Source organism: Mycotypha africana (assembly GCF_025528875.1).
Source record: "Mycotypha africana strain NRRL 2978 chromosome Unknown BDF20scaffold_7, whole genome shotgun sequence".
Lineage (NCBI taxonomy): Eukaryota > Fungi > Mucoromycota > Mucoromycetes > Mucorales > Mycotyphaceae > Mycotypha > Mycotypha africana.
In genome coordinates, this window is record NW_026515731.1 from 1,841,146 (window position 1) to 1,959,553 (window position 118,408).

General features: G+C 39.3%; 37 protein-coding genes across 37 annotated transcripts; 16 read left to right on the top strand and 21 right to left on the bottom strand.

Moving 5' to 3' along the window:
• Positions 1–1,258: 1,258 nt before the first annotated feature.
• BDF20DRAFT_822540 (uncharacterized protein) lies at positions 1,259–1,474 on the top strand (the record flags this gene model as incomplete). The annotated part of the gene is made up of 1 exon (XM_053077708.1): positions 1,259–1,474. A coding segment is annotated over one exon (216 nt), but the record flags the coding sequence as incomplete, so codon positions are not given.
• Positions 1,475–1,543: 69 nt separating this feature from the next.
• Positions 1,544–2,104, top strand: BDF20DRAFT_821858 (uncharacterized protein; the record flags this gene model as incomplete). The annotated part of the gene is made up of 1 exon (XM_053077647.1): positions 1,544–2,104. The coding sequence occupies one exon, from the start codon at positions 1,544–1,546 to the stop codon at positions 2,102–2,104; it is 561 nt and encodes a 186-aa protein (XP_052935237.1).
• Positions 2,105–11,977: 9,873 nt separating this feature from the next.
• BDF20DRAFT_823068 (P-loop containing nucleoside triphosphate hydrolase protein) lies at positions 11,978–15,502 on the top strand (the record flags this gene model as incomplete). The annotated part of the gene is made up of 8 exons (XM_053077767.1): positions 11,978–12,161; positions 12,277–12,475; positions 12,562–12,827; positions 12,905–13,154; positions 13,228–14,708; positions 14,790–14,908; positions 14,985–15,079; positions 15,145–15,502. 8 exons carry the CDS (start codon positions 11,978–11,980, stop codon positions 15,500–15,502), a joined length of 2,952 nt encoding a protein of 983 aa, XP_052935238.1.
• Positions 15,503–16,023: 521 nt separating this feature from the next.
• BDF20DRAFT_914620 (uncharacterized protein) lies at positions 16,024–17,233 on the bottom strand (the record flags this gene model as incomplete). The annotated part of the gene is made up of 4 exons (XM_053084209.1): positions 16,024–16,123; positions 16,205–16,295; positions 16,385–16,942; positions 17,050–17,233. 4 exons carry the CDS (start codon positions 17,231–17,233, stop codon positions 16,024–16,026), a joined length of 933 nt encoding a protein of 310 aa, XP_052935239.1.
• A 379-nt stretch (positions 17,234–17,612) lies between these two features.
• BDF20DRAFT_880538 (uncharacterized protein) lies at positions 17,613–18,422 on the bottom strand. The gene is made up of 3 exons (XM_053081628.1): positions 18,291–18,422; positions 17,992–18,149; positions 17,613–17,899 (listed from the first exon to the last, which is right to left on the bottom strand). Exons 1-3 carry the CDS (start codon positions 18,367–18,369, stop codon positions 17,762–17,764), a joined length of 375 nt encoding a protein of 124 aa, XP_052935240.1. The 5' UTR covers positions 18,370–18,422; the 3' UTR covers positions 17,613–17,761.
• BDF20DRAFT_880540 (uncharacterized protein) lies at positions 18,423–19,060 on the top strand. The gene has a single exon (XM_053081629.1). The coding sequence runs from the start codon at positions 18,689–18,691 to the stop codon at positions 18,974–18,976; it is 288 nt and encodes a 95-aa protein (XP_052935241.1). The 5' UTR covers positions 18,423–18,688; the 3' UTR covers positions 18,977–19,060.
• Positions 19,019–21,249, top strand: BDF20DRAFT_628528 (histone acetyltransferases subunit 3-domain-containing protein). Its single transcript, XM_053075909.1, has 5 exons — positions 19,019–19,096; positions 19,179–19,236; positions 19,305–20,340; positions 20,421–20,624; positions 20,743–21,249. The coding sequence occupies exons 1-5, from the start codon at positions 19,051–19,053 to the stop codon at positions 20,977–20,979; spliced, it is 1,581 nt and encodes a 526-aa protein (XP_052935242.1). The 5' UTR covers positions 19,019–19,050; the 3' UTR covers positions 20,980–21,249.
• On the bottom strand, positions 21,198–22,117 carry BDF20DRAFT_914623 (GPI biosynthesis protein Pig-F; the record flags this gene model as incomplete). Its single annotated transcript, XM_053084210.1, has 4 exons — positions 21,198–21,420; positions 21,519–21,629; positions 21,713–21,801; positions 21,917–22,117. 4 exons carry the CDS (start codon positions 22,115–22,117, stop codon positions 21,198–21,200), a joined length of 624 nt encoding a protein of 207 aa, XP_052935243.1.
• A 189-nt stretch (positions 22,118–22,306) lies between these two features.
• Positions 22,307–26,095, top strand: BDF20DRAFT_914624 (uncharacterized protein; the record flags this gene model as incomplete). Its single annotated transcript, XM_053084211.1, has 13 exons — positions 22,307–22,484; positions 22,569–23,154; positions 23,249–23,561; positions 23,629–23,904; positions 24,011–24,080; positions 24,151–24,211; positions 24,284–24,476; positions 24,536–24,692; positions 24,786–25,368; positions 25,451–25,541; positions 25,634–25,722; positions 25,790–25,929; positions 26,004–26,095. The coding sequence occupies 13 exons, from the start codon at positions 22,307–22,309 to the stop codon at positions 26,093–26,095; spliced, it is 2,829 nt and encodes a 942-aa protein (XP_052935244.1).
• A 50-nt stretch (positions 26,096–26,145) lies between these two features.
• Positions 26,146–27,409, bottom strand: BDF20DRAFT_945247 (WLM domain-containing protein; the record flags this gene model as incomplete). The annotated part of the gene is made up of 3 exons (XM_053084839.1): positions 26,146–26,965; positions 27,065–27,170; positions 27,238–27,409. The coding sequence occupies 3 exons, from the start codon at positions 27,407–27,409 to the stop codon at positions 26,146–26,148; spliced, it is 1,098 nt and encodes a 365-aa protein (XP_052935245.1).
• A 183-nt stretch (positions 27,410–27,592) lies between these two features.
• On the top strand, positions 27,593–31,719 carry BDF20DRAFT_880563 (sulfate transporter family-domain-containing protein). The gene is made up of 10 exons (XM_053081630.1): positions 27,593–27,808; positions 27,882–28,560; positions 28,632–28,691; positions 28,779–28,792; positions 28,907–28,928; positions 29,089–29,675; positions 29,811–29,942; positions 30,022–30,861; positions 30,940–31,071; positions 31,143–31,719. The coding sequence occupies exons 1-10, from the start codon at positions 27,676–27,678 to the stop codon at positions 31,628–31,630; spliced, it is 3,087 nt and encodes a 1,028-aa protein (XP_052935246.1). The 5' UTR covers positions 27,593–27,675; the 3' UTR covers positions 31,631–31,719.
• Positions 31,720–32,266: 547 nt separating this feature from the next.
• On the bottom strand, positions 32,267–37,067 carry BDF20DRAFT_837118 (ammonium transporter AmtB-like domain-containing protein; the record flags this gene model as incomplete). The annotated part of the gene is made up of 12 exons (XM_053079014.1): positions 32,267–33,871; positions 34,379–34,416; positions 34,643–35,052; positions 35,138–35,294; positions 35,321–35,632; positions 35,720–35,824; positions 35,903–35,940; positions 36,023–36,069; positions 36,383–36,417; positions 36,511–36,760; positions 36,834–36,935; positions 36,993–37,067. The coding sequence occupies 12 exons, from the start codon at positions 37,065–37,067 to the stop codon at positions 32,267–32,269; spliced, it is 3,174 nt and encodes a 1,057-aa protein (XP_052935247.1).
• Positions 37,068–37,606: 539 nt separating this feature from the next.
• Positions 37,607–40,452, bottom strand: BDF20DRAFT_880575 (uncharacterized protein). Its single transcript, XM_053081631.1, has 8 exons — positions 40,330–40,452; positions 39,313–40,247; positions 39,118–39,232; positions 38,864–39,019; positions 38,621–38,767; positions 38,281–38,544; positions 38,080–38,219; positions 37,607–38,016 (listed from the first exon to the last, which is right to left on the bottom strand). Exons 2-8 carry the CDS (start codon positions 40,218–40,220, stop codon positions 37,719–37,721), a joined length of 2,028 nt encoding a protein of 675 aa, XP_052935248.1. The 5' UTR covers positions 40,221–40,247; positions 40,330–40,452; the 3' UTR covers positions 37,607–37,718.
• Positions 40,453–40,469: 17 nt separating this feature from the next.
• On the bottom strand, positions 40,470–43,001 carry BDF20DRAFT_822320 (glycoside hydrolase superfamily; the record flags this gene model as incomplete). Its single annotated transcript, XM_053077683.1, has 1 exon — positions 40,470–43,001. One exon carries the CDS (start codon positions 42,999–43,001, stop codon positions 40,470–40,472), a length of 2,532 nt encoding a protein of 843 aa, XP_052935249.1.
• A 266-nt stretch (positions 43,002–43,267) lies between these two features.
• On the top strand, positions 43,268–44,029 carry BDF20DRAFT_629219 (P-loop containing nucleoside triphosphate hydrolase protein). Its single transcript, XM_053075910.1, has 2 exons — positions 43,268–43,713; positions 43,786–44,029. The coding sequence occupies exons 1-2, from the start codon at positions 43,399–43,401 to the stop codon at positions 43,945–43,947; spliced, it is 477 nt and encodes a 158-aa protein (XP_052935250.1). The 5' UTR covers positions 43,268–43,398; the 3' UTR covers positions 43,948–44,029.
• BDF20DRAFT_629220 (P-loop containing nucleoside triphosphate hydrolase protein) lies at positions 44,030–45,753 on the top strand. The gene is made up of 2 exons (XM_053075911.1): positions 44,030–44,690; positions 44,776–45,753. Exons 1-2 carry the CDS (start codon positions 44,111–44,113, stop codon positions 45,519–45,521), a joined length of 1,326 nt encoding a protein of 441 aa, XP_052935251.1. The 5' UTR covers positions 44,030–44,110; the 3' UTR covers positions 45,522–45,753.
• A 441-nt stretch (positions 45,754–46,194) lies between these two features.
• BDF20DRAFT_798008 (velvet factor) lies at positions 46,195–47,377 on the bottom strand (the record flags this gene model as incomplete). Its single annotated transcript, XM_053076307.1, has 7 exons — positions 46,195–46,274; positions 46,379–46,394; positions 46,534–46,609; positions 46,698–46,762; positions 46,880–46,997; positions 47,077–47,203; positions 47,308–47,377. Coding segments are annotated over 7 exons (552 nt in total), but the record flags the coding sequence as incomplete, so codon positions are not given.
• Positions 47,378–47,822: 445 nt separating this feature from the next.
• Positions 47,823–49,422, bottom strand: BDF20DRAFT_880618 (uncharacterized protein; the record flags this gene model as incomplete). The annotated part of the gene is made up of 2 exons (XM_053081632.1): positions 48,626–49,422; positions 47,823–48,504 (listed from the first exon to the last, which is right to left on the bottom strand). Coding segments are annotated over exons 1-2 (817 nt in total), but the record flags the coding sequence as incomplete, so codon positions are not given.
• A 2,100-nt stretch (positions 49,423–51,522) lies between these two features.
• BDF20DRAFT_945290 (uncharacterized protein) lies at positions 51,523–52,974 on the bottom strand (the record flags this gene model as incomplete). Its single annotated transcript, XM_053084840.1, has 2 exons — positions 51,523–52,057; positions 52,128–52,974. Coding segments are annotated over 2 exons (990 nt in total), but the record flags the coding sequence as incomplete, so codon positions are not given.
• Positions 52,975–53,847: 873 nt separating this feature from the next.
• BDF20DRAFT_880652 (uncharacterized protein) lies at positions 53,848–55,300 on the bottom strand. Its single transcript, XM_053081633.1, has 5 exons — positions 55,101–55,300; positions 54,832–55,011; positions 54,644–54,740; positions 54,432–54,556; positions 53,848–54,346 (listed from the first exon to the last, which is right to left on the bottom strand). Exons 1-5 carry the CDS (start codon positions 55,202–55,204, stop codon positions 54,277–54,279), a joined length of 576 nt encoding a protein of 191 aa, XP_052935255.1. The 5' UTR covers positions 55,205–55,300; the 3' UTR covers positions 53,848–54,276.
• Positions 55,301–56,110, top strand: BDF20DRAFT_880658 (uncharacterized protein). The gene is made up of 2 exons (XM_053081634.1): positions 55,301–55,421; positions 55,495–56,110. Exons 1-2 carry the CDS (start codon positions 55,382–55,384, stop codon positions 55,809–55,811), a joined length of 357 nt encoding a protein of 118 aa, XP_052935256.1. The 5' UTR covers positions 55,301–55,381; the 3' UTR covers positions 55,812–56,110.
• A 19-nt stretch (positions 56,111–56,129) lies between these two features.
• On the top strand, positions 56,130–56,647 carry BDF20DRAFT_914637 (uncharacterized protein; the record flags this gene model as incomplete). The annotated part of the gene is made up of 3 exons (XM_053084212.1): positions 56,130–56,209; positions 56,289–56,453; positions 56,533–56,647. 3 exons carry the CDS (start codon positions 56,130–56,132, stop codon positions 56,645–56,647), a joined length of 360 nt encoding a protein of 119 aa, XP_052935257.1.
• Positions 56,648–56,763: 116 nt separating this feature from the next.
• Positions 56,764–58,962, bottom strand: BDF20DRAFT_837126 (uncharacterized protein; the record flags this gene model as incomplete). The annotated part of the gene is made up of 2 exons (XM_053079015.1): positions 56,764–57,881; positions 58,020–58,962. 2 exons carry the CDS (start codon positions 58,960–58,962, stop codon positions 56,764–56,766), a joined length of 2,061 nt encoding a protein of 686 aa, XP_052935258.1.
• A 929-nt stretch (positions 58,963–59,891) lies between these two features.
• Positions 59,892–61,483, top strand: BDF20DRAFT_630079 (concanavalin A-like lectin/glucanase domain-containing protein). The gene is made up of 3 exons (XM_053075913.1): positions 59,892–60,185; positions 60,270–60,490; positions 60,571–61,483. Exons 1-3 carry the CDS (start codon positions 59,981–59,983, stop codon positions 61,285–61,287), a joined length of 1,143 nt encoding a protein of 380 aa, XP_052935259.1. The 5' UTR covers positions 59,892–59,980; the 3' UTR covers positions 61,288–61,483.
• A 16-nt stretch (positions 61,484–61,499) lies between these two features.
• Positions 61,500–62,256, bottom strand: BDF20DRAFT_880670 (uncharacterized protein). Its single transcript, XM_053081635.1, has one exon. The coding sequence runs from the start codon at positions 62,160–62,162 to the stop codon at positions 61,680–61,682; it is 483 nt and encodes a 160-aa protein (XP_052935260.1). The 5' UTR covers positions 62,163–62,256; the 3' UTR covers positions 61,500–61,679.
• An 879-nt stretch (positions 62,257–63,135) lies between these two features.
• Positions 63,136–63,486, bottom strand: BDF20DRAFT_837129 (uncharacterized protein; the record flags this gene model as incomplete). The annotated part of the gene is made up of 1 exon (XM_053079016.1): positions 63,136–63,486. The coding sequence occupies one exon, from the start codon at positions 63,484–63,486 to the stop codon at positions 63,136–63,138; it is 351 nt and encodes a 116-aa protein (XP_052935261.1).
• Positions 63,487–67,507: 4,021 nt separating this feature from the next.
• Positions 67,508–68,062, bottom strand: BDF20DRAFT_880682 (uncharacterized protein). The gene is made up of 2 exons (XM_053081636.1): positions 67,893–68,062; positions 67,508–67,799 (listed from the first exon to the last, which is right to left on the bottom strand). Exons 1-2 carry the CDS (start codon positions 67,993–67,995, stop codon positions 67,711–67,713), a joined length of 192 nt encoding a protein of 63 aa, XP_052935262.1. The 5' UTR covers positions 67,996–68,062; the 3' UTR covers positions 67,508–67,710.
• A 776-nt stretch (positions 68,063–68,838) lies between these two features.
• On the top strand, positions 68,839–70,569 carry BDF20DRAFT_822326 (uncharacterized protein; the record flags this gene model as incomplete). The annotated part of the gene is made up of 1 exon (XM_053077684.1): positions 68,839–70,569. The coding sequence occupies one exon, from the start codon at positions 68,839–68,841 to the stop codon at positions 70,567–70,569; it is 1,731 nt and encodes a 576-aa protein (XP_052935263.1).
• Positions 70,570–72,162: 1,593 nt separating this feature from the next.
• Positions 72,163–75,517, bottom strand: BDF20DRAFT_914642 (uncharacterized protein; the record flags this gene model as incomplete). The annotated part of the gene is made up of 7 exons (XM_053084213.1): positions 72,163–72,427; positions 72,518–73,818; positions 73,902–74,328; positions 74,418–75,031; positions 75,113–75,191; positions 75,260–75,324; positions 75,395–75,517. The coding sequence occupies 7 exons, from the start codon at positions 75,515–75,517 to the stop codon at positions 72,163–72,165; spliced, it is 2,874 nt and encodes a 957-aa protein (XP_052935264.1).
• Positions 75,518–75,725: 208 nt separating this feature from the next.
• On the top strand, positions 75,726–77,065 carry BDF20DRAFT_914643 (DNA glycosylase; the record flags this gene model as incomplete). Its single annotated transcript, XM_053084214.1, has 7 exons — positions 75,726–75,817; positions 75,896–75,950; positions 76,010–76,063; positions 76,125–76,300; positions 76,362–76,533; positions 76,609–76,731; positions 76,796–77,065. 7 exons carry the CDS (start codon positions 75,726–75,728, stop codon positions 77,063–77,065), a joined length of 942 nt encoding a protein of 313 aa, XP_052935265.1.
• Positions 77,066–79,111: 2,046 nt separating this feature from the next.
• BDF20DRAFT_914644 (uncharacterized protein) lies at positions 79,112–79,873 on the bottom strand (the record flags this gene model as incomplete). Its single annotated transcript, XM_053084215.1, has 1 exon — positions 79,112–79,873. One exon carries the CDS (start codon positions 79,871–79,873, stop codon positions 79,112–79,114), a length of 762 nt encoding a protein of 253 aa, XP_052935266.1.
• Positions 79,874–79,969: 96 nt separating this feature from the next.
• On the bottom strand, positions 79,970–80,739 carry BDF20DRAFT_629844 (copper fist DNA binding domain-containing protein). Its single transcript, XM_053075912.1, has 6 exons — positions 80,621–80,739; positions 80,538–80,551; positions 80,301–80,445; positions 80,221–80,227; positions 80,156–80,164; positions 79,970–80,058 (listed from the first exon to the last, which is right to left on the bottom strand). Coding segments are annotated over exons 1-5 (198 nt in total). The 5' UTR covers positions 80,652–80,739; the 3' UTR covers positions 79,970–80,058; positions 80,156–80,163.
• A 254-nt stretch (positions 80,740–80,993) lies between these two features.
• On the bottom strand, positions 80,994–81,359 carry BDF20DRAFT_880742 (uncharacterized protein). Its single transcript, XM_053081637.1, has one exon. The coding sequence runs from the start codon at positions 81,229–81,231 to the stop codon at positions 81,031–81,033; it is 201 nt and encodes a 66-aa protein (XP_052935268.1). The 5' UTR covers positions 81,232–81,359; the 3' UTR covers positions 80,994–81,030.
• An 8,828-nt stretch (positions 81,360–90,187) lies between these two features.
• On the top strand, positions 90,188–91,840 carry BDF20DRAFT_837135 (transmembrane amino acid transporter protein-domain-containing protein; the record flags this gene model as incomplete). The annotated part of the gene is made up of 4 exons (XM_053079017.1): positions 90,188–90,266; positions 90,354–90,512; positions 90,701–91,150; positions 91,239–91,840. The coding sequence occupies 4 exons, from the start codon at positions 90,188–90,190 to the stop codon at positions 91,838–91,840; spliced, it is 1,290 nt and encodes a 429-aa protein (XP_052935269.1).
• A 2,161-nt stretch (positions 91,841–94,001) lies between these two features.
• Positions 94,002–96,401, top strand: BDF20DRAFT_880774 (uncharacterized protein). The gene is made up of 3 exons (XM_053081638.1): positions 94,002–94,370; positions 94,473–96,091; positions 96,178–96,401. The coding sequence occupies exons 1-2, from the start codon at positions 94,063–94,065 to the stop codon at positions 95,992–95,994; spliced, it is 1,830 nt and encodes a 609-aa protein (XP_052935270.1). The 5' UTR covers positions 94,002–94,062; the 3' UTR covers positions 95,995–96,091; positions 96,178–96,401.
• A 14,443-nt stretch (positions 96,402–110,844) lies between these two features.
• On the bottom strand, positions 110,845–112,635 carry BDF20DRAFT_880784 (uncharacterized protein). The gene is made up of 2 exons (XM_053081639.1): positions 112,445–112,635; positions 110,845–112,359 (listed from the first exon to the last, which is right to left on the bottom strand). Exon 2 carries the CDS (start codon positions 112,236–112,238, stop codon positions 110,937–110,939), a length of 1,302 nt encoding a protein of 433 aa, XP_052935271.1. The 5' UTR covers positions 112,239–112,359; positions 112,445–112,635; the 3' UTR covers positions 110,845–110,936.
• Positions 112,636–116,729: 4,094 nt separating this feature from the next.
• BDF20DRAFT_805545 (uncharacterized protein) lies at positions 116,730–117,137 on the bottom strand (the record flags this gene model as incomplete). The annotated part of the gene is made up of 1 exon (XM_053076496.1): positions 116,730–117,137. A coding segment is annotated over one exon (408 nt), but the record flags the coding sequence as incomplete, so codon positions are not given.
• Positions 117,138–118,408: the final 1,271 nt, after the last annotated feature.

Genomic DNA, 118,408 nt, shown 5'->3' on the forward strand with positions numbered 1-118,408 from the left:
TTAGGATCTCATCACGAGCTACTCACAACGACTGTACTGTACATATTTTGTTTGTAACTGAGTGTTTGTATCTTTTGAGTAGCTTTTTCATCATGCCGTCAAGAAAAGCAAAAGTTTATCTTGAAGCAAAGTTAAAGATAAAGCAACAAAAGAATAAAAAAATTCAGTTCATGATTGCTGCATTTTGTTTACTATTCGTTTATGTACTCAATTAGAATCGTTGAACCATTAATTTCTGGAAACATGTTTTGATTGCGGACGGGAAGGACATGCCCATAAGGGCTCATAATTGTGTCCAGAATATAATGGTAACAGATTGCTGAAAAGGTAATAATTCCTGTTCATTTTCACTGATATTCTGTTCATACACTTTTCTAGCCAAGAAGAGAAAGTCCGGAAAAGACAACTACGAAACAAAGCAAGCTAAAGATAAAGGCAAAAAGAGAAGGCTAGAAGCAAAAAAAGCATCGCCATCGAATACTGTCATATGCAAGCACTGTGGTCTAAGTGGTCACTCAACTAATCGCTACTAAAGCGGAGCTCCTTCGAACAAAAGAATAAGTATGAGCTTTACGCTGGGAAACTGCCCCTTGTAACCTACGTGGACGGTGTTTTTGATGCTGAGTGCTGTATCTTACGGAAAGAGCATGAAGGATTCCAGCAAAAAGTGGTTGAGCTGTGCAGATTTAAACGGGACGTCACAAACAGAGCGCAGCTTTTCATGAATTACTACATTATTAAGGACCATAATTTAACTGTTCAGGAATACATTTATGAACAAAACTTTTGGTACTGCATCCATAAGCTAGTCTTGGGCCAAAAAATTACCAACAAAGCCTACATTAACCACACTGTGGCTCTAACGTTCGATGACGTTGCTACTGACGAACCATCAATTTTATCCCCCTTCAAGGATCAAAAATCAAAGGTTATAGTGATGCTATGGCGGCTGCATGCGAGAGTATAGCAACCACTTACATGAACCACATAGTGGAAAACTTCACTAAACGTATCAGATATTACTTGTATTGAGCATTGAAGCCTACTTTCCAGGTAAAATGTTTGACTTTATACTTTCATAGAGAAGATTTTAATTGCCCAATTCATTGTCAAATAATAGGAAACGAAGAACGGACTCATTGACTCATATTGCCTTCCTAAAATTTTGAATGATATGGATACTTGTAAATGGTTAGAGGAGGTTGATATAACAAAACAACCCGAAGTCGATGCAACAGGCCAATCATTGATGGAAAAGATGCCATCAACTCCAACAATCGAAAATATCACAGCAGCACCATCAACATTTCTACCACCTTTGGCGTTCATGCTGCAGTTGATCGAAACGAAAGCCCTTACCGCTGGTCCGAATGACAAAAAACCCAAATTATTCTCATTAACTCCCACTGTGTCATTCAAATGGAAGCATGTCAGCATCAATGAAAAGGCCCTATGCTGTTTGTCTAGACAGTCCATTGGCAACGGGTCCTATGCTAATAATCTCGAAATCTTCTTTATGTTTTTAATTTTGCAAAGTTCGGATATGAAACCTAAGAAGAAATCTACACTTTGCTTTCTGAACCTAATAACATTAACAAACATTTGTTGCTCAAATAGCCTACAAGACCTTATAGAAGCTCCAGCCAACTCTAATGACATACTCAATTGTGTAATCCACACAGATGGCTTTGCTGTCACTTTCCTATTTGTCAGGGCCAAGAAAAAAAACAGTGACATACCTTTGCTTACACTTGAAGAGTTCACTCGCGATGAAATTGAACGGTACTTCGTACCATTTACTGTGGATGCTGGTCGCAGTCAAATATTCACTGCTGCTGTAGGCTACGACAGCGTTCATCATCAAGTTCGTTCATATAGCAAAGAGGAACGAGCCAACATTGCTGGTTACATCAGGCGCGCAAAGATAGTCGACAACAAGAAAAATATAACCGGCTTAAATGACATCGAATCGGAGATGCCAACCAGCAAAACGGTTCACTCGGATGGGCAATATTTACTCTACCTCTCATACGTTTTGCAACATCTCCAGGCTCTTCATGACTTCTATGGCTTTATAATTTTAATAATTACCAAGGCCGCCTAAGAGCCAATGAGGAGATAACCAATATGCTAATTGATTGAGGATAGAAATATAACATAAGGAAGCAGAAAAAGACCAACAAGAACAAACGTAGAAAAAGAAAGCGTCCAAAAGGACAAAAAACAGTAAGAAGCAAGGTAAGGGCAGATAAAGTTGCGAAAGCGCGACCGCGGAAAGAGTCACAGGGGGTGTCACAGAAGAAGGCAAATAAACCGCAAAGCGCAAGCCAAAGGTGAGTCATAGACACCTGTACCTCGGCTATGCATTTATGCCATTCACTCCCTCTGATTGTTTTCGGTGACGGTATGCGTAACAGAGATTCTGTCCGATATAAAGGGCATTCATCCGGGGTCACGGGAAAGTTATATCGTACTTTGCTGAGAAGACAGCGCTGCTTCCCTGCTGCGGTGGTGGACATCAACGAGTTCAAAACCTCAACGGTGCGTCCCAAATTGCCAAATGAAGTGCCCTTCTCTAGAAGTAACGTCATTTTCGTAGGTTTGTAACAATTGTAATGGTGTCGAAATGGAAGAGATACGAATTGCGGACGGCTCCAGCGTCTATGGTACCAAGGCCTGCAAAACCTGTAGTATAATATGGCAAAGAGACGTCAATGCGGCTAAAAATATGCTTACTATAGCAAATTCCGTATGGGAACACAATGAAATTTTCTCTCGCCATCGCCATAACGAAAATGTTGCTGCAGGTTTTAAACCGACGGCTTAAGGGTTTCTACGCGTTCAGGTAAGTTTATATTGTGAAATTTCTCACTGTACATTTCTGAGGCTTTATTAACTGTTGCTTGACATTACTACATACTCAAACAGGGTAGGTATTCTGTGCTTTGGCACAGTATATTTACCTTGTTTGAGTAATAATAGTTTGCACATTTGGCATTGATTTTTTTTTTGTAGATTATTTTATTTAAAAAATAATAAATTAGTCACACATCGCTGAGGGGTGGGTCATGGAGAGTAAAAGAAGATTTCTATGACAAGTAAATTAGTCGAAAGCAGCCGCTTCCCGCAAGAGCTGCGAGGAAGACAGGCTCAAAGAAATTATGTTGTGTGCTTTACTAGAGACGGATGAGGGATGAAAAGGAATATCATGGAATATCATTCGAAAGAATGACGTCCAGATAGCCCAATGGATACTGAAGCAGACGGTGAAAAATCGAGATTGCTCGGATGAAGGTAGTGATGGTGGCGGGTGTAATCTTAGGGCGGCAGAGATGCTTTTAGGATCAAAGCCGAAGGATGGGAAATATACCGCGAGGCCTTCTTGCCATATCTGCCAACGTGAAGGGCAACTGGTTGTGAAATGTTCGAACATATCAATATCATGATTACAAAGTCTGCAGGTAGCAGATGAAACTATCCCTGCGGCTTGTAAGACTGATAAGCATGGTAACACATTTGGCATTGAGCATTTTGACAGAAAAGGTATGATCCCAAAACAACACTTTTCATCCAAAATAGTTTTTTAAATTAGTCTGAATTTTTATTGTAATACAGTCTCAATTTTAAAGCCATTTCGTGCGAAAGTCAAGCGAAAAAATAGTACGGATTAATCGTTAAGCTCTCTTCCGTGTATTTTGTTTTTCAACTAAATCCACCAATCAAATCGCGACATACCCCTCCTAACCCGTAACCACTTTTGCCAACACCATCTCAACCCATTTGACAATGAGTGTTGCATCCTCATCTTCTGAGGCTACCTGGGCAACTGTAACTGCTCGGAAAAGCGCCAGCCGTATCCCGGCGCCATTAAAAAAGGTTCATGATGGCCAACGTGAACGTTTCGTTGCTAAGCTGCTTTACGAGGCACCTGACGTGGCTGCTTATTTGCGTTCACAGCAAATCACGTCGATCGTCCACTCAACTCTTACGAGTGGGTCGGTTATCTTCAAGTTTCCTTCTAAAATTTTTGATCATTATACCGACGCGTATAGATTGATCACTGATCAGCTTGGCCCTGTCCTTGGGGGATTTAATCCTATCTCTTTACGTAGTACACGTCCCCTTTCCGATTTAATTATTGCAACAAAGTTCAAGTCCGATGATGCCAACACCAAAGCCATTTCGCATGGCGTAACTGTTGAGCATGTCACCTACAAAGCCAGCCGCTTCGTAGATAAGGTTGATACCACTTTCACGCGTGTCAACCTCACCCTCTTTCAATTTTAGGATGAAGCAACCTTGATAAGTAAGCTTAAGAAATCTATGGCCATTTATGGCAAGGTGTGCCAGATCAAGATGCTTACCAATCGAGGTTTCTTTGAGAGCGAACTTTCCATCTTGCTTGACACCAGCGGTAGAGATGACGATGACCCTTCCCCCGTACAACCATTGGACCTTAAACTGTTCTTGTCTGAATGGGATACGTTAGCCCCTGCCTCCTGTCTGCTACTACTGTCGCCAAGCCGGGCACGTTCGTAAAGACTGTCCTGCTTTGCAAAATTTGACCTGCTATAAATGTCATCGCAAGGGTCATATTCGCCGAAATTGCCGCATGGCAGACGTCCCCGTTCCTGTTTTAAACGTTAATGAGCAAAGTGATACTGACGCCATTGCCGAATATGAAGTCCTGAGTGAACTCACCCATAAAGAACGCCCCACCGATAGCCCTACACATTCCTCTACCATCAATGATGAGTCTGGCCTTATCATCCCGAAAAAGGCAAAACGATATGCTACCCGATCAACGACCGCTAAGGCTTCTGTAGATCATACTTTGTCTCCATTCAATACACCCACTGGTACTGCCGGCTCAAAATATGCCAGTATCACTGTTGCTGCCAGTATGGCTCTGGACGAGCCTGCAACACCTGCGCCTTCCGATGCCAACACTAGTTCGGCAACTACACCCCTTCATAGTCGTTTAACTCCTGCTCACACCGATGATATGGATCTGATAATAGATGCGGATACCACTCCTCCCAATATAGTCATGACCGCCCAGGAGGGCAATGAATAATCGACCAATACGCGTCGCATCCTTAAATGCTCGCAGCATTTTCAAGGATGCTAACAAATATACCCAGAAACAATATATATCCCATTTACGTTCCCCTGCTTTGTCTGTTGACATTTTATGTCTCCAAGAAGTATCCGCATATCATTCACAAGACCACCTCACAATCGATCAAATCAAATATTTCCATTCCTTCCTCTTTCCCCAGTGTGCAATCCTACTCTCTAAGTATTGTGCCATTATCTGTTTAAACCCGACGTTATTGTTAACAGATGAAATTGTCACTTTCGATGAACGCTGTTTACAAGCGACCATCATCGATACAGTTACCCGTAATTTTATATGCTCTATAACTAATATTTACGTTCCAGCAACTACCCATGATAGAATGCCTTTCCTCGCCTCCTTGATGTCACAACCGTTTTTTACAAAGGAGGCTCCAGATGTCAGCTTTATTGTTGGCGATTTTAATATGTCGCTAGCTTCTCTATCAACCACTTCAACCAATCCTAGTTTTCATGAATGGTATCGTCACCTCACTCATTATTATGATAACTGCTTCTCTGCAAGCATTCCTACTTTCCAGCGTGGTGTCACTCGCAGTACCATCGATTATTTCTTCTGTCACCGAAGTATTACCCTACGAGTCCTTAACAGAACTCAACGGTACCTACCTAGCGCTTGGACAGACCATGTCCTCATGATGGCTGACCTGTCACCCGATCGTTTGGACGTAGGACCCGGGGTATGGCGCTTCAACCCTTTGCTGCTGTCTAACGATATATTTGTGGATTTATTAAAGACTGCCCTCATTGAGTTCTTTGAAGTCCGTAATAATATCACCTCCAACCCACAAAGTACCTGGGAGGCTCTAAAACAAATATTAAAACACATTGCAGACCTATTCTCCCATGGATCTACTGCTAAAAGGCAGACAACCATTGCCGAACTTCAACACCAACGGGAAGCCCTGCTTTCCTTAAATAAGCCAGCATTCAATATAACCAACAGACAAGTGTCGCTTATTGAACAGAAACTAGACAAATTGCAGGAAGAATCCGCGCAGCAACATCTTTTACGGTCAGCCACTCGATGGCATGAGAAAGGAGAGCGCAATAATAGATACTTTTACAGGGTTATCAAAGAAAGACAAGCACAACGAACGATTCACTCTTTAAAAAGTGGTCAAGATGGCCCTGTCTTAACTAGTACTAATGCTATCCTTGAGGAAGCTCATATGTTCTATAGCAACCTTTATCGCCCTGTCGGCAGTTCAAACGTTACTCGATAATGTTCCGCAGGCGATTGGTCTTACAAACGCTCAACAGAATGATCTTACAGCACCGCCCACGTCAGAAGAACTTATTTCTATAGTTAACCACTTGCCCTCACAAAAAAGTCCTCGGTTAGATGGCATACCGTATGAGGTTTACCGCCATCTGCTTTCCTGGAACATTCCGAGCTTTAAGCAACTCTTCCTTCAAGTGTATGCTGACGCCTTTGAAAATATTTTCCCAGCCACCTGGAAACAAACTCGGATGGTCTTACTGTACAAAAAGGGAGATCCTGAACTCTTACAGAACTGGCGGCCTCTATCGATGATCAACACTGATGCGAAGATTTTCACAAAACTATTAGCTAATAGGTTCAATGTCGTTTTACCACAGCTGATTAATCGCTATCAGACTGGCTTTTTACCGCACCGACTAATCTCGGATAATGGGTGGGTTAACCAAATACTAATGTCACATTATAGCCATTGTGGTATGTCTTACCCTGCTGTTGCTGTCCTCCTTGATCAAGAAAAAGCATATGACCGAGTACATCCTACCTACCTTCAGATGGTTATGAAGCATTTCGGCTTTCCTGCTTCCCTCGTATCTTGTTTATCTAGCCTATTTTTTGACACAGAAATATCCCTTCACATCGATGGATGGTTAAGTGCTCCCGTTCGCCAACAACGTGGCCTTCGGCAGGGAGACCCCTTATCACCACTGTTGTTCAATTTAGCTTTCGAACCCTTACTACGTACCATTTTGTCGAGCTCTGACATCAAAGGCGTTTCACTGCTCTCAACCTCCGCCTCCTCTAGTCGATATGGACAACTTCTAGCTCGCAGTCTGAGTGTCCGTTTTGAACCACAGCCTTTGTTTGACTGGCAAGACACCCCTCGTTTCAAATTATTGAGCTATGCGGATGATTTAGAGGTTTTCTTGACCACACCTACGGAATGGCGTGTCTTGAAAGACCTCCTTACAGTTTATGGTAACGCTAGTAATGCCCGTGTCAATTTGACAAAAACAGAAATTGTTTCCCTCTCTGGTCATCCGCATACGGCATGGCTCCATATTGCTAATCAGGAATCTGTAACCTTTCATACAGCTGAAAGTCCATCTGCTGCCAAATATCTTGGCTATCCTCTTTTCTCAACCAATGCTCAACTAAAACACTATCTAGCTTCCCTTGAACTGAAAATAGTCCGTCACTGTAACCTCCTGAAACAACGGGGATTGTCTGTCCGAGGTGCCTCACTAGTTGCTAATTCCTTGATACTTAGTAAGTTATGGCATCTCCTGCGTGTTGTAGTTGTTTCGGTGGACTGGCTTGATAAGCTTCGTAGCATTGTCCGGTCTTTTGTGGTTCCTTTCTGGCCTGCTCCATCGTGGGAGCGCTTGTGCTCACCTAAACGTTTTGGTGGTTTAGGCTTAGTGGATCTGCACCGACAACAATTAGCTCTTCATCTTGTGTATGTTCAGCGTCTTCTACAGCCCCCTTCATCAACCGATTTTGTCTCCCCATTACTGGCACATTGTATCCAAGTGTACACCGGTCAGTTGTCCTTACTACCATGGATTTTATCGACTGCCACTTATCGTTCATCATTTCGCTTCCTTCCGAATATGCTCCACCTATGTTCTCTGCTGATGAAACTTCCTTCATCATCTCTTTCCTCCTCATGGCATGGCCGCTGAATTGCTGATTTGCCCCTTCGTAGTGCCTTACAGCGTTCCCCTTCGTTTGTAGGCCCCTTACCCGTGGATCTCAATAGCCTCCCACGGCATTTAATCGTCTCTACTGTTCTCCTTTGGTCTTCGATAACTAACTGCTTCTACACGCTAGGGTATACGTATTTTCAGGACTATCCGAAACTGAAAAGGATACCTAGTTTGCTTTCCCAAGGTGTAATACAATGGCTTCCTTTTATTCAAAACCGATTGATTGATGTCCGGGCCCCTCCTACGGCTGCTGCTCCTACGCCCACTTCACGATGGCCTAATGTATCTTACAGCACCTTATGGTTGCCTGATATGTCCCAGTGGCGTGTACCTTCTGGTTCTCAGAACAATACCACCATTTTAAAGCTTTCGCTTGGTATGCTACGGCTATACTGGCATCCTGATTATTCCGTTTTTAGTGACCCTCCTCGGATTCCTCAAGTGTTTCCTTTATGGTATCGGCCTCCGGCTCAATGGAAACGGTTCTGGTCACTCTCAATCCCTCATGCAGTGCTAACTCCATGGTGGCGTTTATGGCATAATTGCATTGGGTACAGAGCTTGGCTGTTTTCCATCAATCCTGTCATAGCTGACTCCCCTCTTTGCCACCATTGCAGAGACTCCCCTGAGGATGGTTTTCATTTTTTCGTTGGTTGTCCACCTAAATGGCAATTTTGGATCACGGCACTGGAGGAAAATAGAATTATCTCTTTTCCTGCCACACCTACTGGCATTTGGCATATATTGTTAACACTTTGTTCCCGTTAGGTTAGATAATTCTCCTCTGCCTGACCACACAATCGTTCAGGTTAGTTTGATACTTTTAAGTATCTGGAAATATCATTGGCGCTGCCATTTTGATTGCATCTCTTGGTCCCTAGCAGGAGTTCGTACAGTCTACCAAGACGAGGTTCGATTCAGAACACTCAATACGAGCTCGTAGTATATTTAATGGTTTCTTTGTCGTAGTTTTTATGTATGCCTTTTCTTCACTTCTTTTATTGCCACTTATCAAAATATAATTTATTGTCCGTATAGTCGCTTTTAATAAAGTACGTGAATTAAATACAAAAAAAAAAATAGTACGGATTCTCATCTTTAAAAATTCGATGACGTCGAGACTCTGCCTAACGCCTTTTTTTCTTGCCTCTTTGCATACTGGTACAAATTTCTTCTTGCACTTATACAAAAAGCAATGTAGGAATCTCTCAAGCAAACCACTGGTTCTTGAGAGTAGAAGACCTTCGGCTTCGTCCTTAGTGAAAATCAGTTGGCTCATAGATCGTTACTATCTGCCTTAAGACTGCATGAGTAGCGTAAATACTGTGGGGGGCAGTTTTTTACCAATCGAAGTACTGCAAGGTATGGTACTATTTGTAACAAACTTATTTCCGATTATACTAATTTCTTCCTTATGACCAACCTTGTTTTAGAAGAATCATTTTATTCGTGTCTCCCCCATAGTATTGTAGGAATCTCTCAAGCAAACCACTGGTTCTTGAGAGTAGAAGACCTTCGGCTTCGTCCTTAGTGAAAATCAGTTGGCTCATAGATCGTTACTATCTGCCTTAAGACTGCATGAGTAGCGTAAATACTGTGGGGGGCAGTTTTTTACCAATCGAAGTACTGCAAGGTATGGTACTATTTGTAACAAACTTATTTCCGATTATACTAATTTCTTCCTTATGACCAACCTTGTTTTAAAAGAATCATTTTATTCGTGTCTCCCCCATAGTATTGTAGGAATCTCTCAAGCAAACCACTGGTTCTTGAGAGTAGAAGACCTTCGGCTTCGTCCTTAGTGAAAATCAGTTGGCTCATAGATCGTTACTATCTGCCTTAAGACTGCATGAGTAGCGTAAATACTGTGGGGGGCAGTTTTTTACCAATCGAAGTACTGCAAGGTATGGTACTATTTGTAACAAACTTATTTCCGATTATACTAATTTCTTCCTTATGACCAACCTTGTTTTAGAAGAATCATTTTATTCGTGTCTCCCCCATAGTATTGTAGGAATCTCTCAAGCAAACCACTGGTTCTTGAGAGTAGAAGACCTTCGGCTTCGTCCTTAGTGAAAATCAGTTGGCTCATAGATCGTTACTATCTGCCTTAAGACTGCATGAGTAGCGTAAATACTGTGGGGGGCAGTTTTTTACCAATCGAAGTACTGCAAGGTATGGTACTATTTGTAACAAACTTATTTCCGATTATACTAATTTCTTCCTTATGACCAACCTTGTTTTAGAAGAATCATTTTATTCGTGTCTCCCCCATAGTATTGTAGGAATCTCTCAAGCAAACCACTGGTTCTTGAGAGTAGAAGACCTTCGGCTTCGTCCTTAGTGAAAATCAGTTGGCTCATAGATCGTTACTATCTGCCTTAAGACTGCATGAGTAGCGTAAATACTGTGGCGGGGCAGTTTTTTACCAACTGAATTGTTGCAAATTTACTCTGCTCACACATAATCATGTGATGTGTGGTAACTATTGCATCTGTACGTGTTTTGGCATTGGAAATAAAGGTAATATATCATGATATCGGTCAATCGCTGTATGGTTGTTTGAATAAAACGATATCTGGAAGAAGTTTTCAATATTTAATCCCACAAAAAAATAGAAGTATCGTTTAGAGATTGATTGAAATTAATAATTTTTTGTACCAAAGGAAAAATGGTGGAAGACAAGCAAAGATCTGCACAGCTGTTCTCACTTTTTGATGTGCTAATCCAGGTGGTTAGTCTATGTGAGCAAGGACATGCTAGGAAATTTATTATAATTCATTATGATAATGTGATGGATAGGTATCTATTAATGTCAAAATTATATATTAATGAACTCTCAAGCAACTTTTAGTGAAGACAAAAAATATATCATTTTTAAGTCAACTTTCGAGGACAAAATTTCTAGACATCAAGGGGCAATCATTTTTGGCTTAGTGCTATTATATTCGCACCACCTTTACTAGTACAATTATTCCAAGACTGACTACCTTCTTCTTCCTCTTCCTGTGATAGAACGTAATTCTTCCTCAACCTCAAGTTAAAAGTGTTTTATCGATACAACATAATTATGAATCTGCTTCAAGCAGTTTAAATAAGTTTTGATATCTTGTGTCCACTGGGTTTTGAAAAGTTTAAACAAATTTACGATGTGTTAGCAATAAAGGATTGCTGATTTCTACAAAAAAATAAAATAAATAAAATAAAGGATTGCAGAATCAGGAAGTTAGTAAGAATGATTCTCTATGAATTACATGACTTCAGTAAGTGATTACTCTGAATACCAATCGTAGTGTTCATTCTAATTGCTTTCAAACTATTAGTCACAATCAAGAGATCGACAAAATATTATGGAAACTGTGCCAGCACAATGTTGTGAATTATTGTGTTAACAATTGATGCTTCACTAAGCTTTTAAAACGTCCATTTATTATATTGGGGAGATTTTGCGTAGGAATCTCACCATTTATTTGCGAGCCTATCTGTAATGCTTATTTAGCAGCTAATAATACTTGATGATAACAGTATAATATACTCATATGCAACGCTTTATGTCACTTGTGGTTGAAACAACTAAAACACTTTTTCTTTTGCTATTTTTACCTATTTCATTCATTTAGTATGATACTGTATTTAGTGACGTGAGCAACATTATCAACAGCCAGCAAATCAAATCCAAAATCGGTTTAAAATATTTTTTTGGCTTCCTCCTGCCTATGTATCTAATCAGCGGGAAAAAGCAGCTCGAATTTTTTTTTTCTTACTCTTGCGTACTTTGCGACTGCGTGTTGGCTTCTTTTCTTTTCTGGATATTTGGCCATTGCTCGATCTTTTTTTTTTTTTTTTTTTTTTTAACATACTTTTAACGCGATTTCACCTTTTATTGCATCAGCTAACCATATAAAGAATGGATGATTCACTTTATGACGAATTTGGTAATTATCTCGGTCCAGATCTTGAGGATGAAGAGGACTTAGAAGAAGAAATTGAGGAGGAAGAAGAAAGGGAGGAAGAACACCTTTCAGATGCAATGGAAGAAGACCAAGCAGAAGTAGAAGAAGAAGAAGAAGAAGCCTCTATGCAAGTTGACAGTAAGTCTCAACACAAACGTTTATGAAGCTTCCAATTGTTGCCGATCTACTATTTACTAACCTTTTTGGTATTTTTCACAAAAAACAACGCGGTGTGCCCTTCTTCATTTTGCAGCTATTCCCGCTAATCAAATAGTACTACACGAAGACAAAAAATATTACCCTTCAGCTGATGAAGTATATGGTGAAGAGGTAGAAACTTTAGTTCAAGAAGAAGATACACAGCCTCTGTCCGAACCGATTATTGCACCTATCAAAGTGAGAAAGTTCAATGTCACTGAAACAGATCTACCCACAACTCATTACAGCAAAGAGTAAAGTTATACAATGAATTGAATATATATTTTATGAGCCAATGATTACATATACTCAAAGACATCATTTCCCCTTATTTGAGTAGATTCATGGCAGATTTAATGAATCACCCGAACCTTGTTAGAAATATTGCCATTGTAGGCCATTTACACCATGGCAAGACGTCCTTTGTCGATATGCTTATTTCAGAAACACATGATATCCCTATTAACGTGGATCAACCTGAGCGTTATACTGATACACATATATTGGAGCGGGAAAGAGGGCTCTCATTGAAGAGTATGCCAGTCAGTTTAGTCATGCAAGATATCAGAGAAAAGTCTTATTTGCTCAATATTCTGGATACACCAGGTACAAATGAAATAGCTGTAACTCAGGAGGAAAAGAGAAATGCCTAACTTATGCTGATTCTGTTATTTATATTGTAGGACATACAAACTTTATTGATGAAGTTGTTGCAGCAACACGTTTAGCTGATGGTGTTGTTATTATTGTCGATGTGGTAGAAGGTGTTATGGTCAACACCGAACAAATTATTAAACATTGTGTCCGTGAAGGGCTTGCAATGACTTTGGTCGTGAATAAAGTAGATCGTTTAATCCTGGAATTGAAGATACCACCAGCCGATGCCTATTTTAAGTTACGCCATACCATTGAAGAAGTGAACACAATCATCCGGTAGATATTAAAAAGGAATATTTGTAAGGAATTGATATATAAGGCGTTCTAACTCACCTTTTCTTGTATCTAGTTCTGTTCCTGGCGGAGAAAATGTTCGACTTTCACCTGAATTAGGCAATGTATGCTTCGCTTCTAGCCAAACGGCTTGGGTTTTCTCACTTAAATCATTTGCTAAACTCTATGCTGATTCCTATGAAGCTGATATTGATGTCAATGATTTTGCCAAACGTCTTTGGGGCGACGTCTATTTTAATCCGGAACGTGGATCTTTCCACCGTAAATCGCAGGATGGCTCACTCAAACGCACATTTGTTCACTTTATTCTTGAACCGCTCTATAAGATTTATGCTCAAGTGATTGGCGAGGATAAAGAAACATTGAAAAGCACACTCAGAACGTTGAGCATTCAGTTGAAAGCGAAGGATTACGATTTAAATGTGAAGCCATTGCTACATTTGGTGTTATCACAATTCTTTGGCCTATCAAATGCTTTCACGGACATGGTAGCCAATCATATTCCTTCACCTAAAGAAAATGCAGCCAACAAAGTAGAGAGATTATACACGGGCCCAATAGACACAGATACAGCGAAAGCGATGATACAGTGTAATGCGGACGGTCCACTTATGATTCATGTCACCAAACTGTACAACAATGAATTTAGTACTGAATTTTATGCATTTGGTAGAGTCTTCAGCGGTAGTATAAAAGCTGGACAGATTGTACGTGTTTTGGGTGAAGGATACTCGATTGATGATGAGGAGGATATGACAATGCAGAAGGTGGAAAATACATGGATATATGAATCTCGGTATCGCGTTGAAGTTGAGGGCGTTCCCGCTGGTGGTTGGGTCCTCATGAGTGGTGTCGATAGTTCCATCATCAAAACGGCTACCATTGTGGAACAAAAATCGAAAGAAGATGCTTATATCTTCAAGCCTTTACGTTTTCCTACTGCTGCTACACTTAAAGTTGCCATTGAACCTGTCAATCCATCTGAACTTCCCAAGATGTTGGATGGTCTACGTAAAATCAATAAGAGCTATTCTATCGTCACTACCAAAGTGGAAGAATCTGGTGAGCATATTGTTTTAGGTACTGGTGAACTGTATTTGGATTGTGTTTTGCATGATCTTCGTCGCATGTATGCCGAAATAGAACTGAAAGTTTCGGACCCAGTCGTGCGATTTTGCGAAACTGTTGTGGAGACGTCAGCATTGAAGTGTTTTGCCGAAACACCCAACAAGAAGAATAAACTCACCTTTATTGCCGAACCATTAGAAAAAGAAATTGCACAAGAGATAGAAAATGGAGATATCAGCATGAAATGGCCCAAGGGAAAATTAGGCAAACATTTAGAAACAAAGCACGGATGGGATGTTCTGGCATCCCGCTCTGTGTGGGCATTTGGACCTGACAATATGGGACCTAATTTACTCATGGATGATACACTACCTTCGGAAGTGGATAAAAAACTATTGTATTCTGTTAAAGATTCAATTCGACAAGGTTTCCAATGGGGCACAAGAGAAGGCCCGCTTTGTGACGAACGTAAGGGCACAGTTAAAATGCGTTTTGTATACTATTGATTACAGCGATGACTGATATAATGCTGTAACTACTCTTTTATAGCTATTCGTAATGTCAAGTTCAAAATTTTAGATGCTTCTCTGGCGAATGAACCCATATATAGAGGCGGTGGCCAAATTATTCCCACTGCTCGTCGTGTTTGCTATTCATCTTTCTTGACTGTAAGTGAAGGACATTTAAAGAACGAGTAGAATTATCGTTCTAACTGCACGGTATATTGTTGCATTATTTCTGTAGGCTACACCTCGTTTAATGGAACCTGTATACTACGTAGAAATTCAAGCACCAGCTGATTGTGTCTCTGCAGTTTATGCCGTCTTGCAACGACGAAGGTAAAAGACTCGTAGCATAGATATTCCGCTTAATTGTTTATTTACTTTTTTTTCTCGCATAATAGAGGTCATGTGACTCAAGATATTCCTAAGGCTGGCTCACCACTATATACAGTCAAGGCATACATCCCTGTGATTGACTCTTGCGGTTTTGAAACTGATCTCAGAACACATACAGAAGGACAAGCATTTTGTCAACAAATCTTCGATCATTGGCAAATTGTGCCAGGTGATCCTTTGGATACAAATCTTATTCTTCGACCTTTAGAAACCAGCACAGGCAATTACTTAGCTAGAGACTTTATGGTGAAAACAAGAAGAAGAAAGGGCCTTTCGGAGGATGTTAGTATAAATAAGTATTTCGATGACCCCATGTTATTAGCATTAGCTCAAACAGATGTTTTGGGTGGCATTTATGAGTAGAAAGGAAACCACGAGTCTTGTATTAAAATTAAAATTCAACAGTTACATATTATCTTTGTATTACTTTGATCTAATCGCTTCTGTTATTCACATTTCTTACGATTTTTCAATAAATGAAAAAGAAAACCCCAATATATACAGCTGATCTTCTATTTGTAGATTCTGACGATATAAGTTTAATTTCTAGAAATGTAGATGTCTGGTTATGATTTTAAACGGTATATTTTGTGCCGACATGCGGTAAGAGAGTGTCAACAAGTATATGTCTTAAAAAGGGCTTAATGAAATTATAAAACGTTCTGACCCAATGACGTGAGATGAACTATTAAAGAATAGATATAGTGAAGTAAAATATGTAGGGGAGCACATAGAAATGATAAGGTAAGGGGTCAGGAATAGGGTTGTTGATTAGCTTGTATAGACAGACAAAGGGCATATACACAGAAGTTTCAGTAAGAAGTATTTTGTGACGAAAAATGTATATCGTAAAGGTCATCGTTGATGGATTGTTTAAGATTAACTCAAGTTGAAAACGCGTTGTTTTGGTGATTGCTTATGTTTACAAATGTTTGATTATTGGTAGCTGTAATTGTTCCCATATCACTTTGTCTTTGTAGAATGCTGTTAACAGGTGCGAGTTTGTAAAAGAAAGGTAAGTTACACGTATACTCCAAAATTACCATATAATACATGTTGAACTACCTTCTCAATTGATTGTTTTCTTGAAGTAAACGTTCTAATTCAGCCATTATCGTAATTTGAGTATATTTCAAGTGTTGTATATGTTGAACAGCTACACAAGATTAGAGACAAAAAGGGCGTGGGGCGAAAAAGTGTAAATAAAGAGCATAGCTAATCTGCAATGTGCTTGAGAATGCTTACTTCTATGCAGCAATGCCACTTTACTCATTTTCTTATTCAAGCAACTCGGTAGCTCATTTCTTAAGTCGTCAAATCCATCTTTAATTTGTGCGCGACGTTTCTGTTCTGATTGAATATGTATTTGTCTTTTCCACTCACTGTTGTAACTGTCTTTTGCTGTCTGATTGTAAATAGTAGAAGAGGGAAGTATTAAGCCTTTCTTCCTCGTTAACTTTACAGGCTGATTTAATGTTGAAGTATGGCAATGAGAGTTATTATTACTGTTGAACGCGTTTAATTGCTGCTTTTGTGCTGAAAATGAAAGATCGTGCATGTGATAGCCATTAAAAGAGAAGGATGAACGTTGTATTTGTTGTTGAGACGCGGATGAATAAGTGGCTTGAGTGGTAGCATTATTAGATTGTGATCGAGCAGTGGTAGAGATTAAAAATTTTGTGGGTGAAAGGGAAGGAGAAGGATAATAAGGTGGCCTACTATTGTCGCTAAAATGATGATTATTTGCGGTACTAGGCTGTTGTGTCTGTAAATGTTCAGGTTGTTCAAGTATTGTACTGAACTCTGAAAGAAAAAGGTGATCTATTGGAGAAGTATCTATTGAGGCTGAAATGAAGAGCTTTTTGATTATTACAGCATATAACCGAAGATACCTAAGCATTCATACATACCTTGTTGGTTTTGTTTTTTTCGGGAAGCAAATGCATTAGTCTCATTATCCGTAATTTCATAATATGACATAAAATCAAACGGTATGAGTCTGGATAAAAGCTCAGGACCACTAGCTCCGTTATTGTCAAACTGAAAAGTAGGTGGTTGATGATTATGAATGGGATTAAAATGTTCTTTGGACATGAGTCTCACGAGTTTTAATATATATTGTGTGTTAAGTAAAACGACTGCAAGAAATGAAGGAATAGTTCTAGAATGAAGATACCTAATATGAACGAGATGGTAAAGAAGAAAATTGGAGAAGTATAAAGAAAAAAAAGAAAAAAAAGAAACCAACCAAAACCAAAACAAGTAGCACTATTAGGTATAAGAATAAACTACAAATGTGTTCCTGCTGCTTGCTGTTGTAATGAGTGACGTTAAAAATCACAGCCGCTATAAAATACTCTTTCAATCCAACTGATTGTTTTATATTGCATTTGTTTATGATAGATTTATGCAGAAAAATCATTTAAGCGACACAAAACATTATGCGTGTCTTTGAACGTTACAGTATAAGTAAACAGTTCCTAAGCTAAATATCTTAACGGGTCGTTTATTCACTTCAAATAAACTTGGTATTTTAAAGAGCGTACAGTTACAAATGCTAGGGTTTAATATTACAACATACAAATAGAAACACAAAATGAAATGATTGTTTTGGCTAAGGATTTAAACTCTGGCCTTTTTTCTAGCTTCTCTTCGTTTGAGTCTCTCAAGACGTTTCGCTGACATTTTCGCTGCCAAAGCTTCTTGTCTCTCTTTCTCTTCTCTCATCTTCTTTCGCTCTAAACTGATAGCACGTTTTGCCTATAGAATTGAGTCGAATAGAGGATTAACTCAGTTATGAATACCAATGTTTCAGATACAGTACAATTCTATACATTGACTCAATAACATACATCTTTTTCAGCTTTCTTTTCGGCCTTCAGTTCTCTCTCCAAGCTTTTCGTCGCTTCTTTCTTTGCACGTTCTTTTGATCGTTGATCCCAAGTCTTTTTCAATTTTTTTGAGATTTGATTACGAACTGTAGCCGTCTTTTGAACCTTCCAATTTTTGCCTGTCATATAGTACAGAAATGTTAGCATGTACAAGTAAATCTATCATACCGGCAATCCAGGACAACAGATCGACAATGAAAAGTAGATCGATTTCCAGAAAAACTCGTCACTAAAACAGGCAAAGATTGTATACTAATTACCTGATACTCTTTTATTAATGGTATCTACTACACCACCAACGTCTGCTTTAGATGCGTTCTTTGTAACTACTGTGCTCATCTGTATAAAGGATCTGTCAAAAGAAAAGGCAAGAATTTTGCGGATCAAACTTTTTTTTTGTCTTGTTTTTCATGCTTCTCAAAATTTGTGACTCGTCTCGGAAAGCTTGATTTCTTGAACCTTTGTGTTAATCTTTCTCTTTTTTCTCTCTTTGTCACTTATCAACATATACTAACGCGGTCCCTACTGTTTACTTCTCATACCAATCCCACGCATCTGACGCTTGTTATTCTTTAATTTTGTATTATTGCTATCTGTTTTCTATTTATGTGACTGGAGTGCGTTTAAGTTTGGCAATCACTTAACGAATAACAAGTAAATGAATACGAGATCAACGCGTCGGTACAACCTGCCTAAAGCAGTTTCAATTACAACTACACATTTGATCGATGAGTATAGTAGTACCAATTTGAATGGCTCTAAGCTTCCTGTTGATTCATCCTCTGCCGTCATTCCTGGGACCCACGATCTGTTAGAAATTAAAACAGATCTGGAGGCCATTCTGCCCACTGTAGAGAATCGAATTGATCAGATGGAAAGCGACCTTACTTCTATCGAGCAGTCTCAAGTAGAAGAAACGAGTGAGATTGAAGAAGGTATAAGCTAGTACCACATACTTTAACTATGCTTAAATTATCAACTTAGCTAGTATAATGTTTACCCTCAATAGCGTCACCGGATATGACTCATTCCGCAGAAAGTAACAGTATTTCAAAAGACGAACCAGGTATAACATTCATAAACGTACACTATGGAGACATATAATGTAGCTTCTTTCTTAACATGCTGCCAACGCTCATTCTTTTCAGGTGATGATGTTTTTCATCCTTCAACTTTGCTGAACAAACCAAAATTGAGCAGGCAGGCGTAAGTTTCACTGTACAACGTTTATTGTATTAGCATGAATCTCAATTTTCCATGCAATTTTATGATAGTGCTCTGGACGCTATAAAAAAGAGGCGCAGGAGAGAGGAAGCGGAAAAGACTAATAATTCATTAAATGAAAAGCAGCAATCAGCGTCATCAAATTCTGAAAACCCAGTAACATTCGAGGAGCAGAAGGATGCAACAGATTATCTTGTCAGATTGAAGAAACTGAACGATATCGAACTTTCGCTTAAGCCTACCACTCCACCAGCATCAGCCACTGTGGAAGCATGTGAATCAACTGATTCCACTGCTAGTGAAAATATAAATGGTATGAATAATGCAAGAACTACGAATACCCGGATAAAACTGAATGATGCGCAGGCGCATAGACAACTGCAACAACTAAAACGGCTTACAAAAGAACAAGAAGATAAAGAAGATTTTGTTCGCGTGAAACCAAAAGAACAGATACCTATTACGAGCTTTTGGACTCATATGGAGCCTTACTTTCGCAACTTAACGGAAGAGGATCGTGATTATCTTAAACAAAAGACAGAAGATGAAAAATACTACCTGCTACCGCCATTAGGTATGCATTATTCTGATAGATGGGCTGAGGAAGACCAGGAACTAGGCTTAGCTTTCATGGATTCGGCAGCAACATCATTATCAATACCACGAAATGGTTTTCATAAAAATAGTACTAGTAGTAATGACAGTAGCAATAACAACAATGGGCATAACTCTGATAACAACCATAGCAATAATGAAGAGATTGAAGTAGAATTCGGCACCTTGACGGATAGGTTGATTGCTAGTTTAGTAAAAGAAAATATACTATCATCGGATGAAGAATATGAGAATGATGAAGATATAAATGATGATCTCGAAGACGAAGACGAGGAAAAAGACGACGATCCAGCTGGTGATGAACCGAAGGATACTTCAGAGTATGCTAGTGTCTTAACCACTGAAATTATAGACAAATACCAACCGTTATCCATACTGCAAATGAAAGTCGATCCTACAGCAGAAATAGTTGATTTTGAAGAAAGGTTGAAAAGAGAACTTCGCTATGCTGGGTTGTTGACAGATGACGATGTATGTTATCGAATGAATATCGAGGAAGCTGCCATTTTGAAAAACTAATAAGACATTGCAATGTTCAATTTGACGTATAGATTGATTGGAAGGCAAAAGAAGACGATGAAATATGCGCAGAACTTCGTAAACTGAGCCGCAGTTATAAAGAGCAAGTTAAAGCAAATGAGTACCGGAAGAAAAAATTACTAGAAGTAGTCGATTGCCAATTACAGTTTGAGCAGTATAGACAAGTGCTGGATACCCTAGATAACCAAGTAGAACAAGGATATCTGAAAAGATTTGTAAGTTTCTTCGTTTTTTTTTTTTTTTTTTTTTTTTTTTTTTTTTTTTTTTTTTTGTTTCTTCCACCTACGTAATTGGATGCTTTTGGCTTAATCTGTTACTTGTACTATGATTTAGCGTCCACAAAAATCGAAGAAACGCAAAGGAAATGGGCCAAAACCGACCTTATCAGAAAACACAATTTACGCTATGGAAAAACGAAAAACTTGGGTCGATGCTCTAGGTGGCATTTTCTGCGATAAAAATATGAACATGCCTCAACAATCTATTTACACTGACAATAACTCTGATAACGCTCTCGGTTTTTCAACGGAAACACGTCCGCCGCCTTCATCAACGAGCAATAATCTCTAGGTTTGATTCCCCAAATTTGTACAGTCTATACCTTCTGCCATTTGCACGACATCATTGTACATTTCACATCTATTACATACACTACATATGTAGCACAAACACATTCTTCCATCATATAATTTATATGTATTATATGTGGAAATAAGAAAAGCTCCTAGCTTTTCCTATTATTTATTCATACTTCTACAATTTTATTTATTCTTCATTCATTCGTTGATTTATTCCGTCTTCTTTTTGCCAAATAATAATTTTAACGAAGACCAAACGAAAGCTGCCAATACACCTACAGAATGGCCCACATATGTGGAAATAACACATGAGATAGGCCATGCTTGCCACTCTTTGTCCCAATCCAACGGTAGCACAATAGCGCCTATCCACGCACCCGACAATGCACAGATGGCTTGAGCATATGCATAAATTTCTGATGTCGTTGTAGGGCTAGTTTTGTTTTTGCGAGAAAAAAAAAGCAAAAAAGCAAAAGGTAATAAGCTATTGTGTGACTCAAGCTTGCATACAATCTTTCCCTGATTTTTTACCTATGTTGTAAAAAGACCTTGATCCAAACTGATTCTGTCAAAGACTCGAAACAGGGCATAATGGTAAGGATGGATAGATAAGCTGAGAATAAGAAGGTGTTGGGTATTTTTCTAATGAATCAATCAACAGGCATGTTGAGTATAATTCGTTTAAAATTAAGTTGCATTTGCTATAAGAGTGAAGAATACTATACTCAATGAGTGGTGCACCAAATAAGACTATCAAAAGATGTAAAATGCCGACTGCAGCCATTGTAACTAATATGCTACATCCTACTGTTTTCTATCGATAATAATAAACGGATAGTGATATTCGTTGTTGTGACGGGTTTTAGAAGGTTTGATTAAACCAAATGACACTGGTAAATGAATAATATTTAAATGCTATATTGTCTTACGAAAGCTTTGTTGATAGTTCCTCTGAATAAATTGGCCAAGATGATCAAGATGACATGGCCCACAAATAAAACTGGCACAGTAGCCGATAATGTTGGTACAGGATCCTTTAATAAAGAGCTAGATGGTATTTTAAAAGTAGCAACATAATTGACGCCAATCGCCAGCAGGCCTATAATAAACTCTGTGCCTATGGGATTCATTAGACTGATGTGCTGTTTGTTGGCTTTAAGAATAAAAGGAAAAGTACACGGTGGCATTATAAGCAGGCTGTCAATAAATATGCTCAGCCAATGATTTCACAGAATTTTCTGAAATAGTTCGTGTTAAAAACAGGAACAACTTTTTTTCGTGTTCTTTTCCATTATCTCCTATCAAAACCGCTCTATAGCATGTCGAAACGTGAACGTCCGAATGATTTCTTTGCTGAAGATGATGACGATTTTGATTTTTTGATCGAATCAAGCATAGCAAATGATACTGGAAAAGAAATTAACATGGTTGGATTGGATGATTATCTGAAGAATCACAAAGAGTCTACTATTTCAACAGCTCAGCCAAAAAAGACGAGTAAGAAACCGTCATAAGGGCAATAAGGGACGGGTCAGTCGTAAGTAACACCTTTGCATGATTTCTTTCTTTTCTTTTGGATAGCGTATGATTCCAAGGCTTTCGATGATCTTATTTTTGGTGACAACGAGGACTTTTTGGATACTTCAAAAATTACAACTAGTGCATTCAACGACGCCGATCCAGTTCTCGATGAGGATCGCTTGTTCAACGACTTTGATCAGTTTAATTATCCTGCGTCCCCGCCTTTATTGCATGAAAGCAATGGTTACAATAGGGAAGCTCAATCAACCAATGGTCCATCCGTTGTTGACGCTTTGGATTATATGAACATATCAGATCATGAAGAGGAGACAGATGAAGTGAAATCGCATCAACCAAGATATAAAGGCAGAGATTATACAGTAGCACCCGAAAAGGGTGCCTTCACAACTGCTATTTGCCCAACAACCGGGAAAACACTATTTTTCGCAAAAAAAACGGAAACTGAACTCAAACGGAAAATGAACGACTTGGTAAAGAGCGTCATTAGCAACAATAGCAACAACACAAAGACTTTTAGTGGTAGGCATCTTACAAAAGCAAAAAATGGCCTACTATCAGAACCGCTATGGAAGCTGAGAGAGAAGATAGAGAGCGCTAATAAGGAAGAATTGAAGCGAATTGAAGAGTAAAATCAGCCTTATGCCTTTTATAGTGCATAAAAGTGTTGAATAGTGGAGGTTGACGTTTACTTATCATCCTGTTTCGTTTATTTGTTGTAGAGAGATCAAGAGAGATAAAAGGTCTAAGAAGAAGAAGAGACTGGTCGAATTTGAAACAAATCAATTATGGGTGGATAAATACCGACCTGCGTCCTATTCAGATTTATTGGGTGATCAGCGAGTCAATCGAGATGTTCTAAAATGGCTCAAGCAGTGGGATTATTGTGTCTTCAAACGAAAACCACGACAAGAAACAGAGCGAGATAAACAATTACGACAATATAAGAATACATTTGGCACTGATTTGAAATCAAACGCGTTCAAAAAAGTAACAAAAGAAAATACAGACCCATTACTACGGCCAGAGAAGAAGGTAAAATATACAAAATATACATATTAAGGATAAATTACCACAGACTGATACGTCTCCTATGGATTAGATCTTACTCTTGTCTGGTCCACCAGGATTTGGTAAAACAACCTTAAGTCATGTACTTGCACAACAAGCCGGTTATAATGTCATCGAAGTGAATGCAAGTGACGACAGAACAGGCGAAGTAGTGAAGAGCAAGATCAGATCAGCACTAGAAATGCAAGCCATTATTCGAGAGGAGAGTTCCAAAGTAGATGGTGAAAAAATCATGAAAATGACACAAAAACCTAATTTATTAATCATTGATGAAATTGATGGTGCTAGCAGCGGTGGTGGAGCCGAGGTAAAGTGAATTGATTATAGTGAGCTTTCATGTGAAAACATGAGGGGTAGGGTATTACCGCTTTTATTTAGACTATCCATAACATTCGCTCTTTCATATATCCCAGAGTTTCATTAAACAGTTAGTAGCTTTGGCAACAGCCGATTTTGATAAAGACAAAAAGCCGCAGAAAAAAGGTAAAAGAATACTTCTGTCATGCTCAGTGTTTGACAGAGTTGCGAAACTGAATTTATCTTCAAATGATAGGAGGCAGAAAGAAAGAGCTAAAGCCTTTACTTAGGCCGATTATCTGTATCTGTAACGATCCGTAAGTTAAAACACTACGAAAATATTATACCCTTGCAGATCGTTAAGACTGAAAAAAACTTCTTTCTCACAGTTACACTCCCGTGCTACGGCCCCTACGTATGGTAGCACAGTTCGTTCAATTCAAAAAAGTGCCCATGGTGTCGTTAGCGAAACGTTTACAAGATATCTGTTATAACGAAGGCTTAGAGAGCGATCTACGGACACTAAGTTTATTATCAGAAATTACGAATGGAGATATCCGAAGCTGTTTAAACACATTACAGGTAACGTGTAAGTGTCGTATGTTTTGTACGTTTAAGCTGATACTGAATTATTAGTCCAGTTTATTCGAGGCAAAAGCACCATATTTACCAAGGATATGCTAGACAAAGCGGGTCTAGGTAAAAAAGATATGGGAATAACATTATTTGCTGTGTGGGAGGATCTGTTCAACGCACCCAACGCGCGTAAGAAGAATGCAGCGAACAAAAATGATTTTGGTATGTGTATTTATCGCTACGTCTACCATTATGGTTCATCACCCTGAATTAACACGGCTCGTCTTCGGTTGGGATTTTTATACAACCATCCAGCTACTAACAAATTTCTGGATCGATTGCTCAATCTTATAATGTTAAACGGTGAATACGACCGTCTCATGCAAGGCTGTTTCGAATCTTATCCCCTCATGCGGTACCACGATATTGCCTTCAAAAAAGTATGTCAACTAACTGAATGGCTTCACTTTTACGATCAAATCAACAACCGTACTAGCGGACAATTTGAATTCGACCTTTATAAATACCTTCCTTTTCCTATTGTCAACTTTCATCGCTTTTTTGCTGGAACAACTATGCAAGAACATCGTGTCGAGTACCCTCGTTTTGAGTATGAAACATTCGCCGCAAAAAAGTCTTATGAAAACCTCATCGAAATTTTCATGGCTGGTATCCAACCTCATAAACGGCGCTATATAAGCAAAGACATGATCGTGAATGAACTCGTGCCGCGCTTATTGCACATCATCTCACCCGATTTGAAGCCTGTAAATCAGCAACTGATCAAACCTGCAGAAAAAGCAAAATTGACAAAACTAGTTGATAAAATGATTGAATTTGGTCTGAATTTTCGACAGGAGAAAACTGAAGAAGGACAATTCGTGTATAAATTAGAGCCGTAAGTTATTGTAAGATGAGTCTTGTGCTTATATACAATTTAGAGTAAGCCCCTTCTTACCAAAAAACACGCGATTATATAGTCCGGTTGAACAATTGCTACAATTTGAATTATCCTCTCCAAAAGCTATTTTGCCAAGGCAATACGCTGTAAGGCAGATGATATCCAACGAGGTAATTTTACAGCAGCCTGACCAGATAAGTGAGATCTGATAACGGGAAAGACTGACAACAGTGATAACAACTTACTTCATTTGGCTCTCTAGATTGAAACGGAGATTCTACGTAGACGAGAGGAAGCTGCTAACGAGCGAAACAAGGGAAAAGAAAGGAAGAACCCCGCCCAGGAACAGATGTAAGTACAAAACTGACACATTTGAAAAATACAAGGTCAATTCTAACTGCAAGGATACAATATCTAGTTCGTTCACTGAGCAGTTAAAGAACAAAATCAATAAAGAGAAGCAAGTTCCGTTAGATTTTTTTGGCCGTCCGATTGTTCCGAAACAGAGTAGCAGTAGTAATCAACAAAAGGCATCAACCCATCAGTTAAAAATGCAAGGTATGAAAAAAATGCTTTTGTGACCTTAATGGATAAATGAATCAGTTATACTAAGGTTTTAAACTTTCTTACAGTTGACGAAAAAAACACACCAGTTGCATACAAGTTTCATGAAGGCTTTTCGAATGCAGTCAGAAAACCCATGACCGTAAGGATGTTCTTATAAAAAATAAGGCAACAGTTTTTGTTTCTTGAGCATTAGACGTCCATACTAAATCATCTTAAATAAACACAAGAGCAAGCTATACACGTTAGCCATTTACTCTCATTCTTCAACGTACACTGTGGGCATATCCAAACATTGTCTTCGTTGTATATAGCATCCGAAGGTATCAGCGGCAGATCGGATGTTGATGGCTTTTCCCTAAGGCACATTTCGCATACTAACACCAAAGCTTGATTCAAATAAGTACACGTCGGACAGGTCCATAGACCCTCTTCTTTCCGTGTCGTTTCTTGTACAGCAACATCAACGGTAGCTTCATCGATTGTCAAATCGATGACAATGGTTACACGACTTCGCTTAGCCGGAAGTTCGTTATCTGCCTTTGCCTTCCTCTTTCCCTCCATGTTATTAAGACGATCACAGAGACTTTCGCTGGTATTTTTTTTGACAAATGCCTGATCATTACCAGTCGACTTCCCAGACGAAGTTGCTGCAGAAACAGGCGGTACAAATTCTTGAATGCTTCCACCACACCAAATTTGGTCTTGCAAACGTTTTTCGGCCGCTGATGCTGCTGCTCGAACTGGTGGTAATATCGGATTATTGATTGATCTGATACCCCCTAATTGTACACCTCCAAATGGCAACATTAATCTTGACATTTGTAGCCTTTTTTCTGCAGCCTTCGCAATGATTTCGTTATTCAAGTAACGTGGTGCAACAACTCTTGCTGAACTTAATCGATGACCTGTGGAATAAAATCCTTCACCTCGATAACCAGAGGCTATCAAATCTTCAGTTTCCCTTTTAAGTTGATTCAGTAGTTTATAGAATTTCTCATCATGCGGGCCATGGACAATATGAGTGATTCTGTATTATTGTAACAGAAATAGAGCAAGGTGAGCGACATGATATGGAAGTGTGGAAAAATGAGCTCTTCGCAGCAAATGAAAGACGTTGAAAACTTACTCATGCAATAGGGTGGCTAAAATATCTTCGTTGTTAAGGAACTGTGATTGATCATGGGCAGGTCGCAAGCGTAACTTGATTTTCCAACCCCTGTTTATGTTGACACCTAGTATAACAGCATAAATCAACTAAAATGTCCAAACTACGATGAAACTTGAGATGGCATAACATACCTAACAGATTGGGATTAGCGGGAAAGAATTCGCAGAGATTTCTTATGGTCCAGTTATGCTGAATAAGTATTGGTTTGACTTGAGAGGCTAAACGTTTTAACAATTCTAATGCGTCATCTGATTTGGGCTTTGACTTTAAAACTTGAAAATCCTTTACAGGATCATTGACCATGAACCGAGGAGCTAGTTTGAAAAAAGAATGTCAAAGATCCGACACTTCTTTGCAGAAAAGAGGTCTGTGTTCCTCAGTTTGAAACTTTTTTACTCTCTGTGCTTCCAAACTCAGTTTGAATTTTTTTTTTTTTTTCTTTGAAATGTTTAATCATCATCATGAATCGCTTCATATCCATGAAATATTTCTTCCTCGTTTGTAAATAAAATCCCTCTTGTTTAGAAATCATCTTTCTATCTTAACAAAATATAACACGCAATAATCGAATGAGTCGACGTAACTCTACTGCAACGACCCTTGAAGAAGGGTCGGTTCCGAAAGATATAAAGGGTTCAATTGTAGGCGAGGAAGTGCCTTCTCGTTCGTATTATTCGTCCCACTTAAACTATGATACAACAGGTAATTTTGAATAATAGTCATCCACTCACTTTCTGTCGGCAGATTACTAAGCCTACATACCAATGGACAACAGAAGGAGAGCCAAGATATTCTGCTTCAAATGAATCAATTCGAGCGCACTCACTAGCATTAGGTGATAAATACATGCAGACAACGAGCCCAACATCATCCCCATCGTCTTCAGTTAAAAACGTGCAACGCACGAATTTTAAGAAGGCAACGCCTTCCACTTTTGACGAACAATCTACTACGCACTCTGTTTTATCTCATTTGCTACAAAAGGACGACCATAAAAAGAAGAAAGACAGTAGCAGTGAACGAGAACCTTTATTGAGGAAAAGGAAATCAAAAGATTATCAATCAAATGCTGTTGCCCATGAGCAGCAGGATTCTGACGACGCTGATAGCAATTCGACGATAGCGGAAGACGAGAATGGAGAAGATGAGGGCACCATGCCATATCAATCACAGCCCAATGAAAACCCTGAACAGCATTACCGTCAAACTCATCAATTAAATAAGTATAGGTCAAGTCAGAAAAGACGACGCGGTATCTGGGAACAGCTTAGGAAAAACCCTAAACAATTTATGCATACATGTTTGACACAACCTATACAATATATACCAGCTGTCATTCTGGGCTTACTACTGAATTTATTAGATGCCATCTCGTACGGTATGATTACTTTTCCTTTGAATAATCCAATTTTTGCATCGTTTGGTCCAGATGGTATATCTATGTTTTTTGTTAGGTATGTACAATCGTATAGGTTATATTTTATGCGAATCATGGAGTAAAACTATTTCTATCTTCATGCAATAGCTGTATTATATCACAAATTGTATATTCAACCGGAAGTGTATTTGACGGTGGCAATGGCAGGTAAAGAAGTGATAAAAATGCGGTGTCATTTAAACAAGCTATGACTAAAACTTTGAGAATGATGATGTTAATTCTGTGATATTGTAGTATGATGATTGAAGGTAAAAAACTCAAACTAGTTACAGATCGAGTTTCATCAGGTTTTTTTTATATATGTATATTGCGAAACTAACAATTACGGAATCTATTCAAAATCCTACGTATGACCGATAAAGTGGTCCCGTTTCTACATCTCATGTAAGTGGCCATTTTTTTATATATGGCTATGTCGAAAGTTCCTGCTGTTAAATAGTCTTTTTATCCTCTGGTCTTTTCTTTATATGTGCACTCTTTAACAATTCATGCTTATCCCATATTACGTAAATGTCAACACTCAAATTGCTGGAACCGACAATAGGGCAGAGAAAATCATATCTGTAGCAGGACAGAATAATCCTGCTGTGGTTATTCCATCTACAATGGTTGCGTTTGCACTCAGTAGTATAATGACCGGATTGGCCTTTTTTCTATTAGGTGCCCTCAAATTAGGCTCTCTTATTGGTTTCTTTCCTCGACACATTCTCATTGGTACCATTGGTGGTGTAGGCTGGTTCCTTGTTGCCACTGGTATTGAAGTTTCTGGTCGTTTAGATGAAAACCTTGTATACACCATCCCTATGTTTAAGAAGCTATTCCTGAACCCACATGTCTTTTCCTTATGGTTTTCCGCTTTGGCTGTCGCACTTCTTTTACGTTTGATACAGCATCGAATTTCCAGCCCGTTAGTAGTGCCCACTTTTTTTATGGCATTACCAGTTGCTTTTTATGTGATTGTCTTTGCATTGGGATTGGATGTGAGTAAAGTAAGAGATGATGGTTGGATTTTTCCCTTGGTAGAAAGCGACACACCTTTCTGGCATTTTTATACACTGTATGATTTTCGATTAGTCGATTGGCGTGCTGTGGCAGAAACAATTCCTGCAATGCTCGCATTGACCTTTTTTGGTAAGACCATTTTTTTTGTGTTTGATCTAGCAATAATGTCAACAACAACAGCAGCAAGGAAATCGCCACTCTCTTTACATGTAAAATGTCAAAAGAACTGTTTCAACTGACAACGACGTCTTTTTTTCCCTCTAGGTGTTCTTCATGTGCCAATTAATGTGCCTGCATTAGGCGTATCAACGAACAAGGATGATGTAAACGTCAATCGTGAGTTAGTTGCTCACGGGATTTCTAATGCCGTATCTGGTTTATTAGGCTCAGTTCAAAGTAAGCGAAAAAGCCTTGACGTTTCATAGTCTGAAATACTAGTAGTACGGAGTTATTTCTTATCATCAATCTTGCTTAGATTACCTTGTCTATACCAATTCTTTGCTATTCATTCGATCTGGCGGTGATAGTAGAGTTGCTGGCTTCATGTTAGCAGGCGCTACTGCTATATTGTGGATAATTGGACCATGGATTGTCGGATATATACCCGTTATGGTTGTAGGCAGTCTGATTTTTCATCTCGGTCTCGATCTCCTCAAAGAAGCTCTCATCGATACCTGGAATGCTGTTCACTATTTGGAGTACATCACTATTTGTGTCATCATTGTTTGTATGGCCACATTAGGCTTTGTAGAAGGTATCGTGGTAGGCATCATTATGGCATGTATCTTTTTCGTCGTCCAAAATTCTTGTCATAGCCAAGTCATTCGCGGTATCTATACGGGTCAATACATGCGTTCTACTGTACGTCGGCTCTATCGTCAAGAACGGTTTTTAGAGCGTGTAGGTGGACAAATTCAGATTGTTAAGCTTCAAGGCTATTTATTTTTTGGCACCATTGACCAAGTCGAAAGAGCTATTCGTGGCATGCTAGATGAGCATGTATGGGGCCTTCATCCAATTCGATTCCTGATTTTGGATTTACAGCTGGTGCAGGGACTGGATTTTAGTGCAGCAGAAGCGTTTGTTCGTATTCGACGACTATTGCGTGGTCGGCAGGTGTATATGATTATGTGTAATGTAGAGCCTCGTTCGGAAGAGGAGAAAGCATTAGTGAAAGCTGGCGTACTGCTTAATCATTGTGAGGAACAAGACGAAGGAGATTTGAAACGTTTTGAGGGTATGAATGATGCGATAGAATGGTGTGAAAATGTGCTTTTGGCAACCTATTTTGAACATAAGCCCAAAAATTTGCAAAGTGAGTTATTAAGTGCTTTTTTTAATGCTTAAAGGATGCAAGACCACCCTTTCTCAACCGAAACTCTTTGATTCTTAGTATTCAACTCAGTGCCACCATCAAGAGTTCCTATGACTACAAAGCCCTCTTATTCCTATTCTCAACATTTAGCTCACTCAGGCTCACCGCGCTATGATAGTATTACAAACGCTATATGTCAAGTTTTTGATGGTATGTAATTTTACAAAATTAATATTCTGATTCAGTGATAATTGATAATTTTCCTTTGTGCTGCAATTTAGAATCTCATGCCCCCGTTGTTCATAAGAATACTGTCCAGCCTACACTTATTCTTGTGCAAGCCTTCGGCGAGATTGATAAAGGCAAGACACCCATTGATTTCTTCCATAAACTTAGTCAGTACTTTGAACGTGGTACATGCGAAAAAGGCTACTTATACCGTGAAGGCGACCCTTGCGACTATCTTCTAATTTTGGAGCAGGGTTGTTTGCGTAGCTTAATGTATGTGGCGAATGAAGAAGTTACAGTAGAAATCATCCTTCCTGGTGCTGTCGTGGGAGAAATTGGTATTTTCAGCGCAGGTAGCTCACGACGCGGTCGTAGTTTGATGGCAGATACCCACTCAGTCTATTGGAAACTGACCCGTGATGCATTCGACAGGATGTGCCAAGAGGATCCCAAGATGGCCAACCAATTTATACTTTTGGCCATGTATTTCACATCGGAAAGATTGGACACCATAACAAAATATGCATTCCATTTGCATTAATTCCCTTTTAAATGTAATAGTATTTCATACAACTAATCAATTTGTAATAGTATTCAATAAAAACAACTCTTTAAGACAATGGTCTTACCTACTTTGTTATTATATAGAAGTCAATATGCTGAGCCCAATAAGATACTAAAATGGTAGTAACAGCAAAAAAATGAAAACCTGCATATATTGAACCATTTGATGACTTGAATTAAATGTAGGCATTACTAAACAAACTTGGCTCGTTTCTGCATCACAGTCATATAATCGTTTATTTCGTTGATTATGTGTACTAGCTATGACTTATGTCTATGTACTAGATTACTCTAGTTCTGTTCAATCCGACATAATTTAAAAGTGATGTTCGCTATATTAGATATAAGTCCACATCAAGTAGATCGCTTAATAGCGACTTGTTTGCTTAACACAATATTCGTCAACCAGTTAAGGCTTTTATGGACTTACCCAAACGGCGCTGATTAGAGTGATAGATGGACCAATTTTTTGAAACTATATTGATATTATAGTTTATTCATTTGGAAGCAACATCTAAGTACTACTGTTTTTCCTCATATATTCTATTATTTTATTTGTTTTTCGAGGCAGCTTTGTTCGCTTTTATGTAGAACTGTGTTGTATGTCATCGAGTTACTCAGGGCAATATTTTTCAGTACGGTTTATTCTCCATTCATCGGCTGCACGGACGAAAGGGCGTAAATGATTAGAGCTTTGGTCTGTACTAACTGAAGGATGTGGTCGCTTTTGCTCTGGAAAAGTGCTTTTACCATTGATGCTACGAGAATCTTCGAAGTACTTCTGTTGATGTTGTTGACGAGTTATTGTTTGATAGTACAGAGGATACTGTTCGTCTTTCACTTTCGATCTCTTGTCCTGGTTCATTTGATCTTTGTTTAATGGTTGCTTTTCTCTCGCCCGTTCAGTAAGCTGTCGGTTGGAAATGAGTTGGTCATTGTAGGCGTTACGCATAATACCCTTCATCTTTTCTTCATGCGCAAACTCAATTTCATCTATGCCACGTTGACGATTTGGGTTTCGCAAAATTTCATCGCGTTTAACTAACTTCATCGGCGACCTAGGAGCTAATTTGAAGGTAGGTGAAAGGGGACTTTGCAAATTCATTGGATCTTCAATGGTTCCTCCAGCACAAGTGAAAACAACTGATTTTTCTCCAATCTCTTTGTTCTGTTCTGCCATTTCTTCTTCATCATCAGTTAAACTTTTCTTTTTTCTACCAGTATCAATTTCAAAAGTGTTGTTACCACCGTACAAAAGTTTGTCCTGTTTACTTGTCAGTTGCTCATTGATAATCACGGCTTCTTCATTGATGGTAACATTCTTCTTTTTCATGCTTACGTTATTGTGAGGAAAGATATTACTCCGTCTATTTGTAAAGGAACCCTGTTGGCTTCTCATCCTTTTATCGCCGTAATTATTACCACTATCAATTGTTGGCAAGCTGTTCTTTTTCCCTTTTTGATGGTACAGTTTTATCCTTGACTGTTGTTCACGCGTGAGTTGAAGCTTCACGGAATCAAATGCCTTTTCGTCATTGTCTGTTTCGCAGAAAGATGACGGTAAGGTTTTATTATCAAACAAAGTGGCAAGCCAACGTTGAAGGCTGGCTAGACTAGCCGACCGCGCATGAGACACACGGTTGGTATCAGTGTTTTTGATATGATTGCTATTATCATAACTGCCGGTAATAGCAACGTTGCCATTAATACGGTAAGGCTCAACCATAAGTTGGTCACGAAAAGTCCTATCATAGGACTCACTAAGACATTGACCAAATGTTGGCACTGGAACTTGGTTACGTTCTACTGTGGAAAAAGAGAGATCTGAAGTTTGCACATTCTGTTTATAAACTCTTCTGCCGTATTTATAGAGTCGATAAAGGAAGCAAGATAAGAAAATTAGTATCACTAGGGCACCAGCAATGCCAAATCCAAGCAATAAAGGGTAGTTTTTTGTAATTCTCTCCTCCCAAGAATCATCAAAGTCTGAATTAGGGTAAGGAGTAACATTAGAGGTTGGGATAGGTGACTCGGATTCGCTAGTGACAGTTGCATATACCAAATCAATCGATGTAGTTGTCAACGTTGGATATACCGTTTCAGTTGTATATGTGGCGTCTAATTTAACCATTCGAAGTTCTGCTTCTGTTAGTGAAGATATAATTTTGTAACGAAATGTTGAGGTATTGTTATCTGCGAGCAAACTTATGCTGTACACCTGATATGACGAATTGTAATATAGTATAAGGATGAGCTAAATTTTGAATGAATGGACGCAAATGATATCTATGAAATTTAGTCACTTCGGGTTGTATGCCGAAACAAACCCTGTTGAAAAAGTAATAAAAAATGGGGTGGGAATGAAAGAAGAGATGTAGAGTTTCGACTGAACAAAGATATGTATTAGATTATTATACGGAAGATTTTGTATAGTTTTGATCATAGTTCGATAGTCAGAATTTTAAGTTATACTTGAGGAATATCGTGAGCGATTGAAAGAAATGCCCTACCTAATCAAACGGCTCCGTCCTTAAAATTGATATGGAACGCAAAGTTTGAAAGTATCAGTGTTAATACAAGAGCCCAGGCTGTTATTCATACGTTAAAAATAACAAAGCATAGGCCCTCATGTCAGAATTTATGGATTTTTCCTTTGTTGTATCCTAATAGATATAGATTCGCGTTTTATTGTACATTTACTTGTGACAGAAATATATAAAGTTACTTTAACTGAATCTTTACTTTCGGAAAAGGAACGACAATCTGTAAATTCCTAATTGATTTTTGTAGAAAAAAAAAAAAAAAAAAGAAATGCGCCAGGAACGAAAACTGCTTTCTCCATTACAAAAGATCGGAAATTTTCTTCTACGTCAAAGAGAAAATTCACTACTGTCACTTGTGCTGTAAATAAGTGCTGAAATCTGCTTCATGGCTGTAGAATGTTCATCATTTCTGGAGTCGTTTTGCTGTTGCCCTTCTTCAAACTTACTGGTTTCTTTTTTGAAAATGTCGACACCCGTACAACCTTTGGCTAATTTGTAAACAGAAGAGGTGCCGAAGCCCTCAGAATTAACTTTGAGTTCAGAAATATGCTCTTTTTGCAGACCAGGGACACCTTCTTCGGCGGTAGGATTATTCAACCCGAGCATCCCATTAAGTGTGTTTGATTGTCCCTTTTCAAGCCCAGTATCACTGTTATGGTTGCTCATTTGCGAGTTGCTATTGTTAATGCCATAACTGTTGTCTGAAGACGAATTATGAATACTTCGGCCATCCCACGCTATATAACCGTAAGCCCGTTCACCCATCTCAGCCCAGTCCGTTCCAACTATTTCATCTTCATCAGCTAACCGTAGGTACAGGTGAGGAATCTTATTGATTATTAAGAGAATGAGGTACCTTGAATTTTTTTGTTTCGATTAAAGTAGGATTAGCCTACAATTTAATACGTGCGTCCTCAGATTTTTACAGCCACAATACTTACGTTACCACAAAAGACCAACTGGAGACAACAGCTATCCCCGCTAGCTGTATAGGCATCTGTATCCAATTGCCATCCAACCAGCCGCCCAGAGGAATTTCGGACAAGGGTGTATTTTCAGGATAGCCCAAAGCAATAATGTCTCTTTGCGCAAACACACCTGTTAGTACTAGACCGGTTAGACACCAAATACATCAAGGCAATCATCAATGCGCATTTTATGCTTGTAATGGATAGCTACGTAACAGACGATAGATCCCACAACACCAAATGCTAAGGAACTCGAAGGAGAAACAAAGCCTGAGCCAGGTGTTATAGTCGCAAGCCCAGCTACTGCCCCTGTGCAAAGACCGATAATGCTCCATTTTCGAGTATGACTGTATTCCAGAAGAACCCAGAGAAGAGCAGCTGTACAAGACGAAAAGTGTGTGCATACGAGGGAATTAACACTTCGTGCATTTGCAGCCAATGCACTACCTGCATTAAATGCAAACCAACCTATTAAAAGAAATTAGTTACGTTCAAAATAAAAGAGAAAATATCGACTAGCAATCTAAACGAAAGAATGATTTCCAAATCTATTACCAAACCACAATAATGCTAATCCGAGGAAAACAAAAGATACATTATGAGGTATGTTCGAATTTTCATGGTAATCACGTCTCTTCCCTAGAACCATGGCATACGCAACTTTAATATGTAACAAAATGGATCAGTACCAAATAATGCAAAGAATAAACTATTCGTTAGAAGCCTCCGATCATGTACCTGCTGCTAAACCACTTGAAATATGTACAGGAATCCCGCTATACACATGTATATACGTACATTTTAGTGTGGTGCCCTTTTAATACCTCTAACAATAATAAGAACTGTAATCTAACTCACCCAGCATAATCCATAATGCCCATTTTATAAAGCCAGCCATTGCTAGACTAGAATACGGGAAAGAAGCGCAATTTAAGTGTACTATTTAGAGCTTCGGATATCTGTTTAGTGATAATGTTACCCAAACCCAGCAAGTTATGACATCTATGACAAGCTTCAGTTTTAGACATACATTTCGATAATATCTCATATGTTTGTGAATGATATGAACTGTTAAACTTTAACAATATACTACCATAAACTAAGGTTGTCCAAACAAAAATGAAAACGATTGCTGGGCCAAGCTAAAGTAATGAAATGGCAGATCAACATTAAAAATAGTGCAAAAATTGAAGACGATAATAGCTATGATTTACTTACAGACATACGCTCAGCAGCTGAACCAAAAGCTAATGCTGCAAAATATCAGTGTATTTCATGAACATCAATTAGCGTATATAAGTTGATATGATATATGCTGAAAACTCAATAAACTTCTATTAATTTACCTGGTGTTATACAGGCAAACATAGCTTGAAAGATCATAAATGCGGACGCTGGAATAGTTTGCCCATCAAAGGCTGGCTTTGAGCCCACGCCACGCAACAAAAAGTGAGCTATTGTCGAGAACTTTTCTGTGAGTAAACTTCGCCAAGGTAGGATTCCAATAACCTGTAACATATAGTAATCAATACCAGAATCTCCCATGAAACTATTGCCAGTCTTTGAGAAAATCAATGAGTAACCCACCAGATACCACTATAACAGTGTTCAATCATATTGTTATTAGTCTTTCATCGCTGGACCTAATTCTGGACAAACACATCGATACCTGAAGAGAGACAATGGCTACTGATAAGATGGTTAAATACATCAGGGATAAAGCATTTTTTGCACGAGCAAGGCCCGCATAGAAAAAGCCTAAAGCTGGTGACTAGAATATAAAAAAAGGTCAGGATTTATCGTTCAACCACGCCAACAGTATACATACCATAAGAAAGACCAAACAAGCGCATACTATCACCCACGCTGTATCACCATTACTGGTCGTATAAGAACTACTCATGGTAGAGCTACGCTTCAATATCAAATTCGTATTAGACAAGAATCTAGAAATGCAATCTTGGATCGCTTTAAATTGTTAATAAATGTGTAGGATAAAATGATATCAAAAGAATTGCTTGATAGCAGGTAGCAAAGATTAATGGGAAAAAGCTGTATAGTTTCGTCCATCACCATAATATCTATTCATATAAAAGCTGAATCATATAATTAAAGAGTCTTTTTCCATTATAGGTGATATTGATAATGCAAAGTGGATGCAAACAGATAGGAAGCTTTTCGGCCGAAATTGCATTTACCACCCTACTATCATGTCAATTAAATTACTTACTGCTTCTTCTTTTATTTTATACTATACTATTATTGTTTGAAGACAGTATCAGTTTGGCTAGAGTAGGGCAATTCGCTATTCGATCTTGCTATGATAAAAATTAAGCGAAATACTATGTTTCACGGCTCATCATAGCTTGAAAATTATTAATCTTCCCATGCCAACATTGACCCCTTTCTGATTAATTACAGCTATGCAGTACAACGACGATGTGAGGTTGAAATAAGACTTAACCCTGTCTTTCTCTTTATAAGCTAGTATCCCACATCACAAGCTAAAGCTATCAAACGCAATTTTCAGTTTATAAACGTAAATGATAATTTATTATCGCTTTGCTGATGGAGTATCGATTTGATATTCATGTGGTATATCTTCGTTATGTTCTATAGCTTTTTGGGCTATAAAGCCCATAAAACGATTTCCATAAACTGATGGTTTTACTGCAGATATGGCATTTTTGTCCTGTGTAATAGATTTAAAAAAGTGTTCTGACTTTTTCTTTAAATCGTAGGGAGTTAATATATCAATGATACCCATATAATACAGAGTAGGAAAAGGCTTATTTCTCTCATCTGTAGCTTGAAAACCACCGTCGTCGGAATAAAATACACAGTTACGGCGCCTAAAGTAATGGCAGATCAGCGCATACTCTTGGAGTGAATCAAATGTCTTAATATTTACTTACTCGTCAAAGGGAGTGTCTGGTAATTCTGATGCATTAAGTCGATCAGGGTTTGCTTCCATTATTACTTTACGATACACCATAGCTCTACTCTCTCGACGTTTCATCATGGACGCACGGCGCTCTGCTAGTCTTGTATCAGGCTGTATATTTATGTCAGTTAGGACAATATCAAGTCGAACGTGGGCTTTCTGATATACTTACTTGAAATGTTTGTAAGGTTGAGTTTCGAACATTGTCTTTATTACCACGAATGATATCATGTATACCGATCATCAGACTGTAATCCATAATGTTCATTCTAACCAGGAGTTTAACGTCCCGTAATAGTTGTGTGATAAACAACTTGCGTTTTTGTGGACCTAATTTCAATTTCATGCCGCGTTTCTCCCAGTTGAGGTCTTTCATTACAGCATAAGGATTTTTTTGGATTTCTTCTTCTAGTAAAAATCTGCCAATGGTCGATCCCTTTTTTCCCAAAAAGAAAATGATTTGCTGTTATTGATATGCTTCTCTCACGAGATAATTTTGATTGTAAGTATACCTTCAAATCATATGTTTCATGAATATCATTATTGGGGGGCAATACATTCCCCATGACAACGAAGTGGATTTTGCGTCCATGAGGAAGTTTGACTCGATGAAGACCATAATATCGACAGAGAAGAGTATCTGGATTCGAGTATACGTGCTATATATAGAGAATATATCTATTATTAGTAAGAAGTTGCACTAGATAAATCAAAATGGAAAAGAGATTCGTTTGACGAATGAAACGGCATCTTACATCATAATAATCTCTAAGAATATCCCTCATAAACTTATGCTCGGTATGGTGAATCGTTTTGATGATGAATCTAAAATCTCGAGAATAATAAAAGAAACTACCGCTTTTCCCAGCTGATGCCAATTCTGATAGGATATATTTACTCGTCAGTGAAATCTAAATTTAACATTTACAGTTACGTTATGAAGATATTAACCAGCCGTTAATTTAAACTTGCAACCGAATTGGGAAAAGGCTAATTTAGCATACGTTACCAAGTAATCGGCTGGATCAATACCAAATCTTTCACGTAAAGCACGAAAAACCCAAGGTGCATAATCTTTGAATTTAAAATCGTACTTGGCACCTGGTGTTAATTCATCACCCGTACTAATACATAATAATGATTGTTAGTATGGTAAATGATAATCAACGTAAGTAGATGACTTTAAAAAATGCATAAATTTTACACATCAAATGCAAGTTTATGAGCAGCTGCAAAATCTGTATCAACCAAAGGACGATCTGGCTTTGCTGATACTCTTCCGACCGCAATACGAATACCGGTAAGCATGTTATACATAAGAATATAATTTTGATGACCTTCAGATATACGAGTACCCATGAGGACACGATCATCGTCATCGTCTTCAAGTAACGGCTTACGACGAGATAAACGTTTAAAAGCCTTTTGTCGAGCCGATAATTCTTTCGCAAAATCTTCTCGAATTTCAGGCATGCCTTCTTCCATACGTTGAGGTAAACCTATGGCTGTATGGTTTCGAATAAAAGTATGTCTATTGTTTTTACGATGCTGTTGGTGAGAGGTGGATGACGAGGTAGATGAGAATGATGCTGCTGTAGGAGATGCTGCTGCCGTTGCTATTGTTGCTGATGGATTTCTTCGGTTTCTGAAAGAAGATGCAGTAGCTAAATGAAAGCTGGTAGAGTGGCCCTTGGAAGGACCTGCAGGTGCTGTATAAGACGTCGTAAATGGAGGTGGGGTTTCAAGCTCGGCTAAACTCGATTCGGTCATAATACTACTGCTGCTTTGATTGCTAAATGACAGTGGTAAAGTTTCCTGGCTGCCATTCTTAGTATTATGGTAATCACGCTGAAGGTTGGTACTAGTAGGAATAGATGATGTTATGTTATGGTCGAAGGTATTTATGGAAGGGATATTACTTCTGGTAACAGGGTATTCTTGATTAATGGAAGTAGTGGATATGGTATGGCTGGCTGATATAGTCGACCGAGGTTTTTCATTAGAAGCAGAAGTCAATGGAACCTGTGCATTTCGGTCGGAATAATTCTCTAAAGGGTCTGTCGGCTTGTATGTGAAATAAGATAGTGGGAGTTGCTCGGCTGCAAGAGCCATTGCGTTATACTTTCGATATTATTTATTCTATTGAAAACGTGCGACAATGAGCAAGCGATAAAAGAGGATATTGCATAAATAGCCAGAGAGGCGAAAAAGAAATACAAACCAACAAGACAAAGAAAATATATGAATAAAAGAAAGGAGAAAGATAAGGAAAGCAGGAGAGAGGCTATATTTGTTATTTTACTACTTTCAAAAAAACTTACTGCCGTAGATGTACACGTGCGGTTTGAACAAAGAGAGAAACTATTTCTTTGCACCAAGCTGGTAGCTTCTCCATTTCTGGTAGCCTGTACGACCATAAAACTCGGTTAACTCAACCCAATCAACATAAGACATTCGTACACCACGCTCGTGGAGTATTTGATTAGCATAAGCGACGAGTCCAAGCCCAATACCTCTTCCTCGTTGTTCGGTCGCCACGCCTACACAAGCCAAACCACCACTGTCTTTGCCAAACAAGCTCTCGTCTGTCCATACGAGGTCCGTGCGAGACCGATGTGAGCCCTGCGTTGTAAATAAGACTAGGCTACCCAACAATTTTCCTTCGCTTGAACCCTCTTTTGCCACGATCAAGTCTTGATAATCCCCTAAATCGGCATGATGCTGATACGTTGATGCCCAGCAAGGAAAATCGGTTTTTTGGAGATCGATTATTTCTTGAGCCTGCTCTTGAGTAGTGATAGGGCCGATCCAAATACCTTCTTTCTTCATACGTTCCCGGATAACTCCAGGTACTGTATAGTCACTTAAATCACCTTTCAAATCCCACACTACACCAAGCATATCATATCCACGATGTTGGAAGAATTCTTGTGCTTCCTTACCCATTCTATCATCGTTGGGAACACCACAGAAAAAGCGAGGATACGTTGCGCCGAGCATTATCTGTTGTGTATTTCGTTCTTGTGAAAACGCTTCTAAACATCGATCGTGTAATCGACTGCCAATACCATTTCTTCTGTAGTTGGGATGTACCACCAATAAGGCGAGTTGTCCTTGTGAATCAATAGTTTGTGTCGCTGCAAACCCAATCATTTGCTGTTCATCATCGTTGTCTTTGAATACTGCAAAGTGGCGTGGATTTTGCATCCTAGCGAGAATCAAGTTGAATTTTTCAAATGACAGTGGCCAGTTTTCTTTATAAACGCTGTTCCATAGTGAATAAGCTTTCTCGAGCTCCATTTCTGTAGACTTAAAATCAGCGACTGTAACAGTAATAGGTTCATTTTTAGCATTTAAAGGAAAAAGGGTTACAGGAAGTTTACTTCCATTTTTAATTTCACCAAAAATCAACCGAATACTGGCTTCATGAGCGGGTGGTGTATATTCATACGTGACAGCGTACGTTCCAACATGGTTAGAAAAAGCCATCAAATCATACGGATTAATGACAGCAACAACGATCAAGTTTTCAGTATATTTCGAGATGAGCTGCACCATGTTGCTTTGAAAAGGGTGTAAGTTAGCATTCGCTGTGCCAATAATCACCATATCTGCCTCAGTGATTTGATTTTTTGACAAAACAGTGTTTTCGTTGAATATAATATATTCAGTATTTTTATGCCGACGCAGAATGGAGTCGTACATGGAGTTGAACGGTTCAGGTTCGGAATCGATGGCCAATGTCAAAGGAACATGCGCCCCTAGAAAAAGTATCCTTTGTTCGTCGTCCAACTGAAGAGGAAGCAAGTTGGACTTATCGCACACAATGGTAGGAACGGCATTGTAAAGTTTTTCACTCAACTTCGTGTGAGCTTCGCAACCAACGATTCCAAGATCCTGCTTTTGCAATGACGTTTCCCACGTCAAAAACCTGCTTTTTAATTGCGATACACGGTCGAGAGAGGCTCTCAAACTCTCTTCTGACAATTGACCTGCTTCAATGGCTTCATGAACAAGTTGAAAGGCGTTTTTTTGGAAGCTGTAGGTATGAGATAACATGCTTATATCGTTGCCGGCTTGCAATGCCATGACGGCACCTCGAGCGGAACCTACCGACTCTTTCACAGCATCCATCTCTAAACAGTCAGTAATGATCACTCCTTCGTATTGGTACTTTTGACGCAGCAGATCGGTCACCACCTCACGAGCAATGCTTGCAGGCTGCTTTACTTGTTGTATAATCTTAGGCAAAGAAATATGACCTACCATAACAGAAGTAGGATGAGACTCTCGAATGGCTTCCAAAAATGGAATGAGTTCCAAAGACTCTAGTTGTTTCACGTCTTTGTCAATGACAGGAATTCCTAAATGAGAATCGGTGGCCGTGTCACCATGACCTGGGATATGTTTGATACTGGTAGCAACACGATTTGCTTGATAAGCAGTGATTTGTGCTCTTCCTAGTCTTGACACCATGGATGGATTTTCACCAAAGGATCGGACGCCAATGACAGGATTGAGGGGATTGCTATTGACATCCATTACGGGTGCTAAATTCCAATTAATGCCCAATGCCAGCAATTCCTTTGCTGTGGCAGCAGCTACTTCACTGGCGGAAATTTCATCATCAGTAGCACCCAGCGCCATACTTCCGGGTAAATAAGTTCCGCTTGTGCCTAATCGACGCACAACACCATTTTCCTGATCCACAGCTATCAATAAGGGACGTATATGACCAGCTTCTTTTGCAGCTTGCTGAAGCTTGTATGTCAGCTGTTGGGTTTGTTCTGGTGTTTCAATATTACGAGAGAACAAAATGACAGAACCGAGATTGTGATTTCGAATGAGGTCAAGTATTTCTTCGGTGGGTTCTGTTCCGTGGAACCCACACATAAAAAGTTGACCTATATCATGATGTAAGCTTGGTGTAATGGTCATCTTTGTTTCTGTTTGCAGAAGAATAAAATGTGGAAAGAAGAGAAAGACAGATCGATACGGTGCGATGAAAATAAAGGGTGCAGTTTCATTGTTGTACAATAATGAGCCTGGGGAAGAAAGGGTTCAAAACTAAATCTTAATATTCAACGTCCCTACAGCTTTATTTGAAATAATACTGTTGCTCGAGCACAATCATTAGAGTAAGCTCGAAATTTAATGAGAACTTAGTAAGCTGACTGTGGACGAAGTTAAAAATAAATGTATACTCTCTATGAAAAAAGTACAATGGTGGGCTGCGATTCAACGTTTATGTAAGCAATGCTTGTGAACCTGAATTTCTTTTTAGGCAATTATGACTGCTGTTGTGACGCTATTTGAATTTGAATCAAAAAGAGAAAAAGGTCAGAATGATTTTTTCTGCCTTCGTCAACTCATCCATCCTTCTACAACTATGACAGATCTTGAATCCTTTGCCTCATTTGATTTTGATCCTCGGTTAGCTAGAGCTGTTGCTCAATTGGAATTTACAAAGCCTACACCCATTCAAGCTCAAGGGATACCTTTAGCACTTGCTGGCAAAGATATCCTTGCTAGAGCTCGTACAGGGAGTGGTAAAACAGCAGCCTATGCTTTACCTATTATACAGAAAATCTTGGCGCAAAAAGAGGTCAGTCATTATAGACAAAGCCAGAGATTGTTTATTTCTAAGCTCACCTTCTAACACAAATTTACGTTATAGTCATCAGATGATACAGCATCCATCAAAGCATTGATTTTAGTACCTACAAGAGAATTAGCCGAACAAGTGACAAATCATATTCAAAAACTTTTGGCTTATGCTAAACAGTTAGTGAAGATTGTGAATTTGGCCAGCCAAATGTCTATTCAATTACAAAGGTAGACAATAGAATAGCTTACCCTCGATTGCGTACAAAGATCAATTTTTCTTAACGATCCATGCTTCCTTTTTCGAATCTGTTTTCAATAGACCCTTGTTAGCAGAAAAACCAGATATCATAGTAGCGACACCTAGCAAAGTACTTACACACCTAGAATCCAATTCGATGTCCCTCACAGACTCACTTCAGTTCTTGGTCATCGATGAAGCGGATCTTGTTCTCAGTTTCGGCTATGAAGACGATCTACGAAAAATTACATCTAAATATCTACCTAAAATATACCAAAGCTTTCTTATGTCAGCCACGTTCACTAACGAAATTGAATCGCTCACTTCTCTCGTGCTTCGAAATCCAGCAATCATAGCATTAGACGATACAAAGGAAGAAATGGAGTCACTCACACAATACGTTGTGCAATGCTCAGAATTCGATAAATTTTTATACACCTTCTTGATGATGAAGTTAAAATTGATCAAGGGCAAAATTTTGGTGTTTGTTAATGATATTGACCGTTGTTACAAACTCAAGTTGTTCTTGGAACAGTTCTCGATAAAGTCCTGTGTATTGAATTCAGAATTGCCGTTGAATTCAAGATATCATATTGTGGAAGAGTTCAATCGTGGTATTTACGATTATTTGATTGCTACGGATGAAACTGAATTGAAAGGCGAAGTTGATAGTGAGGACGAAGAAAGTAAGAACGAAGAAGATGAAGCAGAAGTAGAGGTCGAGGCAGAAGATAAATGTAAGTAATATTCGTTTAGGAAGGAATGTGTATTCAGCATTGACTTTTTTTTCTTTTTTTTTTTTTCCTCCAAATATTTTGGTAGCTCAAAAGAAAAAGAAAAAGAATAAAAAAGCTCAAAAAGATAAAGAATATGGTGTTTCACGTGGTATCGATTTCCAAGGAGTAGCAGCTGTCATAAATTTTGATTTCCCTAGTTCCTCTAAAGCTTATACACATCGTATCGGACGTACAGCTAGAGGTGGTCAACGTGGCATGAGTTTATCGTTCGTTGTGCCGAAAGATCTGATGGAAGAAAAGAACAAAGACGTGGCCAGAGGCCGACATGTTTGTGACGATGCTGTCTATGACAGAGTTAAAAAGCAACAAGAAGCAAAAGGAGGTGAATTGAAGCCGTACAGTTTTGACAGCAAGAATGTCTCAGGCTTCCGATATCGTGTGCAGGATGCTTTAAAGGCTGTCAATAAAGTGGCGATCAAAGAAGCACGAATCAAAGAAATCAAACGTGAAATTTTCAATTCTGAAAAATTGAAGGCACATTTCGAAGATAAACCTAAGGATTTAGAGTTTTTACGACACGATCATGCTTTACAACCAGCAAAGGTACAACAACATATGAAACATATTCCATCTTATCTAATGCCGCACATCTCTATGCCAACCGCTATGGCCCATAACAATACCGAACCAATGGACGTCAGCCTGAAATCACAAAAGCGTAAACGAGGAGGAGCGTTCAAGAAGGGTCCAAATAAGGTAAGACTTTGGACACTGTTTTTAGTTTTCATAGGTAGATGGCCTACTAACTTGGTTTTTTTTTCTAACAATTGAAGAAACGTAAGGATCCGTTGAAGGTTGTTCGCAGGAAGTAGTTATTGCTATTATACTTTAGTATTTCATGAAAATAGAATAAATAGGAAACATAGATTATGCCAAAGAGTTAGTGATGTTTGATTAGAGAGAATGGGACAAGAGTAAAATAAATAAAAAACGGGCTGCTGAATAAATATTAGAATAAATAATGGGAGAGGGTTGTTTCTTATGAAATCTAATCTGGCGATAAGACATCTGAAATTGAGATTCGCTTATATTTCGGCGTTCGGCTACTGTTAGTACTATTGTGACTGTTACTAGCGCTATTCGCATCACTGTTATTGCTGCCGTTACTTTCCTTGCTATAATTAGTATCGCTATGCTTGAACTCACGACGACTATGATCAGGTGTGGCCGTGTTATTATTCAAGGTCAAAGTGCTGCTGTTGTGATTGTTGCAGTCGCTGGTGTGATAAACGCTCTCAATCTTTGGGAGGTGGTGATCTGATCGAGTGGTTGATGATGACGGCGATGATACATCGGACTTTATCGGGGTTGCTGATGGTGTTCCATGTACAGAGGTGGATACAGATGGCAAATAATGGGATGGATATGCATTCGACGGGGTTATACCACCTACTTTTGTATGTCTTATAAACGATGGATGATCTTGCGAATATACGGCGTTTGATATACGTTTGTAGGGTGAATCGTTTCGTATCGGGATTTTGATGCCTTGCTTTGAAAAACATCTAGAAAGTGAAGTTGATTCTATAAAAGGGAATAAGCTTAATATGGAACTGACAGAGAAACATCATAGAAGGAAGCGGAATGTTAAAGAATAACAATCATGAAAAAAATAAAATGAAAATTACCGGTCAATCCAGGAAACTGTCATGATTTGTTTCAATCGAAAAGTTTGTTTCAAAGCAGTTTGGTGTGGGATCAAGGTGATGCAATATAAAAGAGATTAATGAATGAAGAGCGTTGGCCATCATTTTGAGTTAAGTCATTGGATGATCGTTATTACCTTCTTGGCGGGATAGACTTGAAAAGTAGATGAAAAAACGGTTTGTTGGATCTGCGTCGTCTTCCTTAGTGGTTCACTAAAGGTCAAAGTTAGTTGCAAAGGCACAAGAAAACCAATATCAGAGGATCCTATTACGAACTAAAGCGAAGATATAGAAGACTTACCCAAAAGCTAGGTCAATAAAAACAAATTTCAACGTAAAAATGCCTTCTGTTCTAACAGACAAATCCTGGAATATGAAATACGTGCCAAGTTTATTTTCTTCATTGTACAAATGATATGCATTGGAGACTGACGAGCCTATTAAATTACGAACGTATTCTGGCTTAGTATTGGATAACACGACATTGTCGTTGTGCTGCTGTTGATTCGTTGACCATGGTGTATAGACTAACGTTCTATTTTCTGTCATATCCTCGTTATACAGTTCGCACTGAACCAGGAATAAAACAGAATCTTCTGGTCTAACGGTATTAGAGAATCCGTGAGTTTAATCCATGAAATAATGTTATGTCATACGTTAATGAATGAAAGCAAACTTACTTCAAATCAATTGCTTCACCAAAAGAATTCTTTGCTGTTAGTTGTAATATTGGAGGCGGATCGATTGGTCGTCGGTCTTTTTCACCAAATCCACAGCATCTTGCTCGAATAGGATTTTGTACAACAGCTAGTATTATAATTTATGTATTTTTTTTTTTTTTTTTTGAAAAAAGTCTAATCAATTTTGATAATACAGAAATTTTTTTGTTATTTGCTGGAATGTCGCTTTACACAAAGAATATTTTCGATCGAGTTGGCTTGGCTTTGATAATTTGAAAGGCGGCGGTATATCATGGTTCATAATTAGCAGTTTTACAGGTTCTCGTATTTGAAGAATCAATTACAAATTTTATGAAATTGTTGAGAATGTATAAAGCTCAATACAAATAAATCTAAGGTAATCGTCTGAAATCCGTTTTAAAGGAAAAGGAGCAGAAGAAGAGGTGTTCAATCTAGATTCAGTCAGACGCTTTTAAGATGAAGGAATAGTAGTCTAAAATAACAAAAAATTCGGAAAAAAGTGAAAGAGAAAGCAAATCAAAAAAATTAAAAAAAAAAAAAGAGGGAAAAGAAGAGACGTTGAAAAAAAAATGGATTTTGTCGCTTTATTAGGTCATCTTTTAGTTTCTTTTTCTATTTTCTTTTCTTTTTCCTTTTGGTCGGCCGGCCGACGTACTTTTTTTTTTTTTTTTTTTTTTTTTCCTTTCTTTCCTTTTTCAATCAAAGCCAGAAAAAAAAAAAAAAAAAAAAAAAAAAAAAAAAAAAAAAAGGCCCTGCATTCACCAGGCATTCCCGTAATAAGCCCAAAAGCCTTTTATAAACATATTTTTTTATTTGGTGAAAATTTAAAAGATTCGTTTTTTAAATTTTGAATAAGTTCCTTTGATGAAAGGAGATACAGCCCTTTCTTTCTCTTGATTCTTTGAATATTTTATAAAAATGAGATTTCACAAGGAATGAAAAGATACAAAAAAAAGGAAACAAAGATAAAGTTACAGTCAAATCGATTAAGGGATAATGGAAAGATCTGAGAACATTAGAAATTATTCGATGAGTATAGTAGATAGTATATGCATACATAGAGTTATAAAAAAAAAAAAAGTAATCGTTGTTAAGGTAATAGTGTTAGGGATCTATGCTAACCAAACCGAATTGGTAGGGTGCACCGAACTGGCATTGCTGGCATTGCTATGTTTACTTATAATACTCAAGCTATCCTCCTTGTCCCCCTTCTCCTTTTCCGTTATGTGTAAATCATTTGAAGAACGCGTCGAACTTGCGGCAGTGGTTGGCGGTGATGAGGGTGCAGTGGTTTGTCCATCAACGACAATCACTGGCGGTGGGATAACCATGTTGGGCGCTGATGCTTGTCCAACAGAGTCTCCTTCCAACCCCATCTGACGCAGTGTTTGAGATAAAGTGCCCATCCTGCAGCAACAATACATTCGATGTCGCATATTTGACGGATCATAGGAAATGAAAGGAATTATAAACAAATAAGCACAAGTACATCTTCCCATTTAACCCTAAATATTCCTTTTTTAGTTACCTTGCGTAAAACATTTGTAATTTCAATCGCGTCGATTCCTGAAATAGATCAGATAATGTGCGGCCATTGTAATAACCTTGTCTAATGTTACGTATAAAAGTATAGAATTCACAAACAGAGACCAATCTGTCACGACAATAACGATCTATACATGCCCAATCGTCTAGTATGGAAATACGGAATCGATAAGGCAAATCATTTTCTGTCATATAACCGCATGCTTGACATTCTATCGATGGTTGATGATGGGCACCATTATTATTGCTGCTGATGGATGCAGTACTACTGCTACTCGTTAATGAACCTGTACTGAGATATTCCCAAAGCATGTGTTTAGTTGCTGAGTTTCTTAACGGTGTCTCAACCGCCTTCTTTGCCTGTTCTTTTGAAAAACCATAAGGCGTTTTTTCAATGAAGCACGCATTCATCAGAATAGCATCTACTAACTTTTTAGGAGAAAGTCTTGAATTTGGTCCAAATCGTAGACACGGCTCGACATCTTCTGATAACGAATTTTTCATATACATATTTGAAGAATGCAACTTTCGAAGAGCTATCGTTTCTCCCGTCTTGACAAAATCAATAAACTCTTGACAAACGGAAGGATCCGTTGTGTTGGCTACAATCTCATCGCTTAATCTTTGGCGTGTAAAAAGACCAAGCAGATCACGAGCAGCACGGTTCTCTTGAGCATCTAAAATATCCCCCTCGTCGTCATCCGTCAATGAAAGCTTTTCCCCTGGCAGAGAATCCACACTGCTACTCAAAGCACTACCACCACCACCACCACCACCACCACCACCACCGCTGCTTCTTTTGCTCCTCTTCTGTTGTTCTTCCATTAAACCCATCATCTCTTTCAATTCTTTCAACTGCAGTTCTTCTGTTTCCATTTGCTCGCGACATAGTTTCAACTCTTGCTTCAAACGCTTATACTTTACTTCTAATTCAAATTTGGCCTTCTTCTCTGAAGATACCATTTTGTTCGCCTCTTCAAATAGTTTTTGTGAAAGCTCCTCCAATTCATTTTCAACCTCTGTTTTCGCTTGGTATGCCTTTTCGGCTTTTTCCTGACTGTCTTTATATTTTCCTTCCAACGACTTCAGATCTCTCTCTAAAGAACCATAGGCGGTCTTTAATTGCTTCAAATTGTCATTGGCAGTCTCACTGGCCTCCTTTAATTGATGAATCTCTTTTGCGCATTTTTTTGAATTCAATTTCTCAGTTGAAAGCAAGAATTGTAGTTTGTCTATTTCATTTCGTTTTCGTTCTCTATCTTTCTGTATATCAGATACAATGGGTATAATTTCGTCGCATAATGCACAATGTTCGGACTCTTTCGAAACAAAAATATGATGGCATGGACAAACGGGCTGTCTTGTACTTATTGTTGACGGAGCAGTAGTAGGAGCAGTGGACTCTCTTTTGCTTTTGTTATCATTGTTATTCAAAATCGAGGACGATGGGGTAGGAGTTATCGGTAAGCTACTGTTGGAACTGTTCCGATGATTGCTAATCCTAGCAGGTCGGGGCGAAGCAGGCGCAGAACTCTCCATCATCGTTTGGAGATGTGAATATAAGTTGGCAATGTCTTTTGTTGTGACTGACTTATCGTTAGCATTAGGAGACCCCTCATTCTTGGATGCTATTGCTGTATTTGAGGACATGAAAGGCTGTTAGAGAAGGGTAATACAGAGAAAGGGAATGTGGAGTTTGTTGGACTGAAGGAAAGGGTTGGATGATTTTACACAACCAGAAAACTCATATATCTGGTTTTCTGTCAAAGATCTATCCAATCAAAGCTTGCTTAGGAACCTTTTTTGGAACTCTGAAAAGCTATGGTTTCTCATCCACATTTTGGGGGAACTCTTGTAGTCTGCTCTCAATGGGTCAAAGAAGACTAATACTTTTTTGTTCGCGGAAAATGTCTTGATCAATAAACTCAATCAAGAATTGTTACCTACGTTTTTAGTGACGTTATGCGACTCGAATAAAGTTTTCTTGATTTTGATGCTGTATCTCTTCCCTTGATTGACAAAGAAAGAATTTCTCTTATCCAATCATGGGTAGTTTGACAGAGAGATCAAGTTTTTTGGAAGAAAAGGAGCTCACTATCTGGTGGAGCATGCCATTTTTTAAGGGTAATATGCCTTTTGATTGTACAGTTCGCGAGGAGGGTCTTGTGATTTGAACAAAATGCAAACTTTAACTTTTCCAACAACTGCACGTTTAAATTAGTCAACATGAAAGCTTTCCTTCATTTTTCAGTCCTCAAACATTGCCTCCATAAGTCGGTAGTATTGACAAAGTGATATAATCTGTCGCAAGGAGGTAATATTATGTCGGTTGCTCTTATTGGACTCACTGCGCTCAAGACCTTCTGTAATAAGCCTTTTTTTCGTGGGTAGAGACGCCTCGGATCATGTGTAAAACGGCTCATCATGTGTCCAAGAAAATACCAAGTACCATATCCAGGTGAATACTGTTATTTTCCAGGGAGATCCAATGACACCTATTAGTTGTCATATTTTCTAAACCTTACGACCTATTGTAGCGCTTTCAATTTCCAATTTGTTTGAAGTATCTCTCGCAAAATCCTCATGTCTCATAGCTTCAATCCCTGAAGAAAGGTTGACTGATCCAAAAATAGATAGGCTGCATTTCCGGTCAATAAAAACTTTGATATTATACTTCATAAGTCAAAAAAGTCGAGCTCACATATTTCTGGCCATTTTGATACAGAATCCGATAAAATCTGATATCTTTATATAATTAGCATTATTTGGTGAGTGTGTACAATTCTACTGTCGCATACATCAATATCAAGGAGTTCTTTCACGTTTGATGTGATTATTGCTAACGACGAACAGTTTGTAATGTTGTCACTGTTTGTTTTCAAGATGAACTCGCCTCAAAAGCATCAAAGCAGACTGTTATATGCCTCGTAAACGACTTCAATGTTCGCAAAGTCTAGGCACTTATCGCCCGCTTCTAAAAAAAGAAAAGAAGCTAAGCCCTTGTACCAACTATTACGTACTACACTGTTATTGAGCATAAAATATCCAATGAATTTTTAATGTCAACCCATTAGCTTACTGAAGGCTTTTTGTTGGCTCCTTCATGTGAGCTATCTGTAGAATGAGTATAATATCCATTTGATGGTATATTGTATTAGCTGCATGTATCGGAGAAAAAAAAAGAAGAATTATGTATAAAATAGGCGTCTATATATGACAAGTGAATATGTACAGAAAGATGATGCTTATTATCTTGAATAGTTGATAATGAATCAGTTTTGATAGAGATAAGGATTGTTTGCGGCTGGAGGTGTCAATAGTTTTGCAAGATTTGAAGGGATCTGGCCTTCAGGATATCTCCATTCTGGATGATGATACAGCTGTAAAGTATTACTGGCATACCATTTGGGTAAATCTAATATAACAAACAATTCGTTGGCAACGGATCACTATCTTAAACGATCAGAGTCGTATCATTGCCTTACCGATAGAACTAGGGTGATTCAGCTTCTTTTGCAAATCTAAACTCATTAATTCTGATCGACAAGATTTATCACGATGAATTTGTAAACCATGGTAAAAGCTGGGCATCATTGTACATTTTTTACCACTACGGTAGGCAAGATAAGTTAAAGCAGCTTGATCTTGACGATGGTTCTTTCGCGATGAGCCTGGTGGTGCAATACAGTTTTTATTCAAGCCACATTCGTACCAAGGTGTGATCAATTCGTCCATAATAGTGCTGTTATTCGTATCGAAACCCAAAGCAGCTCCGTTACAGTTGTGGTTTTTACTATATTTTACTTTGGCCGTAGCTGCATCCTCACCGTAATACTCAAAAAGTCCTGGGTGAGTCCATGCAGTCATGGTTTTGGACGATCGAGGGGACCAAAATCCGCCTTGTTGATGAATAATGTGTGGAATGTTGCGAATAAAGTCAGCGGTAATAATGTTACCAGCATCCAACCAAACTAAAAGCCCATTGGATTGTTGTGTGTATTTTTTACTGGCCTCGTGAACAATACCGGTCTTCCAGGCATATTCACCAGCATTGATAGCAACATCCCAGAATCGAGGGTATTTAAAATAATCAAATAATTCCAAGTCATCAATCAACCCGTTTTCTAGAAAACTGTCAAGCACAGGTAGTTGGGTACGATTCATGCCGATATTATAAAGAACGACGCGCGGAAATTCGTGTGGTTCGAGCTCTTCACGCAACGCATACAATGAATAAAGAAAGTTTTCAAGCGAACATAAATGGTTGGCACTGGACGCTGTGACAATAGTGAAAGGATATTGTGTTGGTTTAGGCGAAACGGGATGGGTGACGACAATTTTCTTCGGGTCTATTGTGGCTGAAGTGTCTGTGAGTTCATATAAAGTATCTGTGAACAATGACTGCTGTGTCTCGTCGAGGATAAGTTGATTATTCACTATTGTTTCGCAGTTATTTGTGCAGGTCTTCACTAATTATATCAGAGAATGTTAGTGAATGACTTCGAGAGCTAGGATTGAACAGAGCTTACCTGACGTTGTAGTAGTTGTTGTGTAAACGATCCTTATCTTCACTGTCGATAGGCAAAAAAAGGCAATAAAAAAAATGATAATGACAGGTACACTCATGATATTCTTCATTGTAAATAAAGATTTGTATTTGGATGAAGAAGCCGTCGAAGATAATGATTTACAGAAACGAGGATTTGACATTTCTGATACAAGAAGGATGAGACAACCGTTGCTGAAGACCTGAAAAGAAGAACAAAAACGTCGTACGGTGGCAAAATTAGTACGTATTTTATACTATTTCTGTTGCAAAATGAGATCCGGTCAATTCGGGGATGAGAGACCAACCTCAGTTCTTCTTGCAAGTGGACTAGAAGCCTTTGTATCACGTAGAATATTATGTATTTTTTGTTTTAGGGAAGCAAAGGAATGTGTAACATTAGTTCTCAATAACAACAAGTTACTAATTATAAATAGCTTCAATATGTCACTTACTTTCATTGTCAAAGCAAGACAAGTATTTCGCAGCGCTGAGCGTATTGTACGCATCGAAACACTCTATGAATGAAAGTATTGGAACTTAAAAAGATGCATGTGGCATTCTTATAATGATGAAGGCTGAAAAATCATTTACTTACTCTTAGGCAGTAATTTCAGCCAAGCCCTTTTTGCATTTTTCCTTTTTTTCTTTGCCTCAATTTTTTTTTTTTTTTTTTTTTTTTGGATGTGTGGGTTGTCCATGAGAACATCACCTTATCAAAGTTGTTCCAACCATCATTTAATCCTGTACATTTGCTGTTAAGGCTGCAACGAAGCAAGACGAAATGACCTCACTCAACGATCTATGGTGTCACAAAATAGGCCAATAGATCTTTTTTTGCCCGATGTTTACAAAGTTGCTGTCAAATTTGGACTTTTTAACTAACAGTTATCAACAAACAGTGCTAGGGCCTCTACTGGCAATCTCATACACATTATATAATAAAACTATGATATTTTTGTTTATACTTAATTTATTAAGATAGCAATCTCACGATGATCCTTTTTCTTTTCTCCAAGGCCTTAGAATGGCTATATGGAACCTGGCTCTTTCTGAACGAGCAGCACATTATAAGAGCTCCGTCTTCCTTATTTGATAATGGTAACTGGGCATTTGCATTGGTGTAAACAATAATCACTAACGGAACCTAACACTAGTCTGCAGCATCAATTGAGGCGAATTAGTTTTTTGTCCCTTCCCCTCCCCCCCCCCCTTGAATGATCGTTTCGCGTGGATAACTTACTTTTGTATGCTTTCTTTATTGGATGATCCCATAATCAACAGATCTGGAGGATTATTGTTAACATATTCCTCGATAATATACTTTGCATCTTTTTCATCTTTTCTGACAATGACTTTTGCTGACCCCTATATTCCATGCGTTTCCATGAAAACAGTATACTGCTTAATTCTATGATTGAATGAAAATTTATAAAAGAACACTGTAGAACTTACAGTTTGTTGATATTTCGCCAAATATTCTTCCAGTTTATTAATCGCTTTTTTCGCATCTTCTTCAATATCAAGATTGTTCATTCTATCCAAGCGGCCACTATTTGTAGAGAGCATTATGAGCAGCGTTCATAAAACAGAATACGTGTAACATACATCGTTCAGCTGTGGCGCAGAAATGCAAAACGTACATGAATGGAAACGTTGACAATCCTGGTGGATTAAGTCCAATAGCATAAAGTATGTTCAATTGATACGGTACGCTTAATTTAGCACAAAAATCAATTGCGTAGTTGATAGCTTTTAACGAAATAGGAGAGTCGTCTGCTGCTATTATAATATGATAGGTTGATACTGTTGTATGATTATTACTGCAGAGGAAAAACGTTACTTCAATTTGTCAATCCCCACTTCGTTTGTGTATGTCTTGATATGAGCGAAAAATAGACATGATAAATACCTCATCGTTAGAAGAAACAAGTAAGAATTTAGAGAAAGAAGTGAACTTTCTGTTCTTTCCCAACAAAAAATGTTGGCAATAAGGGAAATCAGCCCATGCTTCATGCGGGTCAGGTACAGGAGCTTTTTCCGCCAATTGTATCCGGGGAAAAATCAGTAAAATGGCGCTTTCGTGAGCGACCCTTCCCTTTCAAGCGTCAATTGTCTCCATGATGCTGCAATACCATTTAGCCTTTTCCTTCCTTTTTCTTCTAATTCACTCTCCCCATAGTATCACGCATAATGTATATCTTCCTTTTACTGTTTATATTAATAGTTATTGGTACGTAATGCAAATCATAAAAAATGTAGCATCCAACTGTGTTAAGCTTATTTGTTCCATATAAAATGCTTAGCTTGTTGGATTTGTCGGAAAAGAATAAGAACAGTAATATCTTCTGGAGCAAATAAACTCAACCGCTTGTTGGGATACCACCTGTTGCCGACTCATGCTGGATCATTTGAAGATGATATTGAAGATGGTCTCACCAGTACGAATTTCGATCTGAATGTCAACATTAACGAGGAAGACAGTAGAGCTGGTCTCAAGGATAAAGAAGAAATTATGAGAATTATGCGAAAACAGAAGGTTTCTTTCGACGAAGCTCGGCTGATTCGACAACAAAGATTATTGAAGAAGAATGTAAGATTACAAAAGAGTGTGTTTAGCTAAGACATTGAAAAATAATGATCCTGTTGCCATTGTTGTAGAACATCGATCCTGCTACCGGTTTACCAAACGATCCTAAATTTGTACAATTTTGAGCCGCTATACAATTTAAACAATTATTTATTCACTATTCCATTTTGATGGTCTCTTGACCCTGTTTGCTGGTTTTTCTAGGCAATGAATCATACCACACTCACAGGTTATCCTTTTTTAAGCTTTCTGAACTGTTCAATTAAACAGCAGCAGCGAAGCTTTTTTTTTGTTTTTTTTCCAGTCTAGACAACTTTTTTTTTTTCGTTTTACGTTTTGACATGCGACACAATGAGTACAGCACAAATAAGTAAACCTTGGTTCAAACATTTCAAACAGATCGATGATTGGCAATACTTAAAAGTGGCAGTGTATGTTTCAAGTTCTTTTATGAGGACATCAAGATGTTCCAATTGACTTAGTGAATTTCTTCAACTGTCTGCGTGATAGTTGGTCTGACGAAGATTTAGACGTCAAGATCACAGAGCTTTCTTTCCGCATGAGTATTCAACAAGCGCTTCAAAGTGTTTTTGGTGCATCAGGCACATCCTGTTATATCAACGTGTTGGATTGGAATCCTTATAAAAACCAAGGAATCATCAAAGTGAAGCAGAGGTAAAAGAAACAGTGGCAATATCACTTCACAGTAAATAACCTTAACTCGTACCTCCCTTGCGTTCCTTCTTCTCAACAGTGAGTTAGTCACTGTTTGGTCAGCTATGTTAAACCATCAATTTTCGATCAGTAGCAAAGTATGCACATTCGATATCCTAGCGTCATCAGCACACCTTATCAGTTTAGCTGGATAAAATTAATACCACATGCTTTTTATATATAATAATGTATTGAACGACTAGCAACTTAGAACTTTGTAAATAGTAAACCATTATCGCTTGAACCGTAATAAATTAAGAATAGCCGGTCCTTAATCCCATCCTGTCATGGTAACCTCTGCTGTATGAACCCATTTGTTTCCGGTCTCCTTCAAATTAGATACTGCTTCGCTAGCCTCCTCGTTTCCTTTGTTGGTTGGGATTATCCAGCTAGAACCTGTTTCTGCAGAAGGTGCGGCCGCCACAGCATTATCTGAATTGCTTGTAATCCATCCATTCTTCGTGATATCTTCTTCTTTGAACTTGCCTATATCTTCTTTTAAAGTTGTTTCCCTCTTTCCAGCTTCATCATCTGTAGCGCTGCTGTCGTCTTGTTCAGCAGCAGTAAACGATGTTGGAAGGTTGTTGCTCGTGTTTATAGTAGAAGATGAAGGAGACACAGAAATATGCTGTGCAAATAACTTTTCTGAACATTTTCTCAAATTAGCTACCCATTCTTCCATCTCTTTCATTGATTTTGCTCGCAGTGTCCACGTCTTTCTATCTTGGTAATGGTGATTCCACCTGGATTTGGTAGTTGCTTTCCATTGCTTGTTTGTCAAAGATAAGGTGTTCGTCATAGCAGGTTTCGCTGATATCATTTTTGGCTGCAATTGAAACATTAAGGATTGATGGTGGGGGTTGGTGAATGTAGATATAATGATGACCGTGTAATGAGGAACGTAAATAGTAGCATCAGGGTTGGATGGATAGTTTTCGGACCGTTGATATTCGTGGAGGAAGCCTGCAGCGGTCAGTACATAAATGCAATCCAACCAGCGGGTTGTAAACAAAGCACGCGACTTGCCATCCATACGTGTAGCAAGTATTGGTTGCAAGAGAGGATGGGCCAGTTGGATTTGATCGGGATGACGAAAAGAGGCCTTATCCGATATAATGTTGTAATGTTGTGGAGTGACATCGATGCTGCTCTGACGGTCGAGTTCTCCTCCTTCATGATGGCTTCCTTTACGCTTATGGCTACTGTTCCAAAGTTCAGTAATGTAGATAAGTCCATTATCTTGTCGTAAGGCATAGAGTTGCTGTGTCAAACGTTCGAATTCAGAAATGAAATGTTGTTCGGCTGCCCATGTTTCTTGTTGAACACGTAAGACGGTTTCATGAATTTTATTCTCTTGTCGATAAACCTTCACTAATTGATCCACAACACCTAATAAAGTAGAGGGACATATATATACATATAGATATAGAAAAGGAGGTCGACAAAAGGGAGTATTAGAATCAGTGTGCTGCGTGTCGCGCGCACCCAACGGCTCGTTTTGCTCTGGTCGTTATGTAATTTGATTACCTGCATTCATTAGCCATGGATCTTGCCTTGTATGTCCGTAATAGGGGTGTTCTTCAAAAAACAAAATTTGTTGATTTAGCGCCTTTATCCGTTTGGCTGCTTCATACTTCAACTTTGTCAAGGTCTTCAGTGACAATCGGTCATCTTTGCTGATGCATTTCATCATCCATTTAAGTTCTCTATTTATATTCTCGAATGTAGGAATGGCCTGGCTCTTCAAATAGGCAGCAAATTGCACATGATCCTCTGAAGCCTTGTTATGATAATGTTTCCATGCTTCAATGATGCTATTCACATGCTCCCCTCGTCCAGTATGCATGGAACACATACTGCTGTCGTCGCTGATTTTGTGTGCGCTTGACATAAAAGACGTGCTTTTTTTTCGGTTCCCCTCAGAAGAAGGAAGTGACATACGATTCGATGAAGCGTCCAAAGAGGAAGCGTTGGATAAGCCAGTTCTGACTGATTCTACTCCTGAAGTATGGTAAACCTTTGAGACTTGCTGTTCCATATCTGCCAACATTTTAAAGTAATCTAATAAATGCTTGGAAAGCTGCTGGCAGGTAGTCAACCGTTCAATCAATTGCTGGACTGGCTTAATAGCGTTAGGACTATTCTGAGTAGCATTGACAAAAAACGCCTCTAATGTGTCAGCTTGTTGTTGATGTTGTTGCTCCCCTAGGGAACTCATGGAGGGTATAGGTTGAACTTTTTTCGTAGCGAATATCCTGTCAAGCACAAGATTTCTTTTTGGTAGGTCAAATGCAAATTCTGGAGGTGGCTCTAGATTTTTCTGTTGTGTTTCTGCTACGGCAGCCATACTAGAATCGTGTTGGTCAGTAGAATAAGCCAGAGTTGAAGCCAAGTTCAATGTAGAAATCGACGGATAAAGCTTCTTAAGTGAGGTATACGGTGACTTTTGTACACCTGGACTGGTGGCCATATTAATAGTAGATGATATAAAACTACTCATTGATGTTCAAAGAGCAAATAACAGGAGCAAAAGTGAATCTCAAAGGAGGCCTATAACAACCGTGGTGGTAATATACTCTTAAATCACATATTTTTGCAAAGATATTAATGTATAAAAGATATTAAGAGTATTAGAAAAATTTTAAATTCACCAGGCCATCTCGACAAAGACCGAGCGAGGCTTGATTAATATGAAGAAGATTTAAGAAATCTATTAACTGTTGACCGCTCACTATTGGAGAAAAAAAAAAAAAAAAGAGAACTAAACATTGTGTTGGTATATTAAAGAAGTTGATAAAGCCAAAAAAAATAAAAAGAACATGCATAAAAGTAACCTTGAGTTTCGTTTCAGAAGATGATGGTAAGACAATTGTATTTTATTCAGTTATTAATGAGCTTCTTCTCTAGGCTTCTGATACTCACGGAAAAAGTTATAGCATATGTCAGGGCCTCTATCATTTATCATACTTTTTTTGTCAGAAAACTCGTTAATACTCTACTCATAGGACACTATACCTACAAAGTCGAATCAGACGGTAGGAGTGACAATCTGTTCCAACGACTGGCTATAGAATTAAGCTTAGCGTATTGTTAAACTTAATGGATAAGTCACTAAGTGATTTGCATAGTGCGCACTGAAAACAGAGCAGGGTAGTCTGACTTGTGGGTACAACCATTGACAAAATTCATGCCAATGAAGTCAGCCTTGTTAAATTTTCCGCTGCTTTTCTGAGAATTTTTTATATCGGGGTCTTCCCTAATGCCTTTATTTGCAAACGCAAGACACACTGCAGTATCCGAGTTTTCCATTTACGGCAAAAAATCTGACGTATTTTTCGACTCTGCTTTGTTCTTATTCTCTCTCTCTCTTCCTTTCCTAGCTCTCTTCCGTATCCGTTCCATTACACCGTTCTACACTCTAATTGTGCAATTCAGAAAGTAAACATCAAGATTCGAGATTTTATATTGGACAAAACAAAAGTGTTTCGATGCACTCGGCATATACGTGGATATTTGCGACAGGAATCATTGTATTTTTTGTTGTCCTTGTGATATTGTTATTCTTTACAAGATCACCTATCGAGTTACCGCTTTCCTTCAACGGAGATTTAGAAGATCTGCTGCTTTCTGATGCAGAAGAAGATATTGTAAACTTATCAGAAGATGCAAGGCTTAGTTACGAAAGCGCAAGAAGTAAAGCTGACTGTTTCATAAGAAATGAAAATAAAGAGGCAGCAATTTTTTAACTTTTTTAACATGACATTTTTTACTCAACAGCTTGGCAAGAACATCACCCGCCTAACAGCATTCCTACTGACATTACTCCACCGCAATATATAAGTATTCAGGAAAAGGGGGTCTCAGCATTTGAGTTTGAATGGGATTTGGAAGCCAATTGCTTTGTCGCCGGTCGAACAGAAATACAGTTTATGGAAGGCGAAAATTGCGTACAGACGAACTTGCCTTTACCAAGGAACCAAGAAGTGTATTACTGGGAGGTAAAGCAAACAAAAGAATTTGTCTCTCGAACTAATAATAGTCAACTGAATAGGGTGTTAACTGAAAATTGTATTTTTAGGCGAAAATGTTTGACAAACCTGAATCAACAGTTGTATCCGTAGGTGTTGCGACGAAGCCATATCCCAGCTGGAGATTGCCTGGTTGGAATCGATTTTCTATTGGGTACTTCTCGAGCAATGGGAACAAGTATTTTAGCTCACCTTTCAATAATAAGCACTATGGCTTACCGTACAAACATGGTGATGTTATTGGTGTCGGCTATAGACATCGGACAGGATCCATTTTTTTTACGAGGAATGGTCGAAAATTAGAAGAAGCCTATACAGGTTTAAGATGGAACCTGTTCCCCACCATTGGTGCGAATGGGCCTTGTCAGATACACGTGAATTTGGGTCAGGCAGGCTTTGTATTTGTGGAAGCCAATGTTAAAAAATGGGGATTGGCTCCATCGCAAGGCACGTTATCACCACCACCTGCTTACGGAATTGAGCGTGATACAGTATTATTGGCAATGGGATCACAACCAAGCCTTCAAGATCAACACTGCGATAGAAATCTGCAGCAACAGCAGGAATCACCGGATAACTCCACATTAACCCGACCGTATGCCGCTTTGATTGATATGAATGGTGCAAGAGTGCCACATGTTCCTCGTCGGCCACCATCTTATAACGAGCATCATCATCCAAATGAACAAACGAACAACAGTGGCCCTACCGAGAATGGTAACAGTAGTAGCAGTAGCAGTAGTAGTAATAACAGAAATGATAGTTAATTCATCCGTCATCATACCATCATCGTCATCTTCATCGTCATCTTCATCATCCAATATGAGCCCATCATCACCTCTCGCTTTCAATGATGAGCCCAACTTATAACCCATTTTTCGAATTCCCCTTGTCCCCTCTCGTTTCACGAATTTTGAATATCGTCAGATTCACTGAAAGATTTTATTTTATTTTTTTCTTTAATAATGTAGATAGCATATGTATTTATTTTCTATTCTTTATTCAATAAAGATATTTAATATTTCATCATCTAGTGGACAAGAAATTCGTCAGATATGCAAGTGAAGGTGATTGTTTGTGATTTGTGTATAATGATGTGCGATATAAATAATGATAGTGATGTCTAATAATTCAAAAAAACAGAAAAAAAAAAAGTTATTTACATTTCGAAGAAATCGTCATTGTTTTCTGTATCTCCTTCGTGAACTTCAACATCTCCAGTCTTAGTAGCGCTGGTATCCAAGTTTTCGATATCAACGGGCGTTACGGGCTGAAGAATACCTCTTTTGATCAACTGCTCTTTATAATTCTCTCTATATCGCTTGTTTAACTGTACCAAATCCTTATCGCCGTCTTTCAATGCTTGTTTGATATCATTCAAAAGCTTTTCACGCTTTTTCTGGCTTTTGGGATCATTCTCATTGGATTTGGGATAGAGTGATACATAATCAGCCGTGCGTGGATGATGCGTAATATATAACAATCGTATCTCTAATTCTTGTATTTCCTCGTCTATTGCTCGTTTACTGTCCTCGTCGACTGCTTCCTCTAATTTTCGTTTGGCTTGTTTTAATTTACGTTCTGTTTTATTGCGTTCTATTATCAAGAAAAAAAAATATTCTATCAGTCCATACTGTTTCATTCATTCAAATGCGAGTAGAAAACTATCATAGAGAACCCTCCAATTCAGTATGGGTCAGTTGCTGTACTTACCGAAATGCTTTACTTTATGGTATTTGCTGGATTTACTACGTTCAAATTCATCTAATGTTCGTTCTCCCAACTCAAATTCCAACGCGCGTAGTTTTCTTTTATTTTCAATAATAAGCTGCGAAGGAGCGCCTTCCTAAAGATGAAGAGAAGCAAACAATCGTCAGTTGAGCAGTCATTTGTAGCCAATGGGGCAATGGTGATGTATTTACTCTGTTTATGGCTCGTTTCGTATCGCGGATTTTCTTTTTAATCTGACTCAAGCTCATACGCTTGTCGCCTACAATATTTTGTTTATTTCTGTTTCTTGTAAAAGAAGATTTGTTTGGACCTTTTTTGTGAACGACCATGTTTGTACGTATGTAAAAAGACGTTGTTATTACTGGTAAAGTTGCTTCTTTTGGCCTGAAGCCCCCGCCCACTTCTTTCTTGAGAAAACGAAACACGTCACGCAATGATGAGTGGCTTCAAACTTATCGTTTGCATTAACCAATCAAAATCACTCCAATGACACTTATTTGTATACATGTTTGCTTTGTCCTGCAAAAAAAAGTAAGCTTTACTTAATGAAAGACTTATGAATAGAAAGAGTATTCTGCAGATTTTTCCAACAGCATTCTAGCCGCCAACCTAGTGATAAGATAAAATACCCATGCATATGCCATTTAAATTGTTGGATAAACGTCAGCTTTTCGTGAGATAAAGGAGCTGTGAAGACTATTGTTCTCAAGAGGCAGTCTAGGTCATGTCGCAGGAAAGATAAGGTCAATTAAAGAAGTTTGTTTGTAATATTGATTTTTTTTTTTCTTTATTTCCATATGAAGAGCGGTACGAGCTATTTTTATCGTTGTTGCCCCTACGTTATTTTATCGCTGTTGCTCCACGTTAGAAAATCAAGGAAACGTCTACACTGAAACAGTAAGATAGAATGAATGTGTCATACTCTGAGGAGGACGGCCACGACGAAGTTGTTTTATCGCATCTTGACCCCCCGCCCCATTACATTCGTGAGACTGCTGCCACTCCGGTTTTCCCGCTGGACAACGCATTGCCCTTCCCTCGCCTCCCTCTCCCATAAGAGCCTGAGGAGAGGAAATGAGGGAAAGGCACATGTCCAGAATTGCAGCGCCGTGACTTGCCAAGTGCTTGCTCCGAGGTTGTACCTTACTGTTACGGCCACGGAAAGGTGCATTGCGATACTCCAGAAAACATGCAGGAGTGGAAAGAAAGAAGACAAAAGAACCTTTGACTGGCATGCACTACGAAGAGCCGTTTTTTTCTCTCAGCAAACGGCCCAAAAACAAGCAGATACAAGGGCTCATGACACCCTAAACGCGCCCCCCAGGAAGAAGAAACATCTTGTATGCGCCGATTACCCTTTTTCACAACAAGAATTAAATTGCATTTTAATAACATATTTGATTCAATCTCCTCCCCCCCCCTTTCTTTTGGGTAAAGGGGAATTACTATAAAACGCTTACATATATGGCTGCATATGCTATAAGCAGCCTGCCATTAGTCGCGCCATTCACCCAACAGAAGCCTACGAAGCAAGGTTCTTCAATGTTGCAACCGTAACAGAAACATAGGAAACACCTTGCTCAAATAGGATGACGTGGGTCCACAGTGCTCTCATAGCGTGTAGTAAGCGACATGCGTTCTGACAAATGCTGATAGACATTACGTTTTGAAATATGCATGGTTTAATTTTGACCAACTAATTGAGAGAATTCAATTATCAATAAAGAGTAAAGGTAGAAAAGATATAATTTTTTTTTTTTTTTACCTTTTTAAAAGAAAAAGAAAAAAAGAACGATAAACAACAACTAGACAGCCACGCGAGATGGAATTGGCGGATGTCACGATGTCACGATTGTTGTTTACCGGAGGTTCAAAATTTTTCTAATGTCTGTGGTTTCTTTTTGTTCAGAATTTTCAAAGCAACAGAACAGAAGAATTGGTTTTCTGGAACGTTTCCAGAACATTCCTGCTGACGGATGGCTTCAGGGAACATTCTCCATGCGAAACTGTTACCCTAATGCCCTGTGAAAGATGTGAGTAAAGCTACGGTTAATATCCCATGCAATACCGTTGAGGGAACCTATACTTACATCCGGGCATAAAGTGAAAAGGAAGAGCAAAAAGTAATAAAAAGAACAATTCGTCTTTTTCTTATTTATCGACTTCTTCGTTATAATTACAACCCCGCGCGTATGGACTGTTGAGGTCGTTCATAAAGCAGCATAGATAATCACACACTATGTGGAGAAATGTAACTAATGACAAGCTTTGGCTGGTATCTTAATTGACGGAGGTTATGTTTCAAATACAAGCAAAAGACCACTATATCATTTCTGTGATTTATTAAGAGTTCCTATCCTTTACTTGGCTAAAAACAAAGGATATGCCTTTTGTTCGTTTGCGAAATGGAACAATCGAGAACTAATAGAACCTTTTTAAGCAGCAGGAACATGATGATGGCAAACAACGTTTCAAGTCCATCGACTCAATCCATATTCCTTACTACTGCTCCTATGCAGATTTTTGGATCGACAAATAAGGGACATTGGGAGTTTTCCCAAAAGTCGCCACAATTGACCCACATATCCGGATGGATACTATTTTGAATCATAACCAACAGCATCACTTACCATGCTATCGTCACTTGTGGCCCTTTTATGCAATTTATAGAATGCTTGTCTATTCTTGCTTCTTGTATTGCTGCGGCTGTATTACTAGCCTAACTTTGCCAAAACAGGCCTGTATATTTGTGTATAAAAAAAGATGGTTCTATTTGTTCAATGCTTGCAAGGCAAATTTCATAGATTCACAATATGAAAAGATAGCATTAAAGATTGGGATTGTGTGATATAGTGGTTCAAATAACTTTTTAAACAGCCTGTGAAGGTGGGCTATTCCTTTTATGAAAAAAGCTTTTTTGAAACAGGAAAGAGGGTCAGATGCGTTCTTAAAAGTTGAAGGAGGATATGCAGAATTCTGCGTTTCTGTTATCTGCCTGGGTATAGCATATTTACATTTGGCATAACATACATCCCGTCCTGACTTGTCTACATTCAATTGAGTGCATAGCTTATATCATGTCTGCAACTGCTGAGGTTGCGAAGCATTGTAGAAGGGGGGGGCGTGTTATCTTACAACAGCTGAAGGTTCGTCTCGATGCCATCCAAAGAGCGCCAGCAAGATATGCTTCGTTATCGATCAGCAATATTACTTATTCCGGCTATCCTTCATAACACTATTCTCCAAAACAATTATGCTCCATATTATATTATTGATCGGCCTAAATCACTATTCATTCTGGTGATAAGGTTTTAATCAATGATACGTTGTATATACTTTGTTACTTTTTGAGAAAATGTCTTATAAGCCCTTGTTTTTTTCTCTTTGCGTGATTGTCGAGTATCAATTTTAGGAGCATGCTTCCAATTCCGAAGAATGCTGCTTGCCAACTCAATTTGGACAATAAATTTCGTAGCGTTAGTGCGTACTATGACTTGGCGATTAATAAAGTGGGTATCACATTACATATGAGTGGGCTGTTCATAGAACTTTTACAATTTGAAAATTTAAAGATATTGGGTAAAACTCTAATTTAATTTTTTCTAAATCTTGATCACGTTACATTGTGGTTGAAAAACGGCAGTTTCGAACCAAGGCTTACGGCGTACGTTAAATAGTTAATACTGCACAAGCCAACCATCAAAATATCACCGCTGAAGATGTAGCTGTACAGCTTAGCATATGATCAAGACACATCTGCTGTAACTAATAGATTAGCGGCTAATTTCTATCCTACTGTCACTCTAACTTTTGGTGTAACAAAAAATCGCATTTTTTACGATGGTGGGGGGGGGGTGGAGTTGCTCTTTGATGAAAAGCTTGTCCACGTTACTAACGGTAGTTAAAGTGTTGCTTACAGGGAAACATTGCATATTTTTAACAAGCGAAAATCATATGAAGGTACATCAATGCCATTTCTAAGTTTGTTAAACTCTCCAAGTGGGCATTGGGCGTCAATAGAATGAACCAGCAAGAGATCCATTGGCAAAAGAAAATTCAACGATGTGGAGCAAACTTTGGAGATAGGAGTAAACAACACCTTAATAAATAGGTAGTTTTGACTTTTCGAGTAGCAACTTTATGTATTATCTTTTGCTGATCAAGTTCAACATTCGTATAACACGTCCCTTAGATCTCTTGCTCCCTTCCTTGAAGCAAGAGTACGATACTCTCAGTGCTCTTGACAGAACATTTCAACGTTATGCCAACAGTCCAGAACTGCCCTTGAGAATGCTAGTAGGTGACCTGTTCGAGTTTGACATCAGATAACAAGTTTCTGTTTAGCATTGCATTGGTAGCTACTGTTAATTCTAATCAGCTTGGAAAGATAGGTTATTGATCAGCTTATACGACATAAATGGTACTATTCGTCCTGTCTTTGCTGTGTCAGTCAATGACTTTTTTCAGCCCTGCCATCAAGCGGAAGAATTTTTAGACAACTGGCCGAGGAGTGGCTGTTACTATAAGGCGAGCCCAGCATAAGATCCTAAGATAGTAACCATGGTCGTAGCAGCACGATAGAAGAGTGGATACAATGCCTACTATCATGCGTTTTCTTCATATTTTAATTATACAACAATTATCTTTTGCTTATTTTCAGGAACAGTGTTCTTAAGCGGTATGCAAATAACGTATGAATAGGATCCTCCTTTTAATTTAAAAACAAATACCAATTACAACTTTACAAAAATTACAACATGTCTTTCCTAACCATTGCTGTTGAAAACACCAGTCGAATGTTTGATAAGAAACATTTACCTTAACGGAAAAGGGTACATTTGATTGTCCCTTCTGTTTCAACCCAATTAATGACTATTTTCGTAAAGAGGTGATAGGCTTTAAAATCTATGAGCATAGCTATATCTCTTTTCAAAAGCTGAAATAATGCTGCGTTATCAACAGCGAGAGATTCCTCAAAAGAAACCAGATGGTAGACCCCAATTGCTCTTGAAAAGTCAAAAGAATATAGAATATGCTAAACAAAACTGGACTTTGACGAAGAGAGTTCAGTAAGCATCTCATTTGTCAAGACCAAGACTTTCCATTGTGAACAGAAGGATAAAAGAGAGATTCTTGTTCAAAATACCGAGGCAGGCTTTCAAATTACAAGCATGTGCATGATAACCAAAGTGGTACAAAAAATGTTCCATTTGAAAGTGCAAGCACAATATTGACATGATGAACTAGAAAAAGATAATGCATAATAAACTGTAATTTATTGGAAAACGTGATTAATGAAATGGTTGTGTAAAGAGTAGATAGAACTTATATGTAAGTGAAGGATAACTGCAGTGAAGAAGGGAACTGTTTTTTTAACTGTACAAAGGTTGATGAAAAGGAAAGAGGAGCATTTGCTTTGGGAAGAGCCATTACAAGTGATATTCGTCATTTTGTTTCCTCTAAATGGTCGAAAAATACTTAAAAATAACAGGTGTATATTGGTACATTGTCACAATGGATAAGGAGACAATGCTTAATACAATTGTGTCTATAGCGAAAATGTTAAAATGACGTTAGCTCATGAGAACTCAATGTTGAAACATTACTTCTTCATTAAATAGGGAGTTGCATATATCCTTACTGAATATAGCCTTCTCCCAAGGCTCTAACATGTATAAAGCTGTTTGTAATTCATATTGATATAATTTTCTAGACAAAAACTGAGAAAGTCGATTACTCTCCATGATTCGAATGCTCTTTTTGTAAAAAGGGAAATAAAGAGGTTAATACTGTTTTCAGCAAATGGAAAAAAAAAAAAAAATTAAGTTTGAATCAGAAGTTTCAAGTCACGATTGAGGTCCAGCATAAACGGATCCATTAAAAAAAGAAATTGGTTCGTTTCTCAGAAGAGTTAAATTCAGGAATCATTTTGATACCCTTCAGAAATTAAAAAAAAAAAAAAAAAAAAAGTGAAAAGCACTTATCCTCACTTAAAGCTCTAATTTCAGAAAACAGAGATAAGCTTAAAATCCCCGTTGCTACGATAAAATGCATGCTAATTGTTTCAAGAATGATGTCGCATTAGATTCGACATGTAGTCTAGCTTTTGCCACTTGAATAACGAATAAGCTTGCTTTGCTTCCTGCAGGTCTTTTAGTATAGACTTTCTAATTAACCTCTAACTTTTTGATTATCACTAGCACGTTACGCTAGTTGCTTGTGTATGTGGCAATCTTGCGTGTATTTGAGATGCTTATCGTTACAAAAATCTCTCATTTCGTCTGTTATGCAATATTAATTATGTCTATAGTTCGTCTCTTTGTTTCTCTAGAGTAAGGCCTTCCTTGTATTTTGGTTTCTTTATAATCGCCTTTGCTCCTTTGTTTCCTTATTTTGCTGTCTAAATTCAATTTGGTTTCTTCTTTTTTTTTAGGGTCCTTTGTAACTTACTAGTTCCTTAAAGCCAAGCAAAAAGCTATATATTCCTCTTTTTCCCTTTCTCTTTCAATCTTTTCAAACGAATGCAGCAGCAAGCAACAACTATTGAGCAGGAAGTATATACATCGACAGTCATTGGTGCATCTGCAATGGCATATCAGTTTCAAAATCAATACAGCGGCGGCGGACTACTTAAATATCAAAATATATACCATATAGACTGGAAACTGCATTCTTTATGGATTGTAGCCATTATCAGTTTCATCATACCACATTTATGGTGGCTAGTTCCACTGCCAGGCTCAGAATTATTGCCAGCTTACCGAACATACCCGGCAACTTTTTTTAACACAATATTTACTGCATTTGCCTGTGCACTCGTTTGTCGATCAATTACAGTTGCTTTGTTGAAAACTTTTGAAAATGGAATATATCCTGATTCCGTCGTGCGGTATGGCTCCGCTGGTGGATTTGGTGCCATATGGAGTTGTGTTCGCTACAGATCTGGTTTTCGTTATTTCTTGATTGCTTCTCTTGCTACTATTTGCATGCTTTTGGGAAATGCTTTGCAAAGTGAGTTCATGTCTTCCTTGTCTGTTTCTTCAAGAGTAAGCAACGTCTTGTATGAAACTCAACTAGCAGAATGCCGCCACACGACTGCGCAGGATTTTGAAATGGCTTCAAACGCATATACTAATGGATGGATCAACCATAACTTATCCGACGCCTCGGGTCTACTTATAAAAACGCATAGCCCCTCAACGGCATTATCTGTTCTTACATCAACATTGACACCTATCTCTGCTTCGTTCAGTGACACAACCCTCAACAAAAGGTGGGCAAACGGTATTGTCGAGCGATGTCATGATAAGAAGAACAACAAAGCCGGCGTACCTCGATGGAATGACCAGAATAACAGTTCCAACAGCAACGGTACCCTACTGTTGCCTGGTGAGCAATCGACAGCACAATTCGATCAACCGAACGTACAGCAACCAAACCAATATCAGCAAGCTCCTCCAGAACCGGTTCAAGACTACAGTAACCATAAGGTTTTCTTGACCATCAACGGTGAGCAAGTCGCTATCGATAATGCAACATCCTTATATGATTTCAGTCAAAGTAAGCTGATCGTGTCAAAAACTTCCGATAACGCTGTCTATCGCTACGATAATACAACCAATGCTATCCGCTTAAATGTGATTCGGTACACTACCAATGACGGCAAAGAAAGCATTATTTTGTATTCCAATCCTCTCCATGGTTACTCTTCTGGATTCTATGTCACCTCGGTTGCTTCGAATTTCACTTGTGCCGGCAACGAATGCAAACCAATCAGTAACAGCAGTCTCAATCATGCTGATAATCGAATCGTTGCTGACGCATTAGCAGAGGCTATTCAATCAGGTATTGGCATGTATGGCACCCTAGCCATGAATAACTCTCTCCCGCTTAACCTCTTGAACAACCAGTCGCTGGACAATAAAGGTGCGCTCGCTGATTCGCTCTTTGCTAATCCTGCCTGCCCTGAAGCTAAACTGTTGCCAGGTATCCGCACTCAAAAGCTGCTGACTTATTCAGCGGCTCAATGGACAATTCTTAGTATCATTTGGACCGTCCTTTATGCTATTCTTTGGGCTATTGGAGCATGGCTCATCGGCTACTCTGAAGAAACATGGTCAGAATTAGCGAGAACAGGCTTGATGTTACCCCAACTAATACATAACTCTCCCAACCTCTTTGTGGATAACTTGAACGGAGCAGTTGTTGATCAACGGGCGTTCTTGACTATGGAAAATGGCAAATTCGAATACACCAAAGACAATCAAAACCACCATCATGGCTACACTGTAACAACGGAAGAAGTGCTGGATTCATAGAATTTCCGTTATCTTAATAATGTTATATAGATGTCTTCAAGTTGTAAAAAGAAAAGAAAATCAATCTTTGTCATATTTTGTCCTCCTTTCACCTTCATATATCTCAGTTTATCGATCCGAAAATTCGATATTTTACTATTCTTTACTATCCATAATAAATAAGTTTAATTGCTGTGTATTTCAAAATAATTTTTCCCCATTTTCACCTTAATGTCATCATAAGACTGCTACATTTGTCAACAACTTCCAGTACTTTAGAACCAAGCTTTGTATAATTCTACATAATCTTTGTTTGCTGGAAAAGGCAACCTATTTACGACCGGCAAACAGGCATGTACTGCTAATGATGGGCAATAATACAAGCAACGACCAAAACTACAGTTAGCAATGCATAGCTTGTATTGCAGCGTAGGAAGCTAACAAAATAATATTATTATTCACAATCACTGGTTTCAATGTGCGTGCCGAAATCTTCGTCTGTGAGTGGTGACATCTATAAATCTCCTACTGAGTCCCTTTTAATTTTTCAATATGTGTAACAACATTTTTTTAACTCCCACAGCATATTGCTCTTTTCTGAAGGACATACTTCATCATCTACTGTGATTAATTAGATCGATGTGAGTTAGGACTGGTAAATCCTTATTCTTTTATCTGTTCCTTCCCTTCGAAAAGCAATAAAGGACGTTTAAAGTTGGACATTTAAATCTATTTAAACTGGGTCGTCGAAGAATCTTCTCGTAATAGTCGATGATGGTCTGAAGTAAAGAGGTTAACCAAGTCTAAGTTTACTAATGGATGTAATAATAAAGCTGTGTGATGAAGTTTTTCCGTTTTAATAGTTGTTGTAAACATAAAATAATACTGAACTCTCGGAAGGCTCTTCTGTATACAGCGCAAAGGGTTGTAATGCCTATGTTATACTACAGTAGAGGAATGTCAATGATGCAAAGATTCTACTTGCTATTTGCTGTATCTAACATTACATTGCTCTTGGATATCTGCATAATATTATATTACAGATCCATATAGAGTTTAGGATAGCCTTGATTGATAGACTTTCAGAAAAATACTCTTTCTTTAGGAGAACATTATAACATTTTGATTATTTTATCTTTGCGACAATAATTCACTTGATTAGAATAAAGATGCTATAGCATTTTAATTTAAACAAATCAGATAACTTTATTTTGCAGATCTAATAATCTAATAATGAACACAGAGTCTAGTCAACTGAGGCTATTAACCAACAGGTTGATTCACAACTTTATCTTTTGATATTATCCATAAGACGCAAGTGAGGTATTTAAAACAGTTTATCTTGTCCATACCATCAGTCATTGGCTGAAGAATCTTTTACTAACGATCGGCTTTTATGACCAACTAAATTAAAATTATAATAATGCATACCTTGAAACAGCAAGTAATTACGTGCCTGGGGCTTGTATTGTAAGTGTTTACCTCCACTAGCAAATGGCTGATTAAATTCTTGAGATCTTACTCATATTCTTTTGGAAGGAGCTTTATAAGGCACATTTATTTGCCTTTCAGTGAAAAGTGAGGGGTATAAAAATGCATCAACAAGATAGAGAGCTATTTCACAGTGGATCTAACGTAGAATAAGTTATAGGCAGCCTTGCTAAGAACTTTGGATGGATCACAAATAGAGAAACGGGTATCATCAAAATTGTGCCATTCATTTTTGTAAGCATTTCGAACACAAGCGGTATAATGGCCTCCTGTCAAAGAACCATAATGATTCGATACAGCATACAAATCATACTTGAAAGAAGAAGGGTCAGGTGTTTGGCTGGGTGGGAACATCCATTCAGGAACGTAACGGGACAAATCTAACCCACTATAGAGAGGGCAAAAGAATATATATAATGCATATGTATCACGTTAGTACTCTTATGCAATACATGCTAAGGAAAAGAGGATACTTTACACCATCGCAGAATTGACGTAAGTTTCTAGTTTATCTTTAAAAGGCCCATCAAAAGAAAACCGCTTCAAATGGATTAACAAGACATCCGGCAATTTGGATAATGTGAGTGCTTTACTTGCTCGTCGTCGCGTTTTACAACGAGGACAATTCCATGCATCATCCTGGTCCAAAATCTCTTCCTTTACGAAGTAATCCAAGCAATCATATATACTAACACTGGAGGGCCCATGTCGGGTAGCAGGGATTGGTAAGGACAGTGACATAAAAGCATTATACGTAGTTGACGTCGTATGGCACGTCAAGCAAGTGAGTCGACTACGATATTGTCCCTGAAACAAACTTACGACTACGCTCGAATTGCGCTGCAGATACTTCTCCCACGCAATTGCACTCGCTTGCCAATCTGGTAATTTCTCAAATTGTGCCTCGTCCTCAGCCGTTTCAAGTGATACTGAAGGTGAATATCCTTTCCTACCTTTTACAACCAAATTGCAATCCTCATGCAAACCATCCAACAAGAAATTCAAAAATTCTTGAGAATCGTGCTGTTCACTGCCTTGAAACTGAGGTGCAAATTTGATCAATGCTTGTCGAAAAAGAACAGGAGAGATAAAATTGTAATTTTCACTCCACATGGTACGTAGCAAGCTAGCAAAGCTTTCGGCCAATTCACCGCCAGTACCCAAGAAATTATCTTTGTTGATGTGTTGTCGATAAACACCGGAGATGTAATAACGGGCAAAAGGAATTGTTCCACTTAGACATTGAATAATAGAGTTCATAAAGCATGTATTTCCTAAATTCTTAAGACCAGTAATTCCTATCATGACGCTGCCTTGTTGGGAGAAAGCATTTGATGAAATAGGACCCATACGGTATTCATTATGAAGAACACGCGGTGGCGATGTTGTCGTAGATGTGTCATAATAGTTATTCTGACGAAAATTAGTGGCAGCAAGTTCCGAAATAGTAGTATTAGTAGTAGGCGGAGATGGTAACGGCCGTGTCGGCTTAGGCGGAATAGGTGGCACTTCGAACTGTTTGTTTGTGGTAGTAGTGAATCCATGAAAAGGATTATCGATAAAAGTCTTTTTCCGTTGAAGAGTTGATTTATATGGTGCTGATGTTGATAAAGCCGGGCTAGGATGTGGCACAGGCATAGCCGTAGCATCGGCGCCAATGCCATTATAGGATTGATTTAATGTATTGCTAAAGACTCCACGAATAGGAGGAACCGTTTGGCCATTAAAGCTACTTTTGGTCATTGATTCTTTAGTTCTCGTAGATGCCGCATCGCTGAACTGTTAGCAATAAATTAACATGTCAGTATAGACAAAACTTTTGCACTTAATGCGATATTAACATGTATAAACTAGCAGCTTACATAATCGTAAACTGTATGATGTACTTTAACAGCAGTTACTGAAGGGTTATCCGCTGAGGGTTCATTGTTGGTATTCAATCTCGGGGATGCTGAGTGATTCTTTCGCTGATTGTCCTTTTCACTTTGCTGCTGTTGTTGTTTTTCCTTGCCATCACTATGGGCATACCTATATATGCCTCTTTCACCTATGATTTGTTTCCATGCGTTGAATCCACCTGCTAACATTATGGGTGCTCTTTGCAGCGTCTTGATAAATTCAAGCTCATAAATGGCTTCCGTTAATTGACGTAGAGCAGGACACTGCTGGATCGTCGTTGAGTTTGCATCATAAAAAACGATAATATCAAAGTGGTGTCGATGGGCAAAAATTTGCTGTTCTGTGTCAGGATTCAGTAGCATCGACTCTTCAATCTGTTTCGATGTAATGCTTTATGTTGATCATATTTTCAAGTTAGTGTTGCTGGTAGAAACGTAAGAAAAGAAACAAAAGGAAGATGCCCATCAAAACTCACTTACTTTTGCTTTAAAATCAAAGGTTCTATTTGTACTATCCATTTGTGCTTTATAAATCCTTGATCAAAGATATGTCTGGGTCGAATATCCAGAATCAGTACACTGGGTTTTTCCTGTTGTAGTTGATGAGCATCACCCTTCCTAAGACTAATCCAAGATGCTAACTGCTTTGGGTTAGCTATTAAAGTTGGCGGTGTAAGAGTAAAATTCTTCAATGGGGATGGAAACTGGATGTTGAGACCTTGCTTTTCCTTAAATTGTTGCTGCTGAGACGAGCTTATGCTATTACAAGTGTCTGCCAAAACCATATGGTCATTAGGGGAGATATCATAAGTGTGTGGTGGAGGCGGTGGTGACAATGAAGAAGAAGGTGTAGTTGGAAGTGAAGATGAGGATGACGGTAAGAACGACGGTTGGGACGGAGGGTTATGTATGTCAGAAGGAAGATGTATTGGAACGGAAGGTAAGTCGTCTAGCAAAGTTTTGGAGTCGAAATCATCTATAGCAGGGTATTTGATAATAGCAGCTTCCAATAAATCTTGGCCATTGTCTTTGTCATCAGCTTGTAACTGTGCGGTTATTTCTTCCAATAGATTCAAAATTTGATCATTTGTACGCTAGGTTCATGAAGTACGGTTCACTTGTCAGGCTGAATAAAGTATAACTACAGATCCCAACTATTTTGTATTGTTTCTTACTCTTTTCAATTCTTTATAGAGCGTGTCTTTTTTGGCTTTATCAAACTGAGGATGTTTCTTTATAATCTCCACCATTATACTACACATCACAATCTCAATTAGAATTAGTTCGTTGCCCTTTGTTTTGCTTTGCAAGAAAATTTTTACCTGCATCCTTTCATATAATAAATGTATGCATTATCTAAAGAGCCTTTAGCATATGCTGCATCGGCCTGAAAGAAAGCGTGGAGTCAGAGAACTTTCTGTGTATATTTACTTGATCAAAAAGGAAAATGTCTTTACTTGTTCATATAGTTTGGCTACTGTGCTTAGCCAACTTTTAATAGCGTATTTAACAAAATTTGTTTTATCTACAGTAGCTTTTCTGGATAAATCTGCAATTGCTGAACCTTTTGAAACGGTCATTATTGTTGCCGTCAGTTCAGAGAAATAATAAAAATCGAAAAAGTAAAGCTGGGCAACGAGAAAAAGGAACTGTGCTTTTTATCCATCTTTGTTCTTTGCTGTAAGCATAATTTGATTAAATCGCCGCTTTCAGCAGATGCTTTTTTAACAGCATGCATTCTTTTACCTCATTTTTTTTTTGTTTCTATTCAGTTTTTTTTTTAGAAAAATGTCTGGTTTTCGCCGAAGTAGCAGAGTAGTTAAACAAACTAAAGAGTTAAAAAACAATCGAGCCGTTTCCAGTATACAAAAGAAGAGAAAGTATAGTATTATGCAGTTGTGGAGTATGTCAGAACATGGTTGACAAGGACTGTATTGCCACTTTTAAATTTTGCACAGCAAAAATAGTGTAGCTCAAACTACAAAAGAAATAGTTGAAAAGATCGTCAAGCAGGTACGCGAAATATAGAACATTTTGAGTAGAGCATTAACCTCAATGTCAACTTATGATAGGATGAAGAGAAGAATTTACAGAAGACTGCTATTACCAGGCAATCGATGAGAAAAGTAGGACAATTTTTAACGTTATTTGTCTTCTCATTCTCATTGACTATCACAATTATTGTAGTTGGATAACAGGCCCTCTATACTTTACTTTATGGATAAAGACGCTCATTTGGAAAAAGCAATTGAACATTTTAAAAATCAAGACCCCAAACTAGCTGCTTATTTGAATGATAAACTGCTTTTGAAATACAGAAGTCGACTGTCTAGGCACTCGGCTGGGCTTGTAAACGCATTCAGGTACGGAATGTTTAACCCACCACTGAGTTCAATCCCCTTGATTTACAGGAATCATTTGCAGGTGTCTTGGTACTGCTATAATATATCAGCAAATACATGGTAAAGCAGCTGCTTCAATTGAATCCCGTTTCATTCAATTGTTTACTACTCTCTCAAATGGTTTTCCTACACCTGAACAAGTTCTTGAAAAAAGTATTGAGGAGCTCAGATCAGCCGGCCTCTCCGCCAGAAAGGTGGGACACATTTATATAATTACTTCCGAACTTCTACTAATATTGCCCCTTCATTATTTATAATTGGTATTCAAGGCTGAGTATTTACGCGATTTAGCCGCCAAGTTCAAAGACCAAACGATCCAGCCGGAGCATTTTGAATCTATGTCCTATGAGGAAATTTCAAAGCAATTGTGTTCGGTCAAAGGGATAGGACAGGTACATAAACTAATCGTAAGTCGAATACAAAATCTTATCATACTTATCATACATTCTACACTAGTGGACAGTCGATATGTTTCTCATGCTGGATTTGCACCATTCGGATATATTGCCTGTGGGTGATCTAGGCGTTCGAAAGGGAATAATCAAACATTTTGGTTTAACCATTCCTAGCAACTGTAGTAAATCTAAAGTGTTTCCTGCTCCTGATCAAATGATTGAACTGACACGGTGTTGGAGACCGTACCGAACTTTAGGCGCTTGGCTTATGTGGCAAATTCAGGATATCAAAGTGGTCGGAGAAGATGCACATGCAGAAGAAATTGTTTGAGCAGCAACATTGTTAAGCAATATTGTTAATGATTATTTGGTAATTGAGGAACTTTCGGTTGCCATTACGATCAAAATGGTTGTTGATCTTCAAAGAATTAAGGTTAATCAAAAGAGTTAGAATTCTGTGAGAACTTGTTATACTCTTTATTCAGTGAAAATCGTACAAAAGAAAAAACTTGTATGGATGAAAGATTTTCTATCTTTTAAAGAATGATGTGTTGGTCTGAGTAGAGCGGGTTTAGTCGGTGTCATATAGACTGTTTCATCAAAGACACGGGTACCTTCACTATGGTTGAGCGCGGGTACTTACTCATTGAGAGGTTAGAGGATCGGACTGTAAGCAATAGGCGACGAATATAAAAATAGAATGGTAAGACCACTAACCAATGTCCGTTTACTGACAGATCATTGTGAATGAGTGAATTATTATTGAAGTACTATGTACTATGGATATGTAAACCTCATATGTAGCATTTGTAGATCATAATTAATATCAGTCGCTGTATTTCAACTGTGCAAGATTCTAGAAGTCTAATCTCGTATTATGGCTATGGTTACTCCTAATGTCATAATTCCGAATCATAATGTAGAACTCTGGCTCATATAACAACAATGGTGATTTTACGAAAACTCGTGTATCTATTAGCACATGCCATAATCTTCTTGAGTACGCTTTTCAATATTACTGTTTCCATTATATCCTTATCAGTTTTTTGAATACTTTTAGAATTATCTCTGGAAATGGTGAGTCAAAACAATTTCTTGTAACCACCCCCCCCAACTTGAATCTGTTCGAATGCGCCATCCTTTTGAAGTGATTACATATATTTTTCTCACCAGAAGCCTTGGCATTGAGTATCGAGGCAACAATAAGACCCTAAAGACGCAGGATCTCAAAAAAAAATAAACACTTAAGACAAATTAGAATAATAAATCATGGTTGAACGGATATGGTGTATACCTAGCAAATTTGAGCATACCATGTCGATGAACAATCTTAGTTGTTCAGCATTAGCGCGAACACCAGCATCACCCGTTTGCAATTGCAATAACGGCTATGCAGCCTGTATCAGTTCTTACGCCTACTTTAACAAATGAAGCTGGATTACAATAACGAAGAAAAGAACTTGCAACAAGACTAGCTACATCCACGATTAACTGGCAGATATTTAAATGAAGCCAATGAGTACAGTTTGTTTGATCACAATTCAAAGGAAGAGTAAGTATTGATTCAGACATGCCGCAGCAGAAAGTTTCGTGATTAAGCAACGACCTGTACCAATATTATGACCGCCTGATAACAATACAAAGACAACAACAATGCTACAAGTATACGAAATACCTGTCACCACAACACGTAAAACACACTTTAAACAAGGCCCGGACGTAACGCACCTTTCAGCTGAACGATAAGTCCAAAGCCTAAATGACAAGAATTTCAATTAAGCTTATTGAAACCTCTGAAATGATTGCTAGCCGTTTGCTTTAAAGTTTTGTTTCACAACCGAAAACGATGGCTACTGCACAGTTCTCTCATAAAAAACGAACGTAAAAGGGATTACTGGTGTGAATTCGATACGACCTGAAAGTCCAAAGCCATGCCTGAATATGTGATTAACAGAATACTCGACTGGTTAAAGCGAGGTTGAATTTCGTAGGCTTAACAATATCACTACAATGCTCAATTTTTTAAAGGCTCCAATTTTTTAAAGGCCCTTTTTTAAAGGCACTTTTTTAAAGGCACTTTTTTAAAGGCCCTTTTTTAAAGGCCCCATTTTTAAAGGCCCTTTTTTAAAGGCCCTTTTTAAAGGCTCTTTTTTTAAAGGCTCTTTTTTTAAAGGCTCCAATTTTTTAAAGGCCCTTTTTTTAAAGGTTTTTTTGTGCAGTTTCTTAAAGATTAAACTTTTAAGCGAGTTTGACATTCAAGGCACATAAAAAAGAACTGTTTGAGTATTTCAAAAAGCATTTTTTTTACAAATAAATAAAAATTTGTCATGAAATGATATGGTAAATAATAATTGTGCACCAAAACAGATGTGAGAAATCAATTCATATACGCGTCGCAAAGTTCCTTATAACAATTAGAGCAATCTTCAAACCTTCTTGCACATCCACATCCACATAACATATTGCCTTCGGCATCCAACGTTGTACTTGGGTAATTAAGAGGTGCTGCATCGACTACTTTAGTTGCAGAGGAAGTTGTAGGTATTGAAGGTACCAATGATCGCTTGTTATTAAGGTTATTGCTACTATTGTTGAACCCAATATACACATCGTTTTTCATAATTCTTGAAGGATGAGCATCGCAGCCAATACAGGCACAAGAATCCCCACAACGACAAGTAACCACTCGAATTAATTCACCTTGCTGGTTTTTTGATGGCGGTCCACAACATGAGGTAGGCGGTGGTATATTTGGTAAAGGAACAGATTCCATGGACACTGTCGATAAAGAACAGGAGGAGGAAGAAGATGACACAGAGGAAGCTGATGTAGCATCATTGGTTGAATTACTTTTCCTGTCCGAACAACAAGACAGCGAATACGTATCCTCTGCTTCGATTGAAGGCGTTGTTATCGTAGGTGAGGTGGACTTAGAATAGGTGTTAGTTTTATTAGAGCAACATGCTGGTTGCATTCTTGTGGTTGTAGATGTTGCTGCAGTTACCCTCTCGATCATATCGTCTGTTATTGGTGGGCTGCAGTTATTATTGTTCACTATAGGTGAGAAGGTTGTTCCCGCTAAGTTGTAACCCAACCTAGAAGGAAAAGTCGTTTCAATAGATGGTACTGGTAAATCCATGGTTCTGAATGGTGAATGACTTTTCGGAACTGTGGTATGACTATAAGAGAAATGATTGATCGATGGTATAATGGTTTTGTTGCAGCTGTTTTTAGTTTTGCTCCCGTTATTGTCGTCGATGGGAGATCCTATTTTTGGTGCGATAGGCCTTAATGTTGTTGTTTCAATTGTTTTCCTTCTTTTTGCTAACGAGGAATGATTATGCGTTAGAAAGTGAGCAACAACAACCCAAAAAAAAAAAAAAAGGGAAGGAAAGGAAAAGTGCCAAAGATTCGATAATACCTTTTGTTTCTTCAGTAAAGTCAGCAGTAGTTTTCACTCTGAATTGATCCGCTTTATATAATTACCATACGCCTTGCGTATCAGTTAAGGTAATTGATTCTTCTTTTTACTTCAGTACTTTACTATTTTGAAAGATACCGCTTACTTTTGTCTTTGCAATTACATTTAACGTGCAGCCGCCTGGATATTCGTAACTGCTTACATTTGTCGCATTGTGTCGAAGGCCTCCCTTTTTTTTTTATAGGAAGTAATTGTCGTTCAGTATGTGAGCACTGTGTCGCTCGATGGCCCTATATTTGCGAGTGAAAAATGTCAAGCTCAATTACGCATTCTTGCAATTTAGGATACGAAAGGGAAGTGAGTTAACAAACTTAAAATAAACCTTAATGCATGTTTCTATAATACAAATGAGTTAGTTAGAGTCAGAATACAGTTTTGAATTTTCATATGAACTTCTGGCATTACCACAGGCCCATTTTTCACCATTAATGATCATTAAGAAAAGTTAGAGGTATAGAAATTGCTTAACCTTTAAAAAAAAAGGCACAATAGAAAACTTTGTTGACGGAAGTTTAAAGAAAAAAAAAGAAAAAAAAAATTTGGATTATTGGAAATGCTTACCTTCCAGCAATCTAATAATAAAATTACGTTTAAACAGAGATTTTATTGACAAAATAATTTAAGCCCAATGGGCACACAGATAAACTACATATCAAAATTGCCCGGGGCAGATCAAAGAAGTAGAGGAATTAAAAAAAAACCCCTTAATGGGAACAAGGGAAAAAAGGCAGTAGATCCTGAAGCAGACTAGGAGAAGGTGGAGCGATCATTGATGACTGTTGTGGGCGCATAGAGCCAATCTAAAAAGAGCTGTCCTAAACTTTCTGACGGGATTGGAGGTACTTTCTCATGTTGAAGTAGTCGACTTCGAAAAGTAACAGCTGAATGATGGGCCATGTTGTACTCCAGTTGACGGAAGCTTTGTTGCGTTGTTTCAGAGGTCGGGTTGGGAGCTGGTTCAAAAGGTGAGAAATTGGGTCAGAGATGTCGTGTGGCAGCTGTAGACGGTTGTGCATATTGAGGCATTCGATGGCATGGTCTTTGGTGAGAGTGCGTGATGGATGGTACAAACAATGGGTAATAATATAATTACGTTTAAACAAGGATTTTTATTACTGACATTTTTAAGCCCAATGGACACGAGATATTAAACTTATCTAAATTGCCCGGGGCAGCTCGAATTGAGAATAGAGCGATGCATAATGTCTGTCAGGGCGCCGTGGTGGGCGAAAAAGCATACTATCTAAATGGGGGAGGGGGAAGGGGCTAAACTAATCATTATAATTGGTAGGCTAAGACTTTGGGCGCGGTTCGGGATCTTGCTTAATTAAGCCTGGGCGGGCACCGCAATTATTCATAACTTGTTGAAACACCAACACCGACCGAGAACCACCTTGATAGCGGCATTAAAAAACCCTAGGAAGCAGAGAGAAAGGGATCAAAGCTGAAAAAATTTCAGCGGCGTACAGGAATCGAACCAACAATCGTTGGTTTTTGGAAGCCAAGGTGTTAACTACCTCCACCGGGGGCTGGGCCCCATAATATAATTATGGTATTTTCGCTTCAGATTCAGACTCTTTGAAGAAAAATTCGGACTTTTTATTGGGAAAATTTATACTGGTTATAGGGAAAATTTTGGACTGATCAATTGTTAAATTGGGATTCTTTACGAAGCTGTCTCAGACCGCTTTCTTTTGCATCCCAAGATGGTCGCAAACACTTTTTTCTTCCATAACCGATCCACCAACCGCCTCATAATGAAGCGACCAGGTGAATATAATGTGAAACCGCGGTTGCACTCACATCTTTGGGCCAAGTACTCATAGATTCTACAGTGCAACTTCAAGCCTACGTCAATAGATTGCGGGCAGGCTCTTCTATAGATACCGACGACCCAGATCAGGATTTAGAAGCATCACTACTACGACGATTGGCCAACAGTGCCCTTTGGCCTCATTTGGCTTCAGCGTTTAGGCTTTATCCTAACAGCCGAACACAACAAGTAGCAGATATAGGGGTAGTTCCCAAACGGATGTTCAATCTGTTCTGGTCCCTTCCTTTGTTTCTTCCGGCTCGTGACCTAGGCTATCGCACCATTTTCAAAAAATTACCATGCTTATCAGTCCTACAAGCAGCAGGGGTAGTTTCATCTGCTATCTGCAAATTTTGTAATTATGATATTGATATGTTCGAACATTTCATAACCAGTTGCCCTCTACGCTGGCAAATATGGCAAGAAGGCCTCCCGGCATATTTCCCGTCCTTCTGCTTTGATCCTTAAAGCATCTTTGCCGCTCTCAGATTACACACGCCTCCATCACCACCTTCGTCCGAACAATCTTAATTTTTCACCGTCTGATTCAATATCCATTGGGCTATCTCGACTTCACTCTTCCGAATGATATCCATGACATTCCTTTCCACCCCCCCCATCGGTCCTTAGTAAAGCACACAATATTATTTTCCTTGAGCCTGCCTTCCTCACAGCTCTTGCGGGAAGCGGCTGCCTTCGACTAATTACCCGTCTGGAGCTTGTCTTTTCCTCTCCATGTCCCACCCCTCAGCGATGTGTGATTAATTTATTATTTTTGGATAAAGTAATTTACAAAAAAAAAAAAAAAAAAAAAAAAAAACCGCCAAAAGTCGTATTTACACATGCTATGCAATAATCTGGTTCTTTGTTTATCTATGATCCAATAACAAAATCAAGTGATGAGAGGTCTCATTCTCAAAGATGCTGACAGTTCCCTTAATGATTACCTGTATTTCATTGTTCAGATATCCTTAAAAAAGATTGAAACTAAAAAAAAAGTGTCTTATCAAGTACAAAGAGCTCGGTGATACTTCCACAAATAGTAGCTGATATTCTAATATATATACAGCAAGTCAATTCCTTTGTTATGTTTTCATTTTAAGAAGAAGCTCGATTGCGATATAAGCGGAGATGACCAACTGATATATTGGATCTTGTTTAGCCGTCTATCTTGTGTACAATTCTAGGAAAGTGGTACGACTGTTTATTTACTATTACTAGTAGGTCTTTGACTTGAGAACAATCTATTTCACAAGAAAAGTGCATTGCATAATGTAAATCTTTCGACTTAAATTTTGCTTAGAATAATATAGCATATTCAAAACCTATTATGCATTTAGTTCTAATTTATTGGCGCAAGAAATGACAAATCATCTGTGAGGTGTAATCGTATACAGAGGATGATACACGCTATGCACTTCTCAATGGCCTTCATCCGAATGTGCTCGCAAGTATTTTGAAATTTGTTTGTTAGAAAATCCGAAATAAGTAAATACTGTACGTTTAAACAATGAAATGGACACGAGATATGAAACTTATTTGGGGCAGCTCCTAAGGCTAAGTAGTATGTAAAAACCCCTTAGGGTTCAAGGGTAATCAGGATCATGTTCTATTGGGAGGAAGGGTCAATTTTATTAGACTTTTCTTGATACAATTGGCGATCTAATTTAAGAAAAGTTGTCAGCTATACTACTTCCACTTTTTCCTCACTTCTGTTTTTCTATATAACTGTTATCAAATATACTACTCTCTCTTTTCTTTTTCTCTATCTTTATCTTTCTTTCTTACAAGTTGCTTTAGAATCATATACTCTTTAGCAGAATCAAATGACATGACCCGAGCTTTATTACGAAGCTGAAGCTCTCATCAATGAAAAGAAGATCGACAAGTACGTATCCTTAACATTGCTTATGTCTGTTGGAAACTTGCGGTATACTGTAAACATTGTATTCATCAGAATGATAATGTATTCTCTACTTTTCTAGGCATACTTATAATACGTATAAAAGGTCTTTTTGAACTTGGGGATATTGTGATTTATCAAATTGGAATTTATAATGGGTTAAGTTAAGTAGAACAAAGAATTTCATTGTCGTTATTTCAAGTTGGAGTTCGGGTCTCATTGATATCTATTTACAATGAGTAATGATTTAGAGAAAGTACGTGTTTGAAATCGTTCACCTAGTAGTTTAGGTGAATACATCAAAGGTATGTAGTGATGATTACCATCATAGCTTGAAATACCGATGTAGAGCGCTAACAAATTATCGTGCTATTTCAACAGGGAAAGAAAGCCATCAGATACTCTATCACAAAAATTGTAGTATTTGATGGAATTGTGTGATGTAATGGCGGCTAAAAAGATGTATCACATTGCTCAAGAGATTTGGGCTGGTCATGGAAGACCTAGTACATTTTGCTGTCAATCACAAAGCGCCACCTCGAATGTGGTTGTCTCCCCTCGACGGGAGACATAAAGATTCTACAGGTTAATAAGTCTACATTTTATCAAAAATATATCCAAAAATATTGTACTCAAATTCCCAATTGTTTTGTTCGTTTCATCTGAAAACTAACTCAACGCTGTCTGAATCTGAACCGAAAAGACTGTAGTCATAGCTCTCTTCCGTGTATTTTTTCAACTAAATCCACCAATCAAATCGCGACATACCCTACCTAACCCGTAACCACCTTTGTCAACACCATCTCAACCCATCTGACAATGAGTGTTGCAACCTCATCTTCTGAGGCTACCTGGGCAACTGTAACTGCTCGGAAAAGCACCAGCCGTATCCCGGCGCCATTAAAAAAAGTTCATGTTGGCCAACGTGAACGTTTCGTTGCTAAGCTACTTTACGAGGCACCTGACGTGGCTGCTTATTTGCGTTCACAACAAATCACGTCGATCGTCCACTCAACTCTTACGAGTGGGTCGGTTATCTTCAAGTTTCCTTCTAAAATTTTTGATCATTATACCGACGCGTATAGATTGATCACTGATCAGCTTGGCCCCGTCCTTGGGGGATTTAATCCTATCTCTTTACGTAGTACACGTCCCCTTTCCGATTTAATTATTGCAACGAAGTTCAAGTCCGATGATGCCAACACCAAAGCCATTTCGCATGGCGTCACTGTTGAGCATGTCACCTACAAAGCCAGCCGCTTCGTAGATAAGGTTGATACCACTTTCACGCGTGTCAACCTCACCCTCTTCCAATTTGAGGATGAAGCAACCTTGATAAGTAAGCTTAAGAAATCTATGGCCATTTATGGCAAGGTGTGCCAGATCAAGATGCTTACCAATCGAGGTTTCTTTGAGGGCGAACTTTCCATTTTGCTTGACACCAGCGGTAGAGATGACGATGACCCTTCCCCCGTACAACCATTGGACCGTAAACTGTTCTTGTCTGAATGGGATACGTTAGCCCCTGCCAGCTGGAAAGGCGCACCTCCTGTCTGCTACTACTGTCGCCAAGCCGGGCACGTTCGTAAAGACTGTCCTGCTTTGCAAAATTTGACCTGCTATAAATGTCATCGCAAGGGTCATATTCGCCGAAATTGCCGCATGGCAGACGTCCCCGTTCCTGTTTTAAACGTTAATGAGCAAAGTGATACTGACGCCATTGCGGAATATGAAGCCCTGAGTGAACTCACCCATAAAGAACGCCCCATCGATAGCCCTACAAATTCCTCTACCATCAATGATGAGTCTGGCCTTATCATCCCGAAAAAGGCAAAACGATATGCTACCCGATCAACGACCGCTAAGGCTTCTGTAGATCATACTTTGTCTCCATTCAATACACCCACCGGTACTGCCGGCTCAAAATATGCCAGTATCACTGTTTCTGCCAGTATGGCTCTGGACGAGCCTGCAACGCCTGCGCCTTCCGATGCCAACACTAGTTCGGCAACTACACCCCTTCATAGTCGTTTAACTCCTGCTCACACCGATGATATGGATTTGATAATAGATGCGGATACTACTCCTCCCAACGTAGTCATGACCGCCCAGGAGGGCAATGAATAATCGACCTATACGCGTCGCATCCTTAAATGCTCGCAGCATTTTCAAGGATGCTAACAAATATACCCAGAAACAATATATATCCCATTTACGTTCCCCTGCTTTGTCTGTTGACATTTTATGTCTCCAAGAAGTATCCGCATATCATTCACAAGACCACCTCACATTCGATCAAATCAAATATTTCCATTCCTTCCTCTTTCCCCAGTGTGCAATCCTACTCTCTAAGTATTGTGCCATTATCTGTTTAAACCCGACGTTATTGTTAACAGATGATATTGTCACTTTCGATGAACGCTGTTTACAAGCGACCATCATCGATACAGTTACCCGTAATTTTATATGCTCTATCACTAATATTTACGTTCCAGCAACTACCCATGATAGAATGCCTTTCCTCGACTCCTTGATGTCACAACCGTTTTTTACAAAGGAGGCTCCAGATGTCAGCTTTGTTGTTGGCGATTTCAATATGTCGCTAGCTTCTCTATCAACCACTTCAACCAACCCTAGCTTTCATGAATGGTATCGTCACCTCACTCACTATTATGATAACTGCTTCTCTGCTAGCATTCCTACTTTCCAGCGTGGTGCCACTCGCAGTACCATCGATTATTTCTTCTGTCACCGAAGTATTACCGCACGAGTTCTTAACAGAACCCAACGGTACCTACCTAGCGCTTGGACAGACCATGTCCTCATGATGGCTGACCTGTCACCCGATCGTTTGGACGTAGGACCCGGGGTATGGCGCTTCAACCCTTTGCTGCTGTCTAACGATATATTTGTGGATTTATTAAAGACTGCCCTCATTGAGTTCTTTGAAGTCCGTAATAATATCACCTCCAACCCACAAAGTACCTGGGAGGCTCTAAAACAATTATTAAAACACATTGCAGACCTATTCTCCCATGGATCTACTGCTAAAAGGCAGACAACCATTGCCGAACTTCAACACCAACGGGAAGCCCTGCTTTCCTTAAATAAGCCAGCATTCAATATAACCAACAAACAAGTGTCGCTTATTGAACAGAAACTAGACAAATTGCAGGAAGAATCCGCGCAGCAACACCTTTTACGGTCAGCCACTCGATGGCATGAGAAAGGAGAGCGCAATAATAGATACTTTTACAGGGTTATCAAAGAAAGACAAGCACAACGAACGATTCAATCTTTAAAAAGTGGTCAAGATGGCCCTGTCTTAACTAGTACTAATGCTATCCTTGAGGAAGCTCATCTGTTCTATAGCAACCTTTATCGCCCTGATCCTATCGACCTGTCGGCAGTTCAAACGTTACTCGATAATGTTCCGCAGGCGATTGGTCTTACAAACGCTCAACAGAATGATCTTACAGCACCGCCCACGTCAGAAGAACTAATTTCTATAGTTAACCACTTGCCTTCACAAAAAAGTCCTGGTTTAGATGGCATACCGTATGAGGTTTACCGCCATCTGCTTTCCTGGAACATTCCCGGCTTTAAGCAACTCTTCCTTCAAGTGTATGCTGACGCCTTTGAAAATATTTTCCCAGCCACCTGGAAACAAACTCGGATGGTCTTACTGTACAAAAAGGGAGACCCTGAACTCTTACAGAACTGGCGGCCTCTATTGATGATCAACACTGATGCGAAGATTTTCACAAAACTATTAGCTAATAGGTTCAATGTCGTTTTACCACAGCTGATTAATCGCTATCAGACTGGCTTTTTACCGCACCGACTAATCTCGGATAATGGGTGGGTTAACCACATACTAATGTCACATTATAGCCATTGTGGTATGTATCACCCTGCTGTTGCTGTCCTCCTTGATCAAGAAAAAGCATATGACCGAGTACATCCTACCTACCTCCAGATGGTTATGAAGCACTTCGGCTTTCCTGCTCCCCTCGTATCTTGTTTATCTAGCCTATTTTTTGACACAGAAATATCCCTTAACATCAATGGATGGTTAAGTGCTCCCGTTCGCCAACAACGTGGCCTTCGTCAGGGAGACCCCTTATCACCACTGTTGTTCAATTTAGCTTTCGAACCCTTACTACGTACCATTTTGTCGAGCTCTGACATCAAAGGCGTTTCACTGCTCTCAACCTCCGCCTCCTCTAGTCGATATGGACAACTTCTAGCTCGCAGTCTACGTTTTGAACCACAGCCTTTGTTTGACTGGCAAGACACCCCTCGTTTCAAATTATTGAGCTATGCGGATGATTTAGAGGTTTTCTTGACCACACCTACGGAATGGCGTGTCTTGAAAGACCTCCTTACAGTTTATGGTAACGCTAGTAATGCCCGTGTCAATTTGACAAAAACAGAAATTGTTTCCCTCTCTGGTCATCCACATACGGCCTGGCTCCACATTGCCAATCAGGAATCTGTAAGCTTTCATACAGCTGAAAGTCCATCTGCTGCCAAATATCTAGGCTATCCTCTCTTCTCAACCAATGCTCAACTAAAACACTATCTAGCTTCCTTTGAACTGAAAATCGTCCGTCACAGTAACCTCCTGAAACAACGGGGATTGTCTGTCCGAGGTGCCTCACTAGTTGCTAATTCCTTGATACTTAGTAAGTTATGGCATCTCTTGCGTGTTGTAGTTGTTCCGGTGGACTGGCTTGATAAGCTTCGTAGAATTGTCCGGTCTTTTGTGGTTCCTTTCTGGCCTGCTCCATCGTGGGAGCGCTTGTGCTCACCTAAACGTTTTGGTGGTTTAGGCTTAGTGGATCTGCACCGACAACAATTAGCTCTTCATCTTGTGTATGTTCAGCGTCTTCTACAGCCCCCTTCATCAACCGATTTTGTCTCCCCATTACTGGCACATTGTATCCAAGTGTACACCGGTCAGTTGTCCTTACTACCATGGATTTTATCGACTGCCACTTATCGTTCATCATTTCGCTTCCTTCCGAATATGATCCACCTATGTTCTCTGCTGATGAAACTTCCTTCTTCATCTCTTTCCTCCTCATGGCATGGCCGCTGGATTGCTGATTTGCCCCTTCATAGTGCCTTACAGCGTTCCCCCTCGTTTGTAGGCCCCTTATCTGTGGATCTCCATAGCCTCCCACGGCATTTAATCGTCTCTACTGTTCTCCTTTGGTCTTCGATAACTAACTGCTTCTACACGCTAGGGTATACGTATTTTCAGGACTATCCGAAACTGAAAAGGATACCTAGTTTGCTTTCCCAAGGTGTAATACAATGGCTTCCTTTTATTCAGAACCGATTGATTGACGTCCGGGCTCCTCCTCCGGCTGCTGCTCCTACGCCCACTTCACGATGGCGTAATGTATCTTACAGCACCTTATGGTTGCCTGATATGTCCCAGTGGTGTGTACCTTCTGGTTCTCAGAACAATACCACCATTGCAGAGACTCCCCTGAGGATGGTTTTCATTTTTTCGTTGGTTGTCCACCTAAATGGCAATTTTGGATCACGGCACTAGAGGAAAATAGAATCATCTCTTTTCCTGCCACACCTACTGGCATTTGGCATATATTGTTAACACTTTGTTCCCCGTTAGATAATTCTCCTCTGCCTGACCACACAATCGTTCAGGTTAGTTTGATACTTTTAAGTATCTGGAAATATCATTGGCGCTGCCATTTTGATCGCATCTCTTGGTCCCTAGCAGGAGTTCGTACCGTCTACCAGAACGAGGTTCGATTCAGAACACTCAATACGAGCTCGTAGTATATTTAATGGTTTTCTTTGTCGTAGTTTTTATAGTGTCTGCCTTTTCTTCACTTCTTTTATTGCCATTTATCAAAACATAATTTACTGTCCGTTGTTAGTCACTTTTAATAAAGTACGTGAATTAAATACAAAAAAAAAAGACTGTAGTCATATGAGCGACTGATCCTAACCATGTAGAAAAGTAGCAGTATGTCAGGGTAGCCTGACTATCACATTAAAAGCGTACATTTGCACTGTAGAGAAAGGTTAAGTCAAAGTGGATCTCTGAAGAACAACTGAGGAAGAATTCTACGATAAAAATCTCCGGTGCTTCGAAAGCATGGTTTCACTCTAATCGAAGTAGTCATTGGTTATTTTTTTACAGCTGATCGTAGCAATAGAAGTTTGTTTTTTCTTCTCTCTTTTTGTTATTTTGGGAAGGAAACGTAATTGATTGTTCATGGAATTACATAACCTAAGCAACGAGAAATCGTGGAAAGGAAAGCCAACGATAGATCAGATTACTGATAGTGTTGTTGGTGAGTAAATTTTTTATACATCACGTTACCCGTTATCTGTCAAAAAGAGAGAAAAGAACAATTAAAAGAGAATATAATTTATTGTAGGTGAAGAAACTGACCATGAAATTATAAGTTTCAGTCATGGTGTCGATCGTGATACTGAAGGTGGTTCCTCCTTTCTTGCTTATTTCAACGTTGTTTGTGTGGTGGCTGGTACTGGTGCACTTAGTTTACCTTATGCTTTGAAGCAAGGAGGATGGATCGGTAATATGATACAATTGAAATGGAAGGTTAACGAACGACATCTGATTTAAAATGACATTGTGGGTACAGGATTGTTTATACTCGGCCTCAGTTGGTTTTTCTCTACTTGTAAGTATCTTAATCTGGTAACTGCATTTTTAAATACAATTTACTCATGCGAGCATTTCCTTTTTTTTTATAATCGCTAGATTCTGGAATCGTGTTAATTCGTAGTTTATATTACAATGGACGCACACGGTTGTCTTCCTATCAAGAAGTAGCAGAGGCTGCATTTGGTAAAATAGGTGGCTGGATATCCTTCTTTTTTACTGCTGTCACTTTGATTGGTGTACCCGTTCTTTACATATTGTTGGCTGGTCAAAACATTCATAGTCTTTGTATGGGAACAGCTGGTGAACTCACTTTTGCTCTCTGGGTTATTATATGTACAGTAGTGGTAGCTATTCCCTTCATCTTTTTCAAGTCCATGAAGGAAGTAGGTTTTCTCAGTGCTTTTGGTATGCTGTGCACGGTTATTGTCGTACTTATCGTACTGGTCATGGCTGTTAAAGATAAACCAAATCAAATCAATGTTCACCATGATAATGTTATTTGGGATCAATTCCCTATTGCTTTAAGCTCTATTGTATTCAGTTTCGGTAAGAACAATTTAGTAAAACACATAGGTATCTCTGATCCTGCCAATAATTCACATTTGACTATTTTTTATTATCATTTTTTTAATAGGTGGGAATCCTGTCTACGCTCATGTCGAAGCTGGTATGCGTCATCCGCAAAACTGGAACAAGGTTATTTTGGCAGGCCTATCCACTTGTTCAGCCATTTACTTTTTAACTGCCATTCCTGGTTACTATGTGTATGGCAATCAAGCGCAGTCACCGATTTACAATAGCATACCTGAAGGCGGTGCGAAAATAGCAAGTGAAATTATCATAACCCTTCATGTCCTTATGGCGGTTCCGATTCTATTGACCTCCTTTGCCCTTGACCTTGAAAAAATGTTTGGTATCTCCTCTTTCAACCATTCGCGTCCAGTTGAATTTCTTTTGCGTTTCACTCTACGTATGGCATTAATGGTGATTATATGTGTGCTTGCTATATTCGTGCCCTTCTTTGGTGATTTTATGTCCCTGTTGGGTGCTTTCTCTAATTGTGCCTTAATTTTGATCTTCCCCGTACTATTCTATTTGAAATTGACCGGAATTCGAAACAAGCATTGGGCCGAACTGTTTTTGTGCTTCTTCGTAGTACTATTGGGTATTGTAGGTTTGATCTTTGGTACGAAGTCAGCAATTGAAGCTTTGATATCTGATTTTGCCAATCAATAATCTGAACGGCACTATCTTACACTCACATTCACACTTACACCCAATTGTGTCACTAGAAGCTGTATTAATGTTAATTTCTATACTTTGTATTATTTATTTTCCTATATGTTTCTGTTCCTGTTTCTCTCCTTGTATTCCTGTACTAACGTAGCAAGAGGATGTCAATCCTATCATAACCCGTCTATTAACGTCGGTTGTTGTAATTAAAGACGGAAATGAAGGTTTTCTTTGAAAATGACAAGTGTTATATATTGATACTTCAAATAAGCGAGTTGAAGTCAGATTTAAACAGCACCCTACTGCATAAGCGCTTATTAGCTGTATAACTAGTGATAGCACTTGCGTTTACTTTTCAATAAGAAATAAATTACAGACTATTTTGTACCATAACCTTGCGTTTTCATCTTCAGCTTTCCTAGAAATATCTTCATCATTTTAGTGAAACCCGCAGAAACCATAACTTAGTTTAATTATAATTATTGCTTGGTATTGAGTTGTAACAGATGAAGAGATAGGATATGGCACAAACAGTAAACTGTGATATTCGTTGATTTATATAACATGAAAAAATAAGACAAGAAATAATAAACACGAAAAACTTGATGAGAACAATCTATCGTCTTTATATACATTTTTCAAAGTAAACTATATTTACTGCATCAATAAAGACTTAGTATAGTTGCTGCTGTTGACAAAAAGTCGAAATGTATAGCTTACACTGATGCATCATGGTCAAACAATACTTGGTAAATCCAAGTTTTCTGAGGTTAATATGGAGCCGTCTATTACAGAGCGAACTGATTCGTAGTGCGATATCCTGACAGATACAGAGTGATCATGCATCTGTATACACAATCCAATAACCTTGGCAATCCTTTGTGTAGCTCAGACAGCCCGGAATGAGAATTAGTTTTGACCAAGGAGAAAGCATTGTGCATGATGATGACGCATTCAATGAGGTAAGAGCTATTGTACTCTAATACGTGCAGCCTGTCTGATTTATCCGTTGCAATAGCAAAGTATTAAACGAGCTTAAAAATACCGTTTCGTTGTTATTTTATAATGATTTGTTTTAGATCATAGTGGTTATGTCTCAGTTTCCTTTTAAATAGTGGATTAGTTAAAGCATTGATGTGGATACATCACTGTCCTAGAATACATTATACCATAGTCTTTCTATATTGCATCTAATATGGGCTATGTACAAGATATAACATGATAAATGCCTCAAGATAACATGATAAATGCCTCAAGTATGAATAAATGCACACGACACATATGAACCTGAAATTAGTGACTAACATACTCACGCCCTCATAATAATATGAACACCAGGATTTTACACAGGAAAGAATCGTCTCCTCCATTTAAAGAGTAATAAAGACATTAAGTCATAGTCACCGACTTTAACTGTTATCAGTTTATCACAGCTTAAGCAACATCTCAGACTTGTTCAATTTCTGTAATTCTTTATGGTTCTCATTTGTTATGCTAATGCATCATACTATTCAAGACTCTGCTTATAATAAGCATTTAGAAGAGGTGTATTAGATTCGATAATCCCCCTTCTTTACCCTTCTCGTTATATTTCGATGATAACGTCGACTTATCCTCTCTTATATTGGCTCTTGTTACGCTAATAATGTTTTAGGAAGCCAGTCTATATTTGATCACTTATTGTTCCATCGTAGGGTAACTCTAACGATGACAGCAATTACTAATTCTAACCAGGCAAGAACAGGGTGAGTATCACGCTCTCTCTTTCAGTATCCCTCTCAGTTGTTGTTATTGGTTATTCGTTCTCCTGGTTGCTAATACTAATCAAACCCATTCACATCTCCATGATGAATAAAAGATACATATACCATACTTCTGTCCACATTGCTGTTTTTCAAAAATTCGAACATTTTTGCTACTGTCTATCCTACTTAATTTTATTCTTGATCTTTTAACGATACTACAGGAATAAAGGAATCGATCACCTATCCTTCGCCGGCTTGTTTGTTTTCCTTCACACATTTCTGATAATGTGTCACGCCAGTGTAATATTACGCTTGTTTCAAAATTAAGCTTTCTAATATAATGGTCGCCTTCTGATTATCATTTGTCACAAGTTCAAACACGCTAATCTTTCTCAAGTGCAACCTGACAAGGCTTCATGGGCTCTTTTCCCTTTCTTTCTTACATTAAGTCCCCTTCAGTTTGTTTAATTTGTACATTGAATGACCAAGAAACTTTTATACATTGAATTCTTCTGTCACATTTGTGAGAAAGGTGGTTTTACCAAAAAACAGCACTTAAACCGGCATTATTGTATAGTTGAAAGAATGCCACTTTCACCTTCATTGAGAGGAAGGCCTTATTATAATATTCCCATCGATTGTACTATTACCACTGACCAGAAGAATGCACATGTTATCAAATACGCTTGTCCTTGCTGTCATGTATTGTCAGAGGACAAAGCCAATCTTGCAAGACACGTTGAAACACACCGTTTTAAACAGAAAGCTGACGCTTTTATTGAGGAAGGGTAAGCTCATTTGTGCGTAGAATATAACATTAAAGTCTTAAAAATGTACAATGAATCAAATTCTCGCTTTTTTTTCATATTCTTTTAAACGGAATGAAATAGAACGGAAGACTACTACATCGATGAATCAGATAAGGATTCCGATCCTGAACTGAACGATTACGTTGATTTTAATAATATGGCGGCTTCTGCAGACGACGATTCCGACGTTAAGCCAGAAGAGTCAATACCAAGTGACAATCGCGCATCTGTGGTAGAGCCCATTTTATCTTCTGAGCTTCCGGCAACGATAACGCCTCTTGTTGGGACCAACAGGGAAAACAGAACGGAGCAACAGGCGATTCTCCACGCTTGCCAAAAACAAGCACACGAAGAAAATGAGCGAAACAAAACGATATTCATTGTCGATACCTTGTCATTGCGACCATTTGCTATTTTAGACCAAAAAGGAAATGAGGAAAATGCACTTGCTCATGAAGATGTTATAAAAAGATTAGCGTCCAATCACTCGTCAGTTCAACCAATTGTGCCAATGAAACGATCATACCAACAAGAAAATTCTAGCATCGATAGTACTTTGTGTGCCAAGTGCATCCTCAAGACACATATCGATTTGGAAAAGCTGTTAGCAACATCTCCATATGGATTATTACTGTCACAACGAAAATACAAACTTCTGACTGACGAAATGTGTGAAATGATGAATCAAGATTGGAGGCACAATGCTCAGGTGAAATACTTCACAGCAGCTATCCTGGCCGGATCTATCCTTTTGAATACTAGGAAAAGTGAAGCGATTATGATCAATACAGTTGAGTTATATGGTCGAACCAAAATTGTCGATGGGCATCGGGAGCCGTTTGGCAATCAAAAGGATGGGGTTCATACAACGTCGCTTCCTCCTCCGCTCAAAACTGTTCATCTTGATGTTTGGCCCGTTTGTTTGTCACGTAATGATGGCCCTAAGCTTGTCATTGGAACTCAAGTGTCAAATGCACTAATCACGTCAAGCATTCGTTTGGATAAAAACCTGCCTCCATCTGTAGGCGGTATCACGACCAACTTTCATTTGACTTTCAGTGATTCGTTTGCCTCCAAGATCTTCGTCGATGTGGAATCTGCGACAGCTGCCAAGACCATAATCAGTGATCCCACCAGGACATGTGTATCAAATACAGGTATACTTTCACACCAACTACGACAAATCCGTACTCGTTTTGATATGTCCAGTACATATACCTTGGCCCGTGCCTCAGGTCCGTTAACTAAGAACCACACATGTCATCCCTATACTATTTTTACCTTGATTGATTGCGATCGTGGCCGCAGTCCTTGTGCTGCCTTGTTTGACGCAGTCGCTAATGAAGTCTTAAAGAATGGCAACAAGGCTAACCTCATGAAACATGTTGTTTTAAGCTGCTATGAAACTGCCACTGGCCAGGTAAAAGAGGTTCTTGAAAGCATTCTTACTTTGTATAATCAAGACGACAAACTACCTATCTTATTCAACATTGTTCTCAATAAGAAGTTGGAAATCCTTGCAAATCTTCTCATGCCTTCAATTGTCTCATGTAATGCTTCCGTAGCACGTCAAATCAAGTCCGCCTTTGAATACCTTAACTAATTATATTCTTTTTTACTTTTCCCATGCTTTTCATTTTGACACTATGAAATAAACGAAATCACAATGAAATTCAACTTTTGAGTCGGGATAAAAAAAACTAGGGACGAAAATGTTAAGAGCCTTCAGAAAATGTGCCCTTTAAAAAAGGGGTCTTAAAAAAAAAAGAATCTGATCACTCAGTACCTTTTCCAAACTCTTGAGCATTCTTATTGAAATCAAAAGCAGACATGTGAATGAACGCGCAATTCGTTAAACTTCGGTCCATAATCGCATCTAAAAATCGAACTGTGCCGCACCTCAATCTTCCGTAGACTGTTTCTCTTTGTTGTAACGATAAGATAAAATATAAGAAAAAGAAAACAAAAGGAAATCAGTGAAGACCAAGTTATCTTCTTTTCTTAAGTAGAATATTCTGATAAAGAATTGAAGACAAAAACCATGTAGGAAAAAAGTACTTCTATTTATATTTGTGGATATTGTGAAAAACTTTTTCTATCGAGACTCTTAGGTACAAGATGACCTGATGATAAGAGAAAAGACATACCCAATTGTTACTGCACGGTTAATCATGCTATAGCGGTGTCTTGACCGATTGGATCGGTGACAGGAGGTAAGTGGGTTGATCTAACTAAAGCTTCCTTTGACCCGTACTTCAGCAGTTTCATTATAACTAACGTGACGGACAGGATAAACTATTCCTTAATTCTGCCGACGTCTACGTTTCAGTCTTATTGAATTCTGTCAGAATGTAAAGGGTTAAAGTAAGGATCAACAAGTTAGAAGATAATAGCTTAAGTAGATTAGATTTATGTATTGTGGTTTGATGTGCTAAATAAAGTTATCTGATTTAATCAGATCCAAATACTATAATATCTTATTTCTAAATGAAGTCAATTACTCATCCAATGTTGTCTCGGATATACAGATGAAATACTCTTCCGTAAAAGAAAAGAATTGTTCTAACAAATCTATCACTCGCGGTTATTCTAACCTTCATAAGGATCCGTAGTCTCTTATTTCAGTATTATGTAATAATCCAAGAATAATATGCTGTTGGATACAACAAACAATCCAGATTTTACTGCCTTTACCAGTTACAGTGTAGTGTACTGCAACAAATAAGATTCCAGGCACACTGGGACAAATAAGATTTCATCAGGCACACTTCAACCTTACTGGTAATCTAGATACATCTCAGTGGCGTTGTACAATTCATTAACAGGAACAATATTACTTGGTTGTCACTACTACTTTCTTAATTCCACTATAAGCTCAGTTCAACCTCGCATTCATATAAAAGACCATTTAATTTCTAAACCAAAGTAAAATTATCCAAGAACTATTGTTCGGTCTCGCTGACTCACTCAGTCTCTACATTTAGAAACTTATTAATTATAACTCCTGATATCTAAGAATATCACAGTTTGGTTTTCGGTTCACTCGTCATGTGTTGATCGAGTGACGATGAAGTTGAGATGTGCTAAGGTAGGTTGTTGGAAATGCCGAAATCTGATTGGTGGATTCAAAAGTCGTGATGAATACACGAGAAAAAGGCCTATGCTGTTTTGGTTTTTTTTTTTTTTTTTGTTTAAATTCATGTTACCTATGCTGGTTTTTTTTTTTTGTTTAAATTCAGGTACGCTTTATTCAACAATAGTATTAAAAAACAAACTGTATAGAACGGGTAGTTGAATTAGTGCAGAGGAGAGAAAAGGGTATATAACATGAAGAAAGACAATACGTATGTTGCAACAAATCCCAGCAAGGAGCTTAGTCTGCGGCTTGCGGGGATAGGGAATCAGCCCAATTTAGGGTGATCGTTAAGTTGACCGAGGATTTAAGACGTTGCATGGCATTATCAATTAACCAGACTTCATTGTGAGTAATCGTATACCAATGGTATTTCCAAAGAGTTTCCAGTATGTTGCCCACCAGTTCAAGAGTATACTTCTCGGTATAAACAGCGGATGGGAGCTTCAGATTAATCAGGACATGCCGGACATCGTCGGGAGACCTTAAGACTTCACTAAGAGATAGATGAACCAAAGCGTTAGACCAGTAAAGCCATTTTGTAGGGCAGCCAACAACAAAGTGGTAATCATCCTCAACGGAGTCGGAACAGAAGCGACATACCGGTGAAGGCCATATCCGAGGCCGGAGACGATGTAACGATAGCTGGGTACTGAGAGATTCACGAAGCAATCGCCACCAACAAGTAACTACTTGATGTGACAACCGTAAAGACCATAAGGTCTTCCAAACCTGTGGATGACTGAACCCGGGAGGGCATAAATATGGAACCTGTGGAATACCAAGCAATGACAATGGACCCGGTAATTTCTCTTGAAGATATCGCTGCGACCAAAACTGCCTTAATAGTCCCGGAGTTAATTTATGAAATGGAATTGCCCTATTGTTACCGATCTGAAGCGCCCAATGATTACAAGAAGGAACCCATAGAGAGGTATCGAGAGTAACTATCTGTGAAAATCGTTGATCGGCACTCCAGAATCGCTTACCAGGTGGCGGAACATCATGACTGTCATGTCCCGACCACTGTCTACAGTATCGAAACACGAGTGAGAATTAATTAATTTAAACACAGCATAAACGGCTGTCATCTTAGACTTGAATTGTCGATTAAGCAATTGTTCACAAGTCAAACTGGTATCAGATCCATAACAGTGTTAGAACACGCCTTCACTAATCTCTCATTAGATCCATTAGTACTCATTGGTTGTAACTACATCTTCCTAACATCCTCTATAAGCTCAGCTAACTCTCTGAAAAATATATAAAGCCTTCATGTTCTCAAAATTGAAATAAAGATTATCTGACTTTTTCGGTCTCGTTCTATCTTGGTCTACAAAATTACTTAAGAATATCTCAATGACAGAAGTCACGCGGCATATACCTCTTGATGCTAGGACGCCAATCGATAGGGGGATTGTCTCTACGAAGTAATTGGAGTACTTCGCCTGTCTTGGTAGAATATGGAAGATCAGCTCGAAGAAAATTGGTGAACATATACGGATAGGACCAAGACACCGCATTAGCCACCGTATAACCTAAAGGTATCTGATTCGGGTTATAATACTCATCGTCGGCTGGTGAAGCTTTAGGCACGATAGCAAAGCGTAACGGTGTGTCCGCATACCATCGGCCTGGCCAGCTAGTATGACTCCGAAGCGCTGGAAGTTCAGTCAGAAGTCGTGTCAAGATAGATAACGTAGGCAGCTGCCTGAGGAGAGGCAAAAAGGAACGAGAATGCTGCAACCAAGGAACAAAAGAATGATGACCAGTACAGAGATACAGACAATAGCCAATCAGTGGAGTAACGAAATCATTCACACTTTTTGGGCGAAGAATGCGCTGAATGTAGATAAGTTGTAGGGCTAAGTGTTGCTGATTGTCATGTCCCGACCACTGTCTACGGTATCGAAACACGAGTGAGAATTAATTAATTTAAACACAGCATAAACGGCTGTCAACTTAGACTTGAATTGTCGATTAAGCAATTGTTCACAAGTCAAACTGGTATCAGATCCATAACAGTGTAAGAACACGCCTTCACTAATCTCTCATTAGATCCATTAGTACTCATTGGTTGTAACTACATCTTCCTAACATCCTCTATAAGCTCAGCTAACTCTCTGAAAAATATATAAAGCCTTCATGTTCTCAAAATTGAAATAAAAATTATCTGACTTTTTCGGTCTCGTTCTATCTTGGTCTATAAAAATACTTAAGAATATCTCACTGATGCAGATCAATTACACCTAGTCCACCGATACGTTTTTGCAAGCAAATAGAACGCCATGAAGGAGCTGGACGAAAAGATAAGACAAACTTTCGAACGATAGTACAGATCCCATTCAGCCACGTCTTCGGAACTGGTACCACTCTTAGTAGATGCCAAATTTTGCTAAGAACCTGAGAGTTGACCAACGGAGATAAGCCTGTGATATTCTTAAATATCAGGAGTTATAGTTTAATGAGTTTTATATGTAGAGACTGAGTGAGTCAGCGAGACCGAACAATAGTTCTTGGATGATTTTATTTTGGTTTAGAAATTGAATGGTCTTTTATATGAATGCGAGGTAGAACTGAGCTTATAGTGGAATTAAGAAAGTAGTAGTGACAACCGAGTAATATTGTTCCTGTTAATGAATTGTACAACGCCACTGAGATATATCTAGATTACCAGTAAGGTTGAAGTGTGCCTGATGAAATCTTATTTGTCCCAGTGTGCCTGGAATCTTATTTGTTCCAGTACACTATAACTGGTAAAGGCAGTAAATCTGGATTGTTTCTCAGATTGTTATATGAATTAGAGGTCAGAACGTGACACATTGGCTAACATACTTTACTGCATCTGCTAACAAGTTAGGCCAATGCATATCTTGGTTATGAATGTGCTTGACAATATGATCAGCACCAAAATGCCCGAATTTGTGAGCATCATCTAAAATATCTTGTCTGTTTCATCGGGTGTAACATAATTTTTGTCTGAGAATTTTGACGGGTTCTGAACATAGAAGACTTTTACTTTTCCATCTTTTCTGACTGCTTTGTTCTTGCTTACTCTTTGCTTTTTGTCGAGATTGTGAGTTGTAGATGTCTCATCACCCCTCGCCAGTTCCAAGGTAGTCTGAAAAATTCGAGATAGCTTGTCGCTGAGAATGTTCAGTATGCCAGGAACGTAAACGACATCAAAATCATAATCGAGAATCGTTCCCATCCAATTAATCATCATAGGATTGATGTTATCCTGTGTGAATAAGTATGTCAAACTGCGATGATCAGTGTGAACAGTGAAATGTCGACCCCATAGAAATTTGTGAAACTTCTTCAACGCAAAAACGATCGCTACTATATATAATGGATATTCCATAATCAAATCTACGTTACAATCTCTACCTAACTAATTGCTATCTAATTAACTATATCTACGGTAACAGAACTTATAAAATAAAACTAATGTAAAATGTATAATATAAAGATGTATATAAAAATAAATTTAAAATAATTTTTTTTTTGTCTCTCTCTTTTTTTTTTTTTTTTTTTTTTTTTTGTTTCAACTTGCCCTCCCTGCCAACCATTATATTAATAATCTAAACTATATAAGTCTGCTGAGTACATCAGCGGGATTCTCAGTTCCGGGACGATATTCAATTCTATAGTTGTATCCCATCAAATACGCTCTCCAACGCTGTAATTTCGCTGCTGGTTTGTTACTTGTAAAGAGAAATATCAGAGCTTGATGATCCGTGCGGATAACAAATTGTTGCTTATTGCTGAAATAATGTCTATATCTATGTACCGCCCATATAATTGCCAACGCTTCCAAATGATTTATGGCATAATTCCTCTCAGATCCAATCAATGTTTTCGAACCATAGGCTATCACTGTCTCGCCTTCTCTACTTCCATCTGGGGATTGACTCAACACGCATCCTAGGCCACCACCTGTACTTGCATCGGTAGTAATAATTTTAACATGATCGCGAATCGGATAAGCCAGAATAGGAGGAGATATTAGGAGACTTTGTAGATAATTAAAGCTGTCTTGCTGCTCCGACCCCCATTCAAACTTGGCATTCTTCTTCAATAGTTTAGTCAATGGAAGCGCCTTAACAGCGAAGTTCTCTATGAATCTTCTATAATAACCCGCGGACCCCAAAAAGGACCGTAATTCATCTGAATTCTTGGGTTCACGCATCTGTAAAATCTTCCGTATATTGTCATCATTGGGTCGTAAACCACTCTTGCTGATTTCATGACCCAGATACACCACCTTATCCTTGCAGAATTGGCACTTCGCCTGTTTCAATTTTAAATTTGCTTCGTTACATGCATCAAATACCAGTTGCAAATGTTTAGCATGAGTTTCTACATCCTTGGAATATATTATCAAATCATCCACAAATACATAAACAAATTTCCCAATGTATTCTCGAAGAATGTGATTCATGGTTCGTTGGTAAGTCGCCGGACTACCTGATAATCCCATTGGTAACGTAAGAAAATGATAAGTGCCCATCTTGGTAGAGAAACCAGTCTTTTCTATAGAATTCGGATGTAAGGGAATCTGCCAAAACCCAAAAGCAGCGTCTAACACCGAGAAGCAACTGTTTCCACCCAGAGAATCCAGAATGTCATCAATATGCGGTAGGGGATAACCATCTTTCACCGTTATGTCATTCAATTTTTGGAAATTTACTACCAATCGAAGTCTACCATCTTTCTTGGGTACGAAGAACACTGGGCTAGTATATTTCCCATTACTAGGTGCTATAATCTTCAACTCTTGAGCGCTTCTTCCTCGTCCACTGTCAGACGATAAGGTCTTGATTGGATGGGTTCATCCGTAGTAGTAATTATTTCATGAAATACACCTTTCACTCTTCCCAAACCAGCATGCTCGTAGAACACCGACAAATTTTTTTGGACTACTTCCTGTATCACTTCTGGAACCTTTGATTCTTTTTCTTTCTCTTGACTCTCTCCGTTCCTTCTATCAGACTGAGACGATGAATCTGAGAGCACATCTTCATGGTACAACGTAATAATATTACTGTTTAGTTTGTTTTGTTCTGAATTTGCTTCCACCGCATCTACTGTATTCACTATAAACCTGGCTCCACCGGTTTCCTGATCATCCGTCATTAATATTTTCCCTGCTTCGTACTTGACTTTCCCCTCATCTAACTTCGTGAGCGACACAGCATAAATTGGAACCATTGATGTAGATTCTGTATCTAAATTCTCATCTTGTTCTTCTACATTTTCTTCATCATTCTGGAGACAGGGTACTTCTATAGACCTTTCCCGGTAATTTCCTGTTGGAATTATCAATGCATTCTTCTCTCCATCAATCTTTATACCATGTTTTGCAACCCAAGTATCTCCTAGTAAGCATACATCCCGATCTTTGATACTTTCATCAATACAAAAGTGTTCCTTGCGCAATTTACCACCGACGCGCACTTCCGCATTCATCACCACATAATTGGACTCACTAACGGCATTGTTAAATCCCGTTAAGGCGAATTTCTTGCCAATCCTTGTTCGCTTAAGATTCAGTTTGTCTACCGTATATCTTGAAATAACCGAGATGCCAGCTCCTGAATCCACAGTGGCCACCACTACATTGTCGTTTAACGTAATCAACACTCGCCGGGGCTTCCCTTTTAACATTTTATTCACATCAAAAGGATATTCGATGACTGTATCGTCATCCTCATCATAAAAACTGGAGTCATCCTCTGAGTCTTCTTCGTATTCCGCCTCGCTTTCTTCTTCAGAGGATTCTTCCTCACTTTCATATTCGCTTTCATCCAGCAACCCGTTATTTCTCAAGGTGTTAATGATAACTTTCCTACCTCCGTTCTTTTCTTCTTTACGTAATAGAGCCCATAACATGCGAATCACTGCCTTAGTTTGCTGACGGTCTTTAGCCATATATTGCAGTAGAGATATCCCACCAGGGCCTATCTGGGTAGTATTCATGATTTGTAATATATCCGGAGGTTCCACTTCAAGCTTGTCCAAAGGTTTCTTTCTGTTGACTCCGTTTTTTCCTTTTTTTGTTCTACTGGGGCCCGGTTCCATCCTTCCCTCAATATCCATCGCTTTCCTTTTGACGTTATTCACCGTTATTCCCTTATTATTTTTTTTTTCGCACATTCTTTTTTATATTTCCTTTAACATTAATTTCCTGAACCTCCACCGAACTAATGATAGATCCATCTTTTCTCCTACTCCTTCCTTTCTCAGCCTCAATATCCTTATTATTATAATGTGTAGTAGTTATGTTATCATTTATTTTATCGGACACCGAATTAGCCACTACATCTAATGGTGCCCCAACTCTTTTCCCGGCATTTCTCTTCCGTTACTAACACCACTATTTACTCCATTTTGACTATTTCCGTGAGCTATTATTCCACTTCCATTGTTAACATTATTATGGTTAATATCCCTAGCACTCATACGCTCATTTCCCGTACAATCACGCGCCAGATGTCCTTCCCCTCCACACCTATAACATCTAAAGTCTGGACGGTAACTGTTCCCGACTCTGCCGAATCCTCTGGAACCTCCGAATGACAGGTTTTGAATCTGTCGCTGCTGCTGTTCCATCATTCGCTGTTGCTGCTGAATAATCTCTTTCTGTTCTACTGAGTTTATCTTTAGCCCTTTCATTTCTTGTACTAAATCACTTAAGAGGCTGTGTAGAGATCCGGATGTAGCCACTGAGTTTGTTTCCGAATTGTTGGCGACACTTCCATTACTATTCGTATTGTTATTACTAGAACCTTCGTCTCTAAGGTTGACGCGTCGTTCGCCCTTATACCTTTGCTCGCTAGCAATAGCCTTCCTGTGGTACTTCCTACAACGCTTTTCATACTTGATGGCTTCCTCCAAGAGTTCTTCGAAGGAGATGTTATCATTATTGTCTTGAATTCCTTCCATTTCGAACCCGATATCGTCAGACAGGGACGCAATGAAAATAGATTTCTTTTGGCTATCATCTGTTAACTTCGTTGTTTTGAATAATTCCTTCAGTCTATTACCAAAGTCTTCTACTTCCTCATCTTCTTTTTGTTGCACACTCTTTAGTTCCTTCCAGGCCGCTTCTACCATGTTCTTCATGAACTTCCTTTTGAAATATTTGACGAATTCTTCCCAGCTTGCTGTTTCCTCCTGTATCGTAAACCACCAATCCAATGCTTTACCAGTGAGGTGAGAGCCCGCTATGGCGATCATAGCCTCGTCTCCCCAACCAAATGCGTTTACCAAAGATTTCATTTTGATCAGCCAACGTTCTGCTTCCTTCTGAGTCTTCCCATCGTAACTAGGGGGAGCAGCGACAAACTTTCCACTAACGCTCTTCAACACGTTGTTGCTGTTACTGTTTTCACTATTCATTTCTTTTTCTTGTTGCCAACTGTTATTTCCAATCTTGCTCAATTTCTCTATCGATATCTTGATATTGGCACGGTAATTAAATAACAATAATTGTCTCGGCAGGACCTCCAATGTTAAATTACGGTGCTTCTTATGTGAAATTTGGTTCTGTTTTTTATATGAGTTCAGTGGCTTGTCTAATTCAACTTTTCCCAATCCGAGACTTATTGAGTATAAAGTTGAATATGTCCTTCAGTAACAGGTAGAAATGTTCTTATCTCAGCGATGAGTAACTTCAATGAGTCGTGCTCAAGGTACTATCCTGATGTTATACCGAAAGAAAGGCCTGCTCTTTTTATTTTGACAGCTGAACATTAACTTATATACTATTCCGGAACATTTTCTATTCCGCATCTCCACGTGATTCTCATTCTGATTGGTCAATTTAAAATTCCGTTTCTATCGCGCTCAATTTCCTTCACACTATGTAACAAAGAAAAGGTGCCGGTGTAGTATAGACAAAGGGGGTTGGTTTTATTTAACGTGGTATGTATCCGGATCCCTATAGGGCTATATGGATACCACTCGAGCATACTTATATAGGAATAAGGAAAAGACTATGGAAAGTAAAAACTTATGGCTATATAAGAGGTTAGTAAAGGGTAAGCTAAAAAATTCAACTACGCGAGGCAGTTGGTTAAAAAGGTTGGTAGACGCGCCATAGGTAGTGCATCAGATCAGGATCTACGAGAAAGTAGCATGAAAGTAAAAAGTAGCAGAAGCATTAAAAGTCAGTATCGGGGTTTGTTTTTGGTGGATTTTCTTTTTTTTTTTTTTTTTATCGGTTTATCCGGTTTTTTGGTTTTTTTTGTATTTTTATTGAGGTATATATGGATGAGGTCATTGGTGATCAGAAACTGTCGGCGTATACCACTGGAGTAGAGGTAGACCATTAACAATTAAAGATGTACCGGTGAATTCTTCGTTGGGATGACATATTTGATCAATCTCCAGCATGATTTGGCACAGGGTCGGCCAGTAAGTGACCAGGTGTTTTCGTAAAGGTGACAGCGGTTGTATGCGTTCATGAGGCTCGATCGAAGGTTTGTATGTTGGGAGATAAGTGTTGAGGAAGTAATCGATCGGGTTAGGTTTGACCTCTGGAGGGATGTTGAGACGATTAGCAACATCAAGGCAAGAGATGAGGTGTTGGCGAGAGGCATGTGCAGCTTCACATTTGTTACAGCCAATCGGGCGAGCGGGAAGCCATCCCATGCGCCATCGAAGAAGGCGACTGCGATCAAACGTGGACATGGGTAGGAAACGGATGGGGTCAATACCAATAGTACTTCTGCATGCAGAGAGTAAAACAGGTGGTGGAGGGGTATTTGTCGGATTGGTGATGGTGTCATGAGTGGATTGGCGATAGCGGAGGTAATGTTGGTCTTGTAGTGAAGGTTTGTCGTATATGGCTAACCGTTGTTGGGCATCCGTAGGGAGACTTTTCCAGAGAATACTGTATTTAAGTAGACGTGGCCATCGGTAGTTGGGCGTAGTGCAGTGGGAAAGGATGGTTTTCAATAAAGTGTCCTCCGGGAGATGATATACTCGGCAAATCATTTTGAATATAAGTCTCTGTATTCGTTGGTCCATGGAGGGGATGTTAGTCATGTGTTTGAAGACTGCGGTTGAGCTTTTCGAGTGTCCACCAAAGAGAATACGGAGGCATTGATCTTGGGCTTTCTCGAAGAGTAAAATTTGCTTTTTAAGAAAGATCGAAATTGCGAGGCCGTATTCCATTATTGGGCGGATAAGCATGGTGAAGAGGCGGGTAGCGGTTAATCTTGAGAAGGAGGGAGAGCGTAAACCTAGGGGTTGTAAGACAGTACGCATGGCATGAAGAGCTTTTTTAATATTGCGGTGCAATAAAAGGGCTGCATCAAGGTTGCCATGTTGATTAAACGGAATACCAAGGTAGACAAAGGAGTCCGCACATGGTATAGCGGTATCATATAGTTTCAGTGGTGGCGCTCCTAAAGGTGTAGGTGAGTTGAGGATTACACACTTTTCGGGGTTCCATCTGTAGCCTAGTTGTTGAGAATGAAGTTCAGCTTTTTTGAGGAGCCTAGGCATAAGGTCGGCAGTGGCAATAAGAACAACATCATCTGCGTAGAGGAGGCTGTTGATCCAAACACCATTGAATCTTCGGTTGATGGGTTGGTCAAATGCTCTGTTGGGGGGGGGGAATGCGTGCTGTTCGTAGGAAAGTTGGAAGGCTGTTGATATATATGGAATACAAAAAGGGAGATAAAATGGATCCTTGAAGAACCCCAGTGACAGGGTGGAAGCTAGGAGAGGTGGTGTTCTGGACTAATACTTGAATAAGGACTTCATCGAAAAGGCTTTGTAGTAATGCCAGTAGAGGAGCAGAGATATGGGTTTCTAAAGCTCGCCAAATAATGGCTCTATCGACGGTGTCGTAGGCAGACTTGATGTCAAGGAATGCAAGGACGGGTCGTTCACCATAGTGATCTTTGGCGTGTTGTTCACATAGCTCATGGAGGCAGAGGGCCTGATCTAATGCACTTCGATGAACGCGAAAACCACCTTGTACAATATCTAATGGGGGAGCAGTTGAGTTTAACACATCTTGGAGACATAATTCAAATAATTTACGAAAAACAGAAGTTAAACTAATCGGTCTAAAATTGCCTGGCTCAAGTGGATCGCCTTTCTTATATATTGGGATTACTTGGGCTATAGTCCAGTGGGTGGGCACACAGGCCCATTTCCAACATAACCTAAATAATAAGGTAAGAAGAGGGGTAAGCGCTTTTTCAATAGGTAGGAGGATTTCAGTACGAATATGGTCAACTCCAGGTGCTTTGTTGCGAGACAGTTTTTTTCGTATCATTTCTGAAATTTGGTCATCATGAAAGGGACAATCATGTTGAGGTGCATCATCAAAGGTATAGGGATGAGGGCCTGTTGGTTTCGGGGGGAGTGGTTGACGGTCAGCGGGAAGATGGTCGCCAGCAAAGATATTTCTAAGATGGCGTGACATGGCTAGAGCCGCTTGGTCTGGTCCATCAGGATGATTGAAACGTGGAGTGGTGGTACGGCTTTTTCGTATCCCTTTGATTGTTTTGATGGTCTCAGTGAAATCACCTGTAGACAACTTATGACAGAAGGCTCTCCAAGTATGACGTTGGCGTTTCTTACATTCTTTTTTGAAATCAGAATCTAGTGCTTCGTAGTGATCATATAGTCGTAGTTGACGGAAGGGGTCTGTTTCTCTTCCCCAGCGTGAACGAGCGTGTTCACGTTGTTTGGATAAGCGGTGAAGGTCAGGCGTCCAGAACCATGACTTATGAGCTGACGTGTGAGAGCGACGGCCAATTGAATCATCTAAGCATGAAGATACAAGATTGTTGAGGTCGTTGTTCAATGCATTGATGGTGGATTGAGGTGAAGGAAGGTTATCGATTGTTAATGTATGCTGGAGATGAAGTTTGAGTGACGCTAGTCTCTCTGAAAAGAGAGATTGGTAGGTACAGTTAGGATTCTTCAATTTACCAAGGTTCCATAGACGACGAGGATGTTTGCTCTTGGGTGGTGGTGGGCGTGGATTCAGGAAAGTGAAGGAAATTGGATGATGATCAGAGCCCGCGCTGATATCGCTATGCACAATAAGCTCGGGTTGTTGGATGTTGTCTGTAGATACCATGAGGTCAATGATGCTCTGGAATATAGCGCCTTGAGAGGTGCTACGTCTACAGCAGTAGTATGTGGGCTGGCCATAGGTGAGTTCAGCATTCCAGCAACGTAAGCCTGTTTCGTTGAGCCATTGTGCGAGTGCATAGCCTCGTTGTGTGGATTTGGCATCACCTAATACAGTGACTCACAAAAGTGTTACAATGTTTTTAAAAATTTTAATTTTTCGACTTTTTCATGCATTCTTCCCCTTGAGCACATACTTAAGCACTGATTTTTTTTTGCGATATGGAAAGTAGTAGTTCTAAGCTATTCAGTGATATAGCTTGTGTTAGGATTCATATACATTTGCTTGAGCACATTCGACAGTCTAATCGCTCATCTCGACATTCGCAATCTGTAGAAATTCAGATGGTTGAAATGATGAATGTTTACAGAGCCTTCTTTCCCCAGGATTTTTCGAATTTATTGAGTTTCAGCAATCTATCAGGGGTCAATTTAATGTTGAGTATCATGTTTTGTCAAACTTGTACCTTTTTGCTTTTTGATTAGCTACATTACTTTACCCATTCACAAAAACCGCAACATTAGACAAATCTCAACATGCGTCCCGTACCTTACGATAAAAAAAATGATATTTTAGCTAGACTGCGTACAGGAGAGTCTCATAGAAGTATCGCCAAAAGTTTAAAGGTATCCAACGTCACTGTTGGTAGAATCGCTAAAGCTAATGACATTGCATGCAACGAAAAGACCGGCCGTCCTAGGTTAATCTCGGATCGTCTCGAGAGAATGATCGCAAGATCGTTCTACTTAGGGCAGTTCATAACAGCAGTTGATGCTGCCAGGAACCTGCGGGGTCAAGGAGTAGATATTTCTCCACAGACCATACGTAGGGTCCTGAAAAGATCCGATTTCGATTCAAGGATTAGAAAATCAGCATTGCCATTAACGAATGATCGAAGAAAGGATCGGTTGAAATGGGCGAAAGCCCACAAACACTGGACGGTTGATGATTGGAAGAAAGTCGTTTTTAGCGACGAGACCAAAATCAATCGTCTTGGATCGGATGGGAAACAGTGGACTTGGGTAAAGAAGGGAGAACCCCTCAAGGAGCACAACGTCAACTACAAGTATAAAGGCGGAGGTGGCAGCCTCATATTGTGGAGCTGCTTCACTCAACATGGTCCTGGCTTCATTGCCAAGATACAGGGGGGAATGGACTCGCAATTATATTGCGAGATTCTGAAAGGCGACTTCATGGATACACTAAAGGATTATGGCCTGAAATTGAAGGACGTTATCCTTCAACAGGATAATGATCCTAAACATACGTCCCAATATACCAAAAAATTCTTTAAAAAGCACAAGATAAATGTTCTAGATTGGCCTTCTTATTCACCAGACTTGAACCCAATCGAAAACTTATGGTTTTACCTGAAGTGCAAGCTAGCTGCTTATGACACCCTACCCAAGAATATGGACGAACTCTGGCAAAGAGTAGGAGACGTATGGTACAATAAAGTTACAGCCGATTTATGCCTAAAACATATCGAAAGCATGCCAAAAAGAATTGAAGCTGTTATAAAAGCCAAAGGTGGTCAAACAAAGTACTAACTGCACGTTTAAATAAATCTGACTATCACAAAAATGAAAATTTTACGCATATGCAAATTAAGCTCTATAGTTTAAGTAATTCCAAAGAACGCTAATATGTTTGAAAGTTATATCATTAGAAACCCAACAATATATACTTTCTAATGATATTAGTTTGGAGGGGGGTTTATTAATCATATCAGGTGCAATAATGATTTGAATTGGAAATTTGTTTGATTTTGTAAAACTTTGTAACACTTTTGTGAGTCACTGTAGCTGGGCATGACGAGCGTTAAAGTCGCCACAGAAGATGGTGTTGGTATGGGTGCGGTTAGGATTGATGGGTAAGGAGCGTATAATTTGGAGGGCATCAGGAGCTGGCATAGAGGGCGGGAGATATAAGCAATGGATTAAAAAGGTTGAGATTTGACATGAAAGGACGTAAGGAGATGAGGATGGAAAATGAGTGACAGGGTAGGGACAATTGGGGTTAACCAATAGTGTAATGCCTTGTTGTCCCCGGAAGCCATCCCCCTCAACGGGAACGCCATAGGTGTGATATTGTTGCCATGAGGTAGGATATCTATATGGAGAAAGTAACCAAGTTTCAGTTAGAAAAATGAGGGTAGAATGCATAAGTGGATCTGTAATCAAAGATATAGTGTGTTTGGCAATGCCATTAGCATTCCAACATGAGATAGTCAGTGATCGACTACTCATTATTGTTGGGATGCAGGTTCACCAGCACCTGAAGGAGAAGTCGTATCAGTGGTGGTCGACTGTTGAGTCATATCAACATCATCAATGGCTAGTTCATTGATGTGAGTATCGTCGTCAAGTTGTGTGCTGGGTGGTTGTGAGGTTTGGGATTGCTGGGAATCTTTCGATGAAGAAGGGAAGAAAGGGATGCCCTTTCGTAATTGGTCTATATGTTCTTGAGTGATCCAGGTGTTGATCAAGAAAGTCTTGGCTACAGCGTAGGCTACTGGAGTGCGAATGAAATCCAGGGCTCTGAGGCAACGGAGGGTATGGAACTCACGAGCTTTGGCTTGTTTTTCTGCCTCTGGGAGAGCGGCTAGTTCGGTATTATGGAGGATAGTACCAGATAAGGGATCAAAGTCTGCAAGAATAGGAACCTTGGCTTTGGTGAGACGTTGTTTAACGATAGGTGCATAATCGTTGTGCACCAATAGGCTGACGGTTTGTTTAGCTGGATATTGGATATCCAGGATGCGCGATGGGTTGATGTGTATGGCAGCAAGTTTAGCACGTAATTCTTTCAACTTATGGCGAACACGGCAGGGAAGGTGAATGTATTGGTAACCTGGATTTGATGATGCAGGTTGGAACAGGCGTACAGCAGCTCTTCGAGCAGCAGTAGTGACCTTGGGTGGAGCGAGCTTATTGCTGTTGGCTTTAATACCACGATGAGCTGCAGCTTGATAAGGGGACATTTGAGGGGGAGGCAGAGGAGTGCTAGTAGTGCTGGGTGTGTCATCATTGGCATATTTCGATGCCTGTGATCCTTGTGGTGTCCTAACTAGGATATGCGAAGGGGAGGACTTTGTACCCATAGGTGTGTTGGTAGGGATTTTGAAAGTAAAATCACCTGGAGCACGAGATGGATCGCTAGTTTCAGCCATATCAACGTCGTTGTTGAAGGTAGGAGAACGCTGAAGCTGTTGTAATTGCTTACGGAGTTGGTCATTCTCAGCCTTGAGAAGGGCGTTTTCAGCTACTAGAGCCTCCAATTGAGTCAGGCGAGAGCTTTGCGCCTGAATCATGTTGAACAGAGCCGTAATGTACTCTGGTGCATTAGGTGGAACGATGATTGGTGTACTACTACCAATGGGGGTGGTTTCCCCAAATAGAGTAGGAGTGTTGAGCACATCCGGGTTGCGTTCTAGCTGCATTTCTACTGGCTCGGTGGTTGGTGAGACAGTAGAGTCAGAGGGGACAGGAGCGGAGATGGGCTTGATTTCTTTGTTATTGGATTTTCTAGTTACCGTCGTTTTTCCCATGGTGGAAAGAAGTAAATAGTCGTTGTCAGCAGAAAAAAAGGCTGTGGAGATTTCAGTGGCTGTTCTTTTGCTGCCACAAACGCTGAGAGGGCCGCTAGAACTGTTGTTTGGGTTGCTTACTGTAAGTGATGAGGGGCTTTTCTGCTTTTCAGATGTCGCAGATGTTGAGATGGCAATCTCAAGATCGTTTGTACTTTTTTCTGTAGGTGCTGTTGAGGGTGTCGTTAAAGCTGTTGGGAGCTGTTGTTGAGTGTCCTGGACAGGTGCTGTGGTGTTGCTAGTGTCTTTGGTGGATTGTTTGGTTGTAATGGTGATTGTTGCGAAATTTGTACTTGTCACGTGACGAAAAATACCTGTATCCCCCAAAAAAAGTGATGGAAAAGCGGAAGAAAAGGTGCCGGTGTAGTATAGACAAAGTGTATGTTTTATTTAACGTGGTATATAACCGGATCCCTATAGGGCAATAAAAGGATACCACTCGAGCAAGCTTATATAAAATAAGAGAAAAAAACTATAAAGTCAAAAACTTATAAGTTATATAAAAGGGGAGATATGGCTAAAAAATCTACTGGAGTAGTAGGTAAAAAAGGTTGTAGGTCGCGTTGGAGATAGTGCATCAGATCACGAAAAGTTGTCGGAGCTGCCTGTGTTGCACGCATGAAAAAGTAAATCGGGAAAGGGGGCATTTGGCCGCCTGAAAGTCTAAGGTCCGAATTGTGACTGAGTGGCAATTTGTTTGGTTTTTTTTGGTTTTTTTTTTTTTCTTTTTTCTTTTTTCTCTTTTTTTTTATTTTTTTTTTTTTTTTTTTTTTTTTTTTTTTTATGAGGAATCATGTTGTTGGTCGCCATCACAGACGATGAACCATTTCAAGAGTGGGATGCCACTAGTGATGAGAGCCGCACCTGTGAATTCAGCGTCAGGGTGGCATATTTGATCAATTTCAAGCATTATTTGGCATAGAATCGGCCAATAAGTAGTCAAGTGTTGGTGTTGAGCGGTCAAAGGATGAGTGCGCTCAGCTGGTGAGGTAGAAGGCTTTTTTGTTGGAAGATATGTGTTGAGAAAGTAATCCAAAGGATTAGGCTCAATCGTCGGTGGCAAATTCAGTCGAGCAGAGACGGAAAGGCATTGGAGGAGATGGCTTCGAGATGCATGGGGGGCATGGCACCGAGTGCAGCCAGCAGGACGGGCCGGTAACCAACCCATTCGCCACCTTATTAGTCTACTTCGATCAAAAATGGACATGGGGATATATAAGATAGGGTCAATTCCTAGCTGTGAGCGACATGCAGACAGTAGTACTGGCGGTGGGGGATTTGTGCGGGTGAGGATGGTTGTGTGGTGGGTCTGGCGATATTGAAGATAGTGTTGATCTTGTTGTTGAGGTTTACGGCAGACCTCTATTCGTAGGTTAGTAGCGGGAGGTAGATTGTTCCATAGTAAACTTGAGGCTATAAGGCGCTGCCAGCGATAGTTGGCGGTGGTACAGGAATGGATAATTTTCGTGAGTAAAGTAGTGTCGGGAAGAAGATGGACGCGGCAGATCATCTTGAACATAAGTCTTTGAGCGCGTTGGGACATGGTTGGAATATTATTCATGTGTTTGAAGACGGCTGTCGAGCTTTTGGCATGACCACCGAATAGAATTCTTAGACACTGATCTTGAGCTTTATCAAGTAGGAGAGCTTGCTTAACGAGGAGTGGTGAGATGGCAAGACCATATTCCATGATTGGACGAATCAGTAGGCTATATAGGCGGGTGGCGGTTAGTTTGCTAAATGAAGGTGAGCGTAGGCCCAGGGGTTGAAGGCTCGTACGCATCACAGTCAATGCTTTTTGCACGTTGCGTTTTAGCAGGCGGTTTGTGTCGATTTTTCCGTTGATGTCGAAAGGGATACCCAGATAGACGAATGAATCGGCACAAGGCATTGCAGTACCATACAGTTTCAGCGGAGGAGCACCAAAGGCAGTAGGGGAATTAACAATCACGCATTTAGCAGGGTTCCAGCGGTACCCTAGGCGGTGTGAATGTTCTTCAGCTTTTTTGAGTAAGCGTGGCATCAGGTCAGCTGTAGCTATATCAGCATATAACAGAGAGTTGACCCAGACGCCTCCAAATTCTCTTTTGGTGGGCTTGTCAAAGGCACGATTAACAGGGTAGCGGGTAGTACGAAGATATGCCGGGAGGCTGTTAATATAAATCGAGTAGAGGAAAGGGGAGAGAATGGAACCTTGGAGTACACCTGTCACTGGATGAAATGTTGGAGCAGGCGTGTTTTGGACAAGAACTTGGATGTGAACATTATCAAAGAGGCTCTGGAGGAGCGCTAAGAGTGGGGTCGATATATGAAGCTCGAGGGCTCTCCAGATAATGGTGCGATCAACAGTGTCATAGGCCGATTTTATATCGAGGAATGCGAGGACGGGACGTTCATTGTAATGGTCTTTAGCATGTTGTTCACAAATCTCATGGAGGCAGAGAGCCTGATCTAAAGCACTACGATTTGCACGGAAGCCACCTTGGACTATATCTAACGGAGGAGCAGTAACAGTTAGTAGATCTTGCAAACATAGTTCAAGTAATTTTCGGAAGACAGATGTTAAGCTAATAGGCCTGAAATTGCCGGGATCCAGTGGGTTGCCTTTCTTATATATAGGTATAATTTGGGCTATGGTCCAGGCTGTAGGGATGGCTGACCATTTCCAGCATAAACTAAATAAAGGGACGAGGAGAGAAGTGAGATCTTTGGCAATAGGTAGTAACATTTCAGTGCGAATGTGGTCAGCGCCTGGTGCCTTGTTTCGAGATAGTTTTTTCAGAATCATGGTTGAGATCAAATCAGCAGTGAAGGGACAATCATGGAGACTGTCGGTATCAGAGAAGGTCAACGGGTGGGGTCCAGTGGAGCTGGATAGAATGGGTTGACGGTGTTCTGGGAGATGATCACCTGCAAACACATTCCGTAAATGTCGTGACATATTAAGGGCTGCTGCTGCAGGGCCGTCTGGGTGATTATACTGAGGGGTGGTAGAGCGGCTTTTACGAATACCTTTGATAGTTTTAATGGTTTCCGCAAAGTCACCGGTCGACAAACGAGCACAGAATTGTTTCCAAGTGTATCGCTTTCGCTTTTTACATTCACGTTTGAAGGTTGTGTCTAGATCTACATAAGCGTCATAAAGTGCTAGTTTGGTGGTTGGATGGGATTCAGTACGCCAATGATAGCGAGCCTGTTCCCTGCGAGAAGCTAGCTGAGATAAGAAGGGGGTCCAAAACCAAGATTGACGATCAATATTGGGTGCTCTACTACCTACAGAGTCGTCAAGGCAAGAGTGGATGATAGTGGTGAGATCGACGGCCATTGTATTTATAGTTAGGGCCGGGTGCGGAAGGTCATTGCAATCTAAGAGGTGTCTTAGTTGCGATCGGAGGGATGTGGTCCTTTCAGCAAAGAGTTGAACATAGAAACAATTAGGTTTCAGTAGTTTACCCAAGTTCCAAAGCCTGCGAGGGTGCTTTTGCTTAGGTGGAGGGCGAAGGGGATTATGGAAGGTGAGAGTAATAGGATGGTGGTCAGATCCAAGGCTAAGATCAGAGCGGACGGTGAGGTGGGGCTGTAAGAGGTTGTTCGTAGATAGCATCAAATCAATGATACTCTGGAAGATACCACCGTCTGAGGTGGTGCGTCGGCAGCAATAATAGGTGGGCTGTCCATAGGTATGCTCAGCATTCCAGCAACACAAACCAGTTTCTGTAATCCAATGGGCCAAAGCATAGCCACGTTGCGTTGATTTTGAATCGCCAAGTAATTGGGCATGTCTTGCATTAAAATCACCACAGAAGATAGTGTTGGTTTGGTTGGGGTTGGGATTGATGGGTAAGGAGTGGAGTACGTCAAGGGCTTCGTCATCGGGCATTGAAGGCGGAAGGTATAAACAGTGGATCAGATAGGTGGATATTTGACAGGTTAAAACATAGGGAGAAGACGATGGAAGATGGATAACAGGGTAGGTACATTTGGGATTGATTAGTAATGTAATGCCTTGTTGTCCTCGAAAACCATCGCCTTGTACTGGGAGGCCATAAGTGTGATATTGTTTCCAAGAGGTCGGGTATCTATAAGGAGGAAGTAACCAAGTTTCTGTTAGGAAAATTAAAGTAGAATCATAAAGTGCATCAGTTAATAAGGAAACTGTATGTCTGGCAATGCCATTGGCATTCCAGCAAGAGAGAGTCATTGTTTGACTACTCATTAATGAGTTGTTGCAGGTTCACCGACACCTGAAGGGGTGAGAGGGGCATTGGTAGGGTCATTGGTGATAGGTATGGTCATTTCCATGTCCTCGGTGGCGAAATCACTGGGTTGCGGGGCGTCTGCGTTGGTTATTTGGGAAGGAGCGAGTAGTGGGGCCTGACCTTTATTCTGATCAGAAAAAAAGGGGATACCTTGGTGAAGTTGCTTTACGTGTTCTTGGGTTATCCATTGGTTTTCAAGAAAGGTTTTAGCTACCGAGAAAGCTACAGGTTTACGGATGTAATCGAGGGCTCGTAAGCAGCGTTTGGTGTGGAATTCAGAAGCTTTTGCGTTTTTGTCAGCTTCAGAGAGGGTGAGGAGCTCAGGGTGGCGCAGGATAGTCCCAGATAAGGGATCAAATTCATCAATCGTGGAGATTTTAGCCTTTGCAAGGCGGTTGCGGATGGTGGGGACATAATCATTGTGTACCAGAAGGCCTACAATTGTCTTTGTGGGGAATTGGATATCGAGAATTCGTGACGTTGCGATATGCAATTTTGCCAATTTGTCTCGCACGATAGAGATTTTCTCCTTGAGGCGACAGGGAAGGTAGAGATACTGGAAACCTTGGTTGTCTGAGATAGGTTGGAAGGAGCGAGCCGCTGTTTTGCGGGCGGCCGAGGTGATTTTGCGCTGGGCAGTAGGGTTTCTGAGACCTTTATAAGCAGCGGCTTGGTAGGGAGACTGTTGCTTGGTTGCGCTGGAAGTATCTGCTGGGCTGGGAGCAGGGGAGCAGGTAGCGTATTTGGAAGCAGTGGAGCCTTGACCAGTACGAAAGAGAGACGTAGAGTCAGTCTTTGGGGAGCTTTGAGTAGGGACAGTAAATGTAAAGTCTCCTGGCTCTCTTGGAAGAGCGTCTGTCATTGGTGAATCATCCATAGTGGAAGAGGGAGTTTTAATGAGGCGCTGTTCCAGCTCTTGGATACGCTTTTTAAGGGCCTCATTTTCCTTGGTAAGCGCGGTGTTGGCAGCGGCGAGTGTCTCAAGATGAGCAAGTCGCGAGGTTTGTGCGGTGACCAGCTGGAAGAGTTCGACAATATAAATAGGTGCATCTAGAGGCAGAGGGATTGTAGTAGATACGCCTATAGGGTTGGCGATACCAAAGATATTGGGATCTTCCAAATCCGGAGTTTGATTCAATGGGGCGGTAGCAGACATTTGCGGAGTAGCGGGTGAGTGGTCGGAGGTTGCACTAGGACCAGGCGTAGGTTTGGTTTTCTTTATGGGGTTGGTAGTAATTTTTCCCATGGCAAAAAGAGTATCGTTAGAAAAAAGGTGAGTTGAGATTTCCGATAAGGGACGTTTGCAACCGCTAACTAAATTTGGGTGATCGATAGTTGTTTTATCTAACCGCTTATTTTGCTTATGGCTAGAGCGGAGGGTGCGAGGCAATGGGGATGTCTTTTCAAGAGATGGGGTTTTCGCAATCGCGAAATCGTCTGCACTTTTGTCGTCAGATGAGGACGAGGGTAGTATCAAACTGCTTGGTGGAGGTTGCTGAACTTGTTGTTCTGGTGCTAGCTGTCTGTTATCGACGTTTGCTGGAGGTTTGGTGGTAATGATGTGCTGTTTAACTGTATTGGTAATGGTCACGTGACGAAAAATACCTGTATCCCCCAAAAAAAGTGATGGAAAAGCGGAAGAAAAGGTGCTGGTATAGTATAGACAAAGGGGGTTGGTTTTATTTAACGTGGTATGTATCCGGATCCCTATAGGGCTATATGGATACCACTCGAGCATACTTATATAGGAATAAGGAAAAGACTATGGAAAGTAAAAACTTATGGCTATATAAGAGGTTAGTAAAGGGTAAGCTAAAAAATTCAACTACGCGAGGCAGTTGGTTAAAAAGGTTGGTAGACGCGCCATAGGTA

What these genes read in the sequence shown, in the direction of transcription:
- BDF20DRAFT_880774 (XM_053081638.1), top strand. Translation starts at nt 94,063, where the DNA reads ATGACCAAGAAACTTTTATACATTGAATTCTTCTGTCACATTTGTGAG. An exon ending in GACGCTTTTATTGAGGAAGG is followed by an intron (nt 94,371 to 94,472) that starts GTAAGCTCATTT and finishes GGAATGAAATAG; the next exon opens with AACGGAAGACTACTACATCG.
- BDF20DRAFT_880784 (XM_053081639.1), bottom strand. Translation starts at nt 112,238, where the DNA reads ATGGGAAAAACGACGGTAACTAGAAAATCCAATAACAAAGAAATCAAG.
- BDF20DRAFT_880538 (XM_053081628.1), bottom strand. Translation starts at nt 18,369, where the DNA reads ATGAGCACAGTAGTTACAAAGAACGCATCTAAAGCAGACGTTGGTGGT. An exon ending in CATTAATAAAAGAGTATCAG is followed by an intron (nt 18,150 to 18,290) that starts GTAATTAGTATA and finishes ACTATATGACAG; the next exon opens with GCAAAAATTGGAAGGTTCAA. An exon ending in AAAAGAAAGCTGAAAAAGAT is followed by an intron (nt 17,900 to 17,991) that starts GTATGTTATTGA and finishes TCAATTCTATAG; the next exon opens with GCAAAACGTGCTATCAGTTT.
- BDF20DRAFT_629219 (XM_053075910.1), top strand. Translation starts at nt 43,399, where the DNA reads ATGACTGCTGTTGTGACGCTATTTGAATTTGAATCAAAAAGAGAAAAA. An exon ending in AAATCTTGGCGCAAAAAGAG is followed by an intron (nt 43,714 to 43,785) that starts GTCAGTCATTAT and finishes TTTACGTTATAG; the next exon opens with TCATCAGATGATACAGCATC.
- BDF20DRAFT_880658 (XM_053081634.1), top strand. Translation starts at nt 55,382, where the DNA reads ATGTATATCTTCCTTTTACTGTTTATATTAATAGTTATTG. An exon ending in GTTTATATTAATAGTTATTG is followed by an intron (nt 55,422 to 55,494) that starts GTACGTAATGCA and finishes TAAAATGCTTAG; the next exon opens with CTTGTTGGATTTGTCGGAAA.
- BDF20DRAFT_629844 (XM_053075912.1), bottom strand. Translation starts at nt 80,651, where the DNA reads ATGATCATTAATGGTGAAAAATGGGCCTGTG.
- BDF20DRAFT_630079 (XM_053075913.1), top strand. Translation starts at nt 59,981, where the DNA reads ATGCACTCGGCATATACGTGGATATTTGCGACAGGAATCATTGTATTT. An exon ending in TAGTTACGAAAGCGCAAGAA is followed by an intron (nt 60,186 to 60,269) that starts GTAAAGCTGACT and finishes TTTACTCAACAG; the next exon opens with CTTGGCAAGAACATCACCCG. An exon ending in AAGAAGTGTATTACTGGGAG is followed by an intron (nt 60,491 to 60,570) that starts GTAAAGCAAACA and finishes TTGTATTTTTAG; the next exon opens with GCGAAAATGTTTGACAAACC.
- BDF20DRAFT_880575 (XM_053081631.1), bottom strand. Translation starts at nt 40,220, where the DNA reads ATGGCTCTTGCAGCCGAGCAACTCCCACTATCTTATTTCACATACAAG. An exon ending in CATAAACTTGCATTTGATGT is followed by an intron (nt 39,233 to 39,312) that starts GTAAAATTTATG and finishes ATTATGTATTAG; the next exon opens with TACGGGTGATGAATTAACAC. An exon ending in ATGAAACATATGATTTGAAG is followed by an intron (nt 38,545 to 38,620) that starts GTATACTTACAA and finishes TTGGGAAAAAAG; the next exon opens with GGATCGACCATTGGCAGATT.
- BDF20DRAFT_629220 (XM_053075911.1), top strand. Translation starts at nt 44,111, where the DNA reads ATGTCCCTCACAGACTCACTTCAGTTCTTGGTCATCGATGAAGCGGAT. An exon ending in GGTCGAGGCAGAAGATAAAT is followed by an intron (nt 44,691 to 44,775) that starts GTAAGTAATATT and finishes ATATTTTGGTAG; the next exon opens with CTCAAAAGAAAAAGAAAAAG.
- BDF20DRAFT_880670 (XM_053081635.1), bottom strand. Translation starts at nt 62,162, where the DNA reads ATGAAACAGTATGGACTGATAGAATATTTTTTTTTCTTGATAATAGAA.
- BDF20DRAFT_880563 (XM_053081630.1), top strand. Translation starts at nt 27,676, where the DNA reads ATGAGTCGACGTAACTCTACTGCAACGACCCTTGAAGAAGGGTCGGTT. An exon ending in CTTAAACTATGATACAACAG is followed by an intron (nt 27,809 to 27,881) that starts GTAATTTTGAAT and finishes AATGGACAACAG; the next exon opens with AAGGAGAGCCAAGATATTCT. An exon ending in ATATCTATGTTTTTTGTTAG is followed by an intron (nt 28,561 to 28,631) that starts GTATGTACAATC and finishes TTCATGCAATAG; the next exon opens with CTGTATTATATCACAAATTG.
- BDF20DRAFT_628528 (XM_053075909.1), top strand. Translation starts at nt 19,051, where the DNA reads ATGACTCATTCCGCAGAAAGTAACAGTATTTCAAAAGACGAACCAG. An exon ending in TATTTCAAAAGACGAACCAG is followed by an intron (nt 19,097 to 19,178) that starts GTATAACATTCA and finishes CATTCTTTTCAG; the next exon opens with GTGATGATGTTTTTCATCCT. An exon ending in AAGGATATCTGAAAAGATTT is followed by an intron (nt 20,625 to 20,742) that starts GTAAGTTTCTTC and finishes ACTATGATTTAG; the next exon opens with CGTCCACAAAAATCGAAGAA.
- BDF20DRAFT_880652 (XM_053081633.1), bottom strand. Translation starts at nt 55,204, where the DNA reads ATGAAGCATGGGCTGATTTCCCTTATTGCCAACATTTTTTGTTGGGAA. An exon ending in TTGTTTCTTCTAACGATGAG is followed by an intron (nt 55,012 to 55,100) that starts GTATTTATCATG and finishes TTTCCTCTGCAG; the next exon opens with TAATAATCATACAACAGTAT. An exon ending in TGGCGAAATATCAACAAACT is followed by an intron (nt 54,557 to 54,643) that starts GTAAGTTCTACA and finishes CATGGAATATAG; the next exon opens with GGGTCAGCAAAAGTCATTGT.
- BDF20DRAFT_880540 (XM_053081629.1), top strand. Translation starts at nt 18,689, where the DNA reads ATGAATACGAGATCAACGCGTCGGTACAACCTGCCTAAAGCAGTTTCA.
- BDF20DRAFT_880742 (XM_053081637.1), bottom strand. Translation starts at nt 81,231, where the DNA reads ATGCACAACCGTCTACAGCTGCCACACGACATCTCTGACCCAATTTCT.
- BDF20DRAFT_880682 (XM_053081636.1), bottom strand. Translation starts at nt 67,995, where the DNA reads ATGGAGAGTAATCGACTTTCTCAGTTTTTGTCTAGAAAATTATATCAA. An exon ending in TTGGGAGAAGGCTATATTCA is followed by an intron (nt 67,800 to 67,892) that starts GTAAGGATATAT and finishes TTTTCGCTATAG; the next exon opens with ACACAATTGTATTAAGCATT.